This window comes from Heptranchias perlo, chromosome 6, assembly GCF_035084215.1.
Source record: "Heptranchias perlo isolate sHepPer1 chromosome 6, sHepPer1.hap1, whole genome shotgun sequence".
Classification (NCBI taxonomy): Eukaryota; Metazoa; Chordata; class Chondrichthyes; order Hexanchiformes; family Hexanchidae; genus Heptranchias; species Heptranchias perlo.
The window spans coordinates 6,587,520-6,731,698 of NC_090330.1; the positions used below are offsets into that span (position 1 = coordinate 6,587,520).

At 45.1% G+C, this 144,179-nt stretch overlaps 2 protein-coding genes across 5 annotated transcripts; one reads left to right on the top strand and one right to left on the bottom strand.

The window, feature by feature from the left end:
- Positions 1-21,729: 21,729 nt before the first annotated feature.
- Positions 21,730-79,633, bottom strand: LOC137322715 (steryl-sulfatase-like). 4 transcript variants are annotated; one of them, XM_067985693.1, is made up of 11 exons: positions 78,800-79,633; positions 77,588-77,737; positions 69,888-70,009; positions 62,565-62,687; positions 54,040-54,463; positions 48,149-48,285; positions 37,761-37,898; positions 32,288-32,447; positions 31,070-31,191; positions 29,351-29,408; positions 26,806-26,885 (listed from the first exon to the last, which is right to left on the bottom strand). In XM_067985693.1, the coding sequence occupies exons 1-10, from the start codon at positions 78,802-78,804 to the stop codon at positions 29,365-29,367; spliced, it is 1,425 nt and encodes a 474-aa protein (XP_067841794.1). In that variant the 5' UTR covers positions 78,805-79,633; the 3' UTR covers positions 26,806-26,885; positions 29,351-29,364. The 4 variants fall into 4 exon arrangements, with proteins under 4 accessions (XP_067841792.1, XP_067841791.1, XP_067841793.1 ...); XM_067985691.1 differs by lacking the exon at positions 29,351-29,408 and having other exon boundaries at positions 21,730-26,885; positions 79,403-79,633; XM_067985690.1 differs by lacking the exon at positions 29,351-29,408 and having other exon boundaries at positions 21,730-26,885.
- pudp (pseudouridine 5'-phosphatase) lies at positions 79,419-119,711 on the top strand. The gene is made up of 4 exons (XM_067985694.1): positions 79,419-79,520; positions 88,956-89,174; positions 90,062-90,291; positions 117,296-119,711. The coding sequence occupies exons 1-4, from the start codon at positions 79,448-79,450 to the stop codon at positions 117,470-117,472; spliced, it is 699 nt and encodes a 232-aa protein (XP_067841795.1). The 5' UTR covers positions 79,419-79,447; the 3' UTR covers positions 117,473-119,711.
- The last annotated feature ends 24,468 nt before the right edge of the window (positions 119,712-144,179 follow it).

Sequence of the window (144,179 nt, forward strand, 5' to 3'; positions counted from 1 at the left end):
ACAAGAGCATCCTCCCACCCCTCTTCATCTCACCCTATCAGCATATCCATATAGAATCATAGAAATTTATGAGACAGAAGGAGGCCATTCTGCCCATCGTGTCTGTGCCGGCCGAAAAAGGGCCATCCAGCCTAATCCCACTTTCTAGCTCTTGGTCCATAGCCCTGTGGTTTACGGCACTTCAAGTGCACATCCAAGTACCTTTTAAATGTGATGAGGGTTTCTGCCTCTACCACCCTTTCAGGCAGTGAGTTCCAGACCCCCACCACCCTCTGGGTGAAAACATTTTTCCTCAGCTCCCCTCTAACCCTTCCACCAATTACTTTAAATCTATGCCCCCTGGTTATTGACCCCTCTGCTAAGAGAAATAGGTCCTTCCTAACCACTCTATCTAGGCCCCTCATAATTTTATACACCTCAATTAAATCTCCCCTCAGCCTCCACTGTTCCAAAGAAAACAACCCCAGCCTATCCGATCTTTTCTCATAGCTAAAATTCTCCAGTCCTGGCAACATCCTCGTAAATCTTCTCTGTACCCTCTCTAATGCAATCACATCTTTCCTGTAATGTGGTGATCAGAACTGTTTGCAGTACTCAAGCTGTGACTTAACTAGTGTTTTATACAGTTCTAGCATAGCCTCCCTGCTCTTATATTCTATGCATCGGCTAATAAAGGAAAGTATTCCATATGCCTTTTTAACCACCTTATCTACCTATCCTGCTACCTTCAGGGATCTGTGGACATGCACTCCAAGGTCCCTCACTTCCTTTACACCTTTCAGTATCCTTCCATTTATTGTGTATCCCCTTGCCTTGTTTGACCTTCCCAAATGCATTAGCTCACACTTCTCCGGATTGAATTCCATTTGCCACTTTTCTGCCCACCTGACCAGTCCATTGATATCTTCCTGAAGCCTACTGCTTTCCTCCTCACCATCAACCACACGGCCAATTTTTGTATCATCTATAAACTTCTTAATCATGCCCCTACATTTAAGTCTAAATCATTGATATACACCACAAAAAGCAAGGGACCTGGTACTGAGCCCTTTGGAACCCCACTGGAAACAGTCTTTCACTCATAAAAACACTGGACCATTACCCTTTGCTTCCTGCCACTGAGCCAATTTTGGATCCAACCTGCCACTTACCCTTGGATACCATGGGCTTTTACTTTTCTGACCAGTCTGCCATGTGGGACCTTGTCAAAAGCCTTGCTAAAATCCACGTAGACTACATCAAATGCGCTACCTTCATCGACCCTCCTTGTTACCTCCTCAAAAATTTCAATCAAGTTAGTCTGACACGACCTTCCCTTAACAAATCCATGCTGACTGTCTTTGATTAATCTGTGCCTTTCTAAATGACAATTAATACTGTCTTTCAGAATTGTTTCCAATAATTTGCCCACCACTGAAGTTAGGCTGACTGACATGTAATTACTCAGTTTATCCCTTTCTCCCTTTTTAAACAACGGTACAACGTTAGCAGTCCTCCAGTCCTCTGGCACCACACCAGTGGCCAGAGAAGATTGGAAAATGATGGTCAGAGCCTCCGTTATTTCCTCCCTTGCTTCTGTTGTTTTCTCCCTCGTGTTTATCTAGCTTCCCCTTAAATGCATCTATGCTATTCGCCTCAACTACTCCTTGTGGTAGCGAGTTCCACATTCTAACCACTCTCTGGGGAAAGAAGTTTTTCTTGAATTCCCTATTGGATATACTAGTGACTATCTTATATTTATGGCCCCTAGTTTTGGTCTCCCCCACAAATGGAAACATCTTCTCTATGTTTAAGTTTACACTTGGATCTATGTAAAATAGAGATGAAAATTGTCAATTTACAACTTAATATCACAGCCCCCATTTAATCATTCATTGGACTATTCAAACAAACACAGACAGACTAACATTAAACATATTTTACACGCAAACGATTAGACTTCTGAAATGTTTCACTGCCTCCAGGTGAGATTTGACTGCAGATTGATTAATCCGGTGGATTGAGCATTTGAAATATTGATAATTCAGGAATATTTTATACTATTTAACAGGATTGCTATAACAAGGGTGTGGATGGAAAGAGTTGGGCCCATTTGAATTGTGCAGAATGAGACTGAATGAGGAGAGGTTTGGTCCATTTTGATTGTGTAAGAATGAGACTGAATGAGGAGAGATTTGGTCCATTTTGATTGTGAAGAATGAGACTGAATGAGGAGAGATTTGGTCCATTTTGATTGTGAAGAATGAGACTGAATGAGGAGAGGTTTGGTCTATTTGAATTGTAAAGAATGAGACTGATTGAGAAGAGATTTGGCCCATTGGACTCATGAAGAATGGGACTGAATGAGGAGAGATTTGGTCCATTTGAATTGTGTAGAATGGGACTGAATTGGCCCATTGGAAATCTACATTCGGTTAAGAATTATTGGCATGGAATTTCCTCAGAGCTGTGCAAATCTGGTGAAGTTATGGCAGCTCCAAGGAAATTCCGGGCCATACTTGCATCAGGCATGCCTCTATCTCCAACAAGATCTGCTAGACTCCTCAAGATATGAGCTCCTGAACTTGGCCATCTTATACCATCTCTTCAGGCACTCCTACGGCCAGTCCACATTTCCCTTTCCTGTGAAATTTGCTCTTGTTGATCCCATCCCTATGAAAGTTGATTTATTTTGTTCTTCCAACTACTGTCCATCGGTAATTTCTAAAGTTACAAAAAGCCGTTCACTGCCAAATGACCAATCAATTTGAAAGTTCTGGCCCAAACCATTATCAGCTGTGAGGTTTTCAGGATGACCATCCTATTGTGATCTTGTTGCCTCTGTTACACACCTCTACTATTCTGCTCTTGAAAACTTTTGTGATTCATTTGTCATCACCTCGGGGATATCCAAGGCAAATGAATCATCAAAGTCTTCATTCTTCCACTGTATGTTCAACTTTCTTCAGATTGTCCACCCTCAGTGAACACGGCCTTCATTCCTCCCACGGTGCAATGGCTGAATCATTAAATCTTCATCTGCTTCGCACACCAATGAACATCTTGTTTCCTTCAATTCTTCAAAAATAACCTTTCTTCACTTCTGGTTCTTGCAAATCCAACCAACAATTATCATCTCTCACCTTTGGTGGTTTCACACTTAGTCCTTCTTTATCTATTGATGTTTTGCACCTCACTATCTGCTCTGTGATCTCAGAAGGAATCCTTACCTTTCTTCTATTGTTACAATTGCCTTCCTTGTCCATGACAAACAATTCTTCTCCCAAAACAACTCAATTTTCTAGAAAGCACAATCCTGCCTAAGATTTATAGTCCGCTCCAATATCTGGGGAACCTCTTCCACCATTGCCCATAAACCTGAACACAACACAAGAAAAATCTCACATATAATAAGCATTCCATGTCTTACCTCGAGCCTCCAATTTTTCTCTCCATCACAACCTTATAATCTTTCCCTATTTTATCAGCACTACAATGATCCAATACTCTTCTCTTCTTCCTTCTAAACTCCAAATAATCTGTCCTACAGTCTATTCTTCCTTCCTGCATCCACAATGTACTGAAATCAAGATTCATTGCACATCTCTTACTCAATCTCATTCCTCCTCAGGACTTCAAAACTATGGCACTCGTCATTCCAAGATTTCCCCTAATTTAAAACCCAAACCTGGTGGGTTTCAAATTGTGGGAAGGAAGGAAGGAAAAAAGAAAGGAAAGGAAGGAAAGAAATAAATTGCATTCATATAGGACCATTCACATCCTCAGGAGATCCCAAAGCGCCTCACAACCAATGGATTTCCTTTTGAAGTGTAGTCACTGCTGCCATGAGGGTAAACTCACACAGCAAACGAGATGAATGAACAGGTAATCTGTTCCAGTGGTGTAGGTTGAGTGATAAATGCCGGCCAGGACACCGGGGGAAATCCCATGCCCCTCCTCAAATAGTGCAATGTGACCTTCCATATCCACCCAAACCGATAGACGGAGCCTCAGTTTAATATCTCATCCGACAGGCAACACCTTCAACAACGTAGCACTCCCTCGGCACTGCAACTGAAGCATCGGCCTAGATTATGTGCTCAAGTACTAAAGTGGGGCTTTAACCCATGAGCTTCTGACAGGTGAGAACAGTACCCTGAGCCACGCCAGCATGGAAGAAATGAGAGAAGCCTCAGGGAAACAAGGACTATTAAGTGTCAGTCGTGGCTTGGTAGCAGCACTCTCACCTCAGATACAAAGGTTATGGGTTCAAGCCTCACTCCAGAGACTTGAGCACAAAATCCAGGCTGACACTCTAGTGCAGTATTGAGGGCGTGCTGCACTGTTGGAGGTGCCATCTTTCAGATGAGATGTTAAACCAAGGCTCCGTCAGCCCTTTCAGGTGGATGCAAAAGATCCCATGGCATTATTTCAATGAAGAGCAGGGGAGTTCTTCCCAGTGTCCTGGGACAATATTTATCCCTCAACCAACACCATTAAAAACAAATCATCTGATCATTATATCATTGCTGTTTGTGGGATCTTGCTGTGTGCAAATTGGCTGTCACGTTTCCTACACCACAATAGTGACTACACTTCAAAAGTTCTTCATTAGCTCCAGAGGGCCTTGGTGTGTCCTAAGGTAGAGAATGGCACTATATATTTTCAATAAACTTAGACTTATACAAATCATATTGTAACAGATTCTACATAAATTACAGCCTCAGACAGTGCCAATGTCATTTGTTACTGCTTGTAGTATCGCAGCGACCTTGAATATTTATTAATAACAACTATATGCGGCCGAAAGTGGCAATTATGTACTAATACTGTTCTGGCAGAGCAGGGCTAACAATTGATCTTTTAATACCAACTTGCTCCTTGTACCAGCAACGAAAACTTAGGAGAGCAATTGTGACCATTAGGATACTCATAAGAGGTTAGTGTGCAAAATTAAAGCACATGGGATTGGGAGGAATATACTGGCGTGGATTCAAAATTGGTTAACAGACAGGAAACAGAGAATAGGAATAAATGTGTCTTTTTCGGGGTGGCAGGCAGTGACTAGTGGGGTACTGCAGGGATCAGTGCTTGGGCCCCAGCTATTCACAATATATATCAATGATTTGGATGAGGGAACCAAATGTAATATTTCCAAGTTTGCTGACGACACAAAACTAGGTGGGATCGTGAGTTGTGAGAAGGATGCAAAGAGGCTTCAAGGCGATTTAGACAAGTTGAGTGAGTGGACAAATACGTGGCAGATGCAGTATAATGTGGGTAAATGTGAAGTTATCCACTTCGGAAGGAAAAACAGAAAGGCAGAGTATTATTTAAATGGTGATAGATTGGGAAATGTTGATGTACAAAGGGACCTGGGTGTCCTTGTACACCAGTCACTGAAAGCAAACATGCAGGAGCAGCAAGCAGTTAGGAAGGCGAATGGTATGTTGGCCTTCATTGCAAGAGGATTTGAGTACAGGAGCAGGGATGTCTTACTGCAGTTATACAGGGACTTGGTGAGACCACACCTGGAGTATTGTGTGCAGTTTTGCTCTCCTTACCTAAGAAAGGATATACTTGCCATAGAGGGAGTGCAGCGAAGGTTCACCAGACTGATTCCTCGGATGGCAGGACTGACATATGAGGAGAGATTGGGTTGACTAGCCCTGTATTCACTCGAGTTTAAAAGAATGAGAGGGGATCTCATTGAAACGTATAAAGTTCTGACAGGGCTAGACAGACTGGATGCAGGGAGGATGTTTCCCCTGGCTGGGGGAGTCCAGAACGAGGGGTCACAGTCTCAGGATACAGGGACGACATTTAGGACTGAGATGAAGAGAAATTTCTTCACTCAGAGGGTGGTGAGCCTGTGGAATTCTCTACCAAAGAAGGCTGTGGAGGCCAAGTCACTGAATATATTTAAGAAGGAGTTGCATAGATTTCTAGACACAAAAGGCATCAAGGGGTATGGGGAGAGAGCGGGAATATGGTATTGAGATAGAGGATCAGCCATTATCATATTGAATGGCGGAGCAGGCTCGAAGGGCCGAGTGGCCTACTCCTGCTCCTATTTTCTATGTTTCTCTATTCATGATCAAACGCTTACACAGAACGAGAATTTGCTTTTAACATTGGACCGGAAATTGCATTAAAAAGAACGGTGAGCTCAAAAGAGTTCCCCTGTTGTTAGTGGCCAAATGAAAGAGCATATGCACAAACGCGGAAATCTGGCACTTGCTCTTCCTGGTTCGCCGGTGATCTGGCGGCTTCGCCTTAAAGGGATATCGCTGGCTGCGTGCAACAGAATCAACGGATCAGCACCTGCCCAGCTGGAAACTAACTAACATCGCCACAAAACAGGTACGCTTAAAAATACCAGATCTAAACTAAGTTTCAATAGCAGTCTTAATGACTGCCAGACAACTAAAAATGAACTTTTAAAAAGGTGGAGTCTCATTACTCCTTATGTTAATAGTTTATGGTCATTAAAAAATTTTTTTTAAAAAAGTTTAAAAACTTTTCTTTTACTTTTTCTTTCTGTCTCTTATTTAATTCGATTATTTCCTACCCTCTCTTTTTTTTCTGCTGTCTATAACTGTTTTTACAAATGGTTTTATTGTTGTCGCTTTCACTTCCTGGTTTTTAAATTCTTCAACATTTTGATTCTTCACGGCTTTTCAATCTGAGTGGCCGAGGGGAGAGATCGATTCTCTTGTTTCTCCCACCTTCACTGGTGTTAACGCTGGGCTCCTCTCAGCGTCTGTTAGAGGAAGTGCCTGCAGTAGAGACTGAGTATGTTAGTGGGTGAGTATAAATCTATACAGTCAGTGTTCCTTTGCCGCTCGGAGCAGTTTAAGGGCCATTATGGAGCTTAGCCAGTAAAAGCACCTGCTATGGCTGAGCTATACTGACCAGGAAGGTCCCATGTTTAAGTCCTGATCTGTAATGAGTTAACGAGGCCCCGTCTGCCCTTTCAGGTGGATGTAAAAGATCCCACAGCCTCGACGAAAATCAGGGAAGTTCTCCCCGGTATCCTAGGCTAATATATATCCATCACCCCTCATCACTAAAAAAACAGATTATCTGGTCATTATCACATTGATGTTTGTGGGATCTTGCTGTGTGCAAATTGGCTGCCTAGTTTCCTACATTACAACAGTGACTACACTTCAAAAGTTCTTCATTGACTGTAAGGAGCTTTGGGATGTCCTGAGGCTGTGAAAGGCGCTATATAAATGCAAGCTCTACCCAGCTGATCTCAGCTGGGCTGGGGGTGGAGATACCACAATTGCCCTCAGCATCCAAAAGAGGGGAAAAGATGGGCAGGGTTTGTAATTGCTGCCGGTTGATCTGTGCTGACAAGTGCCCACGTGTGGATGTCAGCTGGGTAGAGAGTCAGGCTTGGCTGTGATGGCTTCCATGGTCAAATAGCCTGCCGATGCTCAGTGTCTGGCATCACAAATAAAGGATCACCCTTAGGTAGGGCACTGGAGGGCAGCCGGCAACATATAGAACTGCACCTCGAAACGAGTCCGGAGAGGAGGGGAGCAAAAAGTAAACGGGTGGATGTTGCCAACACGGAGCTTCACAGGAGCGTAGGGCGAGAGCTTGGGTGCAAAGGCCAGCGCAGCCTACACGATTTTCCATCCATTCAAATCGAGCCGACCTCTGCCCTTCAATTTATGATATGTTCTCCTATCACTGGGAGTGCTAATTCTTAAAATCCACCCCAAGCAATCATCTCAGGAACATAAGGATGTCCCAAAATCGCAATAGGCCATCGTGAAACCAGCTGGCTGGCTGAAGGTCGAGAGAATACCATGGCCCTGAGATTCTGCTGGTTTTCTCCTGGTCTGCTGCTGAATCACCGATGGGAGACCAGCAGAAACCACTAGAAAAATGTTGGAGAGCCAGGTGGATCTCCACTGTATTTTTTTTTTTCAGGGGTCGTGCCGGATTCCCACTGTGGGTATGGAGAACCCCAGCCTGCGCTTGAAGTGGGGTTAAATTCAAAATTAATCTGCAGAAACAATATTTCAATGAGCGAGTGGTCAATCTGTGGAACAGTCTCCCTCGGGAGAGAGAGTAGAAGCAGTTAGTATTGATTCATTCAACTGCAAATTAGATCGGTTTCTTTCAGACGATAACATTTGGGCTTACAGTGTATGAGTAATTTAACATGTGGTGAGTGTAGCTTGTTTGGGAGGAACAGGTGACTTTGGACCTGTGGTTCCCCAAGCTCTCCACCACTGGGGGGTTTTCCTCACCTCATGTCTGGGTCTGTTGTAGACTAATTGATAAGAGATCGATTGCTATGATTAGTCAACAACTCCATTATCATGCGATTACCAGGATGGTAGGTGGTGATGTAGATGAACCTTGGTCTTTTCTCGTCTAGCGACTCCTGTGGTCCTAACCCTGGTGGAAATCCAGGACCATTCTAACTCTTGTCACCTCAGTTGAATTTTTTTCACCAAAAATTTCTGTTTGAATTTTTACTTGGGGTGGAAGTACAATCAGAACACTGACAACATAAGAACTTTTCAGCAGCTTCTATCTTAATTTTTTTTTGTGCACGTGCGTGAAGATTTATTCTGCGAAAAGTGGCCGAATGCAGTTTTACCCGGTGGCCTCCAAAATGGGAGATAGCAGCAAGGGGAACATGAGGGGTGGAAGTGATGTTACAGCTGTACAGAGCTCTGATTAGACCCCATCTGGAGTACTGCATTCAGTTCTGGGTACTGTGCCTCAGGAAGGATATATTCGGGCTTCGGAGTGGCTGCAGTGCAGATTCACCAGAATGATACCGGGGCAAAAAGGGTTAAATTATGAGGACAGTTTGCATAGACTAGACTTGTATTCCCTTGAATACAGAAGAGTAAAGGGTGATCTAATTGAGATGTTTAAGATGATCAAAGGGGTTGATAGGGTAGTTAGAGAGAAACTTTCTTACGGTGGGAGAGTCCAAAACCAGGAGGCATAACCTTAAAATTAGAGGTGATGTCAGAAAGTACTATTCACACAAAGTAGTGGAAATCTGGAACTCTCTTCCCCAAAAAGCTGTTTGAGGCTGGGGGGTCAATTGAAAATTTCAAAACAGAGATAGTTAGATTTTTGTTAGACAAGGGTACTAAGGGTTACGGAACCAAGGTGGGTAGTTGGGAGTTAAGATACAGATCGGCCATGACCTGATTGAACGGCGGAGCAGGCTCGAGGGGCTGAATGGCCTCCTTCTGATCCTATGCATTCCTCTATGAGTCACATTACTGAGTGCTGGGAAAATCGATGCGTGCAGCTAAAAACCTACAGCCAGTGTGCGTTAACACAACGGCCTATGCAAATGCTTTTGTCATCATCATTAATTCTGGTGACAAGCGGGATGGCGCACAGCTGCAGGAGATAACCTACAATGATTCGATCAGACTTAGATAGATAACCAAAAAGAAAAGACGGATACCTTCAATGGCTTAAATTTCATCTCCGTGGCCCTAGCAGGGCAGTTCTGTTATTTCTAGCAAATCTCAATGAGAAGAGAGGACCTCAACAAGAAATTTGTTGAGCAAAGTAATGAATTTTTAAAGCGCACATGGCCTGTGAGTGATGAGATGTCGCTGACTCATTATGATCTGTATACGTACCAAACAGAGAGGTGCTAGTCTCCAGCACTTCTGGCCCTGACAATCTTCAAGCTTCATAAGTACTCAAGACGCAGGCATTAATCACAGTGGTCTCTGGTGTATTGTTTGTGCTGAGGATCTCAGCACATTGCATTAAAGACCATCACCTCATTAGAATGACTGCTTGCTGATGGTGTTAACCTCTATTCCTTAGAAGAAGTGTTAATTGCTAAGGGCTTTTTCAAATCACATTTTTCTTTCTACTAGTCTTCTCCCCCACCTCCACTCCCTGAATTGTGTCTGGTTCCAGAACCACTGGCAGCCTTCTTGGACCTCAGTCAAGTGATCAGCCTTCATGTAACGTCTAGCGTGAGCTATTTAATCACAGGGGGCATCACAGGCATCTGTTAAGCTGACCATAGAGATGGGGTGGATGACATAATTATCCTTTACAATCGTGTACCTAAAACCGCCAGCACTTCTTTCACGAACATTGCTTATGGCCTGTGTGCAAAAACACAAGTACCATGTCCTGCATATCAATACAACCAAAAATAATCCTGTGATGTCTTTGCAAGATCAAGCAAGATTTGTAAAACATGTTACTACATTGAAAGAAATGAAGCCAGGATTTTATCATGGGCATGTAGCATATCTGGACTTCACAAAATACAGTGTGAAAAAGAAACCCATTTACTTAAATGTAATTCGAGACCCAATTGAGCGACTGGTGTCATACCATAGCTGATCGCTAACCAGTGACTCCTTCCCTCCCCCACCCTGGCATTGGGAAGCGAGAAAGAGTTGTGGGCACCAAATGGAAAAAGGGGAGGGAGGTTTGGATACGGATACTCACAACCCACGGTAGGTAGTGAGAGGCACTGACATATGGACGTGGAAGAGTTGATTTTACGAACGTGCGTTGCAGGTGGGAAAACTGTAGGCAGCTCGCCTGCCAATTCCCGATATAGCAACATAGGAACAGGAGTAGGCCATTCATCTCCTTGAGCCTGCTCCGCCATTCAGTTGGACCTTGGCTGGTCTCTACCTCAATTCCTGCTATTCGGTGTTGCAGCTTTCCAGGAGAACTGCCTTCGTACGAGGCTGGGATTGTGGCGTTCAAGAGAAAGTTGTTTTTTGTTTTGCTCTAATTTCTTCTCTCCTCTCAGCAAGGTGCTGAGCCCTGCAAGAGCACAGGTCCCACAGGTGCCAGATAGTCCTCCTGTACCTCACCCAAGTTGCCATTCTACGTCGGTGACTTTAACACCGCATTTGACGGAGTGAGGTGGGGTGGGAGGGAACATCACAGTCAAGCCCAATCCTGCCTTCACCTGATGTCCACACACACTCACACACACACACTGGACAGCAAACTGGCTGACTGTTTCCTCCTGCCTAGCCCAGGGGTGAAGAAGGCTGGGATCGAACCTGGCACCTGGTCTGTAAGGTTCAATATCACATCATATGGCGTACTTACCAAGAGTCATAGGAACATAGGAACAGGAGTAGGCCATTCAGCCCCTCGTGCCTGCTCCGCCATTTGATAAGATCATGGCTGATCTGTGATCTGACTCCATCTACCTGCCTTTGGCCCATATCCCTTAATACCTTTGGTTGCCAAAAAGCTATCTATCTCACATTTAAATTTAGCAATTGAGCTAGTATCAATTGCCGTTTGCGGAAGAGAGTTCCAAACTTCTACCACCCTTTGTGTGTAGAAATGTTTTCTAATCTCACTCCTGAAAGGTCTGGCTCTAATTTTTAGACTGTGCCCCCTACTCCTAGAATCCCCAACCAGTGGAAATAGTTTCTCTCTATCCACCCTATCCGTTCCCCTTAATATCTTATAAACTTCGATCAGATCACCCCTTAACCTTCGAAACTCCAGAGAATACAACCCCAATTTGTGTAATCTCTCCTCGTAACTTAATCCTTGAAGTCCGGGTATCATTCTAGTAAACCTACGCTGCACTCCCTCCAAGGCCAATATGTCCTTCCGAAGGTGCGGTGCCCAGAACTGCTCACAGTACTCCAGGTGCAGTCTAACCAGGGTTTTGTATAGCTGCAGCATAACTTCTGCCCCCTTGTACTCTAGTCCTCTAGATATAAAGGCCAGCATTCCATTAGCCTTATTGATTATTTTCTGCACCTGTTCATGACACTTCAATGATCTATGCACCTGAACCCCTAAGTCCCTTTGGACATCCACAGTTTTTAACTTTTTACCATTTAGAAAGTACCCTATCCTTTCTATCCTTTTTTGATCCAAAGTGGATGACCTCACATTTGTCTACATTGAATTACATTTGCCACAATTTTGCCCATTCACCTAATCTATCAATATCGCTTTGTAATTTTATGTTTTCATCTACACTGCTTACAATGCCACCAATCTTTTGTGTCATCTGCAAACTTAGATATGAGACTTTCTATGCCTTCATCTAAGTCATTAATAAATATTGTGAATAATTGAGGCCCCAAGGCAGATCCCTGCGGGACTCCACTAGTCACATCCTGCCAATGTGAATACTTACCAATTATCCCTACCCTCTGTCGCCTTTCGCTCAGCCAATTTCCTAACCAAGTCCGTACTTTTCCCTCGATTCCATGGGCTTCTAACTTAGCTAACAGTCTCTTATGTGGGACCTTATCAAATGCCTTCTGGAAGTCCATATAAATAACATCCATTGACATTCCCCTGTCCACTACTTTAGTCACCTCTTCAAAAAATTCAATCAGGTTTGTCAGGCACGACCTACCTTTCACAAATCATTTTGGCGATGTTAAGACTATTTCGACCTGACACCAGTTGGTGATAGTAATGATCTTTTATTTGAACAAAAGCAAGGATTAATACATGCAATCAAAAGCAAAATACTGGGGATGTTGGAAATCTGAATTAAATGCTGGAAATACTCAGCAAGTCTGGCAGCATCTGTGGAGAAAGGAACAGAGTTAACCCTTCGTCATTGACAAAAGGTCATCGACCTGAAAAGTTAACTCGATTAATACATGCAAGTGTTTAAGCAGTAATTATCAAAGAACATGGAATCACATTACCCCATTCTCCTCTGGGTAGAGATGGCAACCTTTGTCATTGCCTCGAATCCTGTCTGCTTCCTTCTCGCTGAACCGTCTTCTTTCTACAACTAGATTGTTGGTTTGTTCTGGGTTCATACACACTCCTTTTAGGAACCCGACCTCTGAGGCATCAAAACTGCTGTGGTTAGCACCTCATCAAAAGCAAAATACTGCGGATGCTGAAAATCTGAAATGAAAACAGAAAATGCTGGAGAAGCTCAGCAATTGAGGCAGCATCTGCAGAGAAAGAAAAACAGAGTTAACGTTTCAAGTCGGAGACCCTTTGTCAGAACTGGAAGATATTAAACGAGTTAAAGTTTTTGAGCAAGTACAGAGCCAGGGAAAGTGGGGGAAGGAAAAAAACAAAAAGGGAGGGTCCTCCTCAATTTCATCTCCCTTCATCAGATAACGACCATCCTGTTTGTCTAACTGCTAATCAATTTAACCTAATGTTCCCTGCCAGGCATTTCAAAGGAACATAGAAACATAGAAAATAGGAGCAAGAGTAGGCCATTCGGCCCTTCGGGCCTGCTCCGCCATTCAAAATGACCATGGCTGATCGTCTAACTCAGTACCCTGTTCCCGCTTTTTCCCCTTTAGCATTAAGAAATATATCTATCTCCTTCTTGAATACATCTAATGCCTTGGCCTCCACTGCCTTCTATGGTAGAGAATTCCACAGGTTCACCACCCTCTCTGTGAAGAAATTTCTCCTCATCTCGGTTCTGAATGGCATACCCCGTATCCTGAGACTGTGACCCCTGGTTCTGGACTCCCCAGCCATCGGGAACATCGTCCCTGCATCTAATCTGTCTAGTCCTGTTAGAATTTTATATGTTTCGATGAGATCACCTCTCATTCTTCTAAACTCGATGATGTGGAGATGCCGGTGATGGACTGGGGTTGACAATTGTAAACAATTTTACAACACCAAGTTATAGTCCAACAAATTTATTTTAAATTCCATAAGCTTTCGGAGGCTTCCTCCTTCCTCAGGTGAACGGTGTGGAAATGAAATTTTCGAATCCTTCGCATTTGAAAACCTCCCCTTTTCCCAATCTATCACCATTCAGATAATAATCTGCCTTTCTGTTTTTACAACCAAAGTGGATAACCTCACATTTATCCACGTTATACTGCATTTGCCTTGTTCTTGCCCACTCACCCAACTTGTCTAAATCACATTGGAGCCTCTTTGCATTTCTAAACTCGAGTGAATATAGGCCTAGTAGACCCAATCTCTCCTCATACGTCAGTCCTGCCATCCCATGAATCAGTCTGGTAAACCTTCGTTGCACTCCCTCCATGGCGAGGACATCCTTCCTCAGGTAAGGAGACCAAAACTGCACACAATACTCCAGATGTGGTCTCTGTATAACTGCAGTAAGACATCCCTGCTCCTGTACTCAAATCCTCTTGCAATGAAGGCCAACATATTATTCGCCTTCCTAACTGCATGCTGCACCTGAATGCTCACTTTCAGCGACTGGTGTACAAAGACAGCCAGGTCTCGTTGCACCTCCCCTTTTCCCAATCTATCACCATTCAGATAATAATCTGCCTTTCTGTTTTTACAACCAAAGTGGATAACCTCACATTTATCCACGTTACACTGCATTTGCCTTGTTCTTGCCCACTCACCCAACTTGTCCAAATCACATTGGAGCCTCTTTGCATCCTCCTCACAGCTCACATTCCACCCCAGCTTTGTGTCATCTGCAAACTTGGAAATGTTACATTTAGTTCCCTCATCCAAATCATTGATATATATTGTGAATAGCTGGGGCCCAAGCACTGATCCCTGCGGTACCCCACTAGTCACTGCCTGCCACACGGAAAAAGACCCGTTTATTCCTACTCTTTGTTTCCTGTCTGTCAACCAATTCTCAATCCATGCCAGTATATTCCCCCCAATCCCATGTGCTTTAATTTTGCACACTAACCTCTCGTGTGGGACCTTATCAAAAGCCTTCTGAAAATCCAAATACACCACATCCACTAGTTCTCCCCTATCTATTCTACTAGTTACCTCCTCAAAAAACTCCAGTAGATTTGTTAAGCATGATTTCCCTTTCATAAACCCATGCTGACTTTGTCCAATCCCATTAATGCCTTCCAAGTGTTCTGTTATTACATCTTTTATAATAGACTCCAGCATTTTCCCCACTACTGATGTTAGGCTAACTGGTCTGTAATTCCCTGTTTTTTCTCTCCCTCCTTTTTTAAATAGTGGGGTTACATTTGCCACCCTCCAATCTGTAGGAACTGTTCCAGAGTCTATAGAATTTTGGAAGATGATCACCAATGCATCCACTATTTCCAGGGCCACTTCCTTTAGTACTCTGGGATATAGATTATCAGGCCCTGGGGATTTGTCAGCCTTTAGCCCCATTAATTTTCCGAGCACTTTTTGTTTACTAATATTGGTTTCCTTCAGTTCCTCCCTCTCACTAGACCCTTGGTTCCCTAACATTTCTGGCAGGTTGTTTCTGTCGTCCTTTGTGAAGACAGAACCAAAGTATGTGTTTAATTGTTCTGCCATTTCTTTGTTCCCCATTATAATTTCCCCCATTTCTGACTGTAAGGGACCGACATTTGTCTTCACCAATATTTTTCTTTTCACATATTTATAGAAGCTTTTACAGTCCACTTTTATGTTCCTTGCAAGTTTACTCTCATACTCTGTTTTTCCCATCTTAATAAATCTCTTTGTTGTCCTTTGCTGAATTCTGAACTGCTCCCAATCCTCAGGCTTGCCGCTTTTTCTGGCAATTTTATTTATCTCCTCTTTGGATCTAATACTATCCCTAATTTCTTTTGTAAGCCACGGTTGAGCCACCTTTCCTGTTTTATTTTTGTGCCAGACAGGAATGAATAATTGTTGTAATTCCTGCACACGTTCTTTAAATATTAACCATTGGCTATCCACTGTCATCCCTTTCAGCAAAGTTCCCCAATCTATCATAGCCAACTCGCACTTCATACTTTTGTAATTTCCTTTATTTAGATTCAGGACCCTAGTTTCGGATTCAACTACTTCACTCTCCTTCTTAATGAGGAATTCTATCATGTTATGGTCGCTCTTCCCAAGGGGACCCCGCACAACAAGATTGTTAATTAATCCTTTCTCATTGCACAATACCCAGTCTAGGATCGCCTGTTCTCTCGTTGGTTCCTCAACGTATTGGTCTAAAAAACCATCACGTACACACTCCAGGAATTCCTCCCCCACAGTATTATTGCTAATTTGGTTTGACCAATCTATATGTATATTAAAGTCACCCATGATTATTTTTTTAAAAAGTCATTCATGGGATGTGGGTATCGCTGGCGAGGCCGGCATTTATTGCCCATCCCTCATTGCCCTTGAGAAGGTGGTGGTGAGCCGCCTTCTTGAACCGCTGCAGTCCGTGTGGTGAATGTTCTCCCACAGTGCTGTTAGGAAGGGAGTTCCAGGATTTTGACCCAGCGACGATGGAGGAACGGCGATATATTTCCAAGTCGGGATGGTGTGTGACTTGGAGGGGAACATGCAGGTGGTGTTGTTCCCATGTACCTGCTGCTCTTGTCCTTCTAGGTGGTAGAGGTCGCGGGTTTGGGAGGTGCTATTGAAGAAGCCTTGGCGAGTTGCTGCAGTGCATCCAGTGGATGGTACACACTGCAGCCACTGTGCGGCGGTGGTGAAGGGAGTGAATGTTTAGGGTGGTGGATGGGGTGCCAATCAAGCGGGTTGCTTTCTTCTGGATGGTGTCGAGCTTCTTGAGTGTTGTTGGAGCTGCACTCATCCAGGCAAGTGGAGAGTATTCCATCACGCTCCTGACTTGTGCCTTGTCGATGGTGGAAAGGCATTGGGGAGTCAGGAGGTGAGTCACTCACTGCAGAACACCCAGCCTCTGACCTGCTCTTGTAGCCACAGTATTTATGTGGCTGGTCCAGTTAAGTTTCTGGTAAATGGTGACCCCCAGGATGTTGATGGTGGGGGATTCGGCGATGGTAATGCCGTTGAATGTCAAGGGGAGCCGGTTAGACTCTCTCTTGTTGGAGATGGTCATTGCCTGGCGCTAGTCTGGCGCGAATATTACTTGCCACTTAATCAGCCCAAGCCTGGATGTTGTCCAGGTCTTGCTGCATGCGGGCTCGGGCTGCTTCATTATTTGAGGGGTTGCGAATGGAACTGAACACTGTGCAATCATCAGCGAACATCCCCATTTCTGACTTTATGATGGAGGGAAGGTCATTGATGAAGCAGCTGAAGATGGTTGGGCCGAGGACACTGCCCTGAGGAACCCCTGCAACAATGTCCTGGGGCTGAGATGATTGGCCTCCAACAACCACTACCATCTTCCTTTGTGCTAGGTATGACTCCAGCCACTGGAGAGTTTTCTCCCTGATTCCCATTGACTTCAATTTTACTCGGGCTCCTTGGTGCCACACTCGGTCAAATGCTGCCTTGATGTCAAGGGCAGTCACTCTCACCTCACCTCTGGAATTCAGCTCTTTTGTCCATGTTTGGACCAAGGCTATAATGAGGTCTGGAATTGAGTGGTCCTGGCGGAACCCAAACTGAGCATCGGTGAGCAGGTTATTGGTGAGTAATTGCCGCTTGATAGCACTGTCGACGACACCTTCCATCACTTTGCTGATGATTGAGAGTAGACTGATGGGGCGGTAAATGGCCGGATTGGATTTGTTATGCTTTTTGTGGACAGGACATACCTGGGCAATTTTGCACATTGTTGGGTAGATGCCAGTGTTGTAGCTGTACTGGAACAGCTTGGCTAGAGGCACGGCTAGGTCTGGAGCACAAGTCTTCAGCACTACAGCTGGGATGTTGTCGGGGCCCATAGCCTTTGCCGTATCCAGTGCACTCAGCCATTTCTTGATATCACGTGGAGTGAATCGAATTGGCTGAAGGCTGGCTTCTGTGATGGTGGGGATATCGGGAGGAGGCCGAGATGGATCATCCACTCGGCACTTCTGGCTGAAGATGGTTGTAAATGCTTCAGCCTGGTCTTTTGCACTCACATACTGGACTCCGCCATCATTGAGGATGGGGACGTTTGCAGAGCCTCCTCCTCCCGTTAGTTGTTCAATTGTCCACCACCACTCACGACTGGATGTGACAGGACTGCTGAGCTTTGAATTGAGATTGTGGAATCGCTTAGCTCTGTCTATAGCATGTTGCTTCTGCTGTTTAGCATGCATTTAGTCCTGAGTTGTAGCTTCACCAGGTTGCCACTTCATTTTTCGGTACGCCTGGTGCTGCTCCTGGAATGCTCTTCTACACTCCTCATTGAACCAGGGTTGATCCCCTGGCTTGTTGGTCATGGTAGAGTGAGGAATATGCCGGGCCATGAGGTTACAGATTGTGCTGGAATACAATTCTGCTGCTGCTGATGGCCCACAGCGCCTCATGGATGCCCAGTTTTGAGCTGCTGGATCTGTTCTGAATCTATCCCATTTAGCACAGTGGTAGTGCCACACAACACGTTGGATGGTGTCCTCAGTGCGAAGACGGGACTTCGTCTCCACGAGGACTGTGCGGTGGTCACTCCTACCAATACTGTCATGGACAGATGCATTTGCGACAGGTAGATTGGTGAGGACGAGGTCAAGTAAGTTTTTCCCTCGTGTTGGCTCGCTCACCACCTGTCGCAGGCCCAGTCTGACAGCTATGTCCTTCAGGACTCGGCCAGCTCGGTCAGTAGTCGTGCTACCGAGCCACTCTTGGTGATGGACATTGAAGTCCCCCACCCAGAGTACATTCTGTGCCTTTGCTACCCTCAGTGCTTCCTCCAAGTGGTGTTCAACATGGAGGAGGACTGATTCATCAGCTGAGGGAGGGCGGTAGGTGGTAATCAGCAGGAGGTTTCCTTGCCCATGTTTGACCTGATGCCATGAGATTTCATGGTGTCCAGAGTCAATGTTGCGGACTGCCAGGGCCACTCCCTCCTGACTGTATATCACTGTACCGCCACCTCTGGTCGGTCTGTCCTGCCGGTGGACAGGACATACCCAGGGATGGTGATGGAAGAGTCTGGGACGTTGGCTGAAAGGTATGATTCTGTAAGTATGGCTATGTCAGGCTGTTGCTTGACTAGTCTGTGGGACAGCTCTCTCAGTTTTGGCACAAATCCCCAGATGTTAGTGTGGAGGACTTTGCAGGGTCGACTGGGCTTGGTTTGCCTTTGTCGTGTGCGGTGCCGGGTGGTCCATCCGGTTTTATTCTTATTACGACTTTTTTTTAGCGAGTTTTTACAGCTGAGTGGCTTGCTAGGCCATTTCAGAGGACAGTTAAGAATCAACCACATTGCTGTGTGTCTGGAGTCACATCTAGGCCAGACCGGGTAAGGACGGCAGGTTTTCTTCCCTAAAGGACATTAGTGAACCAGATGGGTTTTTACGACAATCCGGTACTTTCACGGCCACCATTACTGATACTAGTATTTTAATTCCAGATTTTATTTTAATTAATTGAATTTAATTAATTGAATTTAAATTCCTCAGCTACCATGGCAGGATTTGAACTCATGACTCCGGATTATTAGCCCAGGCTTCTGGATTACTAGTCCAGTAACATAACCACAATGCCACTGTACCCAGTAGAGTTGTACCCTTCTTGCATGCGTCTCTAATTTATGTTTAATGCCCTCCTCCACGTCTCTACTACTGTTTGGGGGCCTATAGACAACCCCCACCAACGTTTTCTGGCCCTTGGTGTTTCTTAGCTCCACCCATTCAGATTCCACATCATGATTTTCCGAGCCAATATCCTTCCTCACTATTGCATTGATTTCCTCCTTTACTAACAATGCTACCCCACCTGCTTTCCCCTTTTGCCTGTACCTCCTAAATATTGAATACCCCGGATGTTCAGTTCCCATCCTTGGTCACCCTGCAGCCATGTCTCCGTAATCGCAACTATATCATAACCGTTAATATCTATCTGCGCTGTTAATTCATCTACCTTATTGCGAATGCTCCGCGCATTAAGACACAATGCCTTTAAACTTGTCTTTTTAAGATTGCTGGTCATCTTAGTTTTATTTTGCACTATGGCCCTATTTGTTTCTCGCCCTTGTTTTCACTGCCTTCCACTATCGCTTCTTCCCTTTCTGTCTTTTGTTTCTATCCTTGTTTCCCCCTCCTCTGTCTCCCTGCTCAGGTTCCCATCCCCCTGCCATTCTAGTTTAAACCTTCCCCAACAGCACTAGCAATCACCCCGCAAGGACATCGGTCCAGGTCCTGCTCGGGTGTAACCCGTCCCGCTTGTACAGGTCCCATCTTCCCCAGAACCGGTCCCAATGTCCCAGGAATCTAAATCCCTCCCTCATAAACCATCCCTGCAGCCACGCATTTATCTGGTCTATTCTACTGTTCCTATACTCACTAGCACGTGGCACTGGTAATAATCCTGAGATCACTACCTTTGAGGTCCTGCTTTTTAATTTTTCTCCTAACTCCTTGAATTCACCTTGCAGGACCTCATCCCTTTTTTTAAACCTATGTTGTTGGTACCGATATGGACAACGACTACTGGCTGTTCACCCTCCCCCCTCTAGAATGCCTTACAGCCGCTCCATGACATCCTTAACCCTAGCACCAGGGAGGCAACATACCATCCAGGAGTCACGTTTGCGGCCACAGAAACGCCTATCTGTTCCCCTTACAATTGAATCCCCTGTCAATATAGCCCTGCCACTCCCCTCATGTGCAGCAGAGCCACCCGTGGTGCCATGAACTTGGCTCTTGCTGCTTTCCCGATACGCCATCTCCCCCAACAGTATCCAAAGCAGTAACTCTGTTTGAGAGGGAGATGGCCCCAGGGGACTCCTGCTCTACCTGCCTAGTCCTTTTACTCTGCCTGGCGGTCACCCACTTCCTTTCTGCCTGCGTAATCTTTACCTGCGTTGTGTGACCACCTCACTGAATGTGCTATCCACGATAATCTCAGCACTGTGGAGAAACAGAGTTAACGTTTTAGGTCGAAGACCTTTCGTCAGAACTAAATGCTGGATAGATGACTGAATAAATGCAGTAACTTAAACTAAACTTCTAATACATTTAAAAACCCTTAATCTATATTTTAAAAAAAACCTTTTCATGAAAGATATTCCCTTACAGCAAAGCGTTGATGACTAGAGACTATCCCAAGGGTTACAAATATTTGTCTCTCATTTACCTATTGAATAACTTGCCAAATGAGTGCGTTTCAGAGAGTACACATAGATGAGAAGGAAAATGCAGACACAAGGTTCACCTCACAGTTTGATTTAAATTTGTTCTCAGGGTACGGGTAACGCTGCATTTACTGCACATCCCTAGTTGCCCTGAGGATGGGTTGCCTTTTACAACTGAGTTCCTTGCTAGCCTACTTCAGAGGGCATTAGGAGTCAACCATGCCTTTTAGGGGTGGCAGATTCCCTTCCCTGTAGGACATTAGTGAAGCAGTTGGGTTTTTACAACAGTTTGATAGTCATTTTCCTGGTGTCACAAATTATTCTGCCCAGGTCTGATAGCTGTATTCTCTTACCTGGTGCGGCCATTTTGAAAATCTTTCAAGATACAAGCAACACTGACAAGGCCGGCATTTATTGCCCATCCCTAGTTGTCCTGAGAAGGTGGTGGTGGGATTTCTTCTTGAGCCACTGCAGTCCTTGTGGCGATAGTGCTGCTACAATAGTATTTGTAGTCTTTTTTTAAACAAATGAGTAGCTTAAAGGGTCACTTCGTAAGGCATTAAGAGCATGAACCAGATTTACAGGTTCTGTATTAGTGAACCAGTTTTAATCTCGCAGTTTTCATGGGTTAATCTTCCTGGTGTTAGCAAATCACTAGGCTTATTGAATTCAGCTGCACAACTTTCTATGGTAGGATTTAAACACAAGACCCCTGGGTCACTAGTCTAGTACCATAACCACTACACGATTTGTGCCCTCTTTGCAAGCATAAACACGTTTACTGGCAGCTTAATGCACGCCTTCTAATGACATTTTGTCAAAATGCAGACAATCTCTCTAAAAGAAAAAAGTCACTTTTGAGATTCATATATTCCATATCTTTTTACTTGAAAATCCATTCATAAAATATCTAAAATTCCAACTTTAGCAAACATACTTAATATCTTGAAGACATAGTATATAAAAAAAACTTAATAACCGAGTAACGTTTGGAGATTTAGAAAGGATTGAGCAGATCCATGTCCATTTGCTTGTTAAATATATCACAACAGCTTCTTACAAAGTGGAACTTGTTCAGAGGTTCATAAATGGCCATGATTTTTTGCTTCTTACCTTTTTTAATACAACTCCATTAATTTTCTACATTACAACAGTGACTACATTTCAAAAGTATTTCATTTGATAAGGTCCCACATAAGAGACTGTTAGCTAAGATTGAAGCCCATGGAATCGAGGGAAAAGTACGGACTTGGTTAGGAAGTTGGCTGAGCGAAAGGCGACAGAGAGTAGGGATAATGGGAAGGTACTCACATTGGCAGGATGTGACTAGTGGAGTCCCACTGGGATCTGTCTTGGGGCCTCAATTATTCACAATATTTATTAACGACTTAGATGAAGGCTTAGAAAGTCTCATATCTAAGTTTCCCGATGTCACAAAGATTGGTGGCATTGTAGATGAAAACATAAAATTACAAAGTGATATTGATAGATTAGGTGAATGGGCAAAACTGTGGCAAATGTGAGGTCATCCACTTTGGATCAAAAAAGGATAGAACAAGGTACTTTCTAAATGGTAAAAAGTTAAAAACTGTGGATGTCCAAAGGGACTTAGGGGTTCAGGTACATAGATCATTGAAGTGTCATGAACAGGTGCAGAAAATAATCAAGAAGGCAAATGGAATGCTGGCCTTTATATCTAGAGGACTAGAGTACAAGGGGACAGAAGTTATGCTGCAGCTATACAAAACCCTGGTTAGACCGCACCTGGAGTACTGTGAGCAGTTCTGGGCACCGCACCTTCGGAAGGAAATATTGGCCTTGGAGTGAGTGCAGCGTAGGTTTACTAGAATGATACCCGGACTTCAAGGGTTAAGTTACGAGGAGAGATTACACAAATTGGGGTTGTATTCTCTAGAGTTTCGAAGGTTAAGGGGTGATTTGATCGAAGTTTATAAGATATTAAGGGGAACAGATAGGGTGGATAGAGAGAAACTATTTCTGCTGGTTGGGGATTTTAGGAGTAGGGGGCACAGTCTAAAAATTAGAGCCAGACCTTTCAGGAGCGAGATTAGAAAACATTTCTACACACAAAGGGTTGTAGAAGTTTGGAACTCACTTCCGCAAACGGCAATTGATACTAGCTCAATTGCTAAATTTAAATCTGAGATAGATAGCTTTTTGGCAACCAAAGGTATTAAGGGATATGGGCCAAAGGCAGGTATATGGAGTTAGATCACAGATCAGCCATGATCTTATCAAATGGCGGAGCAGGCACGAGGGGCTGAATGGCCTACTCCTGTTCCTATGTTCCTATTGGCCATAAGGCGCTTTGGGATGTCCTGAGGTCATGAAATGTGCAAAAATAAACGCAAGTCTTAATTTTTTCTTGTACAGTTACTTACTAAATCCAGTTTTGCGTGTACACAAATAAAAATGAATTCTATACAGTCGCAGATCTCAAGTAGTTTGGCTCCCAGTACGTCAGAGGATATGTGGTTTTAGAGCAGGAGTTTTACACCACGTAATACACGAGGTATTGATCTGTTGCTGAGGTGCTTCTGTGTGTAATATAGTCCATCCCTTTGAGGCCACGAGATACAGTCACTGTCATTAGACTCAAACTCACGTCAACGAGGTTCAGTGATCTTCTGCGGATGCTGGGGTCAGTTGGAGGTTCGCTTCTGTTGCTGGGGATTTCTCTCTCGTCGATTGTGCAGGTCCTTGTAAAATCCCCAACTCCTCCTCAAGGTCAGCCTCAACCATCAGGAAACGACAGGCTTTCTTTCTCCTCTTGATTTTTTTTTTTGTGCGACACAGAAATTATGCTTCTGTGACGGAGCGCGAAGGACGCGTCTCAATACGGATTTGGAGGGATGGATAGATCAATATTCCAATCATACTGGGCAGCTTGATTACAAATCGGAGTCAGACTTGTTCCTATTTATTGTGAATTTTGTGCTCATTAAGGAAAGAATATCAACAACAACAACAACTTGCATTTATATACCGCCTTCCAAAATAAAAAATGTTCCAACCTGCTTTACAGACGACGTACGGGAATCAGATGCTGAGCTAGGAAAGGATACATTAGGAGGAGTGACCAAAAGCTTGGTCAAAGAGTTGAGCGTTGAGGAAGTTTTTCTTAAAAAGGGAAGATGAGATCCAGAGGGTGAGATGGATCAGCTGCCTGGCTCTAGAGAGGAGGACCCAGGCAGCTGAAGGTTCTGTCATCTTTGGTGGGGCAAAGGATCATAGAACGGTTGCAGCACAGAAGGTGGCCATTCGGCCCATGCCAGCTCTTTGTAAGAGCAATCCAGATAGTCCCATTCCCCCACTCTTTCCCCGTAGCTCTGCAAATTTTTTCCCTTCAAATGTTTATCCAATTCTTTTTTCAAACAACTACTTGAATTTATATAGTGGAGATGCCGGTGATGGACTGGGGTTGACAAATGTAAACAATCTTACAACACCAAGTTATAGTCCAACAATTTTATTGTTTACATTTGTCCAATAAAATTGTTGGACTATAACTTGGTGTTGTAAGATTGTTTACATTTGAATTTATATAGCACCTTTAACATAGTAAAGCATCCCATGACGCTTCAGAGGAGGGTTATCAAACAAAATTTCACACCCAGCCACAGATGGCGGTAGAGGCGAAGAGGTTTAGGGAGGGAATTCCGGAGCTTAGGGCCTGGGCGGCTGAAAGCACGGCCGCCAATGGTGCAGTGATTAAAATCGGGGACGTGCAAGAGGCAAGAATTGGAGGAGCGCAGAGATCTCGGAGAGTTGTATGGCTGGAGGAGTTTACAGAGATAGGGAGGGGCGAGACCATGGAAGGATTTGAAAACAAGGATAAAGGATTTTAAAATCAAGACATTCCCGGACCGGAAGCAAATGTAGATCAGTGAGCAAGCCACGATTGAATCTGCTTCAACCACCCTTTCAGGCAGCGCATTCCAGATCATAATTACTCGCTGTGTAAAAAAGTTTTTCCTCACGTCGCCTCTGGTTCTTTTGCCAATCACCTTAAATCTGTGCCCTCTGGTTCTCCACCCTTCCGCCAATGGGAACAGTTTCTCTTTACGTAATCTAAACCCTTTTTGATTTTGAACACTTCTATCAAATCTTTTCTCAACCTTCTCCGCTCTAAGGAGAACAACTCCAGCTTCTCCAGTCTATCCATGTAATTGAAGTCCCTCATCCCTGGAACCAGTCTAGTAATTCTTTTCTGCACCCTCTCTAAGGCTTTCACATCCTTCCTCAAGTGTAGTGCCCAGAATTGGACACAATACTCTAGTTGTGGCCGAACCAGTGTTATATAAAGGTTTAGTATAACTTCCTTGCTTTTGTACTCTATGCCTCTATTTATAAATGCTTTCTTAAACGCTTTTTCAACCTGTTCTGCCACCTTCAAAGATTTGTGCACATATACCCCCAGGTCTCTCTGTTCCTGCACCCCCTTTTAGAATTGTACCATTTAGTTAATATTGCCTCTCCTCGTTCTTCCTGCCAAAATGCATTACTTCGCACTTCTCTGCGTTAAATTTCATCTGCCATGTGTCTGCCCATTCCACCAGCCTGTCTATGTCCTCTTGAAGTCTATTACTATCATCCTCACTGTTTACTACACTTCCAAATTTTGTGTCACCTGCAAATTTTGAAATTGTGCCCGGTACACCCAAGTCCAAGTCGTTAATATATATATATAAAAAAAAAAGCAGTGGTCCTAGTACCGACCCCTGGGGAACACCACTGTACACCCACTCCAGTGCGAAAAACTACCGTTCATCAATACGCTTTATTTCCTGTCACTTAGCCAATTTCATATCCATGCTGCCACTGCCCCTTTTATTCCATGGGCTTCAATTTTGCTGACAAGCCTATTAAAGTGGCACTTTATCAAATACCTTTTGAAAGTCTATATACACATCAACCACATTGCCCTCATCAACCCTCTCTGTTACTTCATCAAAAAACTCTATCAAGTTAGTTAAACACGATTAGCCTTTAACAAATCCGTGCTGGCTTTCCTTTATTAATCCACACTTGCCCAAATGACTATTAATTTTGTCCCAGATTACCGTTTCTAAAAGCTTCCCCACCACCGAGGTTAAACTGACTGGCCTGTAGTTGCTAGGTTTATCTGATGCTGAGTCAGAAGCACAAAAAGTTCAGGTGGCCTACAGGGCTGGAGAAGAGTGGGGTGGGGGGGGGAGGTGGGTCAAAGCCATGGATGGATTTTTCCAAATGCTGAGCACTCCTAAGTCCGAAATGGAAGGGTGTTAGATGTAGAGTAAATCTCCCTCTACCCTTTCTTAACCTGAACTTTAGTAGAGTGCTCACTGTGCACAGGTGTGGCATTTTCATTCTTAACACCAGCCACCCTTTTGGCTTGAGAGACTCTGCCAGTATAATGGTATTATTCCGAACATGTTACATTTGGAACCTTATGTGCGAGTGAGAGAGAAAGGGAGAGTGAAAGAAACAGGCAGAGAAAGAAAAAAGGAAAGAAAAAAGAGGAAGGAAACAGGCAGTGAAAGAGAGAGTGCGTACAACAGGCTGAGAGAGAAAGAAAAACATACAGATCCCCACACGCACTTCTTTCTATCAATCTGGGCTGCATTCAAGCTCAGCTTCTAACCCATTGCCCCATCCAGCGCTGTGCTTCTGTTTTTTTCTTCGTCGCAGCGACAGTGCTGCCACACGGTACTGCAGCATGGCTGGAGCCAAGGCTTCCAAAGCAAGTTATTCAGCGACAGCTGATCGGGGACTGGTGTCAGAGTCTTCCGGTGCTCGCCTACTGCCTTCCTCATCACTTCCAGGATTTGGTGGTACCGGGGTTCAGAGCTGGGCGTCAAAGGCAATGCTTCTGATGGGTCTCTCGAAACGTCGTAGAGCAAAGGTGGGTTGTGGTGGCTGATAAAACTTCCAAAGCAATAGCAAATATGCGTGTCAAAGCAACCTTGTGACCCTTCTGGGTAGAAGTTTGGTGTGAAGAAGTGGGCTTTCCATATAGCGGAGCCTGTGATAAATACAATGGGGTACAGAGTACATGAGGTCATAAAAATATTAAATTAAACCACCGCAGCAATACTGTGGGTAACTGTGGCAGTTTGCCCCGGTACAATGACCATCTAACAGATGAGGCCAGGGACTTCCATAAGCCACTGTTATACACAGAATGCCTGTCACGCTGCATAAGTATAGGCTGTACACCATGAAAGAAACTGTATGACGCACTGCGACCGAATACTTTTGATTCATTCCACTCAACCAAGCGGACAGACAAGGAGAAGGCGGCTAAATCTGATTTCTTTTTCTAGACCTTTACTTTCCATTCCCCCTCCCAAGAATTTTTTTTTTTCCTCTCCTGAAGTTGCTGACTCCTGCAATAGTCCAATTGGGACAGGGCACCCTCCAGTAGCTCCATTGTAAGTTGCCATTTTCCAGCCACTCCATTACGATGGGCCAAGCTTCAATGGACCCCACACCCACACACCGCGCACCAGGAGCCCCCGGGCGGCCTGCAGGAGCGCCAGGTGAATTTCCCCTCCCTGTCTCAGGGACACTGAAAGCAAATGTCGTGACCAGATGTGTCACGCAGGCTGAGATCAGCTAACATGGCACAGGCCTTCCTGGCCTGCAAGGTTCAGTTACTCAAAGGCCAGTAAATTGAGGGAGGGGGGGTGGCAGAATGGGGTACTGGCAGTCGTTATATTACTGGAATAGCAATCCGGAGGCCTGGACTAATAATTCAGAGAACACGGGCAACTAGGGATGGGCAATAAATACTGGCCTTGCCAGTGACGCCCACATCCCAAGAATAAATAGAACAGAAGTCCATATCATCTATTTATAGAAAGTACGGACTTGATTTATATAGCCCCTTTTATACTCTCAGGATGTCCCAAAGTGCTTTACAGCCAATGTAGTACTTTTGCAGTGTGGTCACTGTTGTTTAGTCGGCAAAGGTGGCAGCCAATTTGCAAGATCCCACAAACAGCGAACGAGGCGAATGAATAGTCAATTTGTTTTTGGTGGTGTTGGTTGAGCGATACATTCTGGCCAGGAGACTGGGGAGAACACCCCTGCTCTTCTTTGGGGGAGATCGGGGGGGGGGGGGTGGGGGTGGGGGGGGAACGAAGAGGGGGGGGGGGGGCGGTCGAAGAGGGGGAGACTGGAGAGGGAGACATCGGAACAGGGTGGAAAGGTAGGTTGATTTTGTGTTTTATCTTCATGCAATGGTTTGTTCTTTAATTTATTTCATTTCTTTTTGCCTGATCCGGCCCTTCACGCTTGGTTTCACCAGTCATGAATCAGTAGCCGTGGGAAAGCCGCCCAGGTAAGTTAAAAATCATTCTAACTACCTACGTAGTACGTTAAGTACCTCATTGAGGTACATTTGGCTCTTTAACTATCATCCCGCCGGCTTTAATTGCCGGCAGGACTTCTGGAATTGGGACGTCCACGTGCACATAGGTGCGACCGTGGGGAACTCAGAAGTAGGCGGGTTGGTGCCAGCTTCTGGACCCGAACAGGATTTCCCCGATTTTCGGAGCCCCCAGTCCCCGCAATTTCCCGGGAAAATCGAGCCCCCTGTGTGTGTTTCTGGCGGTTTCTGCTTTTATTTCAGATTGCATTCCAGGAACGCTAAGCATGTGGTGTTGCAATGCTGCACATCGATCAGAATATTGTGTAATATGAATTGCACCCTGTTCAGTGGGTTTTGTAGTGTGTCACAGGCTCTACAATACAAAATGAGCAGCAATAGGAGTCTCTGCTGGTTGAAACCCTTTCTCGACAGGGCACGATTCCATGGACGTTGGTAGCGGTGTGTTGTGAGGATATAATTACAGTGTGACAATTTTACTTAGGCAGTTTACATCGTAAATATGGACACATAGGTAAAAGTTGACAGGACGTATGCACAGACAGATTTTTATTATATATTTATTAAATTATATACCAATTGATCTCCTGTAACATTGCAAATGGGGAGTTAAGACCAAATATAATCTTCAGGTGAGGCGGGGTTAGAGGCTGGGGCTAGTTGGACGAGGGTATGCAGATGCAACTCAGTCCCCATTTTTATATATTTCCATTATAAGTTCCTACGTCCATATTTATAATGGAAACTGCCTACATAAACTTGTCACACTGTATTATACCCTCCTGGCAGTGAGTGGGGGGGTGGAGTGTAATTGCAACGTGACAAGTTTATGTAATCAGTTTCCATTATATTATAGATTTAAAATAAATATCGAATTGGGTTATGGTGACCGGGAGAATGTGGAAATTTAAAATGCATCCATCTGGAAAGCTTCTGACCAGTTATTGAAATATTTAAAAACATCGTATTTGAGAGCACTGCAGATCTAGTTGTCTATTCATTCCAGAACTGCTGCATCGTAAATCTGTCAGTTGCATATGAATGCATGAAATATCACCCCAGTATAATTACTTTTGCATATTAAAAGCACATATTACCTTGAATATGTGGACTAGATATGATGGCAGGTTCTTCGGACAGGTACACCCTGCAGTACTGCATATAGCAAAAGATACTGTCACAGCAGTATATTATATACACATATATATAGATTTATTTATTATTTATACACACACATACACATTTCTTGAGGAGTTGCTCACGGTGTGTCAGAGGTTATGATGTTTAACAGGGCCACTGATCTTTCTAGCCACTTTCTTCATTTTTGATTCCTATGTTTCCCACCTCTTCAATTCTGACTTATTCCTGTTTTGCTTTGGGCTGATCAACAAGGTATTAATTTTTAGATGTCAGCCTTGGCTAAGGAGTAGCACTCTCGTCTCAGAGGGTCGTGGGTTCAAGTCCAACTCCAGAGGCTTGGGCACATAATCCAGGTGGACACTCCCAGTGCAGTACTGAGGGAGTGCTGCACTGTTGGAGGTGCCGTCTTTCAGATGAGACGTTAAACCGAGGCCTCGTCTGCTTTCTCAGGTGGACATAAAAGATCGCATGACGCTATTTCGCAGAAGAGCAGGGGAGTTCTCCTGGTGCCCTAGCCAATATTTATCCCTCAAATTGACATCACTAAAAACGATGATCCTTTATCTCATTGCTGTTTGTGGGATCTTGCTGTGTGCAAAATTGGCTGCCACGTTTCCCGACACAAAAGAGTGACTACACTTCAAAATGTAGTTAATTGGTTTTGGGATGCTCAGATGTCACAAAATGCTATATAAATGCAAGTCTGTTCTTTCTTTTACTCACAGGCCAGTAGCCAATGTACGTCGGTGGGGTGAGTTCAAGTTTTTTTTAAATGTTATAAACTAAACATTACAGAAAGTTTTTTTTATCTTCTCTCCTATCAGGGCTGCACAGTAAACTAATGAGTGCTGGCCAAGTTAGTTTGTTTGAACATGTATACACATGTGTGTGTGTTAGGGTTGTCAACGCTCCAGGAATTAAAGATTAATCTCCTGGTTACTCTTGTGAGCAAACCCAGGGAGAAAAATCATAGGGGTGTTAAAAAATATTGTGTTTTTCTCCTTTTTCTTTGAACACTTTCATTTATTAGTTATAATAATATTGGAGATGGGAAAAAACACAGTTTGATTGGGCGGGGCAGCTGAAGGCGGGAGGTCATGTAATGAAGCCTCCAGGAATACATCCAACCAAAGGGGGGTGGGTGTGGGTGTGTGTGTGTGTGTGTGTGGAAAATGTTTGTGTTCTCACATTATTATATCAAAGATAAAGAAAGCCACTAGTTGACCTGAAGCCTGAAATTTACAAGCACTTTCAACTGTTCTTTGATTGACCTCCAAAAGCTGCCTTAACTGTCTTTGTAGATCGTTTAACTATCATTTTTGTTAGGCAAGGGTATTAAGGGTTACGGAACCAAGATGGGTAGAAGGAGTAAAGATGCAGATCAACCATGATCTAATTGAATGGGCAGAACAGGCTCGAGAGGCTGAATGGCCTACTCCTGCTCCTATGTTGCTAGACCAGTGATTCACTGGGGAGTACGGGAGCAGTGGCCTTAAAGGGATAAGACAGCTAAACATCACAAACGTGACCCAAACAAGCTGTAGGCGAAATCAAAGGTTATCTGCGCGTGAACTACAGAAACCACCGAACAGTTCTGTACTTGAGCGTCTTAACGTACTGACATCAATGCATCTGTAACCAGGTTTCATTATGCTAGAAGAAAGGAATGGACTTACTGTGCTTCGGCTGCCAGCGAACTGCACTTAAATAACTGTTACAGTAATGGAAGAGAAACTCGTGCTCTGACTGCTGCACTTCACCCAGGAGTAAAGGCATCAGGTCCCGCCCGTCGATTATCCTGGGGAAAGAAGGACAGAGGCAGGTTTAATATTTCAGTTGCTCAAGAAAAATGTAGAGTTAGCTGATCTCAATCCGGTTAAATGGGGTGGGGGGGGGGGGGGGGGAAGAAGAGAGCAGAGTGCTGTGATCTTAACTGGAGGGTGCCCGTCAACGAGGAGATAAAACTCGTAGAAAGTAACGGCTCGGAGAGCTTTACAGAAACATGGACAGTGAACAGGAGAGATAAAGGGCCGGGGTTGGGGGGGGCACTTGCTTTTAGAAGCACGGAGTGAACGCAGTGGGGGGGTATAGAGAAGGGTTTGGGAGGGAGCTCGAGAGGACGGGGCACAGTGGCGGAAAAGGCTGCCACCCCTGGTGCAGAGGGAGGGGGAGCATGAAGAACAGTGTCAGGGCATGCAGGGATGTGTGGCTGGAGGAGATCACAGGGGTAGGTAGTGAGGGGAAAGGCCATGGAGCAAGTTGAACAGGAGGACAAGGGTCTTACAGTCAAACCTTTGGGGTACAGGGAGCCAGTGGTACTTGGTGAGTGCTGGGACTGTGGGGCTTTGTGCAGGAAAAGACAAGGGCCGCAGCATTCTGGGCCTTGATGAAAGAACTTGCATTTCTTTAGCACTGTTCACAACCTGAGGCCAAGTCACAGCCATTGAAGTGTAGTCACTGTTGTAATGTAGGAAACACGGCTGCCAATATGTGCACAGCAAGCTCCCACAAACAGGAATTTCAGACAATCTGTTTTTTAGTGATGTTGGTTGAGGGATAAATATTGGCCAGGACACCGGGGAGAACTCTCCTGCTCATCTACAAAATAGTACCATGGGATCATTTACGTCCACCTGAGAGGGTACTCGGGGCCTCAGTTTAGCGTCTCAGTAGAAAGACGGCACCTCAGACAGCGCAGCACTCTCTCAGTTCTGCACTGGAGTGTCGGCCTGGATTGTGTCCTCAAGTCTCTGGAGTAGGAGATGAGCCCACGATTTTTTTTGATTCAGAGGCGAGAGTGCTACCCACCGAGCCACGGCTGACCCCTAAGGTTCATACTGATCCACCGCTGGTGGCTGCGACTCTCTCCTTCCTCCCCCACCCTGACTGATTACCGGTTACTCGGCATCGCGGCTTTTGTCAGGGTGACGACCGTTGGGAAGAGATCCATATTGCTGGTCAGCGCGTCGATGCTCCTGCCCGCAGCCAGCACTCCGGGCCATCGGAGGAGCCCTGGCACCCGGATGCCACCATCCCAGTTTGTGGATTTTCCTCCTAGAAATGTAAAAAGAAAGAAAATCCAAAGCGTCTGAAGAGGAGCCAAAATGTGGACAGAAAGACTAATTAGTGCAAACAATATTGCTCACATGGCCAGCAGGGGTGCGGGCATAATATAGCTGCCGCATTTGCCTACATAACAATGATCAGTGCGCTTCAAAAATAATCCATTGTGACTCGAGAAGCTGGGATTGTTCTCCTTACAGCAGACAAGGTGAAGGGGAGATTTAATAGAGGTGTTCAAAATTATGCAGGGTTTTGGTAGAGTAGAAAGGGAGAATCGATTTCCCCTGGCAAGAGGGTCGGTAACCGGAGGACACAGATTTAAGGTAATTGGCAAAAGAGCCAAAGGGGAGATGAGGAGAATTTTTTTCATGCAGCAAGTTATGATCTGGAATGCACTGCCTGAAAGGGTGATGGAAGCAGATTCCATAGTAACTTCCAAAAGGGAATTGGATATATACTTGAAAAGAAAAAAATTTGCAGGGCTATGAGGAAAGAGCAGGGGAGTGGGACCTAATTGGCTAGCTCTTTCAAAGTGACAGCACAGGCACAGTGGGCCAAATGGCATCCTCCTGTTCTGTATGATTCTAGAAGGGCTTTGAGACATTTCAACCTGATAAGATGCCATATTCTGAATGTACAGGACCAAACAGAAACATACAAGCCTTTTCTAGAGGGGTCATGGCAGAGATGTAATGTTCTTATGGAGGGGAAAATCTGGGCTAGTGTTTTCGATTAACATTTTACCGAGGATTACAATCCAAGCAGTGATCATACTCAGGATGCTCTAACATGCTGCACCTGAGCCTGATGAGAAAAGATAACTTGCATTGATCTAGCCCCTTGTCACATCTCTGAGCAATGTCTTAAACTGCTTCACACAAAATGGATTACTTTGAAGAGCAGCTCCCCATTTCAAATGCGCCATCCTGCACTTCAGCCGAATGAGGTTTAGCCACGCTCCCACAGGAATGGGAAAGAGGGGGGAACATTATGAGACTGAGCTTTAGTAAAATGACAGGTTCCATTGTTTCAATAGATGCTGGGCTAGACTCTTTCTAACTTTGAGAGAGGGGTTAGAAAGAGAGAAAGGGAGGGAGAAAGAAGAGAGGGAGACCAAGGGGAGAAAGATACAGTAGGGTGAGGAAAATCCCTCAGTGCACATTCCCTTCTGCTGACCGATGCCAGAGTGTTCGGCTGGTATGTACAAACCAACCACTAGCAGTTGTCTGATTCTAATTCTGTTTCATTCCTTGCTGTCCGATAAAGTTTTTGATGATGTGGGGCAAGCTGGCAATCAAAACATTTTATCCTGTCTCATCTTCACCCCTCTCACTCCTTTGAATGGTTGTAAATATATTCCCGACATTAGTCCATATAATACTATGGAGTGGTATTTAGCAGAGTAACTGGCAATAAAGTAAATTCTCTTGGTTAGAAAAGGTGACAGAAAGCTGACTAAACCAGAAAGGGAGAGAAAAATAACTGTCTTTTCAATTGAGAAACCAAGGTTGAAGGGTTAAGGGGCACGGTGCAGATTCACCACGAAGGTTAAAAAGAAGAGACAAAAGTAGGTGAATCAGGATGTTATGTTAAAAACCTGAAGATTGAAGGAGGAAGGGCAGACTGAGGGAGGTAAGGAGTTCCAAGTTTCCAGATGGTGCAATGATGCAGGGAGGAGGAAGAATGAGTCAGGCAGTAGTATTGGAGCCAATAAGGAACAAGAGAGGAATTCAACGCAATGAGGGTACAGGAAGGAGGAAGAGTGTGTGGGATAACGTTATTGGAGCTGAGGAAGAACAAGAGAGGATTTCAGTACAATGAGGAAGCAGTGAGGAGGATGAGTGCGTAGGACAACATTATTGGAGCTGGGGAAGAATGAGAGGAAACTTCAGAGTTTAATTCACTCCAGGTTGCCCATCGTAGGGTACGGTATATAAAGTTGTACACTGTTATTAGAGGTAGGTGGGACGCACTGCTTGTAGAGTCTCTGTGGTGCCCCCTTTGAAATTCTTAACGACATTCTTGGAATGAGAGACTTCAAAATGAGGATTAATGTCTCTTTAGCATACAGTTGGATCATGAAATTTTAGTAATCCGGCTATTAACACAAGATTAAAGGCACTGCAGTGTTAATGGAGACTCCAGTAGGCACTAACCAGGATTTCATTATGAAGAGAGTTCGAGAAAAATTTGCTCCGTAATGCACTCCTAAATTAGTTTAAAAAAAAGAGAAATTCTGCTTCTCTGTTTTGTTAGGTAATCATTAATTACTCTGATTAAAGCGTTTTGAATAAAACATGACCGTTTAAAATATGTACGAAGTTGTTCTTTTAGAATGAGTACTCGCTAAAGGCACAGTGGCTATTTGACATGCTTCATTTAAATAAATAGTTCAAAGTTACACTAATTAGGAAGAAAAGCATTAGCACCTTCATGAATGGCTCTTGTTTAGCCCCAGAAGAACTTGGTTAATTAATAAATAAATAAAAAGTTTCAGACGCTAACACGATATGGCGGCAGACGGTGCCCATTTGAAACCAAGTGTTTGGGCTACAATTGCTAATCCTGTGACCATCAGCTTCAATCCCCATCCTCCACCCCCAGGTGCTGGACGCGCTTTCTGATTAGATGGCAAAGATGTTAAATCATTAATGAACCTGCAGAATGGGCGAGTAAATGGCAAATGTATTGCAATATAGATGAGGGTGAGATGATGCGTTTTGGTAGGAGGAATAAGCAGGCCACAAACTGCTTCAAAAGTAAGAGTTTAAATGAGGTGGAGGAACAAAGGGATCTGGGGGTGTAGATTCACAAATCATTAAAAGTAACAACGCAGGTTAACAAGGCCATAAAAAATGCAAACAAAGCACTGAGATTCATTTTGAGAGGAATAGAATTGAAAAGCAGAGAAGTTATGTTAAACTTGGATAGAACCTTGGCTAGACCACACTTAGAATATTGTGCACAGTTCTAGTCTCCATATTACAAAAAGGATATCGAGGCACTGCAGAAGGAGCAAAAATGATTTACAAGGATGATACCAGAACTGAGAGGTTATACCTATCAGGAAAGACTGAACAGGCTGGGATTTTTTTTCCTCTAGAAAAGAGAAGGTTGAGGGGTGACCTGATAGAGGTCTTTAAAATTATGAAGGGGTTCAATTGGGTAGACGTGGAGAAGAGGTTTCCACTTGCGGGGGAGACCAAAACTAGGGGTCATAAATATAAGATAGTCATTAATAAATCCAATAGGGAATTCAGGAGAAACTTCTTTACCCAGAGAGTGGTTAGAATGTGGAACTCGCTACCACAAGGAGTAGTTGAGGCGACTAGCATAGATGCATTTAAGGGGAAACTGGATAAAGATATGAGGGAGAAAGGAATAGAAGGATATGCTGATAGGGTTAGATGAAGTAGGGAGGGAGGAAGCTCGTGTGGAGCATAAACACTGGAATAGACCAGTTGGCCTGAATGGCCTGTTTCTATGCTGTACATTCTACGTAGCATACACCAGTTGGGCTGAATGGCCTGTTTCTGTGCTGTAAATTCTAGGTAATCTCAAAACTGTGGCACTTCTTACCTCCCTTAGCCTTCTCTTCCCTGCCCTATCTGCAAGCTTTGAAAGCTCATGCTCGGTGTAACCTGCGACTTCTCGATTCACCTCATCTTTTCTCTCACTCTTTCCATCTTGATGGTGTCCTGGGCTATTGGCCATTGGCTCCTCGCTCAGCTTTCTCAATCGAACAAAAAAAAAAGGAACAGGAAACTCTTCCTACTCCTCTGCATCTTCGACTCCCCTTCCCATCATGTGTAATCGCTCTCCCAATTCATTGTGTGCGTGTATTTCTGCCATGGTCTTCATGGAAAACCAAAGCAAGCTGGTCGCTCTCTGTCTGATACCTGAGAATTGTGTGCAGGTATGCATATTGAAAGAAAGAAACAACTTGCATTTTATATGGCGGTTTTCACAACCTCAGGACGTCCCAAAGCACTTTACAGACAATTAAATACTTTTGAAATGTAGTCACTGTTGTAATGTAGGGAAACGTGGCAGCCAAATTGCGCACAGCAAGGTCTCACAAACAGCAATGGAATAAATGACCAGATCATCTGTTTTAGGTGTTGGTTGGGAGATAAATATTGGCCAGGACACCAGGCGAACTCCCCTGCATTTTGAATAGAGTCATGGGTTCTTTTACGTCCACCTAACAGGGCAGACTGTTAAATCCCTGCACTACACTTGGGGGTCCCCAAGCCCTAGCTCTCGCCAGCATCACTTGTGGTTTCTGGATTTAGGTTAAGTGAGGTATTTCCTTCCGGGCAGAGAGTGTGCAACTATATTTCAGGCAAACAAGAACTCAACTTGTGGATTTCCCAGTAACGTCGTTTGGAGATTCTTAAGCACGATGACGAGTTTCTATGCTGGCTGACCAAAATAAAAAAAAAAAATCAGCTTGAGTAGCATGAGGGCACTTACAACTGGCCTTCATGCTCCAGGGTGGCAGGTCACATTCTTGTTTTCAAATCCCTCCATGGCCTCGCCCCTCCCCATCTCTGTAACCTCTTCCAGCCCTACAACCATCCGGTGATCTCTGCGCTCCTCCAATTCTGGCCTCTTGTGCATCCCTGATCTTAATCACTGCACCACTGCCAGCTGTTTTTTCAGCTGACTAGGCCCTAAGCTCTGGAATTCCCTTCCTAAACCTCTCCGCCTCTGTCTCCTCCTTTAAGACCCCCCTTAAAACCTACCGCTTTGACCAAGCTTTTTGTCACCTGTCCTAATATCACCTTTTGTGGCTTAGTGTCAAATTTGGTTTCATAACGCTCCTGTGAAGCACCTTGGGATGTTTCACTATGTTAAAGGCACTATATAAATGCAAGTTGTTGTTGTTATAAGGGAGGGGGGGGGGGGGGGGGGAGAAAAAAAATCAACAAGGCTCATCCTCTCAATCACCATCCAGTAACCACCTTGGCGGAAAGTACACATATTGTGAACGTCAAGGGAGGACAGGATCAGCGTGGCTGTGATGCCCTCCAAGGTTGAACAGCCTCCCAGCACTCACGATCCAGGCTCACAAAAGAATGTCCATTTGGATGAGGTAATGGAAGCAGATGGCACCCATCAGCACCTCCCGGATAGAAGGGAAGAAATTTGGAGAAGGAATGTGGGCCAGCAGCACAGTTTTGCTCCTGGGCCAGTAGCCCAGAATAAATATTCTTTGACTCTTCGTGTTGTCCGATCTGCAGCAACCCTCAATGGATAAAAACACATGCAGATTAACTTGCTCATGTGACACCTACTTACCCTTGTAGATGCCATTCCATCCCCCGTGGACCTCCCCGTTGTCAGCAATCTCCTCAAGGTGGGCACCTTGGTCGGAGGTGAAGTAAACCAGAGTCTGGTTACTTAGATTGAGCCTTTCCAATGAAGCCAAGATTTGTCCTGAAATTTGAAAATGCAGGTGCATTGAACTGAGATCAATCAGTGACTGCTGGAGCAGGGTCTGACACTTCAACCTTGAACTCCACCCCCATTCCCCCACTTCCCCCTCCCCCTCCGCCATCTCACGGCAGAGTAAATAAATGCATAGAATAGGGCAGATGCTGAGAAACTCCTCCGGTGGGGGAAATCAAGAACGAGGGGACATAATCTTAAAATTAGAGCCAGTCCATTTAGGAGTGAAATCAGGCAGCACGTTATCACACAAAGGGGTAGTAGAAATCTGAAATTCACGCCCCCCAAAAGGCTGTGGATGCTGGGGCAATTGGAGCTTTCAAGACCGAGATTGATAAATTTTTGTTAGGTAAGGGTATCACGGGATATGGAGCTCAGGTAAATGGAGCTGAGATGCAGATCAGCCATGATCTAATTGAATGGCGGAGCAGGCTCGAGGGGCTGAATGGCCTACTCTACACTCCTGCAGTGGTACCGAATAGGAAAACCCCAGGTAAAGTAAATTCAAAACTTTATTCTCCAACCTCAGAAGAGTATCCCCTTCTGCGCCAGTGAGTTTTCCAATCCCAGTATTTTCTGTTTATCCCCCCCCTTTAGACCCAAAGTGACCTTCTCCTTTCAAAACCTAGGGGACGTACAGCACATCGAATGGCCACTGCCATCCCTCTCTCAGGCGCTGAAGTTCAACGAATCCCATCTTATACTCTTTCTTATACCCTTAACCACTTTCATCAAACAATTCAAAAACACAAAATACTGCAGATGCTGGAGATATGAAATAAAAACAGAAAATGCTGGAGAAGCTCAGCAAGTGAAGCAGCATCTGTGGAGAAAGAAACAGAGTTGAAGTTTCAAGTTGAAGGCCTCTCATCAGAATTTTTTACGTCAGAACTGTTTTTATTTCGTCAAACAATTATTTGAGTCCCTGTTAAATTTTGGACCGCCAACATGATCCACCACTTCAGTGGTAGCACTCTCGCCTCTGGGTCAGAAGGTTGTGGGTTCAAGTCTCACTCCAGAGTCTTGTGCACAAAATCTAGGGCGATATTCAGGTGCAGTACTGATGGAGTGTTGCACTGTTAGAGGTGCCGCAATTCAGATGCGATGTTCAACTGAGGCCCCGTCTGCCCTCTCGGGTGGACATAAAAGATCCCACTGCGTTATTTTGAAGAAGAGCAGGCGAGATCCTCCGATGTCCTGGCCAATATTTCTCCCTCAACCATCACTAAAAGAGATTACCTGGTCATTGCCACCTTGCTGTTTGTGGGAGCTTGCTGCGCGCAAGTTGGCTGCCATCAGTCCTACATTGCAACAGTGACTGTACTCCTCATGTGCATCTCGGGCTTATCCTGTCAGGCGCAAGGATCGTCCCTGTGCGCAGTTCGTGTCGGCCTGCGAATTTCTAGGCTTGTTTATCTGGAGTGCCCAAAGTAGGGCCCGTCACCATATGCGGCCTGCAAGCCCTGCCAACTGCGCCCAAGAAGTCCAGACAACTTGGTTACTTATACTCGGCATCAAATTTTGTTTGATAATAGCTCCTGTGAAGCGCCTTGGGACGCTTTTCAACGTTAAAGGCGCGATATAATTGCAAGTTGTTGTTTTATTTTTACAGACATTTCTTATTTGATAGTTTGTCTTGTTTGAATTTCAAGGGGCTGAAAGTTTTAAAAAGACAGTTCTTAGCGCTGTTGCCTCATTAGTGGATAAATTATAAGGTTCCGGGTTCAGCCTGGCTTGGTGGTAGTACTTTCACCAGTGAGTCAGAAGAATGTGGGTACAAGTCCCACTCCAGGACTTGAGCACAGAATCTAGGCCTATACTTCAGTGCAGTACTGAGGGAGTGCTGCAGTGTCGGACGTGCCGTCTTTTGGATGAGAGGTTAAACCGAGGCTCCATCTGTTCTCTCAGATGGACGTAAAAGATCCTTTGGCACTATTTCAAGAAACCAGTTTTCCTGGTGCCCTGAGCAACATTTGTCTCTCAACCAACGCCAGGAATAAACATTAGCTATTCATCTCATGTGTAAGACCTTGCTGTGCGGAAATTAGCTGCCACATTCGCCTACAAAACAACAGTGGCCACACTTCAAAACGTCATTATTGGCTGGGAAGCAATTTGGGAGATCCTGAGATCCATGAAACACGTTACATGAATGCAAGTTGTCTCTTTGACGCCCCACTCCAGTACTTGAGCGTACAATCTGGGCCGACACTTCACTGCATTACTGAGAGTGCTGCATTGTTGGAGGTTCCATCTGTTGGACGAGATGTTAAATCAGGTTCCCGTTGTTGATGTTAAAGACCCCCGTGAAACTGATGGGATTGGATTAGCCGGATGTTTTAATGACCAACGGAGAGTAAAATTGGGTGGTGCGTTAAATGGGTGGCTGATCCGATCCAATCCAGTCAGTTTCCCACTGGGGTGTGCTGGGTTAAAATTACACCCAAAGTTTATATTAAACATACAGTACGTAGCAAATTGGACTTGCGCCATTCAAAAGAAGAAAATAAATCCGTTTTGGGCGGGCCATAGCAAAATCATACACTTCTTGCAAGCTGACCTGGATATCTCTTAGGACAGGCTTCTGACTGACAATTCGGCTGCTCTGTTTACTTATATAATAACCTGCATTTCAAAGTAATTTGTCATATTCAAAGTGCTTCAGGAGGTTTCTTACTGATCTGATAAGAGGCTATAATAGCGCGTTTTTCTTTCTCAAGTCTCTGAGGATCGTATCTAAGTTGAAGTACTGTCCATTGATGCATACCGTAAATCATTCGTTCATAACTAGTCTTCCAATTCACTCTCTATGGCGTGCTGTGTCACTGAGGTATACAGACTAGGAGCGTCCCATGCTCGATTCATGGTTGTGCTGAGTTAGCTGATCTCAACTGGAGTCGAGTGGAGCTGTAAAACAGGGTTGAGCATCCCCACGGCTAGGAAGAGGATGAGGGGTGTTGGAAAATAAGGTCAGTCACGGGTACAGCTTTCTGCTGGAATGTGTGCGCACGCACAGACAGATTAGGTTGTGGGGAGGGTGGGGGGGGTGCAGATCAGGCTAGGTTGTGATGCCCTCCACAATCAAATAGCCTGGCAACACCGTAGGATCATGCATGGAGAATGGTCACTGAATGCTACCACCATTTGCTGAACGATGGCCTAGTGCAAGTCAGAAGGGGAGGGGAGAAAAACATTTGATAATACCTCTGATAGAAACCATTATCAACCCACAAAGACTTAATAAAGCAGCCCAGATTCAGTAAGGACTTCAGTAAGGAAGCAGATTCAACAGTAACTTTCAAAAGGGAAGTAGATAAATGCTTGAAGGGAAAACATTTACAGGGCAATGGGACTAATTGGATAGCTCTATCAAAGAGCCAGCACAGGCACGATGGGCCGAATGGCCTGCCCCTGCCCTGCACCTACTATGATACTATGACTTGCGTTCAAAGTCCATTGCTATATTAGCAATTCAGAAAAGTTTGCCCCGTAATCTAATGAATCACTACTGAGTTTGTACCATATGGTTTGCTGCTTTCAATTTAATTAGCTACCCACTGCAGCTAATCATTTCTGTAGACAACAACACCTTGCATTTAGAAAGTTCAAAATTGTGGTTTGTAAAAACTGTTTGCTGTAAACTCGGTTCTTATTCACCTTGCCTATTTTTCTTTTGTTAAAAGATTTTATATCGATTTTGCTTGATCATTAGAGAACACAAAGGCACTCTGTGCAGTACAGGTGGTTATCAGCTGACACATAACAGTACATATAGTTACCGTAGATTCCTATAATAATTCCTAACCACCTCCCCTTGACATGCAATGGCATTACATCGCCGAATCCCCCACCATCAACATCCTGGGAGTCATCATTGACCAGAAACTTAACTGGACCAGCCACATAAATACTGTGGCTACAAGAGTGACTCCCCAAAGCCTTTCCACCATCTACAAGGCACAAGTCACAGGAATAATCTCCACTTGCCTGAATGAGTGCAGCTCCAACAACACTCAAGAAGCTCGACACCATCCAGGACAAAGCAGCCCGCTTGATTGGCACCCCATCCACCACCCTAAACATTCACTCTCTTCACCACCGGTGCACCGTGGCTGCAGTGTGTACCATCCACAGGATGCACTGCAGCAACCCGCCAAGGCTTCTTCGACAGCACCTCCCAAACCCGCGACCTCTACCACCTAGAAGGACAAGAGCAGCAGGCATATGGGAACAACACCATCTGCACGTTCCCCTCCAAGTCACACACCATCCCGACTTGGAAACATATCGCCGTTCCTTCATCGTCGCTGGGTCAAAATCCTGGAACTCCCTTCCTAACAGCACTGTGGGAGAATCTTCACCAGACGGACTGCAGCGGTTCAAGAAGGCGGCTCACCACCACCTTCTCAAGGGCAATTAGGGATGGACAATAAATGCTGGCCTTGCCAGCGACGCCCACATCCCATGAACGAATAAAAAATTTTTTTAAAACGACCATGTTACGAGCACATTCTATCCTGGAAGGGGACTATCCTGCATAGTACTGGCAGCGGCACAACAATAAATTAATGGGGGGGGGGAAAAGAGAGAGAGAGAGGAAAAAAAGAAGAGAGGGAGAGAAATGGAAAGGGAGAGAAAGAGAGATCACAAGAAATAGAGAGGGAGAGAGAGAGAGAGAGAAATGGAAAGAGAGAGAAGGAAATGTGGTGAACTAAAGGTTTGTGGGGAATGGGAGAAGTAGAGTGATGCAGATCTCTTCTGTCCCTAGAATTCATTTCCACATGATCAGTTCTAATCTTAACCCTGAGGTTACTGGAAATTAATACCTTTGAGATTCCGTCTAGAACATGCAAAGCCACAATACTCGAGTGCACCCACCACCACATCTCACCGCTTAACACATTGTTCAAACTGGGAAGTAGAGCATACTGGGCCCCAAGTGAGTCTACCAACCACACAATATCATCAGGGTACAGAAGCACTACAGTACAGTCACCACCACTTTAAAAACTGCACACTTTTAAAATCGTTTAAAAACGCTAACCATTTCCATTATAGCCAATTACAAAGCTGCGGCTTACAGTGTGTTAAGTGATCCACGTATTTCAGGCAGAAACAGGTGATCGCTCAATAGTTTGCACCACGTTAAGATATAAAAACAGAAAATGCTGGAAATACTCAGCAAGTCGGGCAGCATCTGTGGAGAAAGAAACAGAGTTTCAGGTCGTTAGAACTGGAAGAAGTTAAGGAGTTAACAGTTTTTAAGCCAGGAAAAGGGAGGGAGGGAGGGAGGAAGGGGAGAGGAGGAAAGAACAAAAGGGAAGGTCTGTGATAGGGTGGAGGGCAGGAGTGATTAAATGACAAAAGGGATGATGGTGCAAGGCAAGGAGGGTGCAATGGGACAAGTTAAGAAACAAAAGATGGGTCTAGAGGAGCTGTGAATGGCAACAGCAGAACCATGACCAGTTCCCGCTGTCTCCCAAAAAAGTGGAGCAGTGGTTATGATCCGAAGTTATTGAAATCAATGTTGTGTCCAGAAGGTTGTAAAGTGTCTAATCGAAAGATTAGGTGCTGTTCCTTGAGCTTGCGTTAAGCTCCATTGGAACTAAAGGATGATTTAGGAATAGCAACACAATGCCGGGTATTAGGTCACCAGAGATACACCTCTCAGTCAAGTGGAGTATCTGGAATATGCCCTTGACGAGGCCATTGCGGGTAGCACTACAACTCACATGAGTTGTGCCTGCATAAAAAACGGTACTGGATGGTGATAGGACTCCTCTCGTCACACAAAGTTGCAACCAGGAGCACTGCTGGATGTTATGCAAATACAGTTGACTTGCAAACCTAAGATGCCTGGCAGCAGAATATGGATCCTCCAGCTCGGAAGTCTAACTGTAACATTCAAGGATAATAAGGCCATCACAATGTCTTAATTTGAGCATTCCTTCAACAAGATTTACTCTACCCACGCACTCTCAACAATCACATGACAGAGCCTCCTGTAAGAGACTCGCTGACAAACGAGAGCATCAACAATAGAAGATGTGATCAAAACAGCTGTGTGGCTGGGGCAACAGTCTCCTTTTGATTGCATCAATATTTCAGCCTTTATTTCCCTTCAGAACTTACTCAGCACAGTTGAAGAAAATCTACATTTAAATTATTAATGCCAACCAACTGAAGCTCCGGCAATGTGACAGAGCGCTGAATAAAAAAGCATAACGTTTACACTTTAAAAAAAATACCGAGCACAATTTTGTCAAAGTTATTCAATTTTCAAGTGGATCGTTTCATAAAAAGATGCCAGGAGTTGAATTTCAGCCAAATAACTCATCAAATTCTTCTCAAGCACAAAACCTCATCTGATGGAACAGTTTTTTTTTTAGATCTTTTACACATATACACACACACAGACACTCATCATCACCTTTGGCTCTCCATACAGTATTTTCCCAGATGGGACTCATTCCATTACCTTCCGGTAGTTCCAATCTTGGCCACGTAGAACCACAGAATCTTACAGTGCAGAAGGAGGCCATTCGGTCCATCGTGACCATGCTCTTTGAATGAGCTATCCAATTAGTCCCACTCCCCTGCTCTTTCCCCAGAGACCTGCAATTTTTTTCCTTTTCAAGTATATGTCCAATTCAATTTTGAAAGTTACTACTGAATCTGGTTCCTTCACCCTTTCAGGCAGTGCATTCCAGGTCATAACAACTCGCAGTGTGTAAAAAAAAAAATTCCCCTCGTTCTTTTGCCAATTATCTTAAACACTCATGTCCTGACCATTACAACTGTCTTCCTGTAACGTGCTTCTTATGCATCTCCCTCTCAATACTTCCTAAGTTTCGTGCATCGGTGGTGTGGGAACAGATTTTAAGGATTTGATATATCACGTTCAACTGTGGTCAAAGGGGCAACTTTGGGGATGACCAAAATGAACCACCACCCCCTTTCCCCGATTCGAGAAACGAATGGCTATCATGCATAGCTGCTGAGTGTTTAAATTCCATAGCCAAGTCATACTAACTCTCAACTTGTGAATAATTCTTTCTGGTCCTTAAGTTTTGCTTGCAATGCAGTAATTACATTGGGAGACCAAAGGTCTGGGTGCATTCACTCCATGTTGACATTTGTTAACAGACTAATAATTATTTATACACTGGAGCTGGTAATACCTCCAGCTTATTACAATATTTGTAATTTCTTCCAGTGTTTTTAACCTTTCACGTAACAGTCATTTGAAAAGTAACCATTTAGCAAAGGTTATTTTTTTTAAAAAAAAGAACAAGTTTTTTTTGCTGTAATCTTTGATTTGATTGGTACGGAAATAAATAAACAACTGGTGGTTCTAGAGGTGTTTTACTGCTGTCTGTGATTGTTAGAAAAATTGATTTTAAGGCCTTGCTTGTGCAAAGTGGATGCTTTGAGCCAATTGTTCAGTAAACAGCTCTTATTACTTTTCCTTGCAGCTTTAGGGGTTTCTAAAATGCTTTGATTAAAAGTAACAGTCCTGAAGCCGCGACTATCACAGACTTGCATCTCCTTTCTCTTCAAAACACAAGAGCCTGGCAGACATCACTTGGGCACGTAGCAATTTAGGGACTTTACAGTAACACATGGGAGCCGCAGTTGCTACGGTAACATCGTCCCCTCTTCACCATATTGAATATAGGGCATAGGACATTTAAGAAACCCCTTTTGAGGGTTAGCTTGGCTTAATTGCTAGCACTCGCAGCTCCCGAGTCAGGTGGTTGTGTGACCAAGCGAGGGGAAAGAGTCCGGGAAGGGGAGGCCTACACTTTCCTGCTCCTCTTGGCCCCACAAAGGAGAGTTTTAAAACTTATCTGGAAAGGACTCTTCGGTCAGCTGACCAGGTTTCAGCTGTCAGTGCAGCAGTTGCAGGCACCCTGTTTCCTTCTGGGTAGGGATAACTTTGGGGTCCTAATTAAATAGAATGTACGGCACAGAAACAGGCCATTCGGCCCAACAGGTCCATGCCGGTGTTCATGCTCCGCACGAGCCTCCCTACTTCATCTAACCCTATCTTCATATCCTCTATTCCTTTCTCCCTCATGTGTTTATCTAGCTTCCCCTTAAGTGACGTGATAGGACCCCGATTTGCACAGATGTACGAGACTCCCGCCTGAAAAATCAGGCATTTTAAAATTGCAGCTGAATGGGAACGGAAATGGGTATTTCTCCTGCTCCATTTTAACTGCCCCACCCCTGGTTTCTGGTGGGTGGGGGAGGAGGAGTTAAAATTCCCCCCACTGAATGTGAAGCACTTTAAGAAGTTGAGAGAGATGATAAGACTGCATTATCCTCCCCACTTCTAAATGGTTATAATCATTCTAATGATGATCTCTCTAATCTCCAACCTCTTTCCTCTGGAATTCCTTATCCCACCCAACTCCATGCCCACCTCTCTCATCATTTTCTGAGATTGTGAAAAGCGCTATATAAACGCAAGTTCTTTTTTTTCTTTCCTTATCCCTTTCTTCAAAACGTATCAGAAGCAAGCAAAGCGGGCACAGAGACAATGGCATAGATATTCAATTTGCCGCCCAAGCGTAAAACGCGCATCGTGGATCGGCCCTGTTATAGAAACCGCTCTATTTTCATTTCCATCGAGCTCAATTCCACTCTAGTGCTCACAGTGTGTATCCCCTCAACATCCGTCTCGTTCCCAAGTCCAGTCATGCAGTAACCATATTAACATACGTAGCGGCTGAAAGGCTGTTGAAGCTACATACATAAACCTTTCCCTAATTTTGACTTGCCCCAGACTGTATTTTAGCTGGGCATTAGGCTAACGTAGCAGAAGTGCAGTGGGTTAGCGGTGAGCAAAGTGCTTCGGCTGCCTGTCTTGCCCCCTTCCTCTTCTGAAAGCGCCGGCTTTTCCTGGGGATCAGCCATCTAGTACCTCATCCTAGTGCCCGGTCTTCATTTGTTTGATCAAAATCGCAATTGTCAGACTATTCAACCGTGCGCAGTATCACCGCCAAGTTCAGTCCCATCTTCACGCAATGTCCGCACATGCACCTTTGTCCAGTGGGGTCACTGGTTAGTGATCAAAAGCAGGAACAATGGCATAATTTAACTTTCTCCTCCCTGTCCTGGGAATGCTGAGGCCAGTGGTATCACCCCTGCTGAGATTAACTCACTGAGCGTAAGCCTGGGACCTATCTGTACTGTAGAGGATAGTACTACACCTCATGATGCATTCAGCCACTAGCCATCAAGGCAGCTTTTCTCATAGAAACAGGAATAGGCCATTCAGCCTCTCGAGCCTGGACTGCCATTCAATCAGATCACGTCTGATCTGTAGCTCAGCTCCATTAACTCGCCGTAGCTTCATGTCCCTCGATACCCTACCCAACAGAACTCTATCAATCTCAGTCTTGAGAGCTCCAATTGACCTACCATCCACAGCCTTCACTTTAAAGCTATGGTTGAACATCAGTAATGAACATGCAAGCAAGCTGTAGGGGGATGATGCCCTTGTTCTTCAAATGAGTTGCCTAGCTTTTCTGCCCAGATGGAGTAATACATGAGGCATGAAACCCAACCACAGCATGCAGACAACATGTTCTTTGCTCATTGGAATGGTTCCACCAAACTTAAAATGCCTGGAATTTACACTGGGATTCTCCAGCAGGACATCAGCACAACTCCCTGGTCGAATGGCACAAACAGCCATGCAGGGCTTTTCTCCAAGGGTTACCACCGATCGTCTGCTGAAGGTGCAGCAGGCAATCAGGAGAATGCCATGGAAATTCAGGGCAGTATTTTAGCCTCAAGAGTTGGTGTTGAAAAAGGGAATAAATATATAGATAAGGCAACTTCAAGATGAGCAAAGAAGAGTAGAAATGGGTGGGGGGAGGGGGGGCATGGGCTAAAACTCAACGATCAATTTGGGACAAATGTCAGTAAGGTCGTCTTCATCTAAAGAAGTGATCGACACTTGGCATGGTCTTCTGGGTGGAGTAAAGGAGGCAAAACCCTTAGTTTCTTTCATCGGATTGGCGTCCTTCTTTTGTATTGTGATAAAATATCAACGGTTGCTCCATATTTACCATTTAATATTTTATATATCTCTTAAGGTCCTCTCTTAGTCACCTACCAAGGCTAAAGTTTACCATGAACTTCGTATAAAGCAGACAGGAGCCAAAAGATTTCTCAGCGAAAAAGCTGCAAACTACAGCTGTAACATAATAGCACCAGTCACATACCTACACTCCAGTCCATCTCCTCCACACTGTCACCGTACAAGCCATGCTTGCTTTTTCCTAAAAATTCCTGAGATGCATATAGTGCCGTGTGGACGGGTATGAAGGACATGAAGAGCAGAAATGGACGGTCTGCGTTTCTGTAGAGCAAGAACACACAAAAAAAAATCAAGGTTAAATGAAGTGCGCCCTGCTGTAAAGGTGTACACCCAAGTGTGGTTATCCAAATTATGGGGTGGGCTGGCACGCTGGTGCCACCAATGCACCGCGTCATGGAGAAAATAAATCTGAGAGTAAACTAGCAAGAAATATTAAAACAGATTGTAAGCTTCTACAAGAATGTAAAAAGGAAGAGAGTAGCAAAAGTAAACGTTGGTCCCTTAAAGGCTGAGACAGGAGAAATTATAATGGGGAAATCAGGAAATGGCAGAGAGGTTAAACAAAGATTTTGTATCTGTCTTCACAGTAGAAGACATAAAAAGTATACCAGAAATTGTGGGACCAGGGGTCTAGTGAGAGTGAGAAACTTAAAGTAATTAATATCAGTAGAGAAAAAGTACTAGAGAAACTAATGGGACTAAAAGCCGACAAATCCCCTGGACCTCATGGCCTATATCCTAAGGTTCTAAAAGAGGTGGCTGCAGAGATAGTGGATGCATTGGTTGTGATCTTCCAAAATTCCCTAGATTCTAGAACGTTTCCAACAGATTGGAAGGTAGCGAATGTAACACTGCTGCTCAAGAAAGGAGGGAGAGAGAAAACAGGGAACTACAGGCCAGTTAGCCTGACATAAGTCATCAGGAAAATGCAGGAATCTATTATTAAGGAAGTGGTAACACGGCACTTAGAAAACCATAATATGATTAGGCAGAGTCAAAATGGTTTTATGAAAGGGAAATTGTGTTTGACAAATTTATTAGAATTTTTTGAGGATGTAACTAGCAGGGTAGATAAAGAAGAACCAGTTGGATGTAGTACATTTGGATTTTCAAAAGGCATTCGATAAGGTGCCACATAAAAGGTTGGTATGCAAGAAAAGGGCTCATGGGGTTGGGGGTAATATATTAGCACGGATACAGGATTGGTTAACGGACAGAAAACAGACAGTAGGGATAAACGGGTCATTATCAGGTTGGCAGGCTGTAACTAGTGGGGTGCCACAAGGAGCAGTGCTTGGGCCTCAGCTATTTATAATCTACATTAATGACTTAGATGTAGGGACCGAGTGTAATGTATTCAAATTTACTGTCGATCCAAAGCAAAGTAAGCTGTGAGGAGGATACAAAGAGTCTGCAAAGGGATACAAACTGTTTAACTAAGTGGGCAAGATGGCAGATGGAGTGTAATGTGGGGAAATGTGAGGTTATTCACTTTGGTAGGAAGAATAGAAAAACAGAATATTTTTTTAAATGGTGAGAAACTATTAAATGTTGGTGTTCAGAGAGATTTGGGTGTCCTCGTACAAGAAACACAGAAACTTAGCATGCAGGTACAGCACACAATTAGGAAGGCAAATGGTATGTTAGCAAGCGGGTTGGAGTACAAGAGTAAGGAAGTCCTGCTACAATTGTACAGGGCTTTGGTGAGATCACACCTGGAGTACTGAGCACAGTTTTGGTCTCCTTACCTAAGGAAGAATATACCTGCCTTAGAGGCGGTGCAGCGAAGGTTCACTAGATTGATTCCTGGGATGAGACAGTTGTCCTATGAGGAGAGATTGACTAAAGTGGGCTTATACTCTCTGTAGTTTAGAAGAATGAGAGGTGATCTCATTGAAACATAAAAGATTCTGAGGGGGCTTGACAGGGTAGATGCTGAGAGGTTGTTTCCCCTGGCTGGAGAGTCTAGAACTAGGAGGTATAAGTCTCAGGATAAGGGGTTGGCCATTTAAGACTGAGATGAGGAGGAATTTCTTCACACAGAGGGTTGTGAATCTTTGGAATTCTCTACCCCAGAAGGCTGTTGAGTATATTCAACGCTGAGATAAGATAGATTTTTGGACTCTAGGGAATCAAGAGATATGGGGGTCGGCGGGAAAGTGGAGTTGAGGTCGAAGATCAGCCAGGATCTTATTTAATGGCGGAGCAGGCTCGAGGAGCCGCATAGCCTACTCCTGCTCCTATTTCTTACGTATGATATGAAGGCGACAGGCAGTGAAAGAGAGGGCGTGCACAACAGGGAGGGAACAGGCAAGGTTGAAGAGTACAGGTCTCTTCCCCTGTAGTGAATCTATCTTTTCACATCTGTTGTTATTTCCATTATTTTGTGCTTTTTAACCCAAAGAGAATGTGTAGGTGGTTTGTCGGGGGGGCGGAGGGAAGGGGCAGTGAAGTGAGGAGCTGGCACTTCACTGATTGAAAATCATAGAATTTAAAATTAAAGCCAGAAAAATGTGATGGAGGCGAGTAACAAGCTTAGAGCTTGACTCCATGCCAACTCTGCATAGCCCTATGGAGCAGAGAGAACAGGTAACAATCAGTACAGTTCAGTACCAGGTCGGAAAAATTAGTCATCATTTTCTGATCATTGTTAAGCAATTAGTCTCAAAGTACATAAACAGGAACTTTGTTTTACATAAAAACCCCACTGAATCAAAGACTTGGTCAGGCTAAGCCACTTTCTGGGCCTGTATAAAGGGGCCATTAATACAGACCTGGGTTTCAGCCCCAGTCAGCTCAATGGGGAAATCAGTCCCGGGGTAGGGAGCAGAGAGGAAAAAAAAAGCACACAACAAACAACAACTTGCATTCATATAGTGCCTTTAACATAGTAAAACGGACCAAGGCGTTTCACAGGGGCGATTATTAAACAAAATTTGACACCGAGCCACGTAAGGAGATATTAGGGCAGGTGACCAAAGCTTGGTCAAAGAGGTAAGTTTTAAGGAGCATCTTAAAGGAGGAGAGAGAGGCAGACAGGTTTAAGGAGGGAATTCCAGAGCTTAGGGCCAAGGCAGCTGAAGGCACGGCCGCCAATGGTGGAGCGATTAAAATTGGGGATGCGCGCAAGAGGCCAGAATTAGAGAGCGCAGAGATCTCGGAGGGTTGTAGGGCTGGAGGAAGTCACAGAGATAGGGAGGGAGTGAGCGAGGCCATGGAGGGATTTGAAAACAACGATGAGAATTTTCAAATTGATGCTCTGCTGGACTGGGAGCCAATGTAGATCAGTGAGCACGGGACGATGGGTGAACGGGACTTGGCGCCAGTTAGAATACGGGTAGCAGAATTTTGGATGAGCTCAGGTTTACCGGGGCGGGGGGGGGGGGGGGTGGGGGGGAGGTGCAAGGTGGGAGAGGTTGGTCAGGGCAGTATTGGGCAGACTGGCAGTGCGGTGATCCCCACCCCCCAGGGTTGCCAACCCTCCAGGATTGTCCTGGAGTCTCCGGGAACTAAAGATTAATCTCCAGGACACTGCTATGAACAACTGGGGAAAAAAAATCATAAGGCCATTAAAAAGTGTTTTTTTTCCCCCCGTTTTCTTTGAACTTCCATTTATTAAAAACATTGGAGATTGGGGGGCGGGGGGAGAAAAAAGCTGTTTGACTGAGAATCAAATTATCCAATTGGATAACAAAGAGTCCATTTGATTTCCAATTGACCGCGAGAGGATGACGTGTCGGGCGATCAATGGCGGGAGTGTGGGGGTGGGGTGGTTAGAGGCAGGTCATGTGATGCAACCTTCAGGAATGCCCTACCCCCCACGGATGAATAACCTGCCAACAATCACCGGCTGGGGTCGGACATGTGGAATGACCACTTGGCCAAAATTCTGGAAGGATATTAATTCTCATGAATTTCATTGATCTGGAATCAAAAAGCCTGGTGTTTAGGAAAAAACAGCGCTTTGTCAAACTTGTTTTATATGCAGGGAGGGTGTAGGCCAATGTATTTGTTTGTAAAGCGTCAAGTGCAAACAAACATGATGCTTTACATAAGAACATAAGAAATAGGAGCAGGAGTAGGCCAATCGGCCCCTCGAGCCTGCTCCGCCATTCAATAAGATCATGGCTGATCTGATCCTAATCTCAAATCTAAATTCATGTCCAATTTCCTGCCCGCTCCCCGTAACCCCTAATTCCCTTTACTTCTAGTTGAATTATGTTTTGTTATCTCTCGTTTCAACTTTCTCCTCTTCCTGAACGTGGTGACTTTTTCTGCAGTCTCATGAGTGCCAGGCCACGCTCTGGTATGTCACGAAGTGGCCATTCTTCACACGTGTGTGTAGGCAGGCTATTTGACCACGGAGGGCATCACAGCCGACCCACTTCTTGTTCTTACCCGACACTCACTTTCCAGTTGAGGCTCACTGGATTGTGATCAGGAGCGCAGGAAATCATGGCTGAATTTTACCCTCCTTTAATTCAGGGACTCGGACGTTGTATGGTGTTAACTCTGCATTACCCAACTACTTCCTCACCTACAACTAGTCAACTCAGCACAGGCTGGAAATTACACTTGGGCCTTCTGGTGTGTTCTTGCGTGTTCTTCATCTACTGGGTTACTGGGAGAGCTAGGTGATGTCTTTGTAAAAATAATGAGAATGGACTTTTCTTAAAGTGCCCTTTAAGAGGGAATCTTTCAAAAGTGGGGGGGGGGGGGGGTGGGGAGAGAATAAATTCTTTAACTACTTCTGGATTGTTTCCTGTTTTGGGACATTATACACAGGACCATGTTTAGTCTAAGATTTAATAGAAAGCCTGATTAGGAGGCATTTAGGAACATAGGTACAGGAGCAGGCCATTCAGCCTCCCGAGCCTGTTTAACCATCCTATCAGATATTCTGTACCTCAACTCCGTTTACCTGCCTTTGAAGCATATCCCTTGATATCCTTACCTAACAAAAATCTATCGATCTCAGTCTTGAAAATTGCGACTGACCCAGCATCCCCAAGCCTTCTGGGGGAAGGAAGTTCCAGATTTCTACTATCCCTTGTGTGAAAAAGTGCTTCCTGATTTCACTCCTGCATGGCCTAGCTCTAATCTTAAGATTGCAACTTGTTCTGGATTCCCTCACCAGAGGAAATAATTTCTCCGAATCTACCCTACCCTACCCTAGAAAAGACATACTTGCTCTCGATGCAGTACAAAGAAGGTTCATTCGGTTAATCCCGGGGATGAACATATGAGGAGAGGTTGAGCAGATTGGGACTCATTGGAGTTCAGAAGAATGAGAGGCGATCTTATTGAAACATATAAGATTGTGAAGGGGCTTGATCGGGTGGATGCGGTAAGGATGTTCCCAAGGATGGGTGAAACTAGAACTAGGGGGCATAATCTTAGAATAAGGGGCTGCTCTTTCAAAACTGAGATGAGGAGAAACTTCTTCACTCAGAGGGTCGTAGGTCTGTGGAATTTGCTGCCCCAGGAAGCTGTGGAAGCTACATTATTGAATAAATTTAAAACAGAAATCGACAGTTTCCTAGAAGTAAAGGGAATTAGGGGTTACGGGGAGCGGGCAGGAAATTGGACATGAATTTAGATTTGAGGTTCGGATCAGATCAGCCATGATCTTATTGAACGGCGGAGCAGGCTCGAGGGGCCGATTGGCCTACTCCTGCTCCTATTTCTTATGTTTATGTTCTATCGAATCCCTCTATCATTTTAAACACCTCGATTAGATCACCCCTCAACGGTCTAAACTCAAAAGGGTACACAGGCCAAGTTTATGCAAACTCTCTTTATAAATTTAATCCTTTAAGCTCTGGTATCATTCTGGTGAATCTGCGCTGTACCCCCTTCCAAGGCAGGCCAATAAGCATCAGCGATCATTCCAATTTTGATGCAATGACATAAACTGGAGTAAGACAAGATTATCAAACATGAGGTGGTGGGGGAAGGGGTGGGAGCGGAGGAAGGAACCCTCAAACACCAAACCGTTAGATACACATCTCCTACCTTTCCATGAAATTTGTGGCTTCATCGATCATCCTCTGCGTCAGGTTCTCAAATGAAAACGGCTGCTGAATGACCCTTCGGTTTCTCATCATGATGCAGTTGAGGTTGCGAAATTGGGAGAAGAAAAGCAGCACGACGGCAAGCAGCAGCGCCACAGCCAGAGAGACGTAACCCAGAGCTCTCCAAGGCACTTTCAGGAGTTTAAAGGAGTTCAGCAGCAGCAGTGTGGCTAAGGCTAGAGTCACAACCTGGACCGAGGAATGCACAACATGCTGAGTCGCCACGATAAAGACGTTGCCTGCGCCAGGCTTGCAGTTGCGCAGATTGGTCAACGGAAGGCCGTAAAAGTAGTCAAAGCCGTGACGCAGTGGATGGTGACAGTGATCGTCGCTAGTTTCACAATTTAAACCAAGGTGCCACTTCCCTGGAAAACAAGGTGAAAGATCCCATGGCATTATTTGAAGAGGAGTTCTCCCCGGTGTCCTGGCTAGGGACTATTTATCCCTCAACCAACATCACTAAAACAGATGATCTGGTCATTATCACACTGCTGTTGTGGGAGCTTGCTGTGCAGAAATTAGCCACCGCATTTCCTACATTACAACAGTGTCTACACTTCAAAAATACATTCGCTGTAAAGTGCTTTGGGATGTCCTGAGGTCGTGAAAGGCGCTATATAAATGCAAGTTCTTTCTTTCTTTATGTTCCCCTGATCATCTCCAAATAATGCCACAGGATCTTTTACATGCACTTGAAAGGGCAGATGGGGCCTTGGTTTAACATCTCATTCGAAAGACGGCACCTCCGACAGTGCCGCACTCCCTCGGTACTGCACTGGAGTGTCAGCTTGGATTATGGGCTCCAGTCTCTGGAGTGGGGCTTGAACCCACGAGCTTCTGACTCAGAGGTGAGAGTGCTTTCACTGAGCCACAGCTGACATTTAAGGAACACGCCCTTGGGGCGGCCCGGGCCATTCAATTAGATCATGTCTGATCTGCACCTCAACTCCATTTTCCCGCCGCTGTTCCACATCCCTTGATACCCTTACCCAACAAAAATCTATCAATCTTCTTCTTGAAAGCTCCAATTGACCCCCAGCATCCACAAACTTTTTTTTTTGGGGGGGGGGGGGGGGGGGGGGGGGGGGAGTGCAGGGAAGAGATTTCCCACCAGGAAATAGTTTCTCCGTATCTACCCTATCGAATCATTTTATAATTTGAAACACATCAATCAGATCACCCAGAACAGCAAACTTCTTTACCCAAAGAGCGGCGAAAACATGGAACTCGCTACCACAAGTTGAGGCGAATAGCATAAGGGGGAAGCTAGATAAACACATGAGGGAGAAAGAAATAGGAGGATATGTTGATGGGGTTAGATGAAGAGGGGTGGGAGGAGGCGCCTGTGGAACATAAACACTGGCATGGACCTGTTGGGCCGAATGGCCTGTTTCTGTGCTGTAAAATCTATGTAATTCAGCTTGTAGAAAATAAAACTGAAGAACCTTTAAATTTATTAGGAAAAAAACCACATTAACGTGAATCTTTCCAACTTCCTCAGACTTCATACAATCGACCTGATTTCATCCTTTGAGGGAAAGCTCTGCAGAATTTCTCGAACTGCAGCGTAAAGTTTCGTCACCTACCCAAAAACCCCCCTAGTGTGTTGATGCCCTCCTTTCGGTGGCAACATTGAATTAAAAGGGAATACTTGCTCATCCATTCCACCATACATCCCAATTGATAGAGCTGCCCCATAGGACAAAGTAGTCCTAGCCTGCATGGGTGAAATAATACACTACAAATCGGGGTCCTATGACGTACGTAGAACCCCGAATGTCATTTTGAGGTAGTACCGGCATTAAGCGGCCTAACCAGCTCTCTACTTAAAGGGACCGCTGAAGGCCGCTCAAATAAAAAACACGACAAAGAAGTTTTTAACCTTTATTTTTGAGGAGCTCCTTTCATCTGCCATGTGTCTGCCTATTTCACTAATCTGTCTCTGTCCTCTTGAAGTCTGTTACTATCCTCCACATTTCCAAGTTTCCTGTCATCTGCAAACTTTAAAATTATAACCTCTATACCCAAGTCCAGGCCATTAATATATCAAAAAGAGCAGTGGTCCTAATACTGACCCTTGAGGAACACCACTGTATACTTCCCTCCAGTCTGAAAAACAACCATTCACCACTACTCTCTACTTTCTGTCCCTTAGCCAATTTTGTATCCATGCTGTCATTCCCATCGGCTTTAATTTTGCCAACAGGTCTATTATGTGATACTTTATCAAATGCCTTTTGAAAGTCTATATGCACAACATCAACTGCAGTACCCTTATCAACCCTCTCCATTACTTCATCAAAGAACTCAATCAAGTTAGTCAAACATGATTTTTCTTTAATAAATCCGTGCTGACTTTCATTTATTAGCCCAAACTTTTCCAACTGCCAATTAATTTTGTTCCAGGTTATTGACTCTCAAAGTTTCCCCACCACCGACATTAGGTTCACTAGTCTGTAATTTCTGGGTTTATCCCTCTCCCCTTTTTTGAACAGGGGTGTGACATTTGCAATCCTCCGGCACTGTTCCCATATCTAAGGAGGATTGGAAGATTGTGGCCAGAGCCCCTGCAATTTCCACCCTCAGTAAACTTGGACGCATCCTATCTGGACCGGATGACTTTTCTATTTTAGAGTAGTGCCAATCTTTTAAGTGCCTCCTCTTTATCTATTTTTATTCCATCCAATATCGCTACTACCCCATCCTTTACTGCTACAATGGCAGCATCCTCTTCTCTAGCGACGACAGATGTGAAGTATTTATTTAGTGCTTCAGGCATGCCTTCTGCCTCCCCAAGATGATCTTTTTTGTCCCTAATCGTTCCCACCCTTCCTTTGACTACCCTTTTACTATCTATATGTTTATAAAAGACTTTTGAGTTCCCTTTTATGTTAGCCGCTAATAAGAACATAAGAAATAGGAGCACGAGTAAGGCATACAGCCCCACCAGCCTGCTCCGCCATTCAATAAGATCATGGCTTATTTGCGACCTCAACTCTATCTGAATAATCTATTTTCATACTCTCTCTTCACCCCTCTTATTCCCTTTTTTTTTAAGATCTCCTCTGCACTTTCTGTATTCAGCCTGTTTCTCTACTGTATTATGAACCTTACATTCGCCATAAGCCTCCTTCTTCTGTTTCATTTTAATCTCGATATCTTTAGTCATCCAGGGATCTCTAGCTTTGGATGCCCTTCCCTTTCCCCTCGGTAGGAATGTGACTACTCTGTACCTGAATCAACTCCTCCTTGAAGGCCTCCCATTGTTTACTGTTTAGCCTGCCAATTTTTGATTCCAATCCACCTGGGCAAGATCCCTTTTTAACTCACTGAAATTAGCCCCCTTCCAGTTAAGTATTGTCACATTTGATTGTTCCTTGTCCTTTTCCATAACTATTCTAAACCTAATGATATTATGATCACTACTCCCCCACTGAAACATGCTCCACCTGCCCCACTTCATTCCCCAGCACTAGATCCAGCAGTGTTTCCTTCCTTGATGGGCTGGAAACTCAATGTTCCAGAAAGTTCTCTTGTACACATTTCAGGAATTCCACCCCGTCTTTGCCCTTTACACTGTTACTGTCCCAATCTATATTGGGATAATTAAAGTCCCCCATTATCACTACTCTTATAGTTCTTGCGTCTTTCTGTAATTTGTCTGCAAATTTGCTCCTTATCTCCTTCCCACTATTAGCTGGCCTCTAGTATACACCCAATAATGTAATAGCTCCTCTATTGTCCCTTAATTCTAATCAAATAAATTCTGTCTTTGACCCCTCACCATCACCCCTTTCTATGTCGTTGGTTCCCACATGGACCACGACTTCTGTGCCATAATAGTTTCTTTGATCAATACTGCAAACCCCCCTCCTCTCTTTCCATCCCTACATTTCCTGAATAGCTGGTAGCCAGGAATATAAAGTACCTAATCCTCCCCTTCTTTGAGCCAGGTCTCTGTTATTACCACTATATCATAATGAGATGTCAAGAGAGTGAGGAACTTAAAGTAATTAATATTAGTAAAGAAAAAGCCGACAAATCCCTTGGACCCGATGGCCTACATCCTAGGGTTCTAAAAGAGGTGGCTGCAGAGATAGTGGATGCATTGGTTGTGATCATCCTAAATTCCTTAGATTCTAGAACGGTCCCAGTGGATTGGAAGGTAGCAAACGTAACACCGCTATTCAAGAAAGGAGGGAGAGAAAACAAGGAATTACAGGCCAGTTGGCCTGACATCAGTAGTCGGGAAAATGCTGGAATCTATTATTAAGGGCGTGGTAACAGGGCACTTAGGAAATCATAATATGATTAGGCAGAGTTAACATAGTTTTATGAAAGGGAAATCATGTTTGACAAATCTACTGGAGTTTTTTTTGAGGATGTAACTAGCAAGGTAGATAAAGGGGAACCAGGGATGCAGTATATTTGGATTTTCAAAAGGCATTCGATAAGGTGCCACACAAAACGTTGTTAGACAAGATAAGGGCTCATGGGGTTGGGGTAATATATTGGCATGGATAGAAGATTGGATAACGGTCAGAAAACAGAGAGTAGGAATAAATGGGTCATTCTCAGGTTGGCAGGCTGTAACTAGTCGGGTGCCACAAGGATCGGTGCTTGGGTCTCAGCTATTTACAATCTATATTTATGACTTAGATAAAGGGACCGAGTGTAATGTATCCAAGTTTGCTGACGATACAAAGCTAGGTGGGAAAGTAAGGTGTGAGGAGGACAGGAAGAGTCTGCAAAAGGATATAGACAGGTTAAGTGAGGGGCAGGAAGATGGCAGATGGCGTATAATGTAGGGAAATATGAGGTTATTCACTTTGGAAGGAAGAATAGAAAAACGGAATATTTTTAAATGGTGAGAGACTATTAAATGCTGTGTTCAGATGAATTTGGGTGTCCTTGTACATGAAACACAGAAAGTTAACATGCAGATACAGCAAGCAATTATGAAGGCAAATGGTATGTTGGCCTTTATTGCAAGGGGATTGGAGTACAAGAGTAAGGAAGAGAGTAGGAATAAATACAAAGATCAACAAAGGGTCACAAAACAGATAGTAAGAGCTACAAAAAGAGAGTATGAAAAGAAACTTGCAAGGGATATCAAAACCAATACGAAGAACTTTTATAGTTACATTAGGAAAAAGAGGGTGGTCAGGAGCAGTGTTGGCCCCTTAAAAACTGAAAGTGGGGATATTGTCATTGACAATGGGGAAATGGCGGACATATTGAACGATTACTTTGCATCAGTATTTACAGTAGAAAAAGAGGATAGCATGCCGGAACATGTGGTTTTCCAGGACACAAAGTGTTCTGGAGTTCCCGCATGGCACAGGACGTGCATGCGACGGGCCCCAGCTGTCCTGCCATGTTTGCTACAGTTATTTAAACTGTTTGTTTAGTTTTAAGGCAATTTACTGTTTATCTAACACTAAAACACTAACTCCCAAGAAACACTAACCAACCACTAAAGACACTAACCACTAAGAATAATAACCACTAAAAACACTAACCAATGAACTAAATACTAACTGACTTATCTTCGGCACTCGTCCTTGTCTTTTGACGTCACTTTTTGACTTTTTCTCGATTTTTTGATTCTTCACGTGGCCCCCTTTATCCTCCACTCGGTCTTATTTTTCAATCTTATGTATTTAAGTTTTAAAAGTTGATAGATTAGTTTATAGTTCCTTGGTTTAAATCACGTAGCACCTACTTCCCACACTCACCAAATTCCCAGTTGAAGGTCCTCACTCTGTTAACAATTCACTCCGTTAAAGGTTCACACTCAGTCTTTACCACCCTGTTTTTTCTCCTCATCTCTCCCGATTCTTTTGCTAATTATCTTAAATGTGTGGCCTATGCTCCACCTGATAGTGGAAACAGTTTCTCCTTATTTACTCTATCAAAATCCCTCCTAATTTTGAATACCTCTATTAAATCATCCCTTAGCCATCTCTGCTCTAAGGAGAACAACCCCAGCTTCTCTAGTCTCTCCACATAACTGAAGTCCTTCATCCCTGGTACCATTCGAGTAAATCCCCTCTGCACCCTCTTCCAAGGCCTTGACATCCTTCCTAAAGTGTGGTGCTCAGACTTGGACATAATACTCCAGCTGAGGCCTAACCAGTGATTTATAAAAGTTCAGCATAACTTCCTTGCTTCTGCACTGTATATCGCTATTTATAAAGGCAAGGCTCCCAAATGCTTTTTAAAAAAAAATATAGCCTTATCGCCTTGTCCTGCCACCTTCAAAGATTTGTGTGCGATCTTTATCAGTGATATGGTGGGTATCATTAAAAGTGACATTGTTCTCTTTGCAGATGATACCATCCTGTACAGAGTGCTTACCCACTACACAGGCAGCAACCAAACAAGTGCCTGATGTGAGAGTGAAGGGAAAAAAACTCAATTCTGTAGTGCTGACAATGCCAACATAGATTTGGCATTTACTTCTACAGCTTCACTGTAAAAGTAGAGATGAGAGTAAACTACAATGGCAGTGGAGGAAACATAGGGAGTAGCTATAATGTATGCTTTGACAAGGAAGGACCAGGGCTATGGAATGGGCAAATAGTTGTTTTTTTTTAAAAATGAATTTTGTGAGGGACGTGCTGGTGAATTTCACATCTCAGGCATCCTGGGAGTGAAATCAGCTTTTGTCAGTAGCGTGAACCAGCAGCCCGTTTCATATGGTACTCCATTAAAGGAACTGATAGGGTAGATAGAGAGGAACTATTTCCTCTGGTGGGGGAGTCCAGAACAAGGGGGCATTACCTTAAAATTAGAGCTAGGCCGTTCAGGGGTGATGTCAGGAAGCACTTCTTCACACAAAGGGTAGTGGAAATCTGGAACTCTCTCCCCCAAAAAGCTGTTGAGGCTGGGGGTCAATTGAAAATTTCAAAACTGAGATTGATAGATTTTTGATAGGCAAGGGTATTAATGGTTACGGAACCAAGGTGGGTGGATGAAGTGAAGATACAGATCAACCGTGATCTAATTGAATGGCAGAACAGGCTCGAGAGGCTGAATGGCCTACTCCTATGTAGTTAAATGCAGAATAAAGCTGCCTCTTCTATGACCTAACAATGTACCTCAGTCCCAATCTCAAAAGAAGTCCTCCTCCCCCAATGAAGTGCCAGTCGTTTTTTTTCCAGCCTCCCAGAGACCTTTTTCCAGAGGGTCACTTAGCTCCCCCTCCTGCTGGTGTCCAGCGGCCGGAGCTAAATATATGACCTGCATAGATAGTAAACTCTACCTCGTACTGGACCTCACGATAATACCACCAAATTCTGCTGGATGAAGAACTCGGAGTCTGTGATTGCATTTTAGTTGATTTAAGCAAAATTAAACACTGACTCCCTCAAAAAAAATTATCCTGCTCATGCACAAATCAAGATTTCACCAAAATAAAGATGAGTGTGTTTTTTCTGTGTCTCTGAATTAGGGGGGAGATTGAGGAGAGAGAAAAGAAGAAAAGGGGAAGAGAGAAAGGAGTTGCCATCGTTCATGATTGATTGATTGATTGATTGATTGATTGGGTTTTGTTAGCCATTATTCAGAAAAAACTAACCATGTGGAAAGCTATGTTTAAAAACTTCCACAAATCACAATGTGATGAGTGATTCATGAGGGTTGGCAACTCAGTGACAAAGTAATAGCAAGAGAGACGCCGAAAAAAACACTCATCTTTATTTTGGTGAAATCTTAATTATCCTGCTCATGCACAAATCTTTTTTGTGGGAGTCAGGGTTTAATTTTGCTTAAATTAACTAAAATGCAATCGCGGACTCCGAGTTCTTCCAGCAGGATTTGATGTTGTTATCACGATGTCCAGTGAATAATATCCATGCAGGTCATATGTTTCGCCTCAGGCGCGGGGGGGCCAGCAGGAGGCGGAAAACGTGGGTCTTATTGCCACATGCTGGGAAGTTGATTATGTAATTAAATAGAAGCTATAAACCTCAGTCAGATTAGTAGGGGTAACTCAATTAATCATTAATTTCCATTTTCCACTGGGAGAGGAAGTCTCTCTCTCTCTCGTGGCAGAAATTAAGAGTTCTACTGTTGTTGAATAAGGAACGATATTTAGTTTAACATGTTCTAATGAACCCACTCTTTCCTTCTTTAAGCTGCCAAAGGTGTTTTTATAAGGATTTTGCAATATTTACAACAGCCATCCAGCCTATACCACCATTTTGTTCATCATGACAGCTCTTTCTTTTTTAATCCCAACCCGCAGTCATGAGGAGACTGGGTAAACTTGGGTAATAAATGATAAAAAAGACTACGAATGCTGGAAATTTGAGATGTCAGAAAATACTAGAAATGGACAGCAGGCTTTAAGGAGCGTCTTGAAAGGAGGAGAGCGAGGTAGAGAGGCGGAGAGGTTTTAGGTTCCAGAACTTAGAGCCTAGACAGCTGAAGGCGTGGCTGCCAATGGCCGCTATCTCTTACCAACAAGGCCGGTGGAATAGCCTTGCTCCTTTGCAAGCTTGACGAAGGTCGTCTCGTTCGTGGGAAGTCCACCTGACCCGGCTGTAAATAGGTAGACGCCAGCTCTCTGGATGGTGGTCATTCCTGAAAGGGAGAGAACACACTTGGCCCATCACTTTTAAGAATGCCTGTATACTGGAAATTTTTTTTTTTTTAACGTTGCGGATCTTCCACGCCATTGCTCACAGTGGGTTGGATAATACGCCATTTAATAATGACAAGAGCATTAAACCATGTGACACACAGGGGAAATGAGGTTATTCGCCTTGGTAGGAAGAATAGAAAAACCAAATTATTTTTTAAATGGTGAGAAACTATTAAATGTTGGTGTTCAGAGAGATCAGAGCGTCCTCGTACTAGAAACACCAAAAGTTAGCATGCAATTAGGAAGGCAAACGGCATGTTGGCCTTTATTGCAAGGGGGTTGGAGTACAAGAGTAAGGAAGTCTTGCTACAATTGTATAAGGCTCTGGAGTACTGCGGACAGTTTTGGTCTCCTTATCTAAGGAAGGGTACACTTGCCTTAGAGGGGGTGCAACGAAGGTTCACTACATTGATTCCTGGGATGAGAGGGTTGTCCTATGAGGAGAGTTAAGTAGAATGGGCCTATACTGTCTGGAATTTAGAAGAATGAGAGGTGATCTCATTGAAACATACAAGATTCTGAGGGGGCTTGACAGGGTAGATGCTGAGAGGTTGTTCCCCCTGGCTGGAGAGTCTAGAACTAGAGGGCATAGTCGCAGGATAAGGGGTTGGCCATTTAAGACTGAGATGAGGAGGAATTTCTTCACTCAGAGGGTTGCGAATCTTTGGAATTCCCTACTCCAGAGGGCTGTGGAAGCTGAGTCGTTGAATATGTTCAAGGCTGAGATAGATAGATTTTTGGACTCTAGGGGAATCAAGGGTCTGGGCATCGGGCGGGAAAGTAGAGTTGAGGTCGAAGATCAGCCATGATCTTATTGAATGGCGGAGCAGGCTCGAGGGGCCTTATGGCCTACTCCTGCTCCTAGTTCTTATGTACACAATGTATTAAAGTACACGGATTTTCTGTAGCAGTCACTGGATCGCGATCAAAGGGTGGAAATTCTGACTGATTTTTTCCACTTACAAGCCTGGGTGGTGGTGCCTGCTTTATAACCTCACTAACACTCCAATCAGGATCAAATAACCCATGGACCAGGATCAAACAGAGGACCGTCTTGGCCTTTATAGGTGGAAGATATCGAGGCCCTGGAGAAGATGGAGCAGAGCAATTAAAATGATAACCAGTCTTAGGGTTCTTAGTTACCAGCTTAGGCCCAAGGAATAGGGGCTATTTTTATTAGCTGTACATAAAGTAGATAAATCACCTTTGTTCCCTTTTTGAACCTTTGTTCAAAAAAGGGTGTAAGGATAAACCCAGCAACTGCAGGCCAGTCAGTTTAACCTCGGTGGAGGGGAAACTTTTAGAAACGATAATCCGGGACAGAATCAGCAGTCACTTGGACAAGTGGGGATTAATAAAGGAAAGCCAGTACAGATTTGTTAAAGGCAAATTGTGTTTAACTAACTTGGTAGAATTTTTTGATGAGGTAACAAGGGAGGATCGATGAGGTCAATGCAGTTGATGTGACGTACATGGACTTTCAAAAGTCATTCGATAAAGTGCCGTATAATAGGCTTGTCATCAAGAGTGAAGCCCATGGAATGAAAGGGGCAGTAGCAGCATGGATACAGAATTGGCTAAGTAACAGGAAACAGAGAGTAGTGGTGAACGCCTGTTTTTCCGACTGGAGGGAGGTGTACAGTGGTGTTCCCCAGGGGTCGCTACTAGGACCACTGCTTTTCTTGGTATATATTAATGACACAATTTCTAAATTTGCAGATGACATGAAACTTGGAAGTGTAGTGAACAGAGAGAAGGATAGTGATAGACTTTGAGAGGATATAGACAGTCTGGTGGCACGGGCAGACATATGGTACATGAAATTTAATGCAGAAAATTGCGAAGTGATACATTTCGTAGGAAGAATGAGGAGAGGCAATATAAACTAGAGGGCACAATTCTAAAAGGGGGTCAAGAAGAGAGATTTGGGGGTATATGTGCACAAATCGTTGAAGGTGGTAGGGCAGGTTCAGAAAGCGGTTAAAAAAAGCATATGGGATCCTGGGCTTTATAAATAGAGGCACAGAGTACTAAAGCAAGCCAGTCATTATAAAATACTGGTTTGGCCACAACTGGAGTATTGTGTCCAGTTCTGGGCACTGCACTTCAGGAAGGATGTGAAGGACTTAGAGAGGGTGCAGAAGAGATTTACGAGAATGATTCCAGGGATGAGGGACTTTAGTTACGTGGATAGACTGGAGAAGCTGGGGTTGTTCTTGGAACAGAGAAGGTTGAGAGGAGATTTGATAGAGGTATTCAAAATCATGAAGGGTCTAGACAGAGTAGAGAGAGAGAAACTGTTCCCATTGGGGTCAAGAACCAGAGGACATAGATTTAAGGTGATTGGCAAAAGAACCAAAGGCGACATGAGGAAAAACTTTTTCACACAGTGAGTGGTTAGGATCTGGAATGCACTGCCAGAGGGGATGGTGGAAGCAGATTCAATCATGGCTTTCAAAAGGGAACCGGATAAGTACTTGAAACGAAAAAATTTGCAGGGCTACGGGGATAGGAACTAGCTGGATTGCTCTTGCATAGAGCTGGCACAGACTCAATAGGCCGAATGGCCTCCTTCCATGCTGTAACCTTTCTATGATTCCACAATTAGAGAAGCATGGGCTTCGCGAGATATGATGGAGGTTGGTAAAACGATGAAGGGATTTGATTCTATACAGTTGTTGAAGGTGGATCGGGATGGGAAAACTAGAGGGCAAGCATACGAAATATCCAGGCAGAGCCAGGTTAGATGTTAGGAAGTATTTATTTTCATACAGAGACGTCGTCCTCTGTAACACATCGTTGAAGCATGCAGCGAGAATAGATTCCCTGCACAGCCTTTCAAAGGGAATTGGACAAGTTCCTGAGAGGAGAGGCCTTTTCCAGTTGGAGGATAAGTTTGCAAGGTAGCTTGATAAATAACGATTTGTGAGTCTCCTGGAGTTTTGCTCAACTGTGTTCAGGAATCGCAGAGGAATTTCCCAGAATTTTTTCCTAAATTAGCCTCAGAGGTTTTGCTTTTCTCAGGAGACTGCATGACCATGGAGTGGGTAGATGGTGCACTTGATAAGCCTGATGGTCTTTTTCAGTCTTTCTTTTCGTACACCAAGCAGTGTGTTTGCCCAGTATTAAGGTTCATCCTGCAAATTAAATCTCACGGTTGCCAGTTTCCTCATTTGGATTTCAAGTCCCACTCCATGACTTGATAACATAATCCAGACTGACGCTCCTGTGCAGCATTGCATTATTGAAGGTGCCATTCTTCATCGGAAAAGCCAGACCGAGGTCTGTTGGGAAACATCGCGGGTGAGTAAGGCCATCAGCCCACCTTATTCAATCCATCCAAAAAATTCCTCATTCGAGGGGGCGAGGCCGAGCGCGCAGGCGAGAGAGGCCGAGCAAGCGGGCGAGAGAGAACGACTGATCTCAGCTGCCCCAATGGCTGAGACTTTATCTGGTGAGTAACTAAGCCAATGCATGCCAAGTTCAATCCGTGGTCTGTGCTGAGCTAGCTGATCTGAACCACGTAGCCTCAGCATTCTTTCAGCGTGTTGGGGCTGGTGCTGGGGTGGGGTGGGGTGGGGGAGGAAAGAGGAGGGAGGAGAGATAAAGGAAAAAAAAAACTGGCCAGGGTTCTTGCAACCAATTGCTATTTGGCAACCCCCCCGCCTGAATAGTGCAGCGAAGGATACCAGGCCATGTTTGGGCTTGGCTGCCAGCCATTGACTATAGTCTGCTGCCACCCGGACAAGTATAAAATGTCCTTGGATTTGATTTTGATCAAGTATCTGACCGATTACATCATTGCCTTGCACGGTGAGCAGCAGGGCACAATTGGCTTTGCGAACTTGAATTTACATAACACCGTTAACAGACAAAAACATCCAAAAGCACTTCACAGAGGTGTAGTCAGACAAAAATAGACAAGGAAGGAGATATTGCGGGGGGGAGGGTAGGTTGACCAGAGAAAAAAGTTCTGATGAGTTTAGCTTAAAGATCCCCATCTGAACTCAGAGGCTACTGAATCTCGACCAAACCAGATCCCTTGCACCTGCTCTTTCACCCACCCACCTCCAAAAATCTCAACCTCCTCCTGTCGGAAGACTGAGCCTCCCCGCCACCCCACCACTCCCCAATCCTCCTCAGCTCCTTCCCAGAGTGTCTGTAACACCCCTTACCACAATACCCAGATGCCTACCTGCCCCAGTCCAATGCTGGGGTTTGTAACTTCCCACTAGCCCAATAATCAAAAAGGCTAATGGAATGTTAGCCTTCGTAACTGGAGGGTTAGAATGTAAAGGATGGGGGGGGGGGGGGGGGGAGTTTTGCTACAGCTACATAAAGCCCTGGTTAGACCACATTTGAAGTACTGTGTACAGTTCTGGGCAACGCACCTTAGAAAGGATATATTGGCCTTGCAAGGTGTGCAGTGTAGATTCACCAGAATGTTACCAGGGCTCCAAGGGTTAGATTATGAGGTGAGATTACATAAACTAGGCTTGTATTCCATGGAATATAGAAGGTTAAAGGGGTGATTTGATTGAGGTTTTTATGATTTTGAAAGAAATTGATCGGGTAGATAGAGAGAATATTTTTCCACTGGTGGGAGAGTCTAGGACAAGGGGACATAACCTTAAAATCAGAGCCAGGCCATTCAGGAAAGAAGTTGGAAAACACTTCTTCACGCAAAAAGGAGCAGAAGCTAGTTCAATTAATAATTTTAAATTTGAGATCGATAGATTTTTGCTAGCCAAGTATATCAAGAGATATGGAGCCAAGGTGGGTGGATGAAGTTCGGACGCAGATCAGCCATGATCTTATTGAATGGTGGAACAGGCTCGAGGGGCTGCATGGCCCACTCCTGTTCCTATAGCCCAAGTTCAAAAGGGAATTGGATAAATACTTAAAGGGAAAAATTTACAGGGCTATGGGGAAAAAGCAGGGGACTGGGACTAATTGGATGGCTCTTTCAAAGAGCCGGCACAGGCACGATGGGCCGAATGGCTTCATCCTGTACTGTACCTGCTATGATACTATGAAGTCCTGACACTGCTGCATTCAGAGAGAGACACACAGACAGGGAGAGACACAGAGAGAGAATGACACGAATAAAGGCAATGATAAAGATAAAAACAGAAAATGCTGGAAACACTCAGCAAGTCAGGCAGCATCTGTGGAGAGAGAAAGAGTTAATGTTTCAGGTAAATGATCTTTCATCAGAACTGAAAGAAGTTAGAGATTTAACAGTTTATAAGCAAGTACAGAGCCAGCGAAAGCAGAGGTGGGGAGGAAAGAACAAAGGGGAAAGTATGTGATAGGGTAGAGGGCAGGAGTGATTAAATGACAAAAGGGATGATGGTGCAAGGCAAATGCAGGTGGTAATGAGACGAGTAAAGAAATAAAAGATGGGTCCAGAGTAGATGTAAATGGTTACAGCACCTGCTGTCTGAAAAAAATGGAAGCAGTGATTATGGTCTAAACTTGTTGAACTCATTGTTGAGGCTGGAAGGCTGTAAAGTGCCAAATGACAAAAGGTAATTTGGTTAACAAAACATGTCTAATTTTCATGATTTTGATTATGTTCTCCACGAGTTTCAAAATTTACTATGACTAATCCATGATTTTGCTCAGACATTTATCAAGATAAGATCACAGCTCTAAGCTTAGGAACTTGGTGTTCAGTGCCCTCAGAATAGGAGGAGGGACAAGATTCTAGGACAACTCGGGTGGCTACAGTCGACTCAGGACTCCCACGATCGTGAACAAAAATCTAAAAAAACACCCAGACAGATAGGTGTTGAACACTGAACATCCAGTGAAAGGTAAAGGACGTCAATAGGCACAGTCAGGAGCCAGTGAAGGGATCTGAGGCGTGAAAATAAATTCTCCAAAACCTTGTGAACAGCATGAAGCTTCAGGTAGACCTGGTAATATAAAAAGGAGACAGACAGATAGAAATACTCGCATTTATATGGCGCTTTTCACGACCTCAGGACATCCCAAAGCGCTTTACAGCCAATTAAGTGCTTTTTAAAAAAAAGTAATGTGGGGAAATGCGGCAGCCAATTTGCGCACAGCAAGCTCCCACAAACAGCAACGTGATAATCACCAGATAATCTATTTTAGTCATGTTGGTTGAGGGATAAATATTGACCAGGGAGAACTCCCTAGATCTTCTTCAAAATAATGCCGTGGAATCTTTTCGTCCACCCGTAAGGGCGGATGCGACCTCGGTTTAATGTCTCATCTGAAAGACGGCACCTCCAACAGTGCAGCACTCCCTCGATACTGCACTGGAGTGTCAGCCTAGATTTTGTGCTGAAGTTCCTGGAGGGGGACTTGAACCCACAAACTTCTCCCTCAGAGGCAAGAGTGCTACCCTCTTGAGCCGCAGTTGACACCTTAAATTCAATTTAAAAGGGAGCACCCTCGAGAATTAAATTTAAAAAAAAAGAGGGCAAGCAACAGATTAAAAGAAATAAAGATCACTTGAAAAGTTAAATCAAAGGGGTCGATGAGAGAATTAAGATTACAAGGGGAGCAAGTTGGTGAAGTATAATTAAGATGAAGGTTATGAGGGTTTTTTTGGTGTGGGATATTTGTAAATGAGATAGCCTAGTTTAATAGAATGTCAAAGAGCTGCAAAAATTAGCTATAGATTAATACGCTCAAGGAAAGGGTTCTGGTTTTACAGTGAAAGGTACAGGAATTTACAAATGCAGACAAAAGTGAAGGGACTATCGAGGGCAAATGAAGTTTGCTAGAATCAGTAAGTGAGTCATCACAGGTCGGTGGAAAGGCTGAGCTAGTATTAAATCTTGATAGGAAATCATCAGGGATCAGAGCTGGAGATTGGTAGAAACAGGATCAGGATGCCATGAGAGGACCACCCAAGAAAAAAGGGTCACTAGTTGGATTAGAGTTGGTAAAAGTAGCAAGAAAGGTAACAAAGTCTGTGAAGCCTTAGTACTGCACTGGAGTGTCAGTCTGGATTTTGTGCTCAAGTCTCTGGAGTGGGACTTGAACCCACAACCTTCTTAGCCCAGAGACAATGCTGCAATTGTGGTGCCCCAACAGCTTTCCACTGTTGTGTACTTTGTTTGTTAACAATGTTACATTGCTTTAGTTGCACATGAACCTACCCGACCTAACCGGATATCTTCCCGTCAGAAAGGCGGCTCTGCTTGGGGTACATATTGCAGCTGCAGCTATATGCTGGGTCAGCATCACTCCGTCCTTGGCCAGGCTGTCTATATGGGGAGTCCTGCAACAAGGAGGCAAAATGCATTATCAAGAAAGTTTTTCAAAAGAACTGGAGAGTTGAGAAAAACACACAAAAGTCAGTTTAATGCCAGTGAAGTACATTATGTATTTATGCTGCTTATGCAGGAAAGCAACCTTGTGGATCTGTATGGTACCATGGGAGGCCATAGTTAAAGCTAGCAAAACAATAGCTGCACGGTGTCGATTATCCATATCATTGGATGTACAACTCATGGGTTCTGCAACATAATTCTAGGTGCATTATTAGCAATAGATCGTCACTTCCCTATTTCAGTATAAATTGCACCTACTTTACAAATGTTTTCCCCTCCCACCCCCCTTATCATCTTTAATTGAAGTATTGGCCACAATTTGGAACTACACAATTTCAGTGAAAACAGCCCTACATCAGAGGTTCGTGTTTGTGAATTAGAGCCTGGAGAAAATGAGGCGATTCACCCTGGGCCTTTTTTCCCCCCATTTGGCCAAGTTAAAATCGTCCCCTATGTGTCTATTGGACAGTTCCAGTTTTGATCCAGTAACTGAGGGGTTTCCTACAGAGTCCTGTCTTCCTTTGCCGTCCCTGTGGATGGTCACCCACTCCTCCCTGTCTACACCATCCCCGTTTCCTGAACTGAACAGAAACCCTTAATTCTCTTTGATGCTGCAAAGTGCGGCCAATGGCTCCTCGAGTCCTCTGCTCCAGAGACTCCACTGCCTCCAAGGATCCAAAACAAGCTCAAAGCACAAGATTTCCCTGCTCTACCATACCTCTTGTGTTGATCTTGAAAACATCGATAGTATTAGCCTGAAATCCCACTAGCACCAAACTTTCGCAAGTATCAAAGTCTGATCACTTGCTACAAGTATTAGCTTTCGGAGGCTTCCTCCTTCCTCAGGTAAATGAGGAAGGAGGAAGCCTCCGAAAGCTTGTGAATTTAAAATAAAATTGCTGGACTATAACTTGGTGTTGTAAAATTGTTTACAATTGTCAACCCCAGTCCATCACCGGCATCTCCACATTACAAGTATTAGAGAAAAAGACTCCTGTCTGACTACACCTCAAGACTGAAGTCCCTCTAAGGGTAATTCCCTCAGAGGAAGCTTCTCACAATTCTGGCCTTTCACTTGCTCGAAACTGATCTCTCGCTACTCAGCTCAAATTTATACAGTCTTAATTGATGCAATAGCCCTAATTGTCCAAGGAAAACAACAGCCAATCAGAGAACAGCTAATCAAGTGTTTTTTTAACCAATTAATCAGCTATTACAGGCTCAAATGGGCCTACAATTAAGTCCATCACGTTAACAAGTTTAAACAGCTCCTCGTACTGAATAGGTAAAATGGCATAAATGAAACTCAAAATACAGTAAAGTAAATAAGTGGACATTTCAGTACTGATGTTCCAATCACTCTGGCTGAGGCTAAACTTTATACTCTTCTGGCCTTTCACATTCAACTGGTCACTAGCAGCTTCAGACTCTACAAGTGTTTTTGTCCCCATTGCACACTTTGGGATCCCTAACGCTTAACTGCAGCTAGTCTCCCTGGATTTAGGTTGGTACGGTATGGGAACAGAGTGTGCACTCACTCCATATCAAGTGATCAGAAACTCTACACTTGTGGCTTTTTTTTGTAGCTTGGTTTGGAGACTCTCAGTACAGTGATGTGTTTCTGTGCATTTCAGGCACCCAGCTGACTGAACAAAATATATAGTTCAGAAGGGACAGGCTTCCTACTGAAACAAGGCGAAGACGAAAAGGTCTTCGACCTCAAACTTTAGCTCTGTTTCTTTCTCCACAGATGCTGCCTGACTTGCTGAGCTTCTCCAGCATTTTCTGTTTTTATAAAAGAGAGCGCACTGGCTGGGGCAGAGATCACGCCATACAAAAAGATAGATGCCAAATGACATAATTCATGGTCATTGTGCTCTCCTGAACTAGTTGCAATCGCCTAGGGGTGTCGGAGAAGGATTTTCCAGGTTTTTCGCCTCTCCCAGGAGATTACAGGACTTCTGGTGAGTAGGGAATGTCCGAATCCAAGGTATCACAACCATATGGGATAGGCTAGATGGACCTACTGGGCTTTTGCTGACCGACAGTTTCGCAGGTTCAAAAGAAGATGAATGCATGTTCTGTAGGGCAACTTTAAAGTGGTTTTCCAAAAAAACACTTTCAGATGACACAAAATAGTTACCTCAGTTTATTTGTACATCACTTTATGCCAGTTTACAGATGTCACAAAGACCCTTAAAAGATCTCTGCGATCCTCCAATTCTGGCCTCTTGTGCACCCCCGATTTTCATCGCTCCATCATTGGCGGCCGTGCCTTCAGTATCCAGGCCCTAAGCTCTGGAATTCCCTCCCTAAATCTCTCTATCCCTTTAAGATTCTCCTTAAAACCTACTTCTTTGACCAAGCTTCTCATCACCTGTCCTAATATCTCCTTATGTGGCTAGGTGTCAAATTCTGTTTGGTAACACTTCCGTGAAGCACCTTGAGACGTTTTACTACGTCAAAGGCGCTATATAAATGCAATTTGTTGTTGTTGAACATTTCTACCTCTGCAGCCTTCGTCCTACTGAAAGGTCTGCTAGCAAGATAAGGTTCTGAACTCGGGGGAGATCCTGGCTCGTTAGGGATCAGAGCCACACTAATCAGGGCTGAGTCAAAATGGTCTCGGTGTTGTCTTCTACTCCTAGCGTAAAGGGGGCAAACGTTCCCTTGGAAAGATCGTTCAAGCATCAGAGAGCAATGTGGGACCCTGGGAGCAGCTGCCTGCAGGTGGAGAAAGGGAATAGGATCCCATTCACCAAGGTGGGTGCCACTTTTGAGAGGCAGCAGGTTGACGCTGCACAGGAGGGGGGGAAAAATGTCAAACTGTCAACCAGACTGGAACAAACTCAATTCACCTGCATTGGATACATATTAGACCAATAAGTCATGTCAGAACTCTTAAAAGAAGATAGATCAGTGACCAGGCACGCCATCAGGATATCGGTCATTCCGATCGACAACTAACCCACAATGATTTCAAAATAACTTGGAATTTTTTTTTATTCATTCATGGATGTGGGCGTCGCTGGCAAGGCCGGCATTTATTGCCCATCCCTAATTGCCCTTGAGAAGGTGGTGGTGAGCCGCCTTCTTGAACCACTGCAGTCCGTGCGGTGAAGGTTCTCCCACAGTGCTGTTAGGAAGGGAGTTCCAGGATTTTGAACCAGCGATGATGAAGGAACGGCAATATATTTCCAAATCGGGATGGTGTGTGACTTGGAGGGGAACGTGGGGGTGGTGTTGTTCCCACATGCCTGCTGCCCTTGTCCTTCTAGGTGGTAGAGGTTGTGGGTTTGGGAGGTGCTGTTGAAGAAGCCCTGGCGAGTTGCTGCAGTGCATCCTGTGGATGGTACACACTGCAGCCACTGTGCGCCAGTGGTGAAGGGAGTGAATGTTTAGGGTGGTGGATGGGGTGCCAATCAAGCGGGCTGCTTTGTCCTGGATGGTGTCGAGCTTCTTGAGTGTTGTTGGAGCTGCACTCATCCAGGCAAGTGTAGAGTATTCCATCATATTCCTGACTTGTGCCCTGTAGATGGTGGAAAGGCTTTGGGGAGTCAGGAGGGGAGTCACTCGCCGCAGAATACCCAGCCTCTGACCTGCTCTTGTAGCCACAGTATTTATATGGCTGTTCCAGTTAAGTTTCTGGTCAATGGTGACCCCCAGGATGTTGATGGTGGGGATTCGACAATGGTAATGCCGTTGAATGTCAAGGGGAGGTGGTTAGATTCTCTCTTGTTGGAGAAGGTCATTGCCTGGCACTTGTCTGGTGCGAATGTTACTTGCCACTTATGAGCCCAAGCCTGGATGTTGTCCAGGTCTTGCTGCAAGCGGGCTCGGACTGCTTCATTATTTGAGGGGTTGCAAATGGAACTGAAAACTGTGCAATCAGCGAACATCCCCATTTCTGACCTTATGACGGAGGGAAGGTCATTGATGAAGCAGCTGAAGATGGTTGGGCCTTGGACATTGCCCTGAGGGATTCCTGCAGCAATGCCCTGGGGCTGAGATGATTGGCCTCCAACAACGACTACTATCTTCCTTTGTGCTGGGTATGACTCCAGCCACTGGAGAGTTTTCCCCCTGATTCCCATTGACTTCAATTTTACTAGGGCTCCTTGGTGCCACACTCGGTCAAATGCTGCCTTGATATCAAGGGCAGTCACTCTCACCTCACCTCTGGAATTCAGCTATTTTGTCCATGTTTGGACCAAGGCTGTAATGAGGTCTGGAGCCGAGTGGTCCTGGCGGAACCCAAACTGAGCACTGGTGAGCAGGTTATTGGTGAGTAAGTGCCGCTTGATAGCACTGTCAACGACACCTTTCATCACTTTGCTGATGATTGAGAGTAGATTGATGGGGCGGTAATTGGCCGGATTGGGTTTGTCCTGCTTTTTGTGGACAGGACATACCTGGGCAATTTTCCACATCGTCGGGTAGATGCCAGTGTTGTAGCTGTACTGGAACAGCTTGGCTAGAGGCGCAGCTAGTTCCGGAGCACAAGACTTCAGCACTACAGCCGGGATGTTGTCGGGGCCCATAGCCTTTGTTGTATCCAGTGCACTCAGCCATTTCTTGATATCATGTGGAGTGAATCGAATTGGCTGAAGACTGGCTTCTGTGATCGTGGGGATATCGGGAGGAGGCCGAGATGGATCATCCACTCGGCACTTCTGGCTGAAGATGGTTGCAAACGCTTCAGCCTTGTCTTTTGCACTCACGTGCTGGACTCTGCCATCATTGAGGATGGAGATGTTTGCAGAGCCTCCTCCTCCCGTTAGTTGTTTAATTGTCCACCACCATTCACGACTGGATGTGGCAGGTCTGCAGAGCTTTGATCTGATCCGTTGGTTGTGGAATCGCTTCGCTGTTTAGCATGCATGTAGTCCTGAGTTGTAGCTTCACCAGGTTGGCACCTCATTTTTAGGTACGCCTGGTGCTGCTCCTGGCATGCTCTTCCACACTCCTCATTGAACCAGGGTTGATCCCCTGGCTTGTTGGTAATGGTAGAGTGAGGAATATGCTGGGCCATGAGGTTACAGATTGTGCTGGAATACAATTCTGCTGCTGCTGATGGCCCACAGCGCCTCATGGAAGCCCAGTTTTGAGCTACTGGATCTGTTCTGAATCTATCCCATTTAACACGGTAATAGTGCCACACAACACATTGGATAGTGTCCTCAGTGCGAAGACGGGACTTCGTCTCCACGAGGACTGTGCGGTGGTCACTCCTACCAATACTGTCATGGACAGGTGCATTTGCAACAGGTAGATTGGTGAAGACGAGGTCAAGTAAGTTTTTCCCTCGTGTTGGTTCGCTCACCACCTGCCGCAGGCCCAGTCTGGCAGCTATGTCCTTCAGGACTCGGCCAGTAGTGGTGCTACCGAGCCACTCTTGGTGATGGACATTGAAGTCCCCCACCCAGAGTACATTCTGTGCCCTTGCTACCCTCAGTGCTTCCTCCAAGTGGTGTTCAACATGGAGGAGGACTGTCTTTTGTATGCCTTTCCTAGCCACTGATTGCTCCCTGGATAGTAATTTGTTGCACAAGTCCATTTGTTTAGCAACGATTTAAATAAAAAAAACACACCAAAACCAGTGAGTAATGAATCCTGCCAGACCTGCTGGTTCAGTGTTTCAGCGTTAGTGGCTGCGTTTCGTAATACAGAAGTGAGTCTTGCCAATTTACTCACTTCCTCCCACTGGTAATATGCTGATAACAGGAACAGATCCTTCCAAATAACACTGAAAGCACAATTCAAATAAATTGACTTTTCCACAGCTGTTTACGCAAGGCTGTACATTTTATTTTGAAGTGCAATTCAAAAGAACTTGCGATAAGATATGTGACTTTTTAAAAACTTTGTTGCATTGAACAAAAGTACTTCCAATTTTTAAGGACTGCCCTGCTGCCTACCAATTTTTGTCACTCTTCTCCTGAAGGTGCCGGCTCCTGCTCGGCAGCAGCTCCACCAGTGCCTCACCTATGTTCTTCATGGTTTTCTGCATGGCTGCTCTACTGGTGATCTGATTGTCTATGTCACAACAGCTCTGCTCTTGAACACAATGGCGAAAGACCGGTCATTACCTTGGACGTCGCCAAAGCCTCTTGACAAGAGTCAGGTACCGTGCGCTTAAATGCAAGCTGGCCCAAAGATTCTAAAATTTCTAAAAGTGTCCTGGCTGATACATATATCCCTCAACCAACTCCCAAAATAGCTTATCTGGTCTTTTACACATTGCTGTTTCTGGGATCTTGCTGTGTGCAAACTGGCTGCCGTGTTTCCTACATTACAACAGTGATTACACTTCAAAAGTACTTTATTGGCTGTCAAGCCCTTTGGGACATCTTGAGGTCGAGAAAAGTGCTATTAAATGCAAGACTTACTTTCTTTTAAAATGTAAACCTGAAAACAAAAGGCTGTTTAAAAATAAAAGTTTATTTCCCTCCCTCACCAATTTGTGCTTCATGATGCGGAGCTCTTATTAAAATTTCAAAGAATTCATCAGCTGCAAACCAAATATCACATCTCAAGCCACGAACCCATCCCCCGTACTATACCTCGGTGTCATTTTCCAGCATTTAAACCTAAACCAACACCACCAAACACAGATTATCTGATCATTATCACGTTGATTTCAATAACTTCAGATCATAACCACTGCTCCCATTTTTTCGGTCAGCTAGTGCTGGTAATGGTTCTGCTGCTGCCATTTACAGCTACTCCTGATCAATCTTTTGTTTTTTAAACCTGTCCCATTACCACCTTTCTTGCCTTGCACCATCATCTCTTTTGTTATTTAATCACTCGTGCCCTCTACCCAATCACAGACCTTCCCTTTAGTTCTTTCCTTCCCCCCCCCCTTAATTGTCTGGTTCTGTACTTGCTCAAAAACTTTAACTAACATTTTCCAGTTCTGATGAAAGGTCTTTGACCTGAAACGTTAACTCTGTTTCTTTCTCCACAGATGCTGCCTGATTTGCTGAGCCTCTCCAACATTTTCTGTTTTTATTTCAGATTTCCAGCATCAGCAGTATTTTGCTTTTGATCCATTCCTATTTGTGGGACCTTGCTGCCACGTTTCCTACATTACAATAGTAACTACTCTTCAAGAAGTACTGCAGTGGCTGAAAAGCCCTTTGAGACGTCCTGAGGTCGTGACAGGTGCTATATAAATGCAAGTCTTTCTTTCTTCTTTTACTAGACCTTCTGAACACTTTTTAAATCTTGTTGGATTTGTTTGAATTTTTTAAAAAGAGTGCTCACTGGACTTTCCGAGCACTTCAGTTACAGATACTGAGAGAAGCCCTTGTCCACGTGTGTTAGAACGCATGTGCAGACCACTCTCCTCAGCAGGAGGACTGGAATTCCAGTCAGCCAATGCTGTCAGGCTGGAGTGCCACAGGGCAGCTACTGGCAATAGCTGCAGTATAAAAGCTGCATTAAAATACTGATCTAGGCATCACAAGTATTTCACAACGCAAGAGTTTAAGTACAAAAACACTGTACGATGAACTTCAAACCTGAGGGTACTGTTTCCGTAACATCCCAGGTCTCCAATACCGAGGTCATCTGCCATGATAAAAACATAGTTGGGCTGCATGCTGGCACTTTGCCCCAGATTTCCTATTGCCAAGTGGAGCAGAAAGAAAGGCAGCAAGACCTTCATGTTCCTAAAAATAAACAAAGCCAGCGAGATTAAATCTCACATAGTTAACCTCTCTCATAGGATACTGAATAATCTTAGCTGAGACCCCCCCCTTCCACCCCCCCAATCTACAGAGTGGAACTCATTTCTTTACCGTTCTCTACTCCATCAAACTCGCTATTTGACTCTAGACAGTTGTTATCGATAGGCTGTTCCATAATGGGGGGGGCGGGTACAGCAGTCAAAACTTATCCTGTTCCTCATTAATGCCCATACACATTCCCACTTTCCAACTGGGGGGCATTGGATAGTGATCAGCAACAGGAACAATGGCTGGTTTCCACATCTACCCTTCGTCATCCAGGTTGGTGAGGTACATCCTATTGCTCCCACTGACACCTCAGCTAACTCAGCAAATATTAGGGATTGAACATGGGATCTTCCTGATCTGTCCAGGCTTAGCTTCACATTAAAGGACACAATTCCCAAGCAGCTATTGGAGAGTCCAATCATAGCCTTCTTATGGAAAAGATCTACTTGTGTGCTTGCAGCCGCTAATTCATCACTGAACAAGCATTAAGTACGTAGTCCAAGACAGAATAAATCGTACAAGCTTTCAATCAGAGGGGGTTTGATAGTGAGAAAACTCTCCAAATGTTCTTATTTTGACGATTAAACTTAAGGAGTGGTGGTGAACTAGAAACAGATTGAAAGAGATAACAAAAAAAAAAGCTAAATTTCACCATAAATATATTTTCATCAGATTTGCCTGATGCGCACATATATGCAAAAGAAAAACATTGAAATCAGAAAATTACTGTGTTTCATAGGTTTTTGTTGTGGCAAAGTGACCAGAATCGAACAGTACCTCAATGTTGAGTTATATTATACTTGGTACAAACTCAACCCAGTGTGTGTGTGTGATGACCTCCTGGAAAACACGACTCACGGTTCTACTGGAAAACCTCTTTATCCACCCACATCCTCCCTCCACTATACCTGGGTAAATGAGTAGGGGGACATAGCCCATATATATATATACACACACACACACACACAGAAATACATGATAAGGCAAAAGAATCACCTCATAAAACGTTGGAAGCTGTTGGAAGTAAACCTTCTGCTCTGCAGTCTGCCACCCTTGAGCTCTCTCTCACCTGTGATCCGCACACCTTTACCTGTTGGATTGAGCTCATGTCTCGCCCCACCTCCCCTCCCCTATACAAAAGTTGTGGAGATGCCGGTGATGGACTGGGGTTGACAATTGTAAACAATTTTTACAACACCACGTTATAGTCCAACGATTTTATTTTAAAATTCACAAGCTTTCGGAGGTGAATGTTGTGGACTGTCAGGTGGTGGCCGACTGAAAGGAGAGCCAAGAAGTTTATATTTTTTTTTAAAAAAAAAGAAAACTTCGACATCAGGTCGATTTGTTTCTTATGTTTGGGTGTCTTCCCACGTCACTGACTTCAGATAACAGAAACTAGGATTGAAGACGGTGCCTTTGGTTTCTTGGATTTCAAAAAATCGTATTTTATGGCGAAGGCACCGAGTTTTTAAAATCTACAGCTTTCTGTCATAATAATGTGATAGAATACAATAAGAGGAGGACGTTTCTCCCTTGTCCCCGAGGTGTATGAGCAGCATTTCCTTCATTTCCCGCCTCCCTCCGACTAATACTAACTCTGTGAGGCTGCTGATCGGCCCGCTCTTCCTCACTCTCCTGCAAATGGCGGATGGAAGATGCGCCGGTTACCGGCCGGTCACTCACGTCATCTTCGACATGGACGGGCTTCTCCTGGGTCAGTGACCGCCGATTTTAGCACCGATCCCCGTGTCAAAGGTTTACTGACGGGCGACACTGCCTGTCCTTAACTCTTTCTTCCCCGCCGCTGTATCAGCGGCTCGCCGCTCCTCCCCGAGTGAGCATAACTCCCTCCGTCACTCCACCCGCCTCCTCCCCCCCCCCGCCAACCGTCACTCCGCCCGCCTCCTCCCCCCCCCGCCAACCGTCACTCCGCCCGCCCCCTCACCCTCCACCAACCGTCACTCCGCCCGCCCCCTCCCCCACCACCACCAACCGTCACTCCGCCCGCCTCCCCGCCAACCGTCACTCCGCCCGCCCCCTCCCCCACCACCACCAACCGTCACTCCGCCCGCCCCCTCACCCTCCACCAACCGTCACACCGCCCTCCCCCACCAACCGTCACTCCGCCCGCCCCCTCCTCCCCCACCAACCGTCACTCCGCCCGCCCCCTCCTCCCCCACCAACCGTCACTCCGCCCGCCCCCTCCTCCCCCCACTAACCGTCACTCCGCCCGCCTCGTCCTCCCCCCACCAACCGTCACTCCGCCCGCCTCCTCCCCCCCACCAACCGTCACTCCCCCGCCTCCTCCCCCACCACCAACCGTCACTCCGCCCGCCTCCTCCCCCCCCGCCAACCGTCACTCTGCCCGCCCCCTCCTCCCCCCACTAACCGTCACTCCGCCCGCCCCCTCCTCCCCCCACTAACCGTCACTCCGCCCGCCCCCTCCTCCCCCCACTAACCGTCACTCCGCCTGCCTCGTCCTCCCCCCACCAACCGCCACTCCCCCGCCTCCTCCCCCACCACCAACCGTCACTCCGCCCGCCTCCTCCCCCACCATCAACCGTCACTCTGCCCGCCCCCTCACCCTCCACCAACCGTCACTCCGCCCGCCTCCTCCCCCACCATCAACCGTCACTCCGCCCGCCTCCTCCCCCACCATCAACCGTCACTCCGCCCGCCCCCTCACCCTCCACCAACCGTCACTCCGCCCGCCTCCTCACCCTCCACCAACCGTCACTCCGCCCGCCTCCTCCCCCACCAACCGTCACTCCACCCGCCCCACTCCCCCTACTATCCGTCACTCCACCCCCCCCACCAACCGTCACTCCACTCCCCCCACCAACCGTCACTCCACCCAACCCCTCCTCCCCACCAACCGTCACTTCGCCCACCCCCCTCCCCACCAACCGTCACTTCGCCCACCCCCCTCCCCACCAACCGTCACTTCGCCCACCCCCCTCCCCACCAACCGTCACTCCGCCCACCCCCCTCCCCACCAACCGTCACTTCGCCCACCCCCCTCCCCACCAACCGTCACTCCGCCCACCCCCTCCCCACCAACCGTCACTCGATGGCTGCTGCCCAGAAAAAAATGCACACCCGAATTTCTTGATTGCTTTTGCCGCAGCCGTGCTAAACCTGATCAAATCCATTCGTAAATGAATTCTAGAGGCTCTCTCCTTTACTCTTGTGCACAATAGCTTGTCTCTATTTGTTTTAAATGATAAAAATTTGTGCTCTTGGGAAATACTGCCAGAGCATCTGAAAGTGCTTTTGTAAGTACTTCTCGCTTAAGCACCATCATTCAGACATACCGGAGCAATAATGTTTTCTTGCACTGTTTATGGAATAAGCATTATTAACAAAATACCTGCTGTGCCCAAAACCAAAGCTTAAAGTTGTGTGGCAAACACCCAAATTGCTGCTGACTTGGAAATTCAAGTAAAAAAAGTCAGCTTTTAGCTTCAGTCTGTCCAAAGAACCTGGCCTCCAAAGTAGGGAATGTCGTTTTTTTTTAAAAAAAAGATTTGCATGTCCGTAACACCTTATCATAGCTCTCAAACATTAAAGAACTTTATGTACAATGAATTATTTTGAATTGCATAGCGCAAGATCCCACAAACAACAATGAGAGGAATGACCATTTAATGTGGTGTTGGTGGAGGGGAAATTATTGCCACAGATTCTTTAACATTTGCCTGACTTCCGACAATGCTGCACTGCAGTATCAGCCTAGAAAAGCCATGTATGTAGCATTCAACCATATCCAGCACGCTTCACTTCAAATTGCCACATTTTGCTACAGGTGCAAGAAATCATAAGCAAGAAATCTTTTTTTTTCAAAAAGAGATAGAAAACCAGTCATTTTCTGCTGTTTTTTTTTTCTGACCTTAACCAGAGGAGCAAGGGATTTACAATCAGCTGGCAATCTACAGAGAAACAATTGTAGTCTAATTGACCCATGTTGTACCTAAGGGGAAATTCGCATGTGATTGACCTCAGGATGTGCTAACTTCTAGCACCTGGACTATGTATCCTTTAACGGACAAGCCCATTCATGTGCAGCTCCATCATAGCAGCAGAATACTACATCGTGCAAGATCTGGTACAGTGCTCCTAGTCCTTATAAAACATCGTAATCTCTGACTTAGAATGCCATGGGAGATTTGCCAATATAATATACATAATAGCTGCTCCTAGGCCATTGTCACGCCCCTCTAAGCCACTGCTAGCATATATATTTACGAGAGTAACTCAGGGATACCTCTTCTCTTGCGTGATTGTTGGTGTGTGCCCTTTGCTATGAAAAATTAAGCTCTACTTCTTTGTTTCTGAAGTAATAAAACTCCGTTTCTGTTCTCCCGGCAGCTGTGACTCTGCCTCTTATCTGCTAGTCATCAGCTTGGCCACAGGCAGATATTTTCAGTGGGCTGCTTGCATCCCCTTCACATCATTGCAGAGATAACAACGGGTGGTGGGGTGATGGGAAACTACTGCTTCGGACCTGAAAAGTAGACATAGACATGTTGAATTGTAGATACTAGAAAGAAAGGAAGACTTGTATTTATACAGCCCCTTTCACAACCTCAGCACATCCCAAAGCGCTTTACAGCCAATTAAATACTTTTTGAAGTTGTAATGTAGGAAACATGACATCCAATTTGCGCACAGCAAACAGCAATGTGATAATGACCAGATAATCTGTTTTTTCTTTTAGGTGTTGGTTGAGGGATAAATATTAGCCAGGACACCAGGGAGAATTCCTCTGTTCAAAATAGTAAGGAATCTTACAACACCTGGTTATAGTCCAACAGTTTTATTTGAAAATCACAAGCTTTCGGAGGCTTTCTCCTTCGTCAGCCTCCGAAAGCTTGTGATTTTCAAATAAAACTGTTGGACTATAACCTGGTGTTGTAAGATTCCTTACATTTGTACACCCCAGTCCATCACCGGCATCTCCACATCTTCGAAATAGTGCCATGGGATCTTTTAGTTCCACCTGAGAGGGCAGACAGGGCCTCGGTTTAACGGGAAAGTAAGCTGTGAGGAGGACAAAAAGAGTCTGCAAAGGGATATAAACAGATTAAGTGAGTGGGCAAGAAGATGGCAGATGGAGTATAATGTGGGGAAATGTGAGGTTATACATTTTGGTAAGAAGAATAGAAAAACAGAATATTTTTTAAATGGTGAGAAACTATTAAATTTTGGTCTTCAGAGAGACTTAAGTGTCCTCGTACAAGAAGCATAAAAAGTTAGTATGCAGGTACAGCAGGCAATTAGGAAAGCAAATAGCATGTTGGCCTTTATTGCAAGGGGGTTGGAGTACAAGAGTAGGAAAATCTTACTACAGTTGTACAGGGCTTTTAGTGAGGCCTCACCTGGAGTACTACGTACAGTTTCGGTCTTCTTATCTAAGGAAGGATATACTTGCCTTGGAGGCGGTACAGTGAAGGTTCACTAGATTAATTCCTGGGATGAGAGGGTTGTCCTATGAAGAGAGGTTGAGTAAAATGGGCCTAGTCTCTTCTTTAGAAGAATGAGGGGTGATCTCATTGAAACATATAAGATTATGAGAGGGCTTGTGAGTGTAGATGCTGAGAGATTGTTTCCCCTGGCTAGAGAGTCTAGAACTAGGGGGCTTGGTCGCAGGATAAGGGGGCGGCCATTCAAGACTGAGATGAGAAGGAATTTTTTCACGCAGAGCGTTCTGAATCTTTGGAATTCTCTGCCCCAGAGGGCTGTGGATGCTGAGTCATTGAATATATTCAAGGCTGAGATGGATAGATTTTTGGATTCTAGGGGAATCAAGGGATATGGGGATTGGGTGGGAAAGTGAAGTTGAGGTTGAAGATCAGCCATGATCTTATTGAATGGCGGAGCAGGCTCGAGGGGCCGTACGGCCTACTCCTGCTCCTATTTCTTATGTTTTTAACATCTCATCTGAAAGGCGGCACCTCTGACAATGTTATTCTGAGCAGCAGAATAATACATTGTGCATTACGCAATCTCTGACACTCTCTCAGTACTGCACCGTAGTGTTGGTCTAGATTTTGTGCTGGAGTGGAACTTGACTTCTGACTCAGAGGCGACAGTGCTACTACTGAGCCAGAGCTGCAGATACTGTTATGTTCATTTTGTACACATCAAGATCCCACAAACTGCACCAAGAGAAATGACCACTTAAATCTGCTATTTGTTGTGCTAATGGTTGAGGCAGGAATGTTGCCCAGGAAACCGTGAGAGCTCATTGCTCCTCAAATAGTGCTAACAGAGATTGGGAGCAGTCAGAGGATATGTTCTTTTATAAGAACAGGAGCATAACGCTGCGTAATGCGCAATGTATTATTCTGCTGCTCGGAATAACATGAAACAAGCTCTCCATGCTAAAATCTGAACGGTAACCAATAATCTTAAAAGACGCCAATGAACGGACCAACCAATTTGAAGATGGCACCAATAGTTAGATCTCAGAAAATGGTGCTTCAGTGACAGAAAAAATATTCTTAATACTGTATGTAGATATATTCTCTGTGACATTACCTAGTCTAACCCTCTCCTGTCAGCTGACCACATTACAACCATGCTGTGAAACATGGCTCACCTCTGTCCTGCGATGACAAACTGCACGGCAATATTGATGATTTAACAACAGTAAGTGAAACTGGAAACAGTAGAAAATCCCTACAGAAAAGAGTTAGAAAAGAAACTATCTGTATTATGAAAAGTAATCAGTTTCTGGGGTGTGTTCAAGGCTGTAATCTGTTCTTGATGTTAAAAAAAACATCTATGAACCACAATAGATCAATGAACCACATATCCAACCTGCGAGCACTCATGGTCTATACGGTACTATGCCATACAGAGCAGGAAGGTGCCAGGTTTGATGTGTGAGTTAGCTGATCTCGTCTGGGGGGCAGTGCTATTACAGGACTCAGTGCCCATGGACTGCAGAGAGGAATATCAGTCAGGTTTGCAGTTTCGATTACCATTCAGTCACTTTTCCTGGAAAGTGTGTTTGTATGCGGACATCTGGGGCTCGATTTTAAAACGGAAGTGCGGGTGCGTTGGGGGTGGGGGGGAATGAAGAAAATTGGGATTTCCAGGACCTGGCAGAAATCCCTGCTCCAACATGCGTAAGAACGCGCATGACCCAGAATCATCTGGGTGCGCGTGCCATTCCCGAGCCCGGAAGTCCCGCCGGCAATTAAAGCCGGCGGGACGATATTTAAACAAGGAATTCAAGTACTTAAAGTACTTGAAATGTACATAAATCTAATTAAGAGTGAAGGCAAGCGATTTCAACGCTGCCTCAGCATGTTTCCCGTGCTGTATGAAACACGCCATGGGGAACGAGTCACATTTCATCTGGCAGCCATTTAGACATTTAAATCCCTGTTTGATAGATGGGGATAAAAAATGAGTTATTGCAGCAGGGCACTCAGTTCTCTCGGACAAACTTTTGGCTGGGAGATCTCTGTGTTTAGACTGAAAATTCTTGGTTTCCACTCAGAATTGTTCTGTTTACACATATTTACCAACTTTTCGGACCCCCTCAAACTGACACCATCAGGATGGGGGGGCGCGATGGCTGCATTCACCAGTACCTCCGAGGACGAGGAACATCACCATCCTCGCCAGACACGGCGTGCACTTCCATCACTTGTAGCTCCACAATACAGTGCTGCAACACAGGCACCTGCACAAGAGCACAGAGGGGAACAACAGAGGGAGCGACGTTGCAGGAGGCACTACCCTCGTCAGAGGGTCTGCAGACCGAGGCTCAGCTTCCTGGGCCTCACTGAGGAGCAGTGCATACGGAGGCTGAGAGTGAGTTGCCAGGTGGTTGCAGACATTTGCAGTCTCCTTCATGCCGAGCTGCTCCTGGCTGGGTCTGGCGGCATCTCATTACCCGTCGCTGTTAAAGTAACCACTGCTCTCAACTTCTTTGCCTCCGGATCATTCCAGGGAGCCATCGGTGACATTGCCGGGGCCTCTCAGTCATCTGCACACAAGTGCATAAGGCAGGTCACCGACGGTTTGTTTCGTAGGGCCTTGCAATACATCAACTTTCCCATGGACGACCTCAGCCAGACAGAGAGGACAGTGGGATTCCACTCTGGCTGGTTCCCCAAGTGTACAGAGTGCAATCAATTGCACGCATATAGCAATCTGAGCATCTCCACACGAGCCAGGACTGTTCATCAACAGAAACGATTATCGCTCATCAACGTTCAGCTCATTTGTGACCACCGCAAAAGATTTCTTCACGTCTGCGCCAGATTCCCTGGCAGCTGCCACGATTCGTTCATTCTGATGGAGTCCAACATCCCGGGCCTCTTCCACGCACCAAACATCCTTAAGGGCTGGCTGCTCGGGGACATGGAATACCCCCTTCACATGTGGCTCATGATACCTCTGAGGAACGCCATCAGCGAGCAACAGCGTCGAAACAACGACACCAGGTCTATAATTGAACATGTGTTGGACTGCTGAAGATGCGATTTCGGTGCCTCGATCGATCTGGGGGAGCGCTTCAATACCACCAGCGAGAGTGGGTCGCATTATATCAGTGTGCTGTGTCCAGCACAACAAGGCGCAACAGAGAGGGGTACCGGTTGATGAAGCTCCATGCCCTCATCCACCATCCACATTGAGGAGGAGCAGGAGCAGGAGGAGGAGGATGAACCCATGGACAGAGCAGCGGCTCACCTGGCTGCTCATGAGGTTAGCGGTTCTCGTAAGATCAGAAAGTGAGCAGAGTCTAGTCCTCACACGACCTGGAAAGAGCAGCGCCAACACCAGACCCGCACCGCGCACCCCCCCCCCCCCCTTCTCCCTGCACAAATCAGTCCTGCAACTGCACATGCACCCATTGTAAAGTGACCCACTGGGTGGCATCAAGTGTCGCCGTTCATGATGAAGCACATGAAAGGGCGCTATCACAAAAGCCAATCAAGAGTGGGCAAGACGTGGCAGTAGTAGTGAGAATGATAACATTTAATGTGACTTTAACAAAACCCAAATATAAATGAAAAACGTGACAGTCTGTCAGACACCCTTGTGCATGCCCTTCATGATCACAAATCCTTAGCCTTTCTCTTCCTACCGCTTCTATGTGGTGCATCCCTTGTGGCTGCAGCAGAGATAGTGGCAGGTTGCTCATGTCCATGGCCAGACTGCTTAGATGCTTTCGGCCTACGCCCTCTGGGTTTTGGAGCGCATGAGGGCCTGATTGGACTCAGGCCTAATTGGACGTGATTGGAATCATTTGTGAGCTGTGCTTGAAGCTCAACGGAGGCTAGCCTTCTTTCCATCTCAGACATTCCCGCACTTACCTGCAACACTATCTCAGACGTTTCCAGTTACCTGCGACACTATCTCAGAGATTCCCTCACGTACCTGTGCCACCATTCCACTAATGCAGGAGTTGGACACCTCCATCCTCTGCACTATTGTGGAGAGTGTGCGTGGCATGTGTTCCAGTACCTCACAAATGTGCTGCTGTCCCTTGATCATTCTATTTTAAAGCATGGTCCCGGGGTTCAGCATCTGCGTCCAGCTGAACAGAGCTTGGAGAGGAGTACGCCCCCCGACATGGACTCTCCACAGCTGCCCCTGCCACCAATGTCTGCTCATGCTCACTTGTGTGTGGTGACTCATCAGGTGCCAACCTAACTAACTGAGTACTAGGACCCACCGAGTTGTGAGTATCTGACGGTGCACCCTCAGAGGCCGAGAGCTCTTCTGAGGAATCGCCCTTTCCCGTCACTGCGGTCGTTAAATGGCCTGTAAGAGAACAGAGGGTAATATTAAGCATCACAGATGTGTCATGTTGCAATGAGCATACTGAGGTGTTCAACATGCCAGTCATTGTTAACATCAATTCATGTGTGTGATGAATGTTAAAGTTGTGTCACCAGACGTTTGTGGGGTGCCAGTCTCGGCGTCCCCGACGGACACGCACTCAAGGTGCGGCTGATCTGCAGGGTCTCCTCCTCCACCTCTGTGAGGACCACTATTTGTTGTGGACCCCCCTCCGGTCCTCGCCCTCTCGCGTGCATTTTGCGCTCTCTCCTAGAAGGGGAGAAAGTACAGACGTGTGAGTGAGTGAAGATGAAGTGGTCAGCCGATGAATGCATTGCTTTGGGTGAGGCTGACCGTGAAAGAGGAGCATCGGAAGGTGAGTGTGAGACAGAGACATCGCATTGGATCAGGATTGGGGTGAGTGGCAGTGGTGGGGTCACAAATGGAGAGGTGAGGAAGTGCTCAGGAAGTGAAGGTAAGTTGAGGATGAGCCTTAAGTGGGTGTGAGGAGTGATGTGATGGAGTAGTCTTGGCAGTGCAGAATGACGTGAGGTGGGGGGTGGGGTGCAGGTGATGTGCGACACGGAATGCAGGAGAATCAGTAAGTGTACTCACTTTTGCTGGCCTAGTGAGGTCATTGAAACTCTTCCTGCACTGGACCCAAGCACGGCAGATGTTGCTACTGCTGGTGACCTCTGCTCCCACCTCGGGCCGGGCCTTCTTGGTGGCAGAGGCAGGGCGCTTCCGCCTGTCGGCCGGGTAAAATAGTTTCCTCTTCCTCCTCACTCCGGCCAGTAGCAGCTGAAGTGAGACATTGCTGAATCTTGGAGCAGTCTTGCCCCTGTGCTGCTCCATTGGGCCTTCTGGGACTTTGCTCCAGCAAAATCCATTGGAGCAATGGCGCTTTAAGTCCAGATGCTCCAGCTGACAGCCTGTCATGCGGATGCGAAGTCCGCCCACTGCGCAGCTTTCGGACGGCAAACCCGGAAACAAGGTTAAAGGGTACCAATTAAGTCGTGATCGCGTGGGGAACGATAAGTTTTTATTATACAGGTTTGCTGCGCGCTCATTGCCCCCCCCCAACCCCAGCTGCCATCCCGCCGCCCTTTTAAAATCGAGCCCTTGTTGTCTGGTGTGGCCAGGATTGGGCTTGTTTCCCCATTAGAGAACGGATAGAGGGAAAGTTGTGTGCAAATGGTTGGTATAATGATGAACTTTTCTTCATCCATATAAACATAAGATGTTGTGGTTATTTTCCTACTTGCACTGATGGGGAGAGGGGAGGGTTGGAATGTTTTGCAATGGAATATCACTTACTTTTCTGATTCTTGCATTTCTATCGCAGACACAGAAAGGCTGTACACTGCCGTGTTCGAAGAAATCTGTGATCGTTATAATAAGAAGTTTACATGGCAGTTGAAGGCCTCAATTATGGGCATGCAGTCTTTGGATGCTGCCAAAATTGTTTGTGATAAACTGGAACTTCCACTTAGTCCAGAGGAACTTTTGAAGGAATGTAACGTTCTACAGGAACGCCTATTCCCTTCTTCAGAGCTGATGCCAGGTAATTGTCAGTCAGCCACATCTTGTGCCATTAGAAGAATGAGAAGGCTCCCCCAATAGTTAAGCTGGTTAAGGCAATGAGTAGTTGTGCCATACAGACCAAGAAGAAACGAACTTGCGGGTATATGGCACCATTCACCATTCACATCCTGAGGACATCCCCACTTACGAGTAAAATCAGGAAGCACTTTTTCACACAAAGGGCAATGGAAATCTGGAATTCTCTTTCTCCACCCCCCCCCCCCCCCCCCCCCCGGCCCCGGGTCAATTGAAATTTTCAAGACAAAGATCGATCGATTTTTGTTAAGTAAGGGAATCAAGGGATATGGAGCAAAGGTGAGTAAATGGAGTTGAGGTAGAGATCAGCCATGATCTAATTGAATGGCAGAACAGGCTCGAGGGGCTGAATCGCCTACCCCTGTTCCTATGTTCACAGCCAATGAATTACTTTGGAGTGTAGTCATTGTTGCTACATAGGCAAATGTGGCCGCCAAATAGCAATGAGATAATGACCAGTTAATCTGTTTTAGTAGTGTCAGTTGGGAATTGAATATTGGCCATGGCAGCAGGGAGAAATTACCAGTATGCACTGAATCCACTGATTTTAATCAGGATGGCGGTACAGGGCATTAGAATTGGTCTCAGTGCCTTGGATTAGGAAGGGGAACATTAACCAGTGTGCCAGCTTCTGGTCACTATTAGGCAGCCATATTGGAAGTGCATGAGAACAGAATGTAAATTTATGTGATTTGTCTCTCCCCTTCTCTGCACCATCCCCGTCCTCCTACTGGCTTTGTTGCACATGACGAATGGCTGCTTGGGTGGCGTACCCCAACAGATTGATAGAAAATAGTAAATCATTGCTGTTTTTGCCGGTTTTTCCCTCAGGTGTAGAGATGTTAGTTTGTCACCTCCACAAACACAACGTACCGATTGCAGTGGGTACCAGCTCATCGCAACAGATGTTTGACCTAAAGACGACCAGGCACAAGAAGTTGTTCAGCTTATTCCACCACATCGTGTGCGGTGACGACCCAGACGTGAAGAAAAGCAAGCCCGAACCTGATACCTTCTTGGTCTGTGCTAAGAGATTTAAACCTCGGCCATGTTTCGTAAAGGTAAGGCAGTTTTTTCTGAAGGTGCTGATTCTTGCCAAAGTGCAGTTCTCCACAGCTGCCGCTTGCCTTTGATATGTTGCCCACCTAGTGAGCCTAGTAATACCTGCTGCTTACTTTCAAATTCATTATGAAGTTTTACCAAATTAAATATGCGATCTGAGCAGCCTGGATCAATGGGCAGAGAGGTGGCAGATGAAGATCAACAGTGTAAACTTATGATATTAGGTAGGAGAAGCAAGAATATGGATTACACATTAAATAGCAATGTGCTTGAGTCCAGTGTCTGCAGGCAGTAAAGAAAGCTAATAAAATGCTGGTTTGATGCTAAGCTATATGCGTGACTTACATTCTAAGAAGGTGAAGCTAAAGTTGTATTGGGCTTTGTTAAGGCCGCATCTAGAGTACTATATTCAGTTTTGGTCTCCATATTACAAGAAAGATGTAGAATCAGAGGGAGACGAGGGAAAGGCTATGAATTTAGACGAATAAGGAAAGGTTTTCTACGATGGGTCTTTACTCTGGAAAAGAGGAGCATGAGGGTGGATTTGATAGAGATCTTTAAAGTGTTCATGAGGAGGGAGAATTTCAATCCAGGAAAGTTCTTCTGTTGGGTACACAGTTCGAGGACTAAAGGACACGGTTTAAACTAAGGGTTGCGAAAGAAAATAGGAAACTTGGGCAATAGTTTTTTTTTGGTAAGAGGGTGATAGAATTGTGGAACAGTTTACCAGCTGGGGTGGTGGAACAGAGACAGGTAAGAAACTATATGATCTGACTTACCATAAGCATACCTGAGTCTTCATTGTCTTCGTGCAGCCTTCATTACTGTATCCACCCACTTTGCCTTCACCCTGGCCCTCTTAGTTGCCTCTCGCTCGTATTGTTACACCACGCCTTCCTATTACCCCTCCCCACTACCTTCAACCTCTTCCCACCACCACATTTATCATTCTTTGAAGAAACACTTAAGTTTGCTTGGTTTCCTTTTAATTTTTTTTTGGTCTACGTTTCTCCCCCTCCTGTCGCGAAGAAGCTGCCCTGCCCAAGTAGCCGTTCTTGTTGTGTGAGCCAGGACAGTGAGCATCAGCAGGATGTTTGACTGTGGAGAACGATGCAGTTGAGCCCAGTGCTGTCTTCAGCAATGTTCACACACACATACTTCCAGCTGAATTGACTGGCTAATTCAGTGCAAGTTCATCCACATGGGGCCTTATTGCATTCTTCAAAAGAGTTGAGGTGCAGTCAGTTTTGTTATTTGGGAAAACACAATAGCCATTTTGCACACAGCATAGGACTAAAGGTAGAGGGGTCAGAGGGGTGGAGGAGGGGATGGAAGGGAGCGATTGAAGAGGGGATAAGAGGGGAGTTAGAGGGAATGGGTAGTACGATGGAGAAGGGGTAGGGCAGGCACTGGAGCAAGGGGGTAGTGGGAAGGAGTCCGATGTGAAATTAATTTCGATGGTCTCAGTCTGGTTTCCAGTAGTAAACAATTTTACAACACCAAGTTATAGTCCAGCAATTTTATTTTAAATTCACAAGCTTTCGGAGGCTACCTCCTTCCTCAGGTGAACGATGTGGAAACCACATCATGGTTTCCAGTAGGCATGGAACATACATAAAACCGCTCCATATGCAGCACTAATTGGATATCTCACTCCAAGAGGCCTCAGGATGGCTGGCTGGTGTGGGAAATGGAAAAATGTCAGACTGGTACAGTAAACAGTGGGTGCTCTCCTGAGGTTGGGACAAAGTAGTGGGAACTTTACACAACTTATTCATGCTACACTTGACCTGAGAGAACTTGATGCTGACATTGGATGGCAGAAATGGAAAATATTTTATTCCCACTGGTAATGTCTCTCATCTTGATGAGCACACAGTTCACAAAAGAAAATAGTTAATAGTGATAGCGATATTGTTGGTTTTCCTGCATGTTTGCTGTAAGATAGGATGGATACAATACCAGTCTGCAATCATGATATTTCCCTTCACATTGCATCTGGATGCAGCTCAGTCAAGGTTGTCGCCTATTGAAAGATGTGTGGAGTAGTAAAGGAGAATTGTGATTAGCATTGTGCTGTTTTGCAAGGGTGATCTTTCTTTGCTTGAATTGATCCTGATGAAGTGTTTTACCTACTTGCTAAAGGAAATAATGAAAATGAATGCCCAACAATAAAAGAAATGTAGCAGCCTTGAAGCCTTCTGTGCAACATGGGGTTTGAAGCACTGAATGGCTAAAACAGCCCTCTTCTACCCAGTCTCCATATAAAATTCTTTTTAAAGTGGTACAACAACTTCATAAGTACTTTTTCTATCTGATTTGACTTGCTTGATGAATACACCTTCATTTCTTTTTCTTACCAATTCAACTTCCTCTCCCTCTCTCCTGAAGGTGCTGACTCATACTTGGTGGCTTGGGCACTCTCTGAGTACCTCTTAGAAATGGCCATACTTCCTGTGTGAACCCCCTTAGTGTTGGCACAGACCATGAGAGGCATTGAAGTTGAACCCCACCCTGTTCTCACCCAAAGCCCACCAGTTTGTGGCAGAGTTTCACTTGGTAATGATCAGGATCTTGAGCCTTGATTGATTTTTTCCCCCTTCCTAGCCCAGGGGTGCTGATGCCACTTTGTAGGATCCTTATTATTTCATAAGAACATGAGTAGGCCATATGGCCCCTTGAGCCTGCTCCGCCATTCAATAAGGTCATGGCTGATCTTCTACCTGTCCTTTCCTTCTACCTGTTGGTTCTGGCTCTCACCTCAGCTCCTACCTGCAGTTCCAAGCGTTGGGCAGGGGTTCATACCCACAGATTGAAAACCTTTCATCTATTAAAAAAATATAATAATTCACAAGTTAAAATGACCGTTGTGAAGTTCAGCACCAATGGGTGAATTTCCGCAGCAGAGCTCCCCTCTGCCCCCCCCCCCCCCCCCCCGCTGGGAAATTCACCCCCAAATCTCATTCATTGTTAGGTTACATCCACTTTAAGCACATTTGGCGTTCAATATACTAAAGACTAGGGCACAAAATGTTAAAAGGATTCGATAGGGTGGATACAGAGAAGCTATTTCCTCCGATGGGGGAAATCAAGAATGAGAAGACATAATCTTATAATAAGAGCTAGGCCATTTGGTGGTGTATATGGACTTTCAAAAGGAATTTGATAAAATGCCGCATAATAGGTTTGTCATCTAGATTGAAGCCTATGGAAAAAGGGCAGTAACAGCATAGATACAGAATTGACTAAGTAACAGGAAACATAGAGTAGTGGTGAACGGTTGTTTTTCGGACCGGAGGGAGGCATACAGTGGTGTTCCCCAGGGTTCGGTACTAGGGCCACTGCTTTTCTTGATATATATTAATGGCTTGCACTTGGGTGTACAGGGCACAATTTCCAAATTTGCGGATGACACAAAACTTGGAAGTATCATGAACAGTGAGGAGGATAGTGATAGACTTCAAGAGGATATAGACAGGCTGGTGGCATGGGTGGACACGTGGCAGATGAAATTTAATGCAGAAAAATGCAGGAAGAATGAGGAGAGGCAATATAAACTAAAGGGCACAATTCTAAAAGGTGTTCATGAACAGAGAGATCTGGGGGTATATGTGCACAAATCATTGAACGTGGCAGGACAGGTTGAGAAAGCGGTTAAAAAAGCATACGGGATCCTGGGCTTTATAAATAGAGGCATAGAGCACAAAAGCAAGGAAGTCATGGTGAACCTTTATAAAACACTGGTTCGGCCACAACTGGAGTATTGTGTCCAGTTCTGGGCACCGCACTTCAGGAAAGATATGAAGGCTTTAGAGAGGGTGCAGAAGAGATTTACTAGAATGATTCCAGAAATGAGGGACTTTAGTTACGTGGATAGACTGGAGAAGCTGGGGTTGTTCTCCTTAGAGCCGAGACGGTTGAGAGGAGATTTGATAGAGGTATTCAAAATCATGAAGGGTCTGGACAGAATAGATAGAGAGAAACTGTTCCCATTGGCGGAAGGGTCAAGAATGAGAGGACATAGATTTAAGGTGATTGGCAAAAGAACCAAGGGTCATATGAGGAAAAACTTTTTTACACAACGAGTGGTTATGATCTGGAATGCATTGCCTGAGGGGATGGTGGAGGCAGATTCAATCATGGCCTTTAAAAGGGAACCGGATAAGTACTTGAAAAGAAAAATTTTGCAGGGCTACGGGGATAGGGTGGGGGAGTGGGACTAGCTAGATTTCTCTTGCATTGAGCCGGCACGGACTCGATAGGCCGAATGGCCTCCTTCCGTGCTATAACCTTTCTGTGATCCTATGATTTAAGAGGGAAATCAGGTAGCACTTTTTTCACACAAAGGGTAGTGGAAATCTGGAACTCTCTCCCCAAAAGGCTGTGGATGCTAGGACAATTGGAGTTTTCAAGACTGAGATCGACAGATTTTTATTAGGTTAGGGTATCAAGGGATATGGAACCAAGGCGGATAAATGGAGTTGAGGTACAGATCAGCCATGATCTAAGTGAATGGCGGAACAGGTTCGAGGGGCTGAAAGGCCTTCTCCAGTTCCTATGAGCATTGCTGATATTGGGTGGAGAAATGCTTTGTATGACATTCTTCACTCTGCTATTTTAGCAGAGGTGATAACCTATTTAAAATAAACAGGTTGTATTAAAGTAGCCGATAGAGGAATGTCAAATGTATACATTATATATTCGGATGCTAATATCACTATCAGTAACTTCTAGGCTCATACTTGATATAAACAGCATTAACTTTTCAATAAAAATCTAACTAAGCTTCTAAGCATTTGTTTTTTTATGTATAGATTAGACAAAACAAATAAGGGATAAGTGAAACTGGAATTCCTCACAAAATGCTCAACTGCAGATTAGTAATCACTTTGTGGCTCTCTAATTGGTAACTGACCGTGATTCACCCATTTGCGGTTGAATGATGTGAACATAATTCAGCCAACAGCGCAGCTTAAAGCATTACAATGTTAACAGACAGGGAAATACCTGCTGACAATGAAACTGCAGTTAACAGTTGAGTTAAATATTAAGTTGTTTATTTCTTTTAAAAACTACTGAGCTCTTTCAGCTTCACACCTAACTGGAGTGCTGACTGCACGTTAACCTCCCTCTGTGTAAATCCTGTTATCTCATCAGGTACTGGGTCTTTAATGCTCAGATTTTATAAACGTGCTTATTTTTCTCAATACTTAAGAACATAAGGAATAGGGGCAGGAGTAGGCCATGCAGCCCCTCGAGCCTGCTCCGCCATTCAACTCCACTTTCCTGCCCTATCCCCATATCCCTTGATTCCCTTTCCTTGGCTCAGATGGGTTAATTCAACACAGACTGGAGATTGAATATGGAACTGTTCTCATTTGATGGTTCAGTAACACATCATGCGGTACATTTATCCATTGGCCCATTAGGGCGCTTTACATGATTTTATAAAAGCTTCATTAATGTTCCCAAACCCCCGTCCCAAGACAGGAGCAACGCATGGCTTTATAGGCACTTGCTGATCTTTTCTTTACATACAACTACTGTACCAGTAGTTCATTGATCATCTTTTGGTACTTACCCTGCAGTGTACCTTCAAATTGATTTGAGGTATCCAGGCCACCCCTTAACCACTCAGCTCTAGTGAAAAAAGCCCCAACTCAAATACACGGTGCAGCAGAAAATCACAGTTGGCAGCTTGTATTGTGTCTGGCAAGGCCAGATCTGTGTGGTAGTAGTTGCACTGTACCCAACTTGACCTTTCAACTGGTTGGTGCAAGGCACAAGGGCCAAGCTTTAACAGCCAACAACCAGAAACACACAAACTCACCCTAAAAATGCAATTGTAGCTCTTCAGGAACAGATTCTTCCTACAGTTCCGATTGATGGGGAGCTTTGTCACTCCTTCCAATGTACTTCTGTTCACATAGAAAGAAGTCGGAAATTCACCACTGCTATGAACTGGTGAAACAATTTTGCTGCCAGCAGCACTCAGAATGCTGAAAGTCAACATCCAGCCAGATGCACGTCAGAAATTCCCATTAGCAAGGGGCCAGGCTGCCTGGCGTGGGGGAGAGGGATGAACCGGGGGAAAAAACCCACTTCCATTAAGGTTATGGACCGAATTCTGATGCGTGGTGAGGGGAAGCAGATGATGTGTCCTTTAAATGTGACCCCGGTCTTCAGTGACTAAAGGAGGAAGAGGGGCCAACGGCTGCTGTGGGGGGACTAATTTAGCCAGAGGGTGAGGGGCATTTCATTTTGGCATGTGCTGTGAAATGTTCCTGCTTGTAAGCAGAAGGAAGCAGTGCTGCATTTAGCTCTGGGGAATGAAGTGGAGCATGTTTCAGTGGGGGAGAATTTGGGGAACAGTGATCATAATATTAGGTTTAGAATAGTTATGGAAAAGGACAAGGAACAATCGAATGTGAAAAAAATTGCAGTGAGTTAAAAAGGGATCTTGTCCAGGTGGATTGGAATCAAAAATTGGTAGGCAAAACAGTAACTGAACAATGAGTAGCCTTCAAGGAGGAGATGGTTTGGGTACAGAGTAGACACATTCCCATGAGGGGGAAAGGATGGGCAACCAAAGCTAGAGCTCCCTGGCAGACTAAAGATATAGAGATTAAAATGAAACAGAAAAAGGAGGCTTATGGCAAATGTAAGGTTCATAATACAATAGAGAACCAGGCTGAATACAAAAAAAGGAGAACTTCTTGTGGAGGCAGAGGGCATGGCTGAGGTACTAAATGAATACTTCTCATCAGTCTTCACTAGAGAAGAGGATGCTGTCATTTGTAGCAGTAAAGGAGAAGGTAGCAGCGATATTGGATAGGATAAAAATAGATAAAGTGGAGATACTTAAAAAAGATTGGCAGGACTCAAAGTGGAAAGGTCACCCGGTCCAGATGGGATGCATCCTAGGTTACTGAGGGAAGTAAGGGTGGAAATTGCAGAGGCTCTGGCCACAATCTTCCAATCCTCCTTAGATATGGGGATGGTGCCAGAGAACTGGAGGATTCCAACTGTTACACCCGTGTTCAAAAAAGGGGAGAGTGATAAACCCGGCAATTATAGGCCAGTCAGCCTAACGTCAGTGGCGGAGAAACTTTTAGAGACAATAATCCGGAACAAAATCAATTGGCACTTGGAAAAGTATGGACTAATAAATGAAAGTCAGCATGGATTTGTTAAAGGAAAATAGCGTTTGACTAATTTGATTGAGTTCTTTGATGAAGTAATGGAGAGTGTTGATGAGGGTAGTGCGATTGATGATGTGTATATGGACTTTCAAAAGGCATTTGATAAAGTACCACAAAATAGACCTGTTAACAAAATTAAAGTCCATGGAATTAAAGGGACAGTGGCAGCGTGGATGCAAAATTGGCTACGGGACAGAAAGTAGAGAGTAGTGCTGAACAGTTGTTTTTTAGACTGGAGGGAAGTATATAATGGTGTTCCCCAGGGATCAGTATTGGGACTACTGATCTTTTTATATATATTAATCACCTGGACTTGGGAGTAGAGGGTATAATTTCAAAGTTTGCGGATGACACGAAACTCGGAAATGTAGTAAACAATGTGGAGGATAGTAACAGACTTCAGGAGGACATAGACAGACTAGTGAAATGGGCTGACACATGGCAGATGAAATTTAACGCAGAGAAGTGTGAAGTGGTACATTTTGGTAGGAAGAATGAGGAGAGGCAATATAAAAAAATGGTGCAGTTTTAAAGGGAGTGCAGGAACAGAGAGACCTGGCGATGTATGTACACAAATCTTTGAAGGTGGCAGGACAAGTTGAGAAGTCTGTTAAAAAAGCCTAGGGGATCCTGGGCTTTATTAATAGGCATAAGAGTACAAGAACAAGGAAGTTATGCTAACCTACTGGTTAGGCCTTAGTTAGAGTATTGTGTCCAATTCTGGGCACCACACTTTAGGAACGATGACAAGGCCTTAGAGTGGGTGCAGGGGAGATTTACTAGAATGGTACCAGGGATGAAAGACTTCCGTTATATGGAGAGACTAGAGAAACTGGGGTTGTTCTTAGAGCAGAGAAGATTAAGGGGAGATTTGATAGAGGTGTTCAAAATCCTGAACGATTTTGATAGAGTAAATAAGGAGAAATTGTTTCCAGAGGCAGAAAGGTCAGTAACCAGAGGACACAGATTTTAGGTGATTGGCAAAAGAGCCAGGGATGACTTGAGGAAACATTTTTTTATGCAGCGAGTTGTAAGGACCTGGAATGCACTGCCTGAAAGGGTAGTGAAAGCAGATTCAATATTCAATAACTTTCAAAAGGGAATTAAATAAAAATTTGCAGGGCTATGGGGAAAGAGCAGTGGAATGGGACTAATTGGATAGCTATTTCAAAGAGCTGGCACAGGCACATTAGGTCGAATGGCCTCCTCCTGTGCTGTACCTACCTACGATAATCTAGCAATATAATTCAGAATCCTGTTGTTTGCTGCTCCACAGTGACTGGTAGGCAGTGCATTTGGGAGAAAAGAAGAGTGATGGTAAAAGGAGTGAGTTTTGAACCAATATCGTTTTTGCCTTTTACATTTATTTTTTCAGATCTTGCTTTCTTTAAGAATATTAAGTTTAACTTAAAAAGTAAAATAAGACTTTGAACTATAACTTGTGGAGGACATCAATTGCATAAAATGCCCTGATCTCGGGTGGAACATCAGTTCTCATCATTAACCCCACAGACTGATGATATTATAACCACGATATACAACCTCTTTAATCTGATAGATTAAATGATGTGTAGGAATAATTCTGCTTGGTTCTAAGCCTTTCTAGTAGAAATAAGCAAGCCATCGATCATTGGTTTGATGTGCTGATTTGAATGTCTTTTAGAACAGTCAAAGCATGTCTTTACTGTCTGCTATGCTGCAGACCAATCTTTGTAGCTGATAAATCTAGTCAAGCTTCAGTCCTTTTAGTTTCCTCCCAATTCTGACTGAGAACAGGTAGATTCTTGCTGTAAAATACAGGATGCAAAATGCATACCAAGTTCTGTCCAGACAAGGCAGTCTCTTAATATGTGCTGAAATGCATCACTGAATCTCGGGCATAAGTGCAGCCTTCAATCTGGCCAGGTGCCGGGCAGGGATCAGAATAAAAAAATGATAATGAGGTCCTGCCGTTAAATTCAGCAGGACCTCCGCCTTTCCGGGTTCCCCCCCACCATCCCCGCAAACATGCTAGCCCGCTCCCTCCCTGTAAATATAGTGGCCTATGTGTTAGCGACTTCATAAACATAATGGGAAGATTTCCTCTGGTCATTATTTCTTGAAAAATGCATTCTAAGAGCAGAGGTTTATGCTTTTGCTGCAAATAGATATCAGAGGAAATGCACCTCCTCTCAATCAGCTATAATTGGCTACGTAGAAAAACATCCTAAGGCCATTTCGCAGAGGCATGAAGTAAACAAATGCTGAGCCAAAGAAGGAGAGATTAGGAGGAGTGACCAAAAACTTGGTCAAAGAGGTGAGCTTTAAAGAGGGCTTTAAAGGAGGAGAGCGAGTGGAGAGACAGACGGGTTTAAGGAGGAAATTCCAGATAGATGATGCATTTTCTTTGTATATAATCTCATGAACTGGATGAGAAAGTATTAAAGCCTGGTGCAAGAAACACAATTTAAAGGGCATATTTTCATGGTTTGTGATTAAGCTTTAGTTTGTGTGTTGCTGCAGAGAGCTTCTCAAACTCAGGACCAAGTGCAATACAGGAACATTCCAATTAATTTGCAATCAGATGGGCCCACGGTTGCAGCTCATAGAAAATCCAAAGCTCTAGTTATAAAATAACTGATACTGAGAGTGATCTTTAAAGTCAGATAAAACACTCATGCTAAGCTCCTCTGATACCTTAGTGGGTAATGGCTTTACCCAGTGTGGTGCTAAGTCATTGCTGGTCTGGTCCAAGGAAGGAGAGATTGATACCCGATTATAAAGGGGAGGCTGCCTTCCTGCGGGTGTCCTACTTGCCTGCTCAAAAGAGCACGATAGTATCGGGATCCAATAGGATGATGGGGTAAGTCATTCCCCTCATTTTAACTGCCCCCCCTGCCTGATTTCCATCAGGCAGGGGGAGTTAAAATCGTGGCCAGAGAGTCTATAGGAACAGCTGCCCAATGACTCAGTTATCAAATGCACCTAATGTGAAATTGAGTCAAGAACATCCCAGGTTCAATTAGTCTGCATTGTTCACTGATCTCAACCAGAGGAGCAGTTTCAGTGTTTCACTTTGCCTCAGCATTCCCCTCTAGAGAGCGGGAACATTATTTAGCATTCCAATTCTTGATTGCTCTCCAATGAGAGGAAAAAAATTGAAGGAGGAAGACTTAAACTTTTATCTTAGAATTTGACATCATCTGAAGTGTAAACTCAGTGCAAGGCCTTGATAGATCTGGCTCTGTGTTCAAGTATCCAATAGATTGTTGATGTTCTAATTAGCATCATAGAAAGGGAGCTCTATGGGCTCGTTGCTTGAGGTAGCATGTAATTGAGCAATGTAGACTAGGAGGTCCCAGGTTCGATTTGCAGTCTGTACTGAGCAAGCTGATCTCATTCAGCTTAGGAATGATGCAGTTGGTCTCAGTGAGCTAGGGCTAGGGAAGCAAAAGCCACCGAGGGTTCCTGCTCCTGATTGCTGTCCAGTGACCACTGCTGAGAAGCGCATGCAATGGGATATTAGGTGAGGCCAGGATCAGGGTCATTTGAAATACTGCCTTCAATGGAATTGTTTGCCAGTACTTACTCTTTTGGTTTCAACCCGAAGAATAGGCATTGGATGATGCATGGAGGTATGCAGAACTTGTGGGCCCATACCCCAGCAAGAGTTGATGCCTTCAAGGACAGAAGGGGAAAAAATGGAGTGCAAGGAAACTACTCAAGTTTTACCTTACAACTGGACATCGTCTGAAGTGTAACACAATCCTAGGCTGTGTTGGAACTGGCTGTATGTCCAAGTGTCTGATGGACTGTTGACATTTTAATTGGACATCATGGGAAGAAATCAAGATCTGCAAATTGGTTAGACTGCCAATATGATTAACAAAAAAAGTGTTGATGCTGTATTGATGTTCTACCACCCACTCTCACTAATATATTTAACAAATACTGTATCACATTTATAAAAGCATAGCAAAGGTATATCAAGGACAGTGTTAGTACTAGGATTTAAGTAACAGATAATGGTGGGTACATGAAATTTTCATACCATGTCTACTTGAATTTTGCCCTTCCAAAGTTGGGTTACATCTGGATAGAGCATTTTGAGCTGCAAAATTGGAAAAAGTCTAGGGGAGAACAAAAGAGGGATAGATTTTTCACAACATACAGCTCTTTCCAGTTACAGGTGATTACTGTCAGTGTTGGGAACAGTTGGGAATTATTCTGGGTAATGAATTAAGTGCATCAGACAAGAGGTGTATTGATATCGCCAGAGGGAAATGTGTTATTTTTCATTGTTTATTTCTCTCTTCTCTTTTTCTCTCTGTCTCTCTTTCGCTTTCTCCCTCTCACTATCTCTTTCGCTCCAAGCGCACATGCTGGCTCTGGGAGTTGCTTAGTCCTAGAGCAGCCTCACTGTGTTAGAGGTGTTTACCTGCAATGAATTGTCCCTCTTAAACCTCTCTGTCCCCAGTACAGCATGCACACATCAGGTGGTATTGTGGAAATAATTGAATGTCTTGGCAGACTGGTGCAGCATTCAACCTTCAGGCCGTGTGTTGCGGATCACTGCTCTGCAGTAGAGTATTACACAGTGCAATAATGACAGCAAGTGGCAGAAAGTTGACGCTGCAACTGTTTTGTTGCTCTGCCTCTTTATTGGGCCTGGTCAAAAAAACAAAAGCGTTGCCTATTTCTCTCTCTTTTATATAGTATTACATAGAATGTACAGCACAGAAACAGGCCATTCGGCCCAACAGGTCCATGCCCGTGTTTATGCTCCACACGGGCCTCCTACTTCATCTAAACTGATCAGCATATCCTTCTATTCCTTTCTCCCTCGTGTGTTTATCTAGCTTCCTCTTAAATACATCTATGCCAGCTGCCTCAACTACTCCTTGTGGTAGCGAGTTCCACATTCTAACCACTCTCTGGGTAAAGAAGTTTCTCCTGAATTCCTTATTGGATTTATTAATGAATATCTTATATTTATGGCCCCTAGTTCTGGTCTCCCCTACAAGTGGTAACATCTTCTCTATGTCTACCCTATTAAACCCTTTCATAATCTTAAAGACCTCTATCAGGTCACCCCTCAGTCTTCTCTTTTCTAGAGAAAAGAGCCCCACCCTGCTCAATCTTTCCTGACAGGTATAACTTCTCAGTTCTGGTATCCGAGTAAATCTCTTTTGCACCTTCTCCAGTGCCTCTATATCCTTTTTATAATATGGGATCAGAACTGTTCACAATACTCCAAGTGTGGTCTAACCAAGGTTCTATACAAGTTTAACATAACTTCTTTGCTTTTCAATTCTATCCCTCTAGAAATGAACCCCAGTGCTTGATTTGCCTTTTATTATGACCTTATTAACCTGTGTCGCTACTTTTAATGATTTGTGTCTGTACGCCCAGATCCCTCTGCTCCTCTATCCCATTTAGACTATTATTATCCAAGTAGTATGTGGCCCCCTTATTCTTCCTACCAAAATGTACCACCTCACACTAATCTATATTGAAATTAATTTGCCAATTCATTTTGTTTTGGATTGCTTATCTTGAATTTGAGTGGGAGCAACGATGCTGGATACTGAGAGAAAAAAATTAAAAGAGGTAGGAATTACACTAATTTGTAAGGCAAACAACAATTGCACGTGGAAGAATGTTGCCTTCTTGGGGTCAATGAGGTTGCAGAGGAGACCGGAAGGAATTAAAGCAGGAGACCAAAGGCACAGCTAAAATTTTGAGGAGGTTTTTGAAGAGCGAGGTAGAGGTAGCGAAGTCAAGTGGTTTTGAAAGAGGGTTCCAAAGAGCTGAGGTGTATTGGCTGAAAGATCATTCTACCTAGCTGTTGTTTGTGAGGTAAGTATACAGTTTGTATTTTTTGAAGGCTTGGTAATGCTCTTGGAGAAATAGGATGCTGTACTTGTAGAACTACTGTTCATTTCAGATATCACTTTGAAGCTGATTGTTTATATGGTCAGTTTTATGCATCATTTTGCCATTTGAGTTTTGCGATATCTGAATGTGGCAGTAACTGATCTGCCGACATTCATCATGTAGCGATAAAGAAAAACTGTAAATGTCAGAAATACAAGCAGGTCAGTCAGTTATCAGTGGGGACCAGAAAATTGGACCTCTATTGAGGGGATGAGAGGCTGGGATGTATGAACTTCGTTTAAATACAAAAATATGCTGAACAGGTTCCGGGCTAAATTTCATATCTTTGAGTGCGGCCTTATAGGAACATTAGGGACAGCAGTAGGCCATTCAGCCCCTCGAGTCTATTCCATCATTCAGTTAGATCTTGGAAGATCTGTACTTCAACTCCATTTACCCATCTTTGCTCCGTATCCCTTGATACCCTTACCTAACAAAAATCTATCAATCTCATAAGAACATAAGAACATAAGAAATAGGAGCAGGAGTAGGCCAATCGGCCCCTCGAGCCCCCATTCAATAAGATCATGGCTGATCTGATCCTAACCTCAAATCTAAATTCATGTCCAATTTCCTGCCCGCTCCCCAGTCCTCTCAGTCTTGAAATTTTCAATTGACCCTGCATCCACACCTTTTTGGGGAAGGGAGTTCCACATTTCCACTACCCTTTGTGTGAAAAAGTGTTTCCTGATTTCATGCCTAAATGGCCTAGCTTTAATTTTAAGATTATGCCCTCTTTTCTCACCGGAGGAAATAGCTTCACTGTATCTACCTTAGTGAATACTTTTATCATTTTAAATACCTCTATTAGATCACCCCTCAACCTCCTAACCTCACAAAAAACACTGATAACATGCCAACCTACAGAACTCAGAAAAGCTGACAAACAGCTTCAAAAAAACTGACACGGCCCCAAGAAAAATCTGACAACTTATGAAATAATGAACAACTGAGAAACAGCCCTTAATAAAAGCCAATGACCAAGACAGCTGCTTCAAGAGGACTAAATAAGTTAATTTATTTTTTATTACTTTGGATTTCATGATTTTTATTATTGTTTTGGGATCACATTCTGCAATTCAGTTTGTTTTCTGTAGAAAAAAAGTAATTGTAAGGCTGAATGCCAGAGGAGAGGTGAGAGTAGCTGCCCTCAACAAGGCAGTATTTGACCAAATTTGGTGCTAAGGAGTCCTGGCAAAACTGAGGTCAGTAGGGGTCAAGGGGAAAACCCTTCATTGTTGGAGCCTTATCTGACCCAAAGCAAGATGGTCAGGTGTCAGCTGTAGTTCAGCGGGTAGCACTCTCGCCTCTAAGTCAGAAGGTTGTGGGTTCAAGCCCCCTCCCGAAACTTGAGCACAAAATCTAGGCTGACTTTTCAGTGCAGTACCAAGGGAGTGCTGTACTGTCAGAGGCGCTGTCTTTCGGATGAGGCGTTAAACCGAGGTCCCGTCTGCTCCGTCAGGTGGATGTAAAAGATCCCATGGCACTATTTCGAAGAAGAGCAGGGGAATTCTCCCCGGTGTCCTGGCCAATATGTATCCCTCAACCAACATCACTAAAACAGATTATCTGGTCATTATCACATTGCTGTTTGCGGGGCCTTGCTGCACGCGAATTGACATTTCCTACATTACAACAGTGACTACACCTCAGAAATATTGGCTGTAAAGCGCTTTGGGACGAGGTTGTGAAAGGCATTATATAAATGCAAGTCTATTTTTTCCATGGTTGTCGGAGACCAACTACCGCAGACCAGGCAGTGTCCTGAGTCCAGTCATTTTCTTTTGTTTCGTCAATCCTCTTCCCTCCATCATAAGGTTAGGAGTGGAGTTGTTCGCTGACAATTCCAATGCTCACCTCCATTCACAATGTCTCTGTTTATAAATCCGAGGATCCCGTATGCCTTTTTAACAGCCTTCTCAACTTGTCCTGCCACCTTCAAAGACTTGTCTACGTACACCCCCAGGTCTCTCTGTTCCTGCACTCCTTTTAAAATTGTACCATTTAGTTTGTATTGCATCTCCTCATTTTTCCTACCAAAATGTATCACTTCACACTTCTCTGCGTTAAATTGCATTTGCCATGTGCCTGCCCATTTCACCACTCTGTCTGTGTCCTCTTGAAGTCTATCCTCCACATTGTTTACCACATTTCTGCATTTCGCGTCATCTGCAAACTTTGAAATTATATCCTCTGTATCCAAGTCCAGATCATTAATATATATCAAAAAGAGCAGTGGTCCTGATACTGACCCCTGGGGTCACTATATACTTCCCTCCAGTTTGAAAACAGTTTTCACCACTACTCTGCTTTCTGTCCCGTAGCCAGTTTTGTATCCACGCTGCCACTGTCCCTTTATTCCCATGGCCTTTAATTTTGCTAACAAATCTATTATGTAGTACTTTATCAATGCCTTTTGAAAGTCCATATACACAACATCCAACCGCATTACCCTCATCAACCCTCTCCGTTACTTCATCAAAGAACTTAATCAAGTTAGCCAAACATGATTTTCCTTTAACAAATCTGTGCTGACTTTCATTTATTTGCCCATGCTTTTCCAAGGACCAATTAATTTTGTACCAGATTTATTGGGCTCGATTTTGGGATCGTGTTTCCGGCGGGTTCCCAGCGGGGTGGCCCCGAAAATCCCGATATCCGGTCACGTGACCGGATCGCGACGAAATCCCGGCCACTTCCGGGTACCGCGCTGACGTGCGGGGCTGCGCGCGCAAGCCCCGCTGGTGGGAATCCCGCAGGCAATTAAAGCCAGCGGGGTTCCACTTGAGAGTACTTACCTTGCTTGTTGTGGTCAGTTAATGAGCTGAAGCAGCTGTCAAAAGAGGAAGTGTGGGATTTTAGGTTCAAGGCAGTGAGTTTCCCACACTGGGGGAAACAGTCCCTCCTCAACCAGGCGTGTTGCAGCCAGCAGCCTGTGGCAGGTGCCAAGGTGCGCTCCACGGGGGAGAGCCCTCACCCACGCAGGAGGCCACCGCGTCACATAGGGCAACCCCTGCCCTCCACCACCCCCCCGCCAAGCCAGAGGACAGACCGACACGAAACCGCAGCCCCAGTCCGAGGAAACACCCACCTACCCTGCACAACCCCTCAGACCAACACCTGCCAGATGGGTGGTGCGTTGACATCGTCGGAGGACGAACAGGATGACCAGCCCCAGCAGCCTCGCAGTCCACGCCATCCGCCTCGGAGACGTGGGGCCCCCCAACACGGTGCGGTGGCAGAGAGAGATGCGTCGCAGGAGGCACTACCCTCCGCACAGGGTGTACAGAGCGAGGCTCAGCTTCATGGACCTCTCCGAGGAGCAGTGCATACGTCGGCTCAGAGTCAATCGCCAGGTAGTCGCCGACATCTGCAGCCTCCTTAACAACGAGCTGCTCCCTGATGGACCAAGCAGCATCTTCCTACCTGTCGCCGTCAAAGTCACCACTGCCCTCAACTTCTTCGCATCCGGTTCCTTCCAGGGTGCCACCGGGGACATCACCGGGTCTGTCAGTCCTCTGCACACAAGTGCATAAGGCAGGTCACCGATGGGTTGTTCCGCAGGGCCTCGCACTACATCAACTTCGCCGTGGACGAGCGCAGCCAGATGGAGAGGGCGGTTGGATTCCATGTCATGGCCGGCTTCCCACGGGTGCAGGGTGTAATCGACTGCACCCACATCGCAATACGGGCACCTCCGCATGAGCCAGAGCTGTTCATCAACAGGAAGGGGTATCACTCCATGAACGCCCAGCTCATCTGTGACCACCGCCAGAGATTCCTACACGTGTGCGCCAGATACCCCGGCAGCTGCCACGATGCCTTCGTCCTCAGGGAGTCCGCCGTCCCGCCCATCCTGCAGGCACCCAACGCCAGCAACGGCTGGCTCCTCGGCGACAAGGGGTATCCCCTACACTCGTGGCTCATGAGACCTCTGAGGAACCCCATCACCGAGCCGGAGCGTCGGTACAATGACAGCCACACTGCTACCAGGTCTACAATTGAGCAGATCATAGGGCTTCTCAAGATGCGCTTCAGGTGCCTTGATCGTTCTGGGGGAGCGCTGCAATACACACCATTCAGAGTGGGACGAATCATAGTTGTCTGCTGTGCCCTGCACAACATGGCCCAACAGAGAGGGGTGCCGCTGGAGGAGGCCCCATCCACACCCGCCACCCACATTGAGGAAGGCGAGGAGGAGGAGGAGGAGGCGGAGGAGGAGGAGGAGGAGGACGCGCCAGAGGATAGTGGACGACCCATGCGCCGAACCACGACTCACCGGGATGGTCGCCGGGCCAGGGAGGCACTCATACGTCAACGGTTCTCCTAGAGTCAGACACTGCGAGGCGCTTGCATCTCCTCACCTGCACATGCGAGCGGCCATACCAGCCCCCTCCACTGAAGAGTGTTGCCAGTAATCCTGCACCCACAGCAGTGTGCCCAATGGGCGGCAGCAGGTGTTCGCCGTCATGACGGCCTCCACGGAACGCACCTATTGCACAGGCCGCGGAAGAATGGACGAGAGGTGGCAGGAGTGGTGAGAATAGAGTATTTAATATCTCCAATGTGACATTATATAAAAAAAAATGTACAAATTAATAGACACCCTGGTGTATTCCCTTTGTGTATATAACGCCTTTGCATTTCTTTTCCGGGTACCCCTACGTGGTGCTACCCCTGTGGCTCCAGCAGAGGTAGTGGCAGGTTGCTCGTGTTCTCGCCTTGACCGGTTGATGCTTTTGGCGGACGGCCCCTGGGTTTCGGTGCCCGTGAGGGCACCTCCACAGACTGCTCCTCCTGCACCGGGGCAGGGGCAGACTCGGCCACCTGGAGAGGAGGCACCATTGCGGGTACTGGTTGAGAGGTGGGCGACGGGTGGGACGTGGGGGCGCCTTGAGAAGCGTCCCCGCTTCCATGTCCCCGGTCACCATCATCCCTCTCGTGGCCTCGGCCCACATCACCCCTTCCACCCTGCTGGACGGCAGATTGGATGGCATGTGTGAGGCCTTGCAAGGCCACCCCTAGTGTATCCGTCAGCCTGTTGATGGCGGCGGAATGTTGCTCACCCTGAATCCGTACAGACGTTGTCAGGGCGTGCAAGGACTCGATCTGGAGCTGTGCGTGACGCTCGAGGGAGGCCAGCCTGTCCTCCACCGCAGACAGTCCCGCACCTACCCGCGACACTGTGTCGCCGGTACCCTCCTGTGCCTGCGCCACCAATGCCCGCATGCAGGAGTTGGACTCCTCCATCGCCTGCGCTATTGTGGACAATGCGCGCGGCACCTCTCCCAGTACCTCAGCAATTAGCTGGTCCCCCTCGACGACTCTCCTTTTCACTGGTGGCCCCCTGGGTTCAGCATCTGAGTCCGGCTGAGCAGAGCCTGGAGATGAGTGCTCCCTCCGTCGCGGACCCTCCGCGGCTGCCCCTGCCACCAGGGTCTGCTCATGCTCACTCGTGCACGGTGACTCACCAAGTGCTACCCCAACTAGTTGGCGAGGGGGACCCACCGAGGTGCGTGTCTCTGCGCTGGTGGATGGTTGGCTCTGATGTGACGATGCACCCTCAGAGACCGCCATATCCTCTGAGGAATCGCCCTCCTCGATCGCTTCACACACAGACGGACCTGCAAGAGAACAGAGTGCACTTTGAGGCATATGGACCAACTTGACAGTGCGCCTGATGGCAGGTGATGATACGGTCACTCGCGATCATGGGTGTTGAGTGTCAGCTTTCCCTTACCGGCCGTTTCGGCAGCGACACACTCGCCATCAGCCACCGACAGGCAATGTCGCGTGCGGGCGAGGTCGAGCGCCTCCACCTCGGCGTCGGTGAGCTCCACCACTTGCGGCGGGCCACCTCCGGTGCGTGCCCTTTCGCGATTGTTCTTGCTCCTCTTCTCCTGTGAAGGCAAAACACAGATGTGTGAGTGGGTGCGTATTGCATCGTGAGACGCATCGAGCATCGGTGTGGTTGGGTTGAGCGTGGCGCAGATGGATGGGAGGATGCGTGGGCCACGTGCCCATCCCATTGCATGGGGATTGGGGTGTGTGGTAGTGTTCCGGTGAGGTCAGGGACGGTGGGTACTTGCGTGCACGGCGAGGATGGTGAATGAGTGGCTGTGAGGATTGCTGATGGAGCGCAGTGGTGGCTGTGCAGGAGGGGTTGTGATCTGTTTGGCGTGATGGTGGGGACGGGATGTGGGAGGGTGCGTTGGTGTACTCACCTTGCCAGACCTAGTCAGGTCATTGAAGCGCTTGCGGCACTGCTCCCAAGTCCTTGGGGTGTTGCCCCTGCTGCTCACCTCCGCCGCCACCTCTGCCCATGCCTTCCTGGTGGCGGCGGCAGGGAACTTGCGTCCATCTTCTGGGAAGAGCGTGTCCCTCCTCCTCCTCACGCCCTCCAGCATCAGCTGCAGTGCTAGGTCTGAAAAACGGGGCGCAGCCTTTCCCCTTGGCTGAGCCATCGTCAGAAACCTATTGATTGCAGCAGGAGGGGCTTTGGGAGACTGCCCCTTTAAGTGGAGCTCCTACATCGCATCGACGGCACTGCGCATGCGCAGCCGACCGGCACGCAGCTGGGGAGCGGAGAACCCGGAAGCAGGGCTTAATCGGTCCAATTATCCCGCGATCGCGTGGGGGACGCACACGATTAGCCGTCCGCGTTTTCCACGCTCCCGGAGGACCACCCGCTGGGAACCCGCAGGCCTGCTAAATTCGAGCCCATTGTCTCTAAAAGTTTCCCATCACCGACGTTAGGCTGACTGGTCTGTAATTGCCTGGTTTATTCCTCTCCCCTTTTTTGAACAGCGGTGTAACATTTGCAGTCCTCCAGTCCTGGCATGGGTGGAGGATTGGTTATCTAACAGGAAGCAGAGAGTTGGGATAAATGGTACATTCTCGGACTGGCAACCAGTAGCCAGTGGTGTTCCGCAGGGGTCGGTGCTGGGTCCCCAACTCTTTACAATCTATATTAACGATTTGGAGGAGGGGACCAAGTGTAACATATCAAAGTTTGCAGATGATACAAAGATGGGAGGGAAAGTAGAGAGTGAGGAGGACATAAAAAACCTACAAGGGGATATAGACAGGCTGGGTGAGTGGGCGGAGATTTGGCAGATGCAATACAATGTTGGAAAATGTGAGGTTATGCACTTTGGCAGGAAAAATCGGAGAGCAAGTTATTATCTCTGGAAAGTACTGGAGTACAAAGGGATCTGGGGGTCCTAGTGCAAGAAAATCAAAAGGTTAGTATGCAGGTGCAGCAGGTGATCAAGAAGGCCAACGGAATGTTGGCTTTTATTGCTCGGGGGATAGAATATAAAAACAGGGAGGTATTGCTGCAGTTATATAAGGTATTAGTGAGACCGCACCTGGAATACTGCATACAGTTTTGGTGTCCATACTTAAGAAAAGACATACTTGCCCTCGAGGCAGTACAAAGAAGGTTCACTCGGTTAATCCCGGGGATGAGGGGGCGGACATATGAGGAGAGGTTGAGTAGATTGGGACTCTACTCATTGGAGTTCAGAAGAATGAGAGGCGATCTTATTGAAACATATAAGATTGTGAAGGGGCTTGATCGGGTGGATGCGGTAAGGATGTTCCCAAGGATGGGTGAAACTAGAACGAGGGGGCATAATCTTAGAATAAGGGGCTGCTCTTTCAAAACTGAGATGAGGAGAAACTTCTTCACTCAGAGGGTGGTAGGTCTGTGGAATTTGCTGCCCCAGGAAGCTGTGGAAGCTACATCATTAAATAAATTTAAAACAGAAATAGACAGTTTTCTAGAAGTAAAGGGAATTAGGGGTTACGGGGAGCGGGCAGGAAATTGGACATGATTTTAGATTTGAGGTTAGGACCAGATCAGCCATGATCTTATTGAATGGCGGAGCAGGCTCGAGGGGCCGATTGGCCTACTCCTGCTCCTATTTCTTATGTTCTTATGTTCTTATGTCCTCTGGTACCGTCCCTGTATCTAAGGAGGATTGGAAGATTGTGGCCAGAGCCTCCGTAATTTCCACTCTTACTCCCCTCAGTAACCTAGAATCCATCCCATCTGGACCGGGTGACTTTTCTACTTTGAGTCCTGCCAATCTTTTAAGTACCTCCTCTTTATCTATTTTTATCCTATCCAATATCGCTACTACCTCCTCCTTTACTGCTGCAATGGCAGCATTCTCTTCTCTAATGAAGACTGATGTGAAGTATTCATTTAGTACCTCAGCCATGCACTCTACCTCCACAAGATGATCTTTTTTGTCCCTAATCGTTGCCACTCTTCCTTTGGCTACACTTTTACTATTTATACGTTTATAAAAGATTTTTAGGTTCCCTTTTATGTTCGCCGCTAACCTATTCTCATACTCTCTTTTTGTCTCTCTTATTCCCTTTTTTAGATCTCCTCTGTACTTTCTGTATTCATCTTGGTTCTTTACTGTATTATGAACCTATACTGTGATGTGAAAAATTGCCCCCTTTTTTTCCCCCTTATACTAAAATATAAAACAAAATGTTACCCAACGTATTCTGCCAATTGTTAACAAACATATTTGCCCTAATAATGCAGTGGGTCAGGATAAGTTTAGGGCTCTTCAAGACCATCTGGGTACTGACACAAACTTTTACTGTTTCCCTGCAGTTCAGGAATGCGTGGGACTGCCTCGTGACACACAATTGCGAACCTTTTTCTTTTAAAACAAAGTTGACTGTGTAGTGATCTGCATAGTCCATGGTCTCTCTCTCTCTCTCTCTCATTTTAAAATGAATGATTATTCTAGATGATTAAATCAGTGTTAGCCCCTCTGTTTGAAATGTTCCCTTCTCAGTCTTCACAAAGTCGCAGTGTCTGTGTCAGATTGGTATTCACGGAACCACATTCTACTGCCTCTTTCCACCTGGCAACAAAAATAGACAAATTCTCATTAAACACTTCATTTTCGCCCTTTTATTAGTTCAATGTATTTTCATTCACTTAAAGTTGGAAAATTGGATTTAGCGGATTCTTATTTGTACTTTTGCGCCTCAAGATGTTAGTTCTTAACATTCCCAGATAGAAACGTCGTGCAGCATTTATCTAGATTAAATTTCCTGAGAGCGCAACTATATTTAAATAATTCATAGAATTATTATCTTTTTGCAGCTTACGTGATGTCTAATACTTAAGATTCATAAGGTGACAGGTACATTGCCGGTAATCTTATTTAAAAAAAATAGCTATAGAACATATCTATTCACTCTCACGCAGTATCTGTCTTCTGACCAGAAAATGCATTAATTTGGTTGTCAAAAGTGAGTGCTGTTCTAATACATATAAATGGCAATAGGTTCTTACATCTTTTTTAGTGCCTCACATTATTTTCTAAGATTCTTTCCTCCCCACTAACATTTTTTTTTGCCAGTTTTCCCTTTGCTGGCTGCAGCTGAAGTAAACCTCCCCTCCAAGTGGCTGTTTCTCACCTGTGAGCCCAGACAGTGAGTACTGGTGGGTTATTCAATCATGGGAGTCTTTCTTCTCTCTACTGCCTTGTTTTCCAGCAGAAATGGGGCAGTGGTAAGACCAAAATTGCAAACTAACGCTTACCGCACCGTCTTTCCACATGAGACTCACCCGCTATCATTTTCAAGCAGGCCTCAATATAGGTGGCCTATGCTCCCTCCTGAAACAGGCGCTGGGAAGACTTTAAAAAAAGGTTTGAAGATATTTTGGCAGCAGGATGAGCATCATTGTTCTTCCTGCGCTTCGCTAAAAATCCTCTCAAGCATTAGCTTTCTTGTCAGCCATCCTCCTCCCCCCCCCCCACCCCACGATCGATCTGGCCCTCCCCTTTAGTCGATTTCTGCCAGCTTGGCTGCGCAGATGAGCTGCTGGGTGTCCCACACCCGCCCGCTACCCACCCACCCCGGAATGGCAAGCTGCCTATCAGGATTCGGATCACGCTGGCAGCTCATCACTTCCAGGCAAACGAGGACCAACCATCAAAATGGTTCGGGCCTCTCGCTAGCTACATGGGGCAGGTGTTGCGAATGCTGCGCCCACCACCTCCACGATGTACGCTGCACTTCGAAATCGCCCTCAATGAGTCAGGAGGAGAAGCAAGTGCGATTGCCAGTTTGAGGACTAAACGCATTAAAGTGTCTAAGGTGGGGAGACGAGCACAAGTGTCAGGGAAAGATGAGGGATAAGTGTGCTGAATTATCAGAAGGGGGGAGTATAAGTTTGCTGTTATAGAGGGATAAGTACGCTGAAGTAGCTAGATGGCAGGATAAGCTCGCTGAAATGAGATGGGGGATAAATGCACTGAATTACGGTGGAATTTTAGTTATCCGCATGGAATTTAGTGGAGGTCGGGGTTTAGTTTTTGCATAAACCAGTTAAAATGCAATTGAGGATTTTCAGTTGAATGGTTTCCAGCCTTCGAGTTCTTGATCCGGCAGGATGAATAGTTGTTGCCTGGATGTCCAGTGCCTATTTAATATCCATGCAGCTCTGAGATTTAGCTCCAGGTGCAGGTGAACAGCTGGAGGCGGAAATTCAGGAGAGGAAACCGGCAGCAGTTAGGCTGCCAGCAGCTTTTGAAGAGCACGTAATTTTTAAATTGGCCAAAACGTGAGTCCTCTCCGCACATTAATGATTTAAGTAGACCAGTTAAAAGCTGTCAGACTGAGTGTAGGGGTGGGGGGTTCTTACTTATCAGCCAAAATGGCTGGGATTGGGTGCCTTCCATTATGGTGGATAATAAAGGTTCCACTGTATCAGAGAGAAGTTCAAAACACAGTAATGTTAGTGTACACAAGCAATTTGCTTTGGTTTTCAGCTCACCAAAACTATGAAAGTGACTTTCCCTCTGCAGCTTAGTGAGTGGATTTTTTTTTCCACCCATAGCATCTTGATTTTCCACATAAAACGGATTTAGCATTTGCGGTCCTAAGATATCAGTCTATTAAAAGCGGCCGCAGCCTCCCTCCCCCCCCCCCCCCCCAACCCACGCTTCATCCCGCTACCCAATCACCCTTATCGAGTCAACTGATCCTGAGCCTTTCTCTATTCACATTTCACAAATGTGCAGTTCTTCAAAAAAAAACACTTCCATCCCCCAGCCCCAGTAAGTACAACGGACCAAAGAAGCAAAATGAGCACATCACCCCCTATCCTTGCCCCCCCATCCGTCTTTCCACGTGTACAGGAAAATAAATCCCGCAATGTCCGACAAGAGGAAACACTAGTGGGGAGTAAAGCTGAGGCAACAATCATTTGCCCAACTCTCCATTCTCTGCTCCCCTCCTCGATATGCACAGCTGGCAGCTGAGGTTACTTGCTGGTAACGCACATGCGGAAAATTTGCCCCGTCATCACTGCATTAGACCCAACGAAAGGAATGCGCTGTCTCCATGTCAACAGCTGCTTCTTGCGTCCATTGTGTCCCCTTCATGGAGCAGAATGCACGTTGAGCCCCGTCGCTCTAGAATCTTTGGGACAGATTTCAGACCACAGGCAAAAGACTGAGAGACAACTGTGCGTGATGTCCGTACGGGTACAATTACTTAGGATTCATAAGTGCAACAGGAAAGAAACATTGAAACTGACAGAAAAAAATGCATGCTGCCAAATCGGGGGGCCACAGCCCTTGAAAATCACTTTAAATGCATGCAGTGTGAGCTACAGATAGATCCCTTTCACTTTTGAGAGCATAGTCTACATCTCTCAGCCACTGTGGACTTGCTTGGCAGCAAAGCGCTGTTCTGTAGTTTTGAACTGTCACTAAACCCACATTGTAAACTTACCGAAAGGCTGGACCTGAACAGTCTTTCAGTGGAATCCATGTTTGCATCTGTAGGGCATTATTAAACCGGAGTTGCGCTCTCGTAACCTTCAAGTTTGCAGCACGAGTGTGTGGTTTGTCCTTGCACAGTATTCTACTATCCAGGATCAATATTCTGAGCAGTCAAATTCATAATAGTTCATCATCAGGCTATTAATGTACCTGACGTGACTGGGAGAAAGATTTTTTTTTGGTCACGCAAATGTCCTTTGAAAGGTGTAATACCAGACACTTGGGTGAACGCAAGTGATGAACACACTTATTTTCCCTATCTTTATGTGTTAAAGCTGAGGGGAAACCATGGATATATGTGTTGCGATAAGAAATATTTGAAACTGCAACTCTTTTCAGTTGCTACCTTTGAACTATTTTTCTCCCCTTTTTCCAGATCTCTCTCTCTCTAATATCGACAAATTAAGTCTTTTTGTGTGTGGCGTGGAATGCCTTGACGTCCTTCTCGCCTTCCACCAAATTTGCATGCACGCCACCTCCATGCTGACGAGGAACTAATGTCTTTCAGTGTTGTCAAAAGCAAAATGTAAAGAGTACGCCTGACGCATATATTTGCTGTAACAAATAAGCGCGATGATTATGGGTCATTAGCTTGGCTTCTTTGGTAATGAAGAGTTTTAATTGCCTCTAGATTCAGGGAATTGGTTAAGGCCTTCCATTATGTATATTACTTGAGTAATAATCGGTTGCTTCCATACAACAAGCTCTGTGACATCATGGAAGTCAATTAGGTCTTTCACTGCAAGCTTGTCAAGTACATTTCTATGCAATGTCTAAATATAAAGGGTTTCTGAAAGGGCCTGATAATACCATTTTGTATAGCTTTTAAGCTTACTCACAAAAGTCGGACCGTATCTCAGTTGTGCTTTTAGAGCTTTCACCACAGACATCGCGAGCTTTTTAGCGAGTCCGAGTTTATGCTGTGGAGCAGATAGACGCTCAGCAACAAAGCCAATTGGCAAGGACCGCTTTTATTTTGACATGGATATTGTTGGAAGCATTGAAGACATTAATGGAGATGGACTGTCCAGCGCCATGATAAAAGGCCCATACTGAGAGGTTGCTATCACAGAAATATTAGCCTATGTAAAACCCATAATTGAGATGCTTTTGTAACATAAAGGAGAGCTGCATGGCCATCGAGGTTAGGCCAGAGTAGAATATAGGCTTTTTTCAAAGTTACCAGGAAGAGGAAGGAAGATATAGGAGAAATTTCATTATAAAGATTTCAAAAGGACTGTTGCAAAATGAGAAGGAAACAGAATGTGATTGTTACTAGTTTTTAAATTCCTTGATCAAAACTGCACAAAATCAATTTCCTTTTTCTCTAGAAGATGGATGAAAGAGAATGTGGCTGACGTTCTTAGGAATGTCCGGAAGTACAGAAGAACCTGCTTTGCCTCAAATTATTATTTTCTTTTCTGTCACATTATAGCAAGCCATATGACACATTTTTTTCTTTCCTGAAACTTTAAAAAGAATTGCAAAATGGAGACGCATTAAGTCGTCTTTCTGTGATCTTATAGCAATCGACTACTACGGTAACTTGCACTTGGTCTGTGCTGAGTTAGCTGATAATAGCCAGGGCAGTAGTTGGAGAACTACAGTTGGCCCCAGCACCCCTGGAACTAGAGAGGGGAAGTGAAGAAATCTTAGAATCATAGAATCATAGAAGTTTATAACATGGAAACAGGCCCTTCGGCCCAACATGTCCATGTCGCCCAGTTTATACCACTAAGCTAGTCCCAATTGCCTGCACTTATAGATTTGTCAGGGTTCCCGTTTCTAAATGCTATCAGATGTCGTGTGAGGACAGATAGAGTTCGACTGTGACATTTCTCATGGTTAAGTAGCCTGCTGCCATTCACTGTCTAGGTTAACACATAAAGAATGGCCATTTAGTACCAGAGGGCTACCAGTGACTGCAGTCAGAACCCAGCAGGACTCAGTGTCTAGAGGAGAATGAGGGGGGAGAAAGCTGGGAGCGTGGGGTGGGGGAGGAAGAGAAATTGTATGGTGCTTTTTCAAAGGAGTGCTTTGTTTCTTTCTACTAGTGCCTTGTGTTTGAAGATTCCCCAAATGGAGTGTTAGCCGCATTGGCAGCAGGAATGCAGGTCGTCCAGATTCCAGATCCGAACCTGGACCCAGAACTTACAAAGCCAGCCACCTTGGTACTCAAGTCGATGGAGGATTTCAAGCCAGAATTGTTTGATTTGCCTCCATATGAGTAGACTTGAGGCAGTCTCCGGGTACAGAATGGAATTCGTCTCTTTTTTCTTTCTCTCTCTCTCTCTCTCTCCCCCGAGCACGCAAGGAAGAAAGATCATTCATGGGAACATCAGGTCTTGCTTACTGAATCCTGCTGTTTCTCAATTGTGTAACCTGTTTGAAAGCAATTGGGGGCACTCGTGCAGCACTCACACCACCAACAATAAAATGAAGCTGAGTTCTGTACCTCTGATGGCATCCAGGCCTTTATCCTTGTCTGGTTTTACGTTTCTTTGATTGGGTTGAAACAAAACTGAGGCAGTTGATCTTATTTGCAAAGTCATGACAAATCTTTCACAGCATTGGAGCTGTTGTTGTGATCTAAAGAATTTCCATGTGATTATTTTCAGGTATTTTTATATTAGTGATAGATCACCAGGGGAGCAGCCCTCAAATGGAGATCCATGACATGAAAGCACTGTTATCACTGCCTTTCTTTCACTGTGTGCCACAGGTCCCTATTTAGTCTGCTGGATGATCAATAGGATAAAGATCAGCAGCCTCTTGGGACCCACGGATATTCAGGACCAGGGTGTCTTTAGAGGTGCAGAGTTCGGCTTCTTTATATTGGCCAATATAAATTTGCCATTCACTGTAAGATTCATTGGTAGTAGCAGGATTTATTTCCCAGTACTTCTGTCCATGGAAAGAAAATCCCATTAATGTTCCAGTGTTATGATGCCTTTCACCATTCGGCCCTACATTATTACCCATCTTTCAGCTGCGTCAAGCTGACTATACCATTCTCAGTCAAAAGAGCTTGCAGTGAGTTAATTCTATCTTTGTGGTTTCTGATTTTCTTCAACAGCTCTCTCACAGTCCTTGATGTCTTTGAAACCGTCCGATTGAAGGTGCCATCTTATAACTCATTCCCTCCTAGCTAATGTCCTTTTTTATTATTGAAGTATAAAAATATTCTGTGTACATATTCTAGGACTAAAGCAAAAAGACCAAATAGTGAGCACTATTCAGTGTAGAATAGATATATCTCTTCATTCTAAAATGATATAGAGATTGATGGCTAGATGAAAGCAATAAATAGGAAATAATAATCAAAGGCTTTAAGTGACAATGTAAACCACAAGACCAAAGTTTGAAGAGAGAGACTTGTGATCTGAATCCCAAGATCAGATATTTTCTTCATAGTCACTTCCTCCTATTTTTTTTTACAATGTACGTTTTAACTTTTGATAACAGTCTTACCATTGTTTTCGTTTGTTTTCCACGTCACTGCCATGCTTATGGTACACTTTGACAGCTAGGACACTCTGCGTAGTTGTTGTGGAGCAGCACCCTCACGGAAGGGTAAAATTGTAATTTTATTACTTGTTTTTACACCTGTGTAAACATAGCTCCCTCCTTTCCATCCAACTTTACTTCATTGCCAATACCACCCTCCACCTGTGCAATAGACTTGTGTCACATGGTGCTTTTCACGGGGTAGGGTGAAAATTACCTCAAATATATTGTGTAAAACTACAGATGATAGTGAGATGGACTGCAGATAAACTGCATATGGAATCCCTCATTGGTCCTGTTCTTGAATGTGGACAGGTTTCACATCCAAACATTACTCAGGTCTCTGTATAATTTCACTCCAGTTCCCTATTAGATATGGGCCTACAGCGTAAAACAGTAACTAATTCTTTGCCCAATGCCGCTAAATTGAAAATACCACTCGTATACCCCACAGGGGCTCATTCTCTACCAACCAAAATATTATGAATAGATGACTATGACTCTGTGGAAAATATGTCTCCATTAGTTTCGGAAATATAAAATTGCCATATTAGGGATGTTCAGACATATTGTTGGGGTAGAGTAGATTGAGCTTTACTCTGCTTCTAACTGCACTGTACCTGACCTGGGCATAACTAATGGCGATGACAGGTTCCTGAAATGGGAGACTGCCAATTCTAGCACTAACATCCCTCACCTTGAGGAGCACAAATATTCAAACAGAAAACAAAGCTGCACACATCTGCCATCCTATATAAATATATATATATTTATAGTTTGGAATTTGATTGTTAAAATGAACTTGTTTCTCTTTTTTATATATGTATACATATATGCCAGAGATGCATTTCATGGTATGTCTTTTCGTATCTTAGGTTTTCAATTTTGGTGTTCTGATAACTTTGTTGTTTGCAAATTTTGCCATTTTTTGGGAAATAAACCACTTTGTTATGGTTGTTTTAATCATTTCCTGTTAATGTATGATAATTGCTATATCTATTACATTTCAGAGCCTGGGAAAATATCACAAAATACCTTCATAATGAAACTCCATATAGAGTAAGAGTCCAATTTATTGACTCTGTACCTCAATGCAATAACATTCTTGTGGCAGTAGACCTCGATTCACCTCTTCGCATAAAGCACTGAGCTCCAATTGTTTAGCTTTTGAGGAGCACGAGAATATACCTCATATGTAAGGGCACAGGAGCAGAAATACCATTTACTCTAACAAAATAAAGATAGAAAGAGACGGGCAGTCAGTGTGAGAACACTTTATGAATTTATTCAACAGGCATTAATTGGTGCATTACGCGCAGAAGGAATGAAATTATGCCATGCCATGCCATGACTCCTTCGATCAAGGGGTGAATTCCTTCACTGCAGCTCTTTCATGTCAACCTGCACTTTTCTTTGTTGCAATGTCAGCACTTGTTTACTGATTGTGAACCTGGAAGCTGGCATCGTGGCGTTCCAGGGCTTCTGCAGGATCCCAGAACCCTCAACACTTGAATAGGAATTGAGATGTCAGTCTTTCAAACACTTACTGACCGTCTCACTTGCGCATTTTAAAATCCTTCGATCCAGTTTAGCTACAGGAGCAGTCTAAGTCTCAACATTGCATTTAAAAAAAATTTTTTTTTGCAAAGTATATGGTCACTCGCGTAAAATCCCTAGCCTTTAGGGATTTTACCCTAAAGACTTATTAGATTCATGAGATACTCTTCCGTTCGAAGTTGAGGGTGTAGCAATTTCAAGTTATGCAGATTGCTTATTGTAGCTGAACAGAATGCTTGTTGCTTTCAATATTCATCAAACTGTCCATCAGTAATGCTCAGTCAACCAGCTCCAGGTGCAGTGAAGCTCTGGACAGTGACGTTTTGTTGTATCAAACAATTCTACAGCAGAAGACTTCCACCACATGTTGCAATGCATTTTCTCATTTTGTTTTCCTACACAGCATGCTCATGGAATTTAAAAAAAAATACTGAACAGTTGACAGGATAATTTCATCCAGACACTCAGGTGGGCCCCTAGTTTTGTCTAACCCAACTTAGACGAATCACGTCAGCAGAGAACAGTTGCTGAATAACCTAAAAGGAGAAGAGGAGAAGGGACTTGTGCTACCATGGTAGAGATATAGGGCTCAATTTTGAAATGGTGGCGGGTTGGCAGCAGGGGGGTGAAGGTGCGTCTGTCAAACCCGAATTAAAAATCTTACCTTTTCCGATACGTTCGCGATGTAATTGATGGTGATTAAAGTTCTCTCCGGGTTTCGCGCCCGGCAGCCACTGATTGACAGGCTGGCTGCCGACAGGAGCTACAACGCCGGGGGTGGGGGGGGGGGGGAGAGAAAGAGAGAGCGAGACGTCATCTGGCGTTGGAACGGAAGAACGGCGGTGGGGGGGGGGGAGAGGGGAAAATCAGGGGGAGAGGGGAAGAGCGGGGGGACATCGGGGGAGGGAAGAGGGGGAGATTGGTGAGGGACATCGGGGGCTGAGAGGGAGACATCGGACATCGGAGCAGGGTGGAAAGGTAGGTTCATTTTGTTTTTTAACTTTATGCAATGGTTTTTTATTTAATTTATTTTGTTTATTTTTGCCTGATCCGGCCCTTCACGCCTGGTTTCACCAGGGGATTTTTGCCATTTTCACCGCCCCCAATGTGCCCGCAATTTAATTTTAAAATTGACCCCATAGAGGCTGATTCTCCTCTGCTTTGCACCCCGATACGTCTATTTTCTTGACACAATGCAAAAGGAGAAGGGACTCTTTCTCCTCGGCTTCACACACATTCCTGAAGGTATCCCCCCTCCCCCCCCCCCCCCCCCAGCCTTGATTGGAGGGCTTCCAACTGAAACAGATGGAGGTATTCAAACACAATGCTAGTGAGGTGGGAATGATGTTAAAATGCGTGGCAGAGGTCCAGTCGATAGTACTCCCAGCTCCCTCAGAGTAGAGGATTTGGGAAGGGCTGGATGCAACCACATCTGACCTCCAAATGGAGCCCATGTCTCAGGATTCATGATGTGCCCGTTTAACATGGTGAGGTGCTGGCTGCAGGCTGAGCCTCGCCTGAAAGTTGTGAAATTCGGTGCAGGTCCTAACTTCCCTAATAAGGAATTTAACTGAGGCTCAGGCATGCCTGTAGAGTAGCCAAATTCTGCCCCCATCGCAAAACGTAGCGCACAGTATGTACGCCCGATTTAATGCCCTCTACAGTGCACCCAACCTCGGTGCTGCAGACAGAGCCTTGCAAAATGTACCCATATATCAGATTTTCCTACTGGAGGGAAGAGTTGTTCCCTATCCTTGTCAACTTCCTTCATTATTTTAAACGCTTCAATCAGATCGCCCCTTAACCTTCTTGTCTCCAGGTGAATGTAAATCGCGTTTACCAGCCTCTCCATCCTCACATCTCTATCATTCAACTGTGCCGTCTACAGGTAACACCCCCAGCCCCAGCAGCAAAGCAACCATCTTATTCTGTATTTGATCTCAGACTGTTTACCTGTCACTGTAACCTCCAGCCCTGTCCCAGATGGATATTTTTCCAGCTTTCTTTCTGAAGGAGTAAATGGACTCAGCCTCAGCTTCTTTCCTAAGAGCCTGTTCCCAGTTTTTCCATCACTTTGTGGTGGTGGTAGGGGGGTTGGGGGTGGAGACTGCGCCCCAGGTACTACTTCCAAGTGGCCGTTCTTGTGTAAGCCCATACAGTGTCCGCAGGTTATTCAACCGTGGGGGGAGTGTATCGCAACTGAGCCCAATCCTGCCCCTCCTGTCTGTACCAACACATTTTACGCTGGATAGTAATCAGGAGCAAAACTGTGGCTGATTTCCCTCCCCTCCATAGCCCAGGGCCCCCAAACCAATTGTAACACGACCATCATCACCCCAGATAACATTTGCTAAATCTGCAAAGACTGGAATTGAATCAGGAATCTTGTGGTCTGCGTAGCTCAGTATCACACATATCGGGGAAACTTGCAAAGTTTCTTTGCATTCTTGAAAGTCATGGATATTATGTTAATGCTGAGTTGCAGTCTGAATGCTGAAGAGGTTACGGTCCAACTCTTGACTTCATTGAGGATGCATAGTAATAACATCTCTCCTGGCAACGAGCAAAATAAGGTGCACTTAGAAATGAAAAAGATAAGCTGCATGTCCAAGGATGGTTTTGATGTTTAACTATTGGAATTCTAGAGCATTTTCCATTGTTGCATGGTTACTCTCAGCTCAAAATCATGTTCTACAAGGGGGCATTATATATTTTTTAATTATTTTAATTTGAAGTAAAAAAAAAAGAAATGTTGGAAATATACAACAATCCTGTCAACACCTGAAAGTTAAAAAAAATAATGTTAATGTTTTGGGTAAAAACCCTTAATCAGAACTGGTCTCTAATCTAAAATAGGTGGAACTAGCACCTTCAGGATATCAGGGAAGAGTGAATATTGGAAGAGAAGGTTGATGAGAGAATAAAAGAAGAGGCTGTCCAGTTAGATATTCAAATCTTTGAAGGACTTGGGCTTTATTTTGTGGGACTTGGGCTTCACAAAGAGTTAAGGATTGTTGAAAGGAAGAAATCTATTTGATACAAAGGAGGAAACTGAGTTTTGTGAGGCAGTTTTAGGAATGGAGGAGATATGAGTGTTCATAGAATCATAGAATCATAGAAGTTACAACATGGAAACAGGCCCTTCGGCCCAACATGTCCATGTCGCCCAGTTTATACCACTAAGCTAGTCCCAATTGCCTGCACTTGGCCCATATCCCTCGATACCCATCTTCCCCATGTAACTGTCCAAATGCTTTTTAAAAGACAAAATTGTACCCGCCTCTACTACTGCCTCTGGCAGCTCGTTCCAGACACTCACCACCCTTTGAGTGAAAAAATTGCCCCTCTGGATCCTTTTGTATCTCTCCCCTCTCACCTTAAATCTGTGCCCCCTCGTTATAGACTCCCCTACCTTTGGGAAAAGATTTTGACTATCGACCTTATCTATGCCCCTCATTATTTTATAGACTTCTATAAGATCACCCCTTAACCTCCTACTCTCCAGGGAATAAAGTCCCAGTCTGTCTAACCTCTCCCTGTAAGTCAAACCATCAAGTCCCGGTAGCATCCTAGTAAATCTTTTCTGCACTCTTTCTAGTTTAATAATATCCTTTCTATAATAGGGTGACCAGAACTGTACACAGTACTCCAAGTGTGGCCTCACCAATGCCCTGTACAACTTCAACAAGACATCCCAACTCCTGCATTCAATGTTCTGACCAATGAAACCAAGCATGCTGAATGCCTTCTTCACCACCCTATCCACCTGTGACTCCACTTTCAAGGAGCTATGAATCTGTACTCCTAGATCTCTTTGTTCTATAACTCTCCCCAACGCCCTACCATTAACGGAGTAGGTCCTGGCCCGATTCGATCTACCAAAATGCATCACCTCACATTTATCTAAATTAAACTCTATCTGCCATTCATCGGCCCACTGGCCCAATTTATCAAGATCCCGTTGCAATCCTAGATAACCTTCTTCACTGTCCACAATGCCACCAATCTTGGTGTCATCTGCAAACTTACTAACCATGCCTCCTAAATTCTCATCCAAATCATTAATATAAATAACAAATAACAGCGGACCCTGCACCGATCCCTGAGGCACACCGCTGGACACAGGCATCCAGTTTGAAAAACAACCCTCGACAACCACCCTCTGTCTTCTGTCGTCAAGCCAATTTTGTATCCAATTGGCTACCTCACCTTGGATCCCATGAGATTTAACCTTATGTAACAACCTACCATGCGGTACCTTGTCAAATGCTTTGCTGAAGTCCATGTAGACCACGTCTACTGCACAGCCCTCATCTATCTTCTTGGTTACCCCTTCAAAAAACTCAATCAAATTCGTGAGACATGATTTTCCTCTCACAAAACCATGCTGACTGTTCCTAATTAGTCCCTGCCTCTCCAAATGCCTGTAGATTCTGTCCCTCAGAATACCCTCTAACAACTTACCCACTACAGATGTCAGGCTCACTGGTCTGTAGTTCCCAGGCTTTTCCCTGCCGCCCTTCTTAAACAAAGGCACAACATTTGCTACCCTCCAATCTTCAGGCACCTCACCTGTAGCGGTGGATGATTCAAATATCTCTGCTAGGGGACCCGCAATTTCCTCCCTAACCTCCCATAACGTCCTGGGATACATTTCATCAGGTCCCGGAGATTTATCTACCTTGATGCGCGTTAAGACTTCCAGCACCTCCCTCTCTGTAATATGTACACTCCTCAAGACATCACTATTTATTTCCCCAAGTTCCCTAACATCCATGCCTTTCTCAACCGTAAATACCGATGTGAAATATTCATTCAGGATCTCACCCATCTCTTGTGGTTCCGCACATAGATGACCTTGTTGATCCTTAAGAGGCCCTACTCTCTCCCTAGTTACCCTTTTGCCCTTTATGTATTTGTAGAAGCTCTTTGGATTCACCTTTGCCTGATCTGCCAAAGCAATCTCATATCCCCTTTTTGCCCTCCTGATTTCTCTCTTAACTCTACTCCGGCAATCTCTATACTCTTCAAGGGATCCACTTGATCCCAGCTGCCTATGCATGTCATATGCCTCCTTCTTATTTTTGACTAGTGCCTCAATCTCCCGAGTCATCCAAGGTTCCCTACTTCTACCAGCCTTGCCCTTCACTTTATAAGTCTTGACCTCAATGCCTCCAATCCATTTTAGATTGGAGGCATTGAGGTCAAGACTTTTATATTATGATAATTATAGTGGTTGTGAGCTGATAATCCAGGTTGATACTTTAATGCAGCACTAAGGGAGCCAGAGGTGCCGAATTTCGGATGAGATGTTAAACCAATCAGGTGAACGTAAAAGATCTCATGGCACTATTTGACGAAAACCCTGATGGTCAACATTTATCCCTCAACTAACATCACTAAAAAGATTGTCTGGTCATTTATCTCATTGTGGGACCTTGCAGTGCCCAAAATGGCTACCGTATTTTCCTACATTACAACAGTGACTACACTTCAAAAGCACTTCATTGGCTGTGATACACTTTGGGACTCCCAAGGTTGTGAAAGATGCTGTGTAAATACAAGTTCGTTCTTTCTCTTTCTGTGGTACTGGACACGCAACCTAGAGATTGTGAGTTTAAATCCTACCCTGGCAAGTTGTGAAATTGAATTCAATAAATCTTGAAATTTGAGGGCTAGCACCAGAAAAAAATGACCATGAAAGTCGCTGGATTGTAGTACAAACCCAACTGATTCACTGATGTTTTAGATGCAAGGGACCAACCTTAACCACTACATCATCATACCCTAGATCATCATAACATAAAACATTCTTTGCCTCATTGGGCTTGATTTTAAAAGTAAAAATCGGGTGGGTTGGGATCGGGTGGGCGGGGGGGGGGCATTGAAAATTTCCACCATTTCAGACCCGCCCCAAACCTGCCTCCAACCCGCCTATTTCTGGTTTTCATGGGGCGGGATGAGGGGCAGGCGGCCAACCCGCTCCCAGGAGGCAGGTCCGGTCTTAAAACCTTTCAAGGAGGCTTCAAGCCTCCATTTTTCACTAATTCCCGATTTCAACCCCTGGGGGCCAGGATTCTCAGGCCTTCTGTTTTAGGCCTCGTGAATGGAGGCGAGAAGGCCCGAGACTAACAGGTAAGTGTCTAGGAAGGCACTGGTTGTGGGCCCGGAGGAGCAGGTGTGCTTTCCCCAGGCCCAACAAGCCTACCTGCACCGACCTCACCCCCCCACGATCGTGGACCTCCACCCGATAGCGGACCCCCGATCCCGACCCCGATCCTCCCCCTCCAACCCTAATCTCCCAACCCCGATCCTCCCCCTCGTCGATCGCGGACCCCCGATCCCACCCCCCCGTGACTGACCCCCGATCCCATCCCCATGACTCGCGACCCTCGTGCCCACCTATACCCATCTATGCCCTCCCGTGCCCCTTGCCGATCCATGCCCCATGCCCTTTGCCCATCCTGCCCCCCCCGCCATCCATTGCAAACAAAGACTTACCTGCATACTTACCTGAAGGCGTCCTCTCCCTGGCTGGTCTCCCGTCCGACTGAGACCAGCCTGTCAATCAGTCGGTCGGGAAACCGACAATAAAAAAGACGTCCTTAGGTCAAAATCGTAAGGACGTCTGGGAAACCCGAACTATAATGGGTTTCCCTACTTCAAATTGACCCCTCCCGCCCACTTCCCGGCTCCGTTTTAAAATTGAGCCCATTGCCTCTGATCTCAAATGGACCTCTCACATCCCCGCTATTGCTAAAACTGCCTCTATGAAGGTTGGCTTCCTCGTTCATTTTTTCCTCTTTAACATTCCTTAACTCTCTGTAAAGCCCAAGCCTCTCAAAGTTGAATACATACGATTCCAGTCCACACTATGCGGTTGACCCTGAATGCCCTCTGAGGCCTAGAAAGCCGCTCAGTTGTAAAACATGCTGCGAAGTTCAAGAAAAAAGGCCGACCGCAAACTTGGGGCAACGAGGGATGGACAATAAATGCAGACTTGTCAGTGTTGAACACGTCCTGAGAACAAATTAAAATATCACTGTGTATTTCAAAACAAAAAAAAACAAGTTCTGTTTTTTGGAAACATTGCTTTGGAATTTAAAAATCCAAGTGCAGAAAAAAAACCTTTAACTCCAGTGTGTACAGACGGGAGGTTTTGCATTCCAATGAAGGTTCTTGTCTGGGATGATATTCATCACAAACTGTGCTGAATGGTTCCTGATGAGGTCAAATTGAGTAACAACCATGAAATTGACTGAATACTTTTTAATTTGTATGAGGTTCAAGTTACTTCATTACTGACTGTAAAATAAGATGCATACCTAATAGTTATGAATTCTGATATTTGGCAAAGTCTTCCTTTAGGTTTTGTTTTTTTTTTGGTATTTTCACCTATGCAAAACGCACAGTCTATGGCATGTTAAAGTGCAGCTCAATATTAAGCATGTCGAGATGCCATCATAAAACACAAGGACAAAGCTCAAGCCCTTTGTTATCATCTCAGCCCCTCAATGCTTGACTGGTTTGGAACACTCTTTTAAGTGTTGTATTCTGCATTATATATATGAACAGTAACTTTATTTACTTGGTTTCAATTCTTTTCCTGGCATGGGAGGAATGATTTCATGAACGCACAGCTACCGAACAGCAGCCTAACCCACTGGGAAACAAATCGTAGCACGCTCCCTGCGCTTTCCCATAACCGTTAATGTTAATGGACAGAAAATTGTACAAAGTGCTTCTGCGATTTCCTGATGAGCAAGACTCCGCTCCAAGAGCATGAATTCGTAAAATCGGCCCTCGTGTGTCATGGGCAGCAATGGATGGTGGGGACCTTTGATGGAATCATGATTGAACAGTGATGCTGTAGCATAGCTTAGCAATTACTGTTGGTGTTATTAGCAGACAAACCCTCAACATGTTTGTATGATCCCTCTGTAAGCGAGGAAAATCTGGAAGGTAAAACAGAACTAACAGACTCAGGTGTTACCCAGATCAATAGTTTATTACGAGTGCACACGGGAGAACAATCTCAGCCACCCCAGCTGGAGACTTCGTTCTCAAAGGAAAAGTGGCATTACAACTTAGTTTTTGCAGTTTATTAGACAACACCCACTAATTACTAATGGGGGTGTATACATGGTAATATTGATACATCATTGGTTTACAGGGTTAATCAATCAACTACTAGGCCTGCCCTTTGAACTCGAGTACCCCCTGTGAGAAGCTTATGGGCTGCAGAGGCTTCACTCTAACTTTGCATTCTTGAGCTATCTCTTACCCTTGTTATCACTATAGGGAGGTATCTTCAGCAGGAACATGGCCTGCTTGACTACAAAGCTCTATTGAATTATGCAGCCAACTGACTCCTTTCCCAGACCATCAGCAGATGTTTCATCAATACGCCTTTGTACTCTTATCTCTTCTCAGGAACAGACCCCTTTTAAACATTCCTTAAGTAAAGCTTGGAATGTCCTTGGTCAGCTATGTTAGTTTGAAAAGGGCTAACATGGTCAAGTATCCCATGGTGCTTTGTGTTTTGTTTTCAGCCTAACACGACTGAATGGTACCTTTCAGACCGTTTTGTACCGGCGAATTGGGGCCCACCCCTTTATATCCCTTAATCCAAATTTTATCCCTACTATCTTAGTGGAAAGAAAGACTTGCATTTATAAAGCTCCTTTCACGACCTCGGGACGTCCCAAAGTGCTTTATAGCTTTGTATGGGCGCAACGGCCGAGGATTGTCAATTGGGAGCATCTCTGGCAGGGTGGGCCATTGAGATGACCCCTGACCCTGGCTAACTTTCCAGCCCCAAGGTCATGTGTATTGAATCGCAGAGAAGGAAGGTAGCTGCTGAGATGCCCGAAGAATATAAACTTTTTAACAAAAATTCTGACACCGCTGAGGCCCAGTGCGTGGCCACGCTCTGAGAGCTCTTGCACCAGTTCCTCCATGATTAAACCTCCGAGACCCTATGGCCGACCTCTAGACACTGGGACCTAACAGGCCCCTTTTGTGTCCAGCATTGGAACAGGGCAAGTGGTGGTGGGGGGGGGGGGAGAGGGGGGGTAACACGGCTAGAGGTTATGTTTCCCTCATTGTCACGTCATTTGCATATGTCCACCCACATGTGGGCAGATGTATTTTATACCACTAGATCCCCTACTTCCCCCAAAAAAGTTTGGGGGGAGGGGGGTGGTGGGGAACGTGACTGGCATGAGTAGAAGTGATATAGCACCGTGTGACTTGAAGTGATACCCAGTTTTATGTAGAACGTAAAAGTCCGATTTGAGAAAAGATCATTTAACCCATCAAGCCCATTCCATCCAGAGTTTTTGTATGACTATCGGATCATGGACTTCCCTTCCCAATCACCACTAGGGCCACTTCTTGAGCTGCTACTTTTAGAAACATTGAGTTCCTTCTCCTAGTTACCCTTAAAAGAATCTAGCAGTGATGTCAATATAACTCACAATCTTTATTCTCAACGAGTATCAATCCAGCTTCTTTTTAGAGGTGTCAATTGACCTTGAAAAATGACTGTCTCTGGGTGACAGTTCCACATGAGTGCTATCTTGTGACAAAAGTATTTCTCTACTCTCTTGCCTTGCTTGAGACTTGTGAATGTTGTACATGTGTCCTGCAGTTGTTTGCTTGTTGTCCAAGTCCAATGACTTTCTTACTTCAACTTTATTTATATCTTTCATTATTTTGAAGACCTGTATAAGAACGTAAGAACATAAGAAATAGGAGCAGGAGTAGGCCAATCGACCCCTCGAGCCTGCTCCGCCATTCAATAAGATCATGGCTGATCTGATCCTAACCTCAAATTTAAATTCATGTCCAATTTCCTGCCCGCTCCCCGTAACCCCTAATTCCCTTTACTTCTAGGAAACTGTCTATTTCGGTTTTAAATTTATTTTTTATCATGTCTCCCCTTTGTAGCAAGAATAAGTTTTGTTGCTTAAGCTTTGCTTCATAACTTACTCCCCTGGTCAATCGTCTCTGAACCCTTTCTACTGTAGCTATACCATTTTCGTTGTATATTTCATGAGAATAGCATCCCTTGTGTATATTGGGCCGGATTTTGCAGTAAAAATAAGGGTGAGGCCATCAGCGCTCACCGTTATTCATGTGCAAATCGGACAGTAACTCCGGGCCTCTGCACGTGCGCAGTTAAACGCGGAAATCCAGAAGTTGCTGTCCGAGATGCATCCTCTCTCCGTAAGCTGTGTGAATATGGCATCTCACCCTCTGGCTTCCTCTTCAAATGCATTGAAAGGCGTGAAGTTCCTGCACTGACCTGATGGATAAGAACTAAACTCGCCAAAAAAGGTAACATCAAGGCATTTCACGTCTGAGTGCCCTTTCAATGGCGTGGGAAGGTCTTTTAATTGCTGCCAAACAACCTGTCTGGTGCTGAAAATTAACTTTAACAATATGGAGTCACATTCCTTCATATTTTAATTGTTGTTGGACATTAAAAAAAAAGTAACCCTATTATAGAAAGGATATTATTAAACTAGAAAGAGTGCAGAAAAGATTTACTAGGATGCTACCGGGACTTGATGGTTTGACTTATAGGGAGAGGTTAGATAGACTGGGACTTTTTTCCCTGGAGAGTAGGAGGTTAAGGGGTGATCTTATAGAAGTCTATAAAATAATGAGGGGCATAGATAAGGTAGATAGTCAAAATCTTTTCCCAAAGGTAGGGGAGTCTATAACGAGGGGGCATAGATTTAAGGTGAGAGGGGAGAGATACAAAAGGGTCCAGGGGGGCAATTTTTTCACTCAAAGGGTGGTGAATGTCTGGAACGAGCTGCCAAAGGCAGTAGTAGAGGCGGGTACAATTTTGTCTTTTAAAAAGCATTTGGACAGATGGGTATAGAGGGATATGGGCCAAGTGCAGGCAATTGGGACTAGCTTAGTGGTATAAACTGGGCGACATGGACATGTTGGGCCGAAGGGCCTGTTTCCATGTTGTAACTTCTATGATTCTATGATAAAGACTTTTTAAAACTTTCTCTTTCTGTCTCTTTTATCTCTGTCTCTTAATTCAATCTTTCTTACCCTCTCTTTACCTGAATTCACTATTCTAACTCACACTTCCTGGTTCTGACTTTGTGCTATTATAAACTATGCTTCAATCTGATTGGTTAAGGAGGTACACAGCTGCTTGCCCTGTTCACACAGGTCCCAGATGCCCTGTAGAGAGTGCCATGCTGAATTGATCTCTAGGGGATTAAATTCGATAACCCCCGAATCTGGGCACGGAGGTCACGGTGCGTGATTAACCCACGCCTGGTGGTTGAGATGCAGGCAGCACATGAGGTTCGTGCTACCTGATCATTTGCCTGATTCCTTCATGCAGCCAGCGTGACCTGCGCTGCTGAGTGGCTGCACACACCAGCAGGGGGGCCCGATATGGGGCGTGGTCAGTACTACTTAAAGGCAGCCTGCACCTCTTAAAGGGGAGGTGCACTGTCAATGCAATCGGTGGAGGGAGCGGATACCACAAGTAACAGCTCGCCGGAGGGCGAGGTCGCACACAAGTTCTGCTGCCGAGGAGTCAGATGGTGACTTTGATGGGCTGCAGAAGACGGCTGATGGGCGTACACCACCAAATGCTTGGTGCACTGGAAAGCCTTCCAGAAAGCCTGCGCACAATGTCAAGGGGCATGGAGGAGTCCAGCTCCAACTTGGCACAGGGCTTTGCGCAGAGCTTGGAGCCCATCCTTTTCCACTTGGAACGGGTGGTCACCTCCATCAGCGCACCTGTGGAACCCACCATGGTGCAGCGTCTGATGACTGATGCCTCAGCTTCCAGTGCAGCACAAACAGATGCCATCAAAGGTCTGCATGCTTCATTTGGAGCTCAGACTATTGCGTTCCAGGCTCAGACTGCTACTATCGTGACTGGGTACCACTGTGGAACGGGGCTTTCAGGGCGTCACAGCGTTCTAGCAATCCATTCTGCAGCAGATCACCAGGATTGCTAGGGCTCACCCTGTGCGAGTGGCAGTGGCGTCATGGCAGTCGCACCTGCTGTCCTTTCTCAGGATTGTAAACAATTTTACAACACCAAGTTATAGTCCAGCAATTTTATTTTAAATTCACAAGCTTTCGGAGGCTTCCTCCTTCCTCAGGTAAATGTCAGGAACTCCTCGAAGCCTATGCATTTATAAATCACAGAACAATACATGGTGATTACAGATAGTCTTTGCAACTGCCCGTTGCCAAGGCAATCACAGTGTTCAGACAGAGAGGTGTTACCTACAGAGCCCCCGAATATACATTCCACAAAAAAAAAACAAACAGAAAAAAAAACAGAGAGAGAGAGGCAGAAACATCCGGAAGGCAGAGAAAGCCAGCAAATGACCCGTTATATTAAAAACAGATAACTTTTGTTCGCTGGTGGGGTTACGTATAGCGTGACATGAACCCAAGATCCCGGTTGAGGCCGTCCTCATGGGTGCGGAACTTTCTGCTCGATGATTTTGCGTTGTCGTGTGTCTCGAAGGCCGCCTTGGAGTACGCTTACCCGAAGGTCGGTGGCTGAATGTCCCTGACTGCTGAAGTGTTCCCCGACTGGGAGGGAACCCTCCTGTCTGGCGATTGTTGCGCGGTGTCCGTTCATCCGTTGTCGCAGCGTCTGCATGGTCTCGCCAATGTACCATGCTCTGAAGGTCAGCAGCCTTCCACCACCCATGCTCCAGCCACTGGGGATGCACCTTGTAGGAGCACTAGGAAAGGAAAAGGCAAACGAACAACAGGTACTAAGGGAATGTACAAGGATGAATAGTGTGATCTTGTATACATGATTTCATGTGTAAGTTTATAAATTTGTATTTGACATCGCAGTTGGTGGTGGTTTTTATTCCTGCGATGCGCTGCAGGAGGAAGCAACTTCACAGCCACAGGTGATGCGGCCCTTGCCCTGCTCTGAGGTTGCAGTTGTGGCTGCAGCAGTTGACATACCTCTGCCACAGCCTCTTCCGTGAACCTCAGCTGTCGGATGCACTGATCTTCGCTCAGGTTGAGGTAAGAGAATTGGTCCTTGAAGGCCCTCATTGGATATGGCCTCCTGCTCAGTGCCCTGCACCCCCTCCTCCTCCTCCCACTCCTCACAGCTTGACATGCTCTGCGTGGCCTCTCTGCATGCTCCCAGTCATGTTCAGTGCCTAGCGGGAGCCCTAGCAGGTCATCCATGGTTGCCAGAAATCTTGTTTGGCACCAACGGTAATGCAGGACCTGCCAGTCCACTCTCTATATAATATTGCAACTTTCTTCAAGTATAGGAAGCTTCAACAAACACGTCCAATTGTACCAATTTGATGGTCATGTGGGAGAGGAAAGGTGAGGAGTGTAGGATTGTTGGTGACTTGGGAGGTATTCTTGAGGTTACTGATATCACTCATGGATAAAGTGAGCACGCAGAGCCCTGGCTGACAGGGTCTGTGCACCTTGTTGCCTCCTTGCCCCTTCTTCCATTTCCTCCTCCTCCTCCTCTTCTGCATCTTCCTCCTCTTCCCCTGCCTCTGGCTCAGGGTCTTGCCGGATAGGCGGTAGCAAGGGCTGTCGTCTCATGAGGGCATTGCTGTGCAGCATGCAGCATACAACGACAAATCTTGAAACCCGCTCAGCAGAGTACAGCAGGGCTCCTCCAGAAAGGTCCAGGCAGCTGAAGCGTTACTTTAGGGCACCTATGGTGTTCTCGATGACATTCCATGTGGCAGGAACGCACGCACACATGCAGAGCAGGCCTACAATGAGAGCCGCATGGCTCTCATTGTAGGCCTGCTCTGCATGTGTGCGTGCGTTCCTGACCGGAGACATGAGCCACCTCATGAGGGGATAGCCCTTGTCGCCCAGTAGCCAGCCTTTGACTTGCCATGCCAGTTGAAAGATAGGTGGGACATTGGACTGCCGCATAATGAAGGCGTCATGACTGTTGCCAGGGTAGCAGGCATTGACCTGAATGATGCGCTGCATGTGGTCGCACACTAGTGTTAAAATTGGATAGCCATGTGGTGAAGGATAGAATACTAGAGCCTGGTCTTTAGTTGTTTCCAAGCCTTTATTCATAGAGATTCCCCTTGCACACACACCACACCCTAGATAAGCTCGCCTATAAAAAGAATACGAGCGTCCCCATTTGATACCCACCTCCTAAATACAATCAACACTCATTGATATAAATCATAGAATTAACAACCAGCTGTACATTGAGGGAGTGGAACCCCTTTCTGTTCATGAAGATGGCTGAGTTGAGATATGGAACACGCATAGCTATATGCGTGCAGTCAATGACACCCTGAACCATGGGGAAGCCTGCAATGCGAGCAAACCCTTGTGCTTGCTCGTTCTGCTTTTCTCTGTCAAGCGGGAAGGTTATGAATCTGTTGCATAGTTGGTATAATGCCTCTGTGACGTTCCTTATGTAGCAGTGCACTGCAAACTGCGAGATGTTGCACATAATGCCAGCAGCGGCCTGAAAGGATCCAAAGCCGTAAAAGTCCAGCGCCACGGATAACTTCACAGCCACAGGTGATGCGGCCCTTGCCCTGCTCTGAGGTTGCAGTTGTGGCTGCAGCAGTTGACATACCTCTGCCACAGCCTCTTCCGTGAACCTCAGCTGTCGGATGCACTGATCTTCGCTCAGGTTGAGGTAAGAGAATTGGTCCTTGAAGGCCCTCATTGGATATGGCCTCCTGCTCAGTGCCCTGCACCCCCTCCTCCTCCTCCCACTCCTCGCAGCTTGACATGCTCTGCGTGGCCTCTCTGCATGCTCCCAGTCATGTTCAGTGCCTAGCGGGAGCCCTAGCAGGTCATCCATGGTTGCCAGAAATCTTGTTTGGCACCAACGGTAATGCAGGACCTGCCAGTCCACTCTCTATATAATATTGCAACTTTCTTCAAGTATAGGAAGCTTCAACAAACACGTCCAATTGTACCAGCAGCCAGAAGCAATAATCCAGCAACCAATCTGCAACACCTGCATGATCCCTTTAAATAGCACTGGTGGGGAGTCCTCCAGGCCTCTTACGACCTATTCAGCTGTGCGTGGTTAAGACAGTTTGTTGGCTTGAGCGTTGAGTTCCAAAATGGCATCTGTCCCTTTAAATCAGCGTTGCAGGCTGGTGTAATGCATATTCTCCTTACTTTATATGCTGCCGGCGTTCATTATCTGTGCGAGCGCAAACACCTTTACCAAGATGGCTAGAAGCGTGCGTACGCATTCCGGATACCACTTTGAGTCCATAGGCGGCCGCGTAGCACCTACAAAACAATTTATAGCCCCTGATTTCCAGGAACCTGCCGTGCAAAAGCTCACAGAAAGTCTATGGGCAAGTGTATGTCTAACTAATGGCTGGCGCCGTTCGTTCGCCGCTCACAGCAAAATCCGCCCCAGTGTGTATGAGAATCACACAGTCTGCGACATGTGGCAGTATCGAATGGTTGAAATTATGTCGTAAACAGTGAGAGCAATGTCCAAGCAGTTTATCAATGTCATTTTAACCTTGAGATCTGTTATTGAACACTCTCCAGAGTGTATTATTCTGTTTAATACATACAAGCTTTATCTCCATCCCCTTTGTCCTTTCATATCCTGAAGGTGGTGACTCATATTAAGGTTCAGTTCTTTGAAAGAAAAAAAGAAAGACTTGCATTTATATAGCGCATTTCATGACATCCCAAAGCACTGTACAACCAATGCAGTACTTTGGACATGTAGTCACGATTGTAATGTAGGAAGCGCGGGAGCCAATTTGCGCACAGCAAGGTCCCACAAACAGCATTGAGGTAATGACCAGATAATGTTTTAATGATGTCGATTGAGTGATAAATATTGGCTAGGACATCGGGGTGAACTCCCCTGCTCTTCTTTGAAATAGATGCCATGGGAGCTTTTACGTCCATCTGTGAGGGCAGACAGGGCCTCGATTTAACGTCTCGTCCAAAAGACGGCACCTCCGACAGTGCAGCACTCCCTCAGTACTGCACTCAAGTCTGGATTATGTGCTCACGCCTCTGGAGTGGGACTGAAACCCAGACTGATCTTTCCCCTCCTTAGAGCAGGGACACTGAAGTGTCCAAAAAAAAAATTGCTGCCGCTGAGATCAGTGAACTCATTGCAGGTCAGGAATTAAGCCAGGGACCTTCCTGAATCCGTACAGCTCAGAACCAGACCAGACAATGCATTTATACATTAAGCTGTGAAGAGGGTTTTCATTTATACAAACTTAATTTTGTTAATAAACTTTTTTTTTTTAGCTTTGTTGTCAGCAGGAACATCATAGCTGACAGTGATGGATGGGAGACGCCTGTTGATCAAATCAAGTGACTTGATGAGCAATGAGCATGTGGTTCCAGAGGTGCAGCATCACACTTGGTATAAGAGGTGATAAATTATAGGAAAAGTGATGTACAGACTGCAAGGATCTCATTGCTGAGCAATAGAGCTTAACATAATTACAGATGAATTCTTTCATCTGAATGACTTTGAGAGTCTATCAAATTGGCAAATGGATAAGCTTGAGGTTACAAATCTTTAATGAAGGCTAGACCCATTATTTCATGATGCAGAGTACTTTCACTTTTAGGCCATAATCTTGTTTCCTAAATTATCAACATCAAAGAAGAAAGAACTTGCATTTATATAGCGCCTTTCACTACCACAGGAGTCCCAAAACTCTTCACAGCCAATGAAGTATAGTCACTGTTGTAAGGTAAGAAACACGGCAGCCAATTTGTGCACAGCAAAGTCCCACAGACAGCAATGTGATAATGATCAGATAATCTGTTTAAGTGATGTTGGTTGAGGAATAAATATTGGCCAGGACACTGATAAATATTGTCCAGAACAGCCCTACTCTTCTTTGAAATACTGCAGTGGGATCTTTTACATCCACCTGAAAGGGCAGACGGGGCCTCAATTTAACTCCTCATCCAAAAGACAGCACCTCCGACAATGCAGCGCTCCCTCAGTACTGCACTGGAATGTCAGCCTAGATTTTGTGTTCAAGTCTCTGGAGTGGGACATGAACCCACAGCTTCCCTGATTTAGGCGTAAGAGTGCTACCACTCAGCCACGGCTGACAATGTGACATACCTTTGGGGCTTTCTCAATACAATTCCTGGTGTTTGTGGACCCAACAGTACAAAACTCCCCACTAAATTGGCAATTTCACTAAAAGAAACCACAGGTTGCCTAGGTTGGGATTAAGGCACGTTGTTGGGACAGAGCAGTTAGAGCTTTATTCTTCTCGCTGACAGTGCAGCATCTGAACTGGGAGTGCTTGAGTGCATGGAATGAGAAAGTGTTCAATTCGCCAGCATTCAAATCCCTTGCCTTGCTGAGCGTAAAAAAAAGTATAATGTAGATTTTATTTTCGAAAGGGATTATAAATATAGTCCAGGCATATGAGTATAAAAGGGATATTGCATCAAGTTTCATTATTCATAAACTCTTACCACTGCATTCCATAAATATTTGATTTGTAAGTTATGACATGTTATATCTTATTAAGTTCATCTGAATCTATAAACTCTCTGAGTAAAACATGATGACTATTGAAAATATCCTTCAAAATAGTGATTTCATATTTAATACGAAGCTCTAAGGAAGGGGAAGAAACGGAAAAGAAATGGTTGAGACTTGGAGGATGAATCTTCACATTCTGCTCTTGTACAAGTCTTTATAGCCAAGCAGATCGGCTGCCTGCCTGCTCACCCAGGATTGGTTTGTGGTAAGGATAGAGGATGGGGGGAGGAACCAGAATAACTACAGAAAGTAATGGAGCAGAGAAAGATGTAGCGGAGTAAGATGTAGAAAGACGTACAGGGACAGAGTTAGCAGTGACATTTTCTAATTTTGGTTTTAAAAATAGAACCTGATAATGTAAATTAATTAAAAATAAATAACCGTGAGTGGTGGAAATTTGAATTAAAACAATAAAAATGCATGGTAGGCAATTAATGGGTTAAATAGCCTGGCAATATCTATAATCGGTATATCTATCTTACGTCTGTGCACATTTCTTATTTACACAACTTAACTTACTTTTCTCATGTTTTTACTTTTTTTTGTGTCAACTTTTTCCTATTATAAATTCCTATGTCCACATTTATAATGGGGTTTGCCTCTGGGAAAATGGGAGTAAAAAGTCACAATCTGGCCAGGTTCCCACAGAACACGTCAGCATGCTTTCTGGAAAAAATTGTATACACAATTTTTCTCAGTAACTGAAATTTCTAATGTCTGAAATAAAGTTTTAAACAAAATAAAAAATGTAAAGTAATTGCATATTTCACAATAACATGATTAAATTGATCCATTGCATTTTCTTTTGAATCTTTTAATGCCCTCATTAAAGTTTTTACTTAAAGGCTTCAATCTCTCCCAAAAGCCTAGGCTTGGACTTGATATTTTTTGCACAGAGTTGTGAGCTGAATTAAGATTGTGGAGTTTGAGTATGTGCAGTGTACCTAATTTCCCAGGATGCATCGGTGACATTCAGACAGTTGTACTGATGGGATATATTTCCGAAACATAACGGTACGGTAGCATAGTGGTTATGTTACTGGACCAGTAATCCAGAGCTATGAGTTCAAATCCTGCTATGGCAGCTGGGGAATTTAAATTCAATTAATTAAAACTAGTATCAGTAATGATGGCCATGAAACTTGTCGTAAAAACCCATTTGGTTCACTGTATGTCCTTCAGGGAAGGAAGCCTGCCGTCCTTGCCTGGCCTATATGTGACTCCAGACCCACAGCAATGTGGTTGATTCTTAATTGCCACTCAGTTATAAAGTCTCGCTTAAAAAAAAGTCATATAATAAGAATAAAACTGGACAGATCACTAGGCACCGGACACAACAAAGGCAAACCAAGCCCAGTCGACCCTGCAAAGTCCTCCTCACTAACACCTGGGGGCGTGCCAAAATTGGGAGAGCTGTCCCACAGACTAGTCAAGCAACAGCCTGACATAGCCATACTCACAGAATCATACCTTTCAGCCAACATCCCAGACTCTTCCATCACCATCCCTGGGTATGTCCTGTCCCGCAGGCAGACCGACCAGAGGTGGCGGTACAGTGATATACAGTCAGGAGGGAGTGGCCCTGGGAGTCCTCAACATTGACTCCGGACCCCATGAAATCTCATTGCATCAGGTCAAACATGGGCAAGGAAATCTCCTGCTGATTACCACTTACCGTCCTCCCTCAGCTGATGAATCAGTCCTCCTCCATGTTGAACACCACTTGGAGGAAGCACCGAGGGTAGCAAGGCCACAGAATGTACTCTGGGTGGGGGACTTCAAAGGTGTCCATCACCAAGAGTGGCTCGGTAGCAACACTACTGACCGAGCTGGCCGAGTCCTGAAGGACATAGCTGCTAAACTGGGCCTGCGGCAGGTGGTGAGCGAACCAACACAACGGAAAAACCGACTTGACCTCACCCTCACCAATCTACCTGTTGCGGATGCATCTATCCATGACAGTATTGGTAGGAGTGACTACCGCACAGTCCTCATGGAGACGAAATCCCATCTTCACACTGAGGAAACCATCCAACGTGTTGTGTGGCACTATCACCGTGCTAAATGGGATAGATTCAGAACAGATCTAGCAGCTCAAAACTGGGCATCCATGAGGCGTTGTGGGCCATCAGCAGCAGCAGTATTGTATTCCAGCACAATCTGTAACCTCATGGTCTGGCATATTCCTCACTCTACCATTACCAACAAGCCACGGGATCAACCCTGGTTCAAGGAGGAGTGTAGGCGAGCATGCCAGGAGCAGCACCAAGCGTACCTAAAAATGAGGTGCCAACCTGGTGAAGCGACAACTCAGGACTACATGCATTCTAAACAGCGGAAGCAACATGCTATGGACAGGGCTAAGCGATTCCACAACCAACGGATCAGATCAAAGCTCTGCAGTCCTGCCACATCCAGTCGTGAATGGTGATGGACAATCAAACAACTAATGGGAGGAGGAGGAGGCGGCGGCTTTGTAAATATCCCCATCCTCAATGATGGCAGAGTCCGGCACGTGAGTGCAAAAGACAAGGCTGAAGCGTTTGCAACCATCTTCAGCCAGAAGTGCTAGAGTGGATGATCCATCTCGGCCTCCTCCCGATATCCCTACCATCACAGAAGCCAGTCTTCAGCCAATTCGATTCATTCCACATGATCTCAAGAAATGGCTGAGTGCACTGGATACAGCAAAGGCTATGGTCCCCGACAGCATCCCGGCTGTAGTGCTGAAGCCTTGTGCTCCAGAACTAGCCGCGCCTATAGCCAAACTGTTGCAATACAGCTACAACATTGGCATTTACCCGACAATTTGGAAAATTGCCCAGTCCACAAATTGTCCTGTCTACAAAAAGCAGGACAAATCCAATCCGGCCAATTACCGCCCCATCAACCTACTCTCAATCATCAGCAAAGTGATGGAAGGTGTCGTCAACAGTGCTGACAAGTGGCACTTACTCACCAATAACCTGCTCATGGATGCTCAGTTTGGGTTCCGCCAGGACCATTCAGCTCCAGACCTGATTACAGCCTTGGTCCAAACATGGACAAAAGAGCTGAATTCCAGAGGTGAGCTGAGAGTGACCGTCCTTGACATTAAGGCAGCATTTGACCGAGTGTGGCACCAAGGAGCCCTAGCAAAATTGAAGTCAATGGGAATCGGGGAAAACTCTTCAGTGGCTGGAGTTATACCTAGCACAAAGGAAGATGGTAGTGGTTGTTGGAGGCCAATCATCTCAGCCCCAGGACATTGCTGCAGGAGTTCCTCAGGGCAGTGTCCTTGGCCCAACCATCTTCGGTTTTTTCATCAATGACCTCCCCTCCATCATAAGGTCAGGAATGGGGATGTTCGCTGATGATTGCACAGTGCTGAGTTCCGTTCGCAACCCCTCAGGTAATGAAGCAGTCCGTGCCCGCATGCAGCAAGACCTGGACAACATCCAGGCTTGGGCTGATAAGTGGCAAGTAATATTTGCGCCAGACAAGTGCCAGGCAATGACCATCTCCAACAAGAGAGAGTCTAACCACCTCCCCTTGACATTCAACGGCATTACCATCACCGAATACCCTACCATCAACATCCTGGGGGTTCCCATTGACCAGAAACTTAATTGGACCAGCCATATAAATACTGTGGCTACAAGAGCAGGTCAGAGGCTGGGTATTCTGTGGCGAGTGACTCACCTCCTGACTCCCCAAAGCCTTTCCACCATCTACAAGGCACAACTCAGGAGTGTGATGGAATACTGTCCACTTGCCTGGATGAGTGCAGCTCCAACAACACTCAAGAAGCTCGACACCATCCAGGACAAAGCAACCCGCTTGATTGGCACCCCATCCACCATCCTAAACATTCACTCCCTTCACCACCGGTGCACTGTGGCTGCAGTGTGTACCATCCACAGCAACTAGCCAAGGCTCCTTCGACAGCACCTCCCAAACCTGCGACCTCTACCACCTGGAAGGTCAAGGGCAGCAGGTACATGGGAACAACACCACCTGCACGTTCCCCTCCAAGTCACACACCATCCCGACTTGGAAATACATCACTGTTCCTTCATCGTCGCTGGGTCAAAATCCTGGAACTCCCTTCCTAACAGCACTGTGGGAGAACCGTCACCACACGGACTGCAGCGGTTCAAGAAGGCGGCTCACCACCACCTTCTCAAGGGCAATTAGGGATGGGCAATAAATGCCGGCCTCGCCAGCGACGCCCACATCCCATGAACGAATAAATAAAAATCTAGCAGTTTTTGTCTAGTGGCTTTTCTTAAAATAATTTTGAAAAGCAAGAGGGGAAATTTTAAATGCTTTATGAAGGTTCAGATGGAAACGGACTGAATGCATGGCAAGACTTCAAGCTTGACCAATATCGTAAAGGATGATGGCCCTGTTGACCATTTTAGCTGACAGTCCAAAGATACTGCAGATTTGGATGTTCTCGTGACCTGGATTGATTATATTTACGATTGATTATATTTAATAACCGCAAGATCAAATGGAGCCTGCACGATAGTAGACAACGGGTGAGAGAATAAAACGTCTAGAAGTAAAGGGAATTATGGGTTACGGGGAGCGGGCAGGAAATTGGACATGAATTTAGATTTGAGGTTAGGATCAGATCAGCCATGATCTTATTGAATGGCGGAGCAGGCTCGAGGGGCCGATTGGCCTACTCCAGCTCCTATTTCTTATGTTCTTATGTAAAGTCTCGCCGTAGCGGGAATGATGCACGTGACCAGCTCCCACAAACCTCTGAAAAGTATTAAAAAATTGGGGGGGGGGTTTTTGAACAACAGATAAGGAGAACTACAAGGAAGGGAAGGAGTAGCTAACCTCTCCATATTGTGAAGAAGGAAGGAGAACAATGCTCCTGTTCTTCCAGGATGAGGATTTGATGACCTCGAGTTCACTCCGAAGTTGTAAGATTGTGATGCCTGTATTGTTTAAACAGTCATAGAAGATTGTCAATAGAACGTTCATGAAAAATCAATTGCTATTGTTCACACTCTTAGTCTTTCAAGTCCAAACACCACACAAGGATAAAATTTAGATTGAGTGTTTATTTTTTTAAAAAAGAAGTTCCTTGTGTGTGTGAATGGGAGCAAAATTTTATAGTGTATTAATTACACACTGTTGTCGCTCTCGTTTTGTGTTATATAAACTTCAGAAAGTGTTTTGAGGGTTAGAGATGGGAGAAAGAGAGGAGGAAGAGAGAGTCTTCATTTAATATTAATTCAGTTTTCATAAAGAAAGTATTTTGAAGCCAACTAATTATCTCACATGACTTTTGCTGATAGTTAGAAAAGCTCAAAGCTAATAACTCACTCATGTAAAATACAAATTCTAATTTCTAACACCCATGAGACAGAGGGATAGATTTTGACTTTGTGCAATAGTGTAAAACGGGGGTGATAGCGAATCAGCAGCCCGTTTCACATCTCTCTCGATTTTTATTAACATTGACTTCAATGCCGGCAAGAGAATGAGGAGAGAGAGCAGGAGAAACTTTATTGCAGAGTGTTGTGAAGCTGTGGAATTCACTACCAGAGCTAGTGACTGAATAGAGACCATGCCAACATTTAAGAATAGGTTAGATATGTGGTTGAAGGAAAAGGGAACAAAAGATCTATTAAAATAGTACCAGGGATGCGAGACTTCAGTTATGTGGAGAGACTGGAGAAGCTGGGATTGTTCGCCTTAGAGCAGAGAAGGTCAAGGGGAGATTTGATAGAGGTGTTCAAAATCATGAAGGGTTTTGATGGAGTAAATAAGGAGGAACTGTTTCCAGTATCAGAGGGGTCGGTAACCAGAGGACACAGATTTAAGATGATTGGCAGAAGAACCAGTGGTGAGATGAGGAGAATTATTTTTACGCAGCGATTTGTTAGGATCTGGAATGCACTGCCTGAAAGGGCGGTGGAAGCAGATTCAATAATAACTTACAAAAGGGAATTGGATAAATACTTGAAAAGGAGAAATTTGCAGAGCTATGAGGAAAGAGCAGGGTAGTTTGACTAATTTGGATAGCTCTTTCAAAGAGCCGGCACAGGCACAATGGGCTGAATGGCTCCCTTCTGTGCTGTATTATTCTATGTAAACAATCTTACAACACCAAGTTATAGTCCAACAATTTTATTTGGAAATCACAAGCTTTCGGAGGCTTCCTCCTTCGTCAGGTGAATGTCAGGAAATCCTGTATTATTCTATGATTCTATGAAAAGATACGGGAACAGGGTAGGCACATGGGATTAGGGCTGCTGCTCACGTGGAGCATAAACACCAATATGGACTGATTGGGCCAGACGGACTGTTTTCGGGATGTA

Excerpts from the sequence above, each read along its gene's own strand:
- LOC137322715 (XM_067985690.1), bottom strand. Across the intron at positions 48,286-54,039 it reads GCCACAAATTTCATGGAAAG|AAACGCAGACCGTCCATTTC; the intron begins GTAGGAGATGTG and ends CTTGCTCTACAG. Across the intron at positions 26,886-31,069 it reads TCGCTGGCAGCCGAAGCACA|GCTCCGCTATATGGAAAGCC; the intron begins GTAAGTCCATTC and ends TATTTATCACAG.
- pudp (XM_067985694.1), top strand. The coding sequence starts at position 79,448 with ATGGCGGATGGAAGATGCGCCGGTTACCGGCCGGTCACTCACGTCATC. Across the intron at positions 79,521-88,955 it reads CATGGACGGGCTTCTCCTGG|ACACAGAAAGGCTGTACACT; the intron begins GTCAGTGACCGC and ends TTTCTATCGCAG. Across the intron at positions 89,175-90,061 it reads TTCTTCAGAGCTGATGCCAG|GTGTAGAGATGTTAGTTTGT; the intron begins GTAATTGTCAGT and ends TTTTTCCCTCAG.